Source organism: Patagioenas fasciata, chromosome W (genome assembly GCF_037038585.1).
Source record: "Patagioenas fasciata isolate bPatFas1 chromosome W, bPatFas1.hap1, whole genome shotgun sequence".
NCBI classification, from domain to species: Eukaryota; Metazoa; Chordata; class Aves; order Columbiformes; family Columbidae; genus Patagioenas; species Patagioenas fasciata.
Genome location: NC_092559.1, coordinates 1,856,037 through 1,998,521, shown reverse-complemented (window position 1 = coordinate 1,998,521; position 142,485 = coordinate 1,856,037). Strand labels below are relative to the sequence as shown.

General features: G+C 48.6%; 3 protein-coding genes and 1 long non-coding RNA gene across 6 annotated transcripts; all 4 read right to left on the bottom strand.

Moving 5' to 3' along the window:
* Positions 1-29,235: 29,235 nt before the first annotated feature.
* LOC136114513 (3-ketoacyl-CoA thiolase, mitochondrial-like) lies at positions 29,236-43,371 on the bottom strand. The gene is made up of 10 exons (XM_065859875.2): positions 43,286-43,371; positions 39,445-39,611; positions 37,767-37,895; positions 35,877-35,993; positions 34,235-34,382; positions 33,929-34,104; positions 33,009-33,138; positions 31,241-31,311; positions 30,877-31,031; positions 29,236-29,884 (listed from the first exon to the last, which is right to left on the bottom strand). The coding sequence occupies exons 1-10, from the start codon at positions 43,299-43,301 to the stop codon at positions 29,800-29,802; spliced, it is 1,194 nt and encodes a 397-aa protein (XP_065715947.1). The 5' UTR covers positions 43,302-43,371; the 3' UTR covers positions 29,236-29,799.
* Positions 43,372-44,155: 784 nt separating this feature from the next.
* On the bottom strand, positions 44,156-128,011 carry LOC136114514 (unconventional myosin-Vb-like). 2 transcript variants are annotated; one of them, XM_065859876.2, is made up of 40 exons: positions 127,049-128,011; positions 108,669-108,779; positions 106,489-106,660; positions 102,684-102,828; positions 93,913-94,069; positions 93,643-93,786; positions 92,365-92,446; positions 91,630-91,737; positions 89,811-89,920; positions 88,788-89,053; positions 83,784-83,865; positions 82,864-83,004; positions 79,447-79,569; positions 77,732-77,815; positions 76,454-76,603; positions 75,759-75,856; positions 72,852-72,938; positions 68,173-68,284; positions 67,081-67,292; positions 65,429-65,585; positions 63,987-64,226; positions 61,684-61,923; positions 61,081-61,165; positions 60,851-60,999; positions 60,596-60,715; positions 60,029-60,166; positions 59,754-59,816; positions 57,734-57,973; positions 57,081-57,178; positions 56,021-56,098; positions 53,522-53,720; positions 53,134-53,227; positions 52,740-52,883; positions 51,005-51,156; positions 50,692-50,781; positions 50,425-50,575; positions 49,703-49,985; positions 47,973-48,147; positions 47,201-47,281; positions 44,156-46,826 (listed from the first exon to the last, which is right to left on the bottom strand). In XM_065859876.2, exons 1-40 carry the CDS (start codon positions 127,073-127,075, stop codon positions 46,674-46,676), a joined length of 5,541 nt encoding a protein of 1,846 aa, XP_065715948.1. In that variant the 5' UTR covers positions 127,076-128,011; the 3' UTR covers positions 44,156-46,673. The 2 variants fall into 2 exon arrangements, with proteins under 2 accessions (XP_065715948.1, XP_071657787.1); XM_071801686.1 differs by lacking the exon at positions 56,021-56,098.
* Positions 120,667-124,751, bottom strand: LOC139826361 (uncharacterized). The gene is made up of 3 exons (XR_011736313.1): positions 124,344-124,751; positions 124,135-124,254; positions 120,667-122,606 (listed from the first exon to the last, which is right to left on the bottom strand). It is a non-coding gene; the product is annotated as an uncharacterized lncRNA (long non-coding RNA).
* Positions 128,012-128,099: 88 nt separating the features above from the next.
* On the bottom strand, positions 128,100-142,125 carry LOC136114622 (cilia- and flagella-associated protein 53-like). 2 transcript variants are annotated; one of them, XM_071801687.1, is made up of 9 exons: positions 142,039-142,117; positions 140,833-140,972; positions 140,520-140,746; positions 139,102-139,275; positions 135,750-136,053; positions 132,472-132,690; positions 131,875-132,091; positions 130,088-130,190; positions 128,100-129,264 (listed from the first exon to the last, which is right to left on the bottom strand). In XM_071801687.1, the coding sequence occupies exons 3-9, from the start codon at positions 140,558-140,560 to the stop codon at positions 129,027-129,029; spliced, it is 1,296 nt and encodes a 431-aa protein (XP_071657788.1). In that variant the 5' UTR covers positions 140,561-140,746; positions 140,833-140,972; positions 142,039-142,117; the 3' UTR covers positions 128,100-129,026. The 2 variants fall into 2 exon arrangements, with proteins under 2 accessions (XP_071657788.1, XP_065716108.1); XM_065860036.2 differs by lacking the exon at positions 140,833-140,972 and having other exon boundaries at positions 142,039-142,125.
* Positions 142,126-142,485: the final 360 nt, after the last annotated feature.

Sequence of the window (142,485 nt, the reverse complement as noted above, 5' to 3'; positions counted from 1 at the left end):
GTTCTAGGGCCATGTTCATCCCTAAATCAGCCCCAGCGCTGCCTCTTTTAGCCCCGGGGTCCTCAGTTCTGCCATCCCAAAGGCACAGCCCTCGGAGGATGTCTGAAGACATCCTGCCTTCATTTATTGCTGACAAAACTCCAAATGAAGCCTTCTAAACAAGCTTGCTTGCTTTGGGATCCAGAGCAAACACAAGCGGATGCACACAGCAATTAGCAGGAGGCTGTCCTAAGTACATTTATTTCGGTGCTGGTGTTTACCCGCTTAACCAGCATTTGTTTTCCGTCTTAAACCTCATTAGTCTTTAATAAAAGGCGTTTACAGTCGCAGCGCATGCCTTGGCTATCTGGCTGGCTGCACCGCGTGTTTTGGAAGCCATGAAGATGTCAGGAGAGGACAGGACCGGATTTCTACAGCCATAGACGTGGGCTGAGGTTTGCACGTCGCTGTTAATTCTTAACCTAATGGGTCTGAACCCTATGGCCAATATTTTCAACTCTTATTATTTGCTGGGCCTCCAACTTCTTTCCACGGAAGGTTTGGCCTCATGTACCTATTGCCAACACAGCTTTTCTCGGCTACCTTGCACAGCCACCCAACGAAGTAGCCATAGACTTCATCAAATAGTGCTTCTAGGAAAAAAAGTCATTATAAACTCAGCTAACGAAGTCAAAATATAGATTTACTGATACATCTTTAGACAAGTGAGTAGGGAGAAAGCAGCCAGAAGCCAAGTGCTCATGAAGATGCAAATGTTCACACAGGCTTCAGGAGGAAAGGGCTTCACCTGTCCCCAGTCCACGTGCTGTCCCACCACCCAGTCACAGAGAGCAAGGGAGAACCAAACACAACTTGAGCTTGGGCTCCTTACCTGCAAGGGTCACAGATTTCGCTCGGGGCTGTTTCCTCTTCCAGATGAGAGGAAACAAAGCTGCAAGATGTTAATTACTGGAGAAAAGAGAAGGTGATTCCAACTTCTTTCCAGGAGAAAGAGCAGCATGTACCAGCCAAAGTGCTGAGCCAGCTAAGCACCATCTCTGTAATTAAGCATAACCTTAAGAAGGTATTTTCTTGTTTTCTCTACTTTTACCTCTGTTCATTTACGCCAAATCTATGTTTTTAGTGTCAGGAACTCTTTGATCTGTCTGCCTTGTCCAATGGTACAGCTGGGTGAGCGTGAGACGTAACAAGGTTTTCTCCTTCCCTGGGGCTGGTGACTCTTTAAACGGGGATACAGGGACGCGACTCCCCAGGGCTGCCCCCCAAAGCACCGGTTCGATGGGCACTGAGGTTTGCTTTGGGTCAGATACTAGAATCATAGAATCATAGAATCATTTGGCTTGGAAAAGACCTTCAAGATCATCCAGTCCAACCATTAACCCACCCATGTCTCTGAGAACCTCATCTGTGTGTATTTCCAACCCCTCCAGGGATGGTGACTCCAGCACTGCCCTGGGCAGCCTGTTCCAATGCCCCACAGCCCTTTGGGGAAGAAATTGTTCCCAAAATCCAACCTCAACCTCCCCTGGTGCAACTTGAGGCCATTTCCTCTTGTCCTAGCGCTTGTTCCTTGGGAGCAGAGCCTGACCCCCCTGGCTCCATCCAACCTCCTTTCAGGAGCATCAGCTGATGCTCTTCAGAACTTGTCTCCAGCTTTTAAATGCTCTTTTTGTTTTAGCTCCCCCATCACCCTCTGTCTCACCACGAGCCGTCTACCACACACAAAGCCTTCCAGCTCCACCACGCCACAATGGGCAACTTCGCGCATAAACCCCTGATGTATCATACGGTAAAACCACCAACCTCATGCTTTGCCTGTTTAAACACGACTTTGTGAAGCGGCATGGTCTCCGAAGTCACCCGATGGGTCTATTCCTTATTTCGTGCCCAGAGACACCCCTAAATCTTCAATTACTACAGCTCAGAGCAGCAACCCACCCCTCATGATGTCTCTTTATCGCTGGACTTAAGAGTAAAAAACGGGGCTGACAATACTGAGATGTCAAAACTCTTATTCCAAATTGCTCCATGTTCTGCAGAGCTTCATAAGCAATAAGCCACCTGCTGTCACCTATCGTCATCCCTCGCTATCTCCTTTTTCAACAGTTGGGTTGAGGCTGCGTGAATCAGCAAGTTGTAAGATAATACATTCTGTTGAACATCTTCATTGATGATTTAGATGAGGGGATTGAGACCATCATCAGCAAATTAGCTGACAACACCAAGTTGGGAGGGAGTGTGGAGCTGCTGGAAGGCAGGAGGGCTCTGCACAGGGATCTGGATTCCAATGGGATGAAGTTCACCAAGGCCAAGTGGCGGGTCCTGCACTTTGGCCACAAGAACCCCCTGCAGCGCTCCAGGCTGCACAGAGTGGCTGGAGAGCAGCCAGGCAGAAAGGGACCTGGGGGGACTCATGGACAGGAAGCTCAACAGGAGCCACCAGTGTGCCCAGGTGGCCAAGAAGGCCAATGGTGTCCTGTCCTGTATCCAAAGCAGCGTGGTCAGCAGGACAAGGGCAGTGATCCTTCCCCTGTGCTCTGCATTGGGGAGGCCACACCTGGAGTGTTGTGGTCAGTTCTGGGCCCCTCAGCTCAGGAAAGAGATTGAAGTGCTGGAGCGGGTCCAGAGAAGAGCAACAAGACTGGGGAAGGGACTTGAGCACAAGCCCTATGGGGAGAGGCTGAGGGAGCTGGGCTTGTTCAGTCTGGAGAAGAGGAGGCTTAGAGGTGAGCTCAGCACTCTCTAGAACCACCTGAAGGGCAGTTCTAGCCAGGGGGGGATTGGGCTCTTCTCCCAGGCACTCAGCAATAGGACAAGGTGGCAGGGGCTTAAGCTCTGCCAGGGGAAATTTAGGCTGGAGATTAGAAATAAATTCTTCACAAAGAGAGTGGTCAGGCATTGGAATGGCTGGAGGTTTTTCAACTGAGATTGGCCATGGCACTTAGTGCCATGATCTGGTCAATGGACTGGAGTTGGCCCAAGGGTTGGACTGGATGATCTCTGAGCTCTTTTCCAACCCGGTCCATTCTGTGATTCTTTGTGATTCAACCTTTCCAATATTCTCTGGATGTCCAGTTCTAGCTAAATAATAGGCTGGGGCACTTTAGAAATGAATAAAATGTATTGCAAGCAGAAACATTTCCATCTTCTTTTGATAAAGGCTGCTGAAAAGCTGCTCTGCATGGGGCCGAAGTTGTTAAGCACAAATTCTCAGTTCCACACGTTATCGCTTCATGTCCTAAAAAATTGACCATCAGCACCATCGTATCCATTTGCAGAGGTGGAAATACGCTCGAAGAACCTTGACAATCCCTTAGGAAGCATCAAACGGCAGAAAGGACAATTCTGTTTCCATTCTACATCATCTTTGTCAATCAAAATCACAGCCAAGTGGTGGGATTACACACAAGCTGAGCCTTACGTGTCCTAAGCAGACCGGTACATGATGGGATAGTGAATTAAATCAGAGCTGAATCACCGTTCTCCACTCCTACCACCCACTGAGGTTCATGGTGTTTAGTGGTTTCTTTAAAATCTTCGCTCCCGGGGAAAATGCAGCTGTCGCCAACATAAAACCAAAACCTCCTTCTTGTGGATGCTGGAAAAACAACGATCAAAAAGCTCAAAAATTAAAAGGTAAACGAGCCTCACTGAGTGTGTTATTTCAAATAAGCCACTGTGATTTCAAGCAATTTTCTGTGTTGGGAAGAAGAGATTGGGAAGTGATTAACTTTTAACTAATTAAAGCGAGAGAGCCGGGGCTAAAGCTGATAATGAATTCAAACGCTCCTGTAAGACAGATGTGACTGTTCCAGGAGACACCTTCACATCTGGAAACGGGCTCCTGGTCAAGTTCAAGGGTCAAGTTCAAGATCTCAGCCTCTATAAAGTGTTAAAATAAATCCATTTGCCAAATTTTGGGGGAAAAAAACAGTTGCAAAGCATCTGTTTCAGCAAAAAATCTTAGCTCCCAATGCTGTGTTATTTGAAGATTAGGCTACAGAGATGCTAATCAATGGGATAATTTCAAGGGAGATCGTTAGAAGGGACAATTTTATTATTGTCAGTATTTACCTCATAACATCAACTAGAGGTGAAAAGCAGAACACGTCTAAGGAGATACAGAGATTGGGTTGAGGGAAAAGAAAAAAGGGAAAAAATCACGATTGAGGATGTGGATTTCTTCAGATGTCGTGGTCAATGGGGCAGAGTCCAGTTGAGGCCTGGATCCAGTGCAGTGCCTCAGGGGGCAGTGCTGGGGCCGCTATTATTCAATATATTCATCAATGATTTGGCCGAGGGAATAGAGTGACTGTCAGCAAGTTTGCTGGTGACACCAAGCTGGGAGGAGTGGTGACACTGGAAGCTGTGCTGCCATCAGAGACCTGGACAGGCTGGAGAGTTGGGAGTGGAAAATGGAATGAAATAGAACAAGGGCAAGTGTAGAGTCTTGAATCTGGGCAGGAACAACCCCAGGTTCCAGTGTAAGTTGGGGAATGAGCTGTTGGAGAGCAGTGAAAAGGGAGCTGGGGATCCTGGGGCCAGCAGGGTGAGCATGAGCCAGCACTGGGCCCTTGTGGCCAGGAAGGCCAATGGTACCTGGGGTGGGTTAGAAGGGGGTGGTCAGTAGGTCAGAGAGGTTCTCCTGCCCCTCTGCTCTGCCCTGGGGAGACCACACCTGGAATCTTGTGTCCAGTTGTGGCCCCTCAGTTCCAGAAGGACAGGGAACTGCTGGAGAGAGTCCAGCGCAGCCACCAAGATGCTGAAGGGAGTGGAGCATCTCCCGGGTGAGGAAAGGCTGAGGGAGCTGGGGCTCTGGAGCTGGAGAAGAGGAGACTGAGGGGTGACTCATTCATGGGGATCAATATGGAAAGAGGGAGTGTCAGGAGGATGGAGCCAGGCTCTTCTGGGTGACAACCAGTGATAGGACAAAGGGCAATGGGTTCAAACTGGAACACAGGAGGTTCCAGTTAATTTGAGAAGAAACTTGTTCCTGGTGAGGGTGTCAGAGCCTGGCCCAGCCTGCCCAGCGGGGTTGTGGAGTCTCCTTCTCTGCAGACATTCAAACCCGCCTGGACACCTTCCTGTGGAACCTCAGCTGGGTGTTCCTGCTCCATGGGGGGATTGCACTGGATGAGCTTTCCAGGTCCCTTCCAACCCCTGACATTCTGTGATTCTGTGATTCTGTGAGAACAGCAAAGTATTAATACACATCAATCAGCAAAATTGATAGCATTCATTAATAGGTTTAAAACCACCCATTTTATGAACACTTAAATGCAAGAATGATATATTTGATCTTTTTTAAGTGTTTCATCAATATGAGATTGCACTGGGGGTTTTCTTTGAACAGCAACAGCCGATGGCAGCAAATTCCCCAGCGAGCGTTTCAAGGAAATGAGAAGCGTCTCGGCCCGTGTCGAAAGCCTCTTCTGTCACTGCGTAGCACGAGAATATCCGCCCAATTAATACTGCAAAAATCCCCCTCTCGGCTGCTCTGCGATTTTCTCAGAAGACAAAGCCCCGCAGCTTTCTCTGTAGCGAGAAATTTCTGTGTGTCTGTCAAAAGTAAGATAGCTTTGCAGGATTAACTTAGAGAAAGCCTCCGTAGTTGGGTTTTCTTTTAAATATTTGTGTGATTATAGGTTTCCCACTCTCCAAAGATCTGGAGAGGGAGCGGGGATCCATCCCAGTTGGCAGGACGGGATGTTTTAATGGTACCTGATGCTTTTACAGGCTGGTGCGTTCCCTCTACATTCATCTTATGTCGACGGCATCAGGTAAAACATCGCTCAGAAGCCACCTTGGTTATAGAATCACAGGATGGTTTGGGTTGGAAGGGACATTTAAAGCCACCCCTGCCATGAGCAGGGACATCTTCAGCAGCTCAGGTTGCTCAGAGCCCCGTCCAGCCTGGCCTGGGATGTCTCCAGGGGTGGTTCATCCACCACCTCTTATTGACTCCCATTTCAGTTCTCATGGACCAAAGCTGCACCAGCCGCAGCGATACCTTCAGAGCAGAACACGCTCAGCCCAGCTCTTGCTCTTGTTATTCATAAACCCTAATTAGAAAGCACTTTCTCCACCCATGCAGTATGCAGAGGAGTTGGTTGCACCATTGGCTTTGATGTTGAGCTACATCAACCGATTCGGCCCTATCCAAGGAGCTGTTTGTCCAGGAGAACCCCAACCCAGGGAGGAGATCATGGACCTGTAGGTTACCAGCTCAAAGCTCCCCTTGGACATGGGACAAGCAGGATTGCACCGTTCTTCGGAGCAGAGCCATGAGCAATCATTGCCACCAGCTCTCCCTTCAAGGCAGATTGGAGAAAGTTATTTTCTAGCTCCTTTCATAGAATCATTTTGGTTGGAAGAGACCCTCAAGATCATCGAGTCCAACCATTAACCTGACTCCGGCATCAAACCATGTCCCTAAAAACCTCATCTATATGTCTTTTTCCATATGAAAAGGCCTAAAAATGTGAATGAACCCATTGATATGGCTGAGACCAGCTGCACTTTGTGTCTTCAGCAGGATAAGAACAGCCTTCCCAACACATATATTTGATGGGAAATGACTTAGTTCAGTGTTGGTAAAGCTCAGAATAACGTCCAGTCTGGCACAACGGTTCATGGGTGGACAAGCTCTTCTAGGTCCTGAAGAACAGAAATATTAGAACATTATTTGCTTGTAGAAATTATTTAATTCAGCCTGGGACTGCCCTTCCTGAAGCCGGTGTGGGGTTATTTACCCAGGCGGAAAATCGCAGGGTGTAACCAGGTGGGAATAACATGACCTCAGATGGGATCTGATCCGGTCACCGGTCAAACAACCGGCCTGGCAGAGCAGCCCGTGGGGCCAGATGATAAAGAAATCCCTTTCCCTCATTCCCTGGAGGAGAATTCAATGTGAAAGCGATTGTGTCTCCTTGCAGAACCTCCAGGCAAGGTTGGAAGATGCTGAAGATGCTCCCACCTCCCCGATGTGGATGAGATGTCCTGTGCCATTCCCCGTGATACTTGGTGGTGGGATGGGTGGTAAAGCCATGGAAGACTAGGGAGAAAAACACCTGTTTGAGGCAAAGGCAAGGGTTGTTAGAAGGTTAATGGAAGAGAAAAGTCACCATCCTACTCACAGCTCTAACAGGAGCGTAGTTGGACCACTGACACCTCTTGTCCTTCTGGTATCTACTGTAGGTGAAGGAAAGTCCATCTGAAGACTTACCCAGCAGCTGTAGATAACATCAGCAGCCCCCTGAACACACAGAAGGACCTTGGCGAACGCTTTCGCTCCCTGATGAAACTTTGATCAAATTCCGTTGGGAAATTGCTTTAAAATTTGCAGACAAGGGAGGCAGCTCCCACCTCCTTCAGCCCAACACCCTGTGGGTCGCTCTCGTCTCTTCTTTCCCATTAAGCCACTTCTAATTTGATGCCAGGAGGTCGCCGCTCTGTCATTTACATCCTCCTCATCGTTATCTATGGATATCCCTATGGATAAAAGAAGGATGGCGTCATCTTTGGTTCTGGGATGTCTCATGCGCACCAGGAGGAACATGGAGAATAATATAAACCAGAAATATATCCCAGACCTGGCGACCTCGTAGCCAGATAATGAGAAACATTTCTCTCTAACCAAAGACTTCTAGGGATAGAAACATTAAGAAATGATCTTAACGCTAAAAATTGAGACAAATTCTTCCAACCCCAAGACAAAGATTACATAAATCTGGGAGTTGCTCCCAGGGGTGGAAAGGGAGAGATAAGAAGCATCTCACGCAGAGGTGGGTACCACTCCAAAAACACCTTGGCTAAGATTTTGGGGGTGACCAGCCCCCCTGTTTTACCCCAGTCCCCAATAGCGATGGGGTCCTGAGGTCCCCATCCCGGTCAGGCAGCATCACTGGGGACAATGGGCAGGACACCGGGGAGCAGGAGGTAAAAACCTGCTCCAAAGCACCTCAGACAAACGTCACAGCTAAAAATCCTCCAGGCAAATCACTCCACAAACCCCAAAGCTTCTGTCTGTGTGGAATTTTGCCCTAACAGCCCCAGCACGGAGAATTTCCAGGACTGTATCTCACCTGGGGCAGCAGTGATTCACACTTCCAGCATGGTTATTTTCACCCCCCCTGCTTTCTACTTCTTCCCCTGCCCCATCTACATGAACCCAACGCGGGCTCAGAACTATAGAAGCTGTATTAATAATCATCTTTTATGTGGGTTTAATGATCTCTCCGGATCTGCCAGCCCGCAAACTTGAAACTCTTTATGAATGTGACTCACACCCGGAGCAAATGTTCATTGGCCGACAAACTCTCCTGATTTCGCTCCGTAAAAGTCCTTTTCCTATTGGAAGAGAGGACCTGAGGTGTTACCTACACTGCAACTCGAGTTCACTGACTCCGAATAACCCCAGATACCGGGAGTATGTGATTTTATTCTCATTCATTCATCCTCGAGCAGCCTGATAATGAACTCTGATCTCCCACCTTGCAGAAATTCCCTTTGTACAGACACGTTTACGACTTTTGCAGCCTATGTTTTAGAGTAAGACTATCTGCAAGACTAAAAATAAAACCAAGTTATTTTTCTCCCCAAATATATTAAACATCCAGACTTGCCACGCTGCACTTGAAGGATTTCGATGAGAAGCCTCAATCTGTTTTGAATCAGCATCAGATCCCACTTAGGAGTTGGTGTCTGACCTGGAGGTAAATGATGTCCGGTGAGCGATCAATGAATTGGAGAAATGATTCTAAATTCAAATACAGGCTTTGCGAGTGGTTCGTAAAGCAGAAAGCTGATCCATATGGATGCTGCATAGTTCAACACCGGCAATTTAAGGTGAGCCAAGGTTCCTGCGGTATTAAAACTTCTCGAATTGCTGTGTTGTACAAAAATCCCCCCAAATTCCTGCCCTCCTGCCTCTCCCAGAGCTGCAGATGGATGAAGGAGCAGATTAGAGTCTCATGAATATCCTCAACTATCTCTCCCAACACAGAAAAACACCAAAAAGGAGGAATTTCCTGGTTAAAAAGAACTCGGCTGAGGTGTTAAATTCAACCCCTGGACACAAGTGATGGGCTCAGCTGCTAAAGAGAAAGTTATTAACAGGGCAGCATATAGAAATGTATAGATTTAACCTCCTGAACAAGCATGTTTTTCAAGTTTACCAGGTACATGAGCCTAGACGGGCGTCTCTTTTGTACGTGTTTATTCACATTTATACATCTGCATTCATAGCATTACATGGAGCATCTCCCACCAGGACCTGGGTTCCATTGGAGCAGAAATCAGCCCCAAAATCTGGACCAGTTCATTTCACCAACACATTTACACCGGTTAATCTGCTTTATAAGAAAATCCGGAGCGAAGCGGACACGTGAGATGTAAAGGCATCTATAAATTGCTTCTCTGCGGAACAGGCCGTAATAAAGAACATCACCACGGCTCACATATGGAATGAAACATCTCGGATGTGTGCCTGGAACACGGCCACCTGCTGACAATCTACCATAACATTATATACATGGTGATTTTACCTTCCTATTACACATCCTCAGGGTGTTCCCGAAATAAGACTGTGTCCGATTATATTAGCTAAACCTCCTTTTTTTAGGTAGGCATTTACTTCTTCACTCCCTCTCCTAATTCACCCGCTAAAACGTTAATTTTAAAACATAACTTTTGTTCTACGCGCTTCTCAAACACCTTCATCATCCTACGCTGATTATCCAAGTCACCAATACATTTTTCTGAGCGTAGACGTCGTTCTCGAGTATTTTTCCTCCCTTTTCTGCATGGAAAGTGGTACCAGCAATGAAAATAGAGTGGAAAGCCCAAGGATGGATGGATGGAGAATGAAAAGAACGTCTCTAGTTCCACACTTGGGATGCAACAGCCCCCTCACAACACATTATAGATTTCCTGTCGCATAGGAAAGGTCACTCACGTCACTATTTCTTCCCCGGTGTATTTGCACAATATATGTGGCTTCTCATTGAGCTGTGACCACGTCAGTGTTGGCAAATTCCAGTGTTGGCCTCTTCTGCAAACACCCACTCCATTCAACAAACGGCACTAAAAATGACATTAAATCATGTGAAATGTCACCGGAGCCAAAGCACACGCACAAGGATATTTTTCTAATATACTCATAAAACAGAGAAAATCTTTAATCACCACAGATTAGCAAACCCTGTCTGTTAAAAGACTAAAAAAACCCAGCCTTAAATAGAAACAAACATAATTATTTGCTCATCGTGACACTAAGGTCAGTCCCATCTTCCCACCGAGCCCTTTGTCATCCATCCTCACAGAAGCCAAATGTGCGTACAAATTGCTGGGATGGGAGCCATCGGTGTGACATCCCCGTCCCGCATTCGTCACACGTTTCAGAGCTTTGACCCCCAGCCAAAGTCCCTTCCAACCCAAACTGTCCCGTGATTCCACGATCGTCTGGTGTTGAGCGGATGATGCCACAGGGCAGCCCGTGGAACTCGCTGTCTGATTTTTAGAAATGATAACAAAAGAGACGTAAAGGTCCCAAAACCCCCCAAACCTTATCAGCGACAACATCTGGATTCGCTGAATCCACATCAGGGCTTTGATTTTCTGTCATTCACCTCCGAGATAAACTGTTCAATGAGCTGCATCAGCTCTAAGGTAGAACAATATATCACTATACGTGTATGAAAAAACCTGAAGGACACGGATATCTCGGTTTTCCAGCGCTGCCCCACGGCAGCGTGCGTGGCGTTCGTTCCTAGAAGCCTGCTCGAGTCATTTTTTGGTTAGATCATCTCTATTTAAGGCTGTTCAGAAAAGACAAGCGAGGGATAATCACGGCTGGATGAAACCCAGAGCGTTCCCACGACGTCCAGCTGTTTGCTCCCTTCATCGCACGGAGATCGCTGCAAACACAGGCAGCGGGGTTCGTGGTCTTTTAATATTTTGCTTCTTCAGAAAGAGCGAATATCTCGGGAAACGGTCCAAGGCGGCGAGAGACGGACACGGACGTGCCAAAACACGATGTACGTTGGACACCATTCCCCATTGCAACCTGCGTTTCTCCAGCCGGCTGATCTGCAAGACGAGTTTTTCCATGCCCCGGGATCAAATTCAGAAGCGGCGAGATGTCCAGATGGTTTCTCTGTCGGGACAGCAGCAGATACGCGTCTTCCAGCTTGGAACCCACAGTCTGGCCTCGGGTGTCTGCGGTGCCTCAGAGCGGTCACTCACTTTCCAAGGAAAAATCTTACACTTTGGTGGGAATCTGGTTGGTAAAGCCAAATTCAGCACAAGTAGAATCACAGAATGGACTGGGTTGGAAAAGACCTTCAGAGATCATCAAGTCCAATCCTTGGGCCAACTCCAGTCCATTGACCAGATCATGGCACTAAGTGCCATGGCCAATCTCAGCTTAAAAACCTCCAGGGCCGGTGAGTCCAGCACCTCCCTGGGCAGCCATTTCGATGCCTGACCGCTCTCTCTGCACAGAATTGCTTTCTAATCTCCAGCCTAAATTTAAGTTTAAGCCCACTTGTCCTATTGCTGAGTGCCTGGGAGAAGAGCCCAATCCCCCCTGGCTAGAACTGCCCTTCAGGTGGTTCTAGAGAGTGCTGAGCTCACCTCTAAGCCTCCTCTTCTCCAGACTGAACAAGCCCAGCTCCCTCAGCCTCTCCCCATAGGGCTTGTGCTCAAGTCCCTTCCCCAGTCTTGTTGCTCTTCTCTGGACCCGCTCCAGCACTTCAATCTCTTTCCTGAGCTGAGGGGCCCAGAACTGAACACAACACTCCAGGTGTGGCCTCCCCAGTGCAGAGCCCTTGGCCTGCTGACCACGCTGCTTTGGATACAGGAAGGTGCTGGATGGACTCTTATCTCCCCCATCACCTTCACCTTTGTTTTGTAACCCATTTTTTTATTTGCTTGGCAGGTGTGGCCAACTTTTGGCCTCCTTGGAGAGTCACCACCTGCTCCAAGAGACCTCGGTGACCGCCACGTTGCGGTCGCAATAAAATTCGAGCTTGAGTGCAAGTTCAGCCCAGGAAGGAGCAAGAGTTACAGAGGGTTTAGCCTGGAGGTGCTCAGATCTCAGCCTGGGCTCATTGCCAGAAATAAAAAGCTTCCTGTAAGCCCAGTCTAGAGACAGCTTAGTCACAGCATGGATTTGAGACAGCTCTGAAGGGTCTCCAAGAACCCCCATGAACTTGAGCAAGGACGAGGTGGGATGGACATCAAAGAGCCAGAAAACAGCACTAAGTAGCAGGTTGGGGGGGTCGAAATTGTAAATTCAGGTCTGAACTCTGCCTAAAGCCCATCTTAGGCCCCTGAGCTTTGTGGTGGGTCACACTCGGGGTGGGACAACCGCTTGGGCTCTCTCAGTGCTTGGGCTGAGCATGAGAGTTGCATGAGAGCAACTAAATCTGTCTCTATCTCCAGCACAGAGTTGTTTCCTCACCTCCAGTGCCTCAGTTTCCCTACCTGCTACAGGAGCCCAACAGCACTCTGAAGTCTCTGGGTGAAACTCACGCCACATGTGAGACGCAGGCGTCACTGCAACGTAATTACAACAATTTTCCTCGTTAAACGTGGCTTTTTCTTCTCCGCCGAGAGGTTTCTCTGCTCGCACCACCGCTGTTCCAGGCCACGGCGTTCGGTTCCCGCACCGTATTTCATTCGGGGACGTCACACAAAGAGCGTGGGAAGCGCGGGGGGACCAGCCCATTGATCTACAGCGCTCAGAAAATCCCGGCGTGTTCGCTCCTTCTCGCCCCTTTGTAGTCGTGACCTCTCCGTGGCGAGGCCAACCTGCTCCTCGATGGCATTTCAGAGCTGACCAGGGCACTGAATGGAGAATTAGCCAGAACACAGCGTCCTTTGTTAAAATACTGATTTGTAATATATGTAAATGGAGCAGGTTACTTTTCCAGCTCTCGCACCCATCACCAGGTATGGACCTTCCTAGTGCGGCAGAGCCAGAGCGTAACACCCCCCGTTTCTGTGTGAAACACAAGCCGTGTTCCTCCATCCCGGTAGAGAAATCCGATTGCGTCAAATCAAACAATCAACTACTTGATATTTTGCAGAATGTCCTTTTATCCTCCCCAGGAGACTCAGGGGTTTCATGCCATCTCTTCTTGCTGTCACTCAGCTGGCTTGGGGACCTTGAACACGGCACAACAGCCCAAGCTGGCAGTTCCTCCAGACCCCAACAGCTCCTCTTGCTCCTTGTCTTTGTTTTCCTGATGTTTCTTTGCTCTTTGACTTTACACAGTGCGGTGACATTGTCAGTGGGCTGGAAACCATCCCAAGAAGCTGGCACTACTCATGGGACTTCATTATCTTGTATATATCGAACACTAAGGCTGCACCTCAAATCCTGAGGTCAGTTTTGGGTCCCTCACGCCAAGAAAGGCCTTGAGGTGCTGGAGCGAGTGGAGAGAAGGGAACGAAGCTGGGGAAGGGGCTGGAGCACAAGTGTGATGGGAGCGGCTGAGGGAGCTGGGGGGTTCAGCTGGAGAACAGGAGCTGAGGGGAGACGGGGACACAAAGAAACGGCCTCAAGTTGGGCCAGGGGAGGTTGAGGTTGGATGTGGGGAACAATTTCTTCCCCAAAGGGCTGTGGGGTATTGGAACAGGCTGCCCAGGGCAGTGCTGGAGTCACCATCCCTGGAGGGGTTGGACAGACACACAGATGAGGTTCTCAGGGACATGGGGCAGTGCCAGGGTTGGGTTAACAGTTGGACTCAATGATCTTGAGGGTCTCTTCCAACCAGAATGATTCTATGCTTTGCAGCACTATGTTCAGATACCTCCTGGCATCTGAGATGGAAGAAAAGGGTCAGAGAAACCCCATCCTGTCAATGGTAACATTTCAGACGCTGACTGCTACCATCAGTTTCATTCTGGGGCTTCGCGGACCCAGCAGCAGCGCATTTGGGCCTCCGTTCATAGAACCACGTCACTTGAAGCTCAGGACTTGTCCCATGTTCTGGTCAACCTCAACACAAAGATCAAGGTTTGACCGAAGGACATGGAAGGATGCTCCAAGAGAAACCCCAGGCTTTTACGTCGTGGTGTTTTAGCAATTAAGGGTCTTGCAACACTATCCCACGGTGGAAAGCAGTTGAGTGGAGCCACCAAAAGAAAAAGCGGGGTGGGATTTTGTTGGGTGAGGCCCAACACAACTCTATTTTTCCCTTGTAGTAGCAAATACTGGAGCTAAAAGGCAACAAAGATGAAAGCCAAGGAATGAACAAAGGAAGAGGAGGAGACAAGGGGAGAAGGATCAGAGGCTAAAGGGCACCCAGAGCCTCATACAAAGCACTTGGCTTTCTTTTTCATCTTGGCCTCGATCAAGAAGGTCCATCTCACTTTTGTACAGTCCCAGGCCATATTATGCCTTGTTTTCTTCACCAAAAAAGAAAGACAATCCCAGATCTTTGCAGATACCAGCTCTCACATCAAACCTGAACAAGGGTCACATTTTTCAAAGAGGTCGGAGTCTGTTATATTCTAGACCGAGGACATAAGAGGGCCCAGAAGATGTGGGGTTTCTCTGAAGTTCTGCTTTCCACGTGAATGTAGATGACCAGTTTAGGACCACTCTCCCTTCACCGTGCCTCACATTGGCAAGTTTTTTAAGCAAATTGGACAAAAAATGAACAATCTCTAAGAATTAGCTTTTCTACAAAGTTTCTGGAAGCTTTTGGTAGGCAGAACCCAAAGAGAAGGAGAAACCCTGCAAGTGTATCCACTTAGGATTAATCTGTGGATCCATATCCTATTAAATATTGGAGAAACACACACCAGAGAGCCCTTGAAACTCCAGGTCCACCAGAAAGCTTTCAGTTGTAGAGCTGTTTTGGTTGGAAATGACCCTCAAGATCATCAAGTCCAAATGTTAACTCCAGTCTGGCACTGATCCATGTCCCCCAGAACCTCATCTATAAGAAGTTTGAATGGCCACGAACAGGAAAATATTGATCAACGGCAAGTGAATCACAGAGATCTCACAGTCAGAAAGAACCAGCTGATTTATCTCTTGGGGTTCATCACCTCACCAACACTTATTAACACCACACAGAATCTCAGAACGTCAGGGGTTGGAAGGGACCTGGAAAGCTCATCCAGTGCAATCCCCCCATGGAGCAGGAACACCCAGCTGAGGTTCCACAGGAAGGTGTCCAGGCGGGTTTGAATGTCTGCAGAGAAGGAGACTCCACAGCCTCCCTGGGCAGCCTGGGCCAGGCTCTGACACCCTCACCATCAAGAAGTTTCTTCTCAAATTTAAGTGGAACCTCCTGTGTTCCAGTTTGTACCCATTGCCCCTTGTCCTATCACTGGTTGTCACCCAGAAGAGCCTGGCTCCATCTTCCTGACACTCACCCTTTAGATATCTGTAAACATGAATGAGGTCACCCCTCAGTCTCCTCTTGTCCAGCTCCAGAGCCCCAGCTCCCTCAGCCTTTCCTCACCCGGGAGATGCTCCACTCCCTTCAGCATCTTGGTGGCTGCGCTGGACTCTCTCCAGCAGTTCCCTGTCCTTCTGGAACTGAGGGGCCACAACTGGACACAAGATTCCAGGTGTGGTCTCCCCAGGGCAGAGCAGAGGGGCAGGAGAACCTCTCTGACCTACTGACCAACCCCTTCTAACCCACCCCAGGTACCATTGGCCTTCCTGGCCACAAGGGCCCAGTGCTGGCTCATGCTCACCCTGCTGGCCCCAGGACCCCCAGCTCCCTTTTCACTGCTCTCCAACAGCTCATTCCCCAACTTACACTGGAACCTGGGGTTGTTCCTGCCCAGATTCCAGACTCTACACTTGCCCTTGTTCTATTTCATTCCATTTTCCCCACCCAACTCTCCAGCCTGTCCAGGTCTCTGATGGCAGCACAGCTTCCAGTGTCACCACTCCTCCCAGCTTGGTGTCACCAGCAAACTTGCTGACAGTCACTCTATTCCCTCATCCAAATCATTGATGAATATATTGAATAATCCCGGCCCCAGCACTGCCCCCTGAGGCACTGCACTGGATCCAGGCCTCAACTGGACTCTGCCCCATTGACCAGAAGGTCTAACAGTTTTGGTGCCATCCAGAATAAATGCCTCATTATTTAAAAACACCTCTGTAAGTGAAGTCCCGTGGGAAATGTGCACAGCACAGCTTTTTCCCCCTAAAGCTGCATTTAAAAAAATAACCCACAGTGACCTCAATCCCTAAATTTAAATGATGAAATCAGCTGCTATTGAGAAAGTAACGTTGGTATTTTCAGCCGGTGAAGAGGAGCGTTCCTGATGTAGCCCGGAGCTCCTCTATCGCAATAACGATGTTCCGGAGATCCGTGTTACCTTATGTGGGAAGAGAATACGCCTCACCAGTCTCCAACTGGGAGCAGGGCTGCACCAACAGGTTCAACTGGTGGAAGGTGTGATGGGGTGCAACCCGTAGCCCATGCCGAGGCTTTATTTCATGCACCCTGCCATCCCGAGATACCATCAACCCTTAAAAAGATGTTGGTAAGAGCAAACGTATCTTAAGAGCGGTTAGTAGACCTAAAATAAAGAGTTAGCCCCTAACTACTGCTGGAGAGGTCCATAAATCATTGAATTATAGAAGAATTTGGGTTGGAAGTGACCTTCAAAGCTCATCTAATCCGACCCCAATATATTAATAAATGTCGATATATGAGATTACAGCCCAACAGAGATGGGCGCTGGTCTCAGCCACGAGATTCTCCCGGTTCAGGCATTTTGACACAATATTTCCTACGTTACATACATTATATACTTATTCCTTACTTTCCTGCATGAATAGAGGCCGTTTCCAAGCACGTTATGCGGTGGGTTAGAGACAGCGGGAATTAAACAGTTTGGATCCCCATCCAAAATGACAAAAAGCTGTAACCACGTTGTTACTGAAACCCTGGTTTGGGTTGTCTTAAATTAATAACAAGGTTCAGCTCGCCGGAGCGATGCCATGTGCTAAAATTTGGATAAGACTTGAAGAAAGAAGGTGTCTCGGTACCAGCGGCGACTTCTTACTCCAAATATACAACTTACAATGCGTAACTGTACTGGTGGGGAGGAATCGGTGTGAATTATCATTCCTGGATTAGTCACGGGCTCATTTCCCCGGGTGGTTCGGAGCTCAACAGAGGCAGCGATCCAGACCACGGGATTATTCTTATTAAGAAGCGAACGGGAAAGAGCCCCAAACGACCCTGGGTTTCCAGTTTGAGTTTCAGGGATCGGTACTCAAAACAACTATCGATTTATCTGCGATTTGAATTTGGTTTGGTTAGGAAATCTTGTTTAGGCTCAGCTTTTCTCTCAGCTGACAGACCCTTAGTCATCAGCGTTAGAATCAAGTCCACATTGCCACAGGTCTTTATATCATTTATGGGTCTTTATATCATTTCCCCCTTGTTGTAACTCCCTAACCTTTCCCTTCGCACAAAAAAGACGGGGACACAAACCAAATCACAAGGCTGAGATCTGGGATCAGCACAATCTGGGATCAGCTCAGCGTTCCTGTACGTATTCCAACCTCTATTGCAAGACTTTTCCACACCGGTGTTATGAAAGAGCTTGCGATAAAGTTGCTGACTCCGGCTTTTTTCCCCATGTTCCGCACCCCTGCAATACATAAATTAAAGGTTTGATACAGAAATTAAAGGTTTGATAGAGAAATTAAACGCTACCCACCCCAATTTTGCCCTCAGCGTCTCCCTGCTCCTCTCCCCCTCACCCATTGACTTTTTTCCTTGGCAAATAAACAGTTGTGACTCAACATTGAAATCCAGACGCCGCTTTTCCACTTTGCTTCTCACAGTTTGAGGCGTTTCCCTTTATCCGTCGTTGCCCTCTTCGTCTCCAAATGCTCATTGCACAGACCCGATCGCTTGGCTTCTCGCTCTTAGGCGCAACTCAACCATTCTTGGGTGTTGATAAGCAGAGCTTAATGTTCTTCTATGCTCCCAATTTAAAAATCTAATTTCTTTGTACTATATTTCCGATCTATCGCTCGTCCCCCACCAGCGCCAGCCAAAGCCGCTCAAGTTTCTCCCTTTCCCATCAGCTCCTGGTAGCGGAAACATCAGAAGAAGCCAAATCACAGGGACAAGCGTTGGGTGGTTGAGACGCCAAAAAACGTTCAGATTTCCCAATTCTGGAGCATCTATGGAAAAAGAACGACCCATTTTTTCCTTCGCGTGTTCCCTTTGATTCACGTTGAACACGGCCCAGTGGTTCCTGTCTCGGCAGAAGCTCCATTTGCTGGATGCAAAACCCTCATTCGAAAGCCACAAGTCGATGGTCGTTGCCTCTGGATGTTTCCTGAGATCGCAACATCCAATAAGTTGTATTTGTATTATTTTAATCAGAAATAATTCTCCCATCCTTTAAGAAGTGAGTTCCAGAACAATATTCTTATTTAAAACATATATTATGTCAATTGTTTCTTGAAGACGACTCATTTTCCTATCAGCAGTAATCATCAGATTGCAGAAACTGTCTTAAAAACCTTGCCTTGAGTAAATAAATTGAAATAATACCCAAGAAGTCACACCTACTGGTTATCAGAGGCCACACATATTTGTAAGCACCTATATATATATATATATAGTCTTGAAAATCACTTTGCAGTATTAAATGTAGTATTTATTAGGTCACCATTTCCCCAAAGAGACGCAGAAAGTACTAAAAAAGTCATGAATGTAACTTTAAACATACTTAATACACATAAAATGCCTCATTTTTCAAGATGCTAGAGCTGGCTATTTCTTGCAACTTCTTCCTCTCATATCTGTGTTGTTTTTCTTTCCACTAAACCAGCGGTATTGTTATTTCCTCTTGTTTTCTTGAAACAAGGAGACTCCACGCACCATTTGGCAGCTCGTTGCAAGCAGTTTGTACTTGATTTTCCAGAAACGCCGTGTGTTATTTACACTGCCGGTTGCAACACTTTTCTCTGTGTAAAAGCTCCCTTCGATTTCACTAATCGTTGCCTTATTTTTTTTGAATAAACAGCTGCCGAAGGCAAGAAGAACATTGCAGGGTAGGAAACACACAACATCAGTCTCTTTGACATTATTCCCAGAAACGCTGCAAAAATCCATCCTCATTTTTCTTTAAGGAAGTCCTATAGTATTCAACGGGAAACACCACGCGATCGCGGAGTTAAGAGTTGATATTCCACATCTACAAGGTTTTGGCAACAAAATAAGAGCTTGCATTAAACTAAGCCCACTGGAATAATACTTAGGGAAAAAGAATAATAATCCTGGAACATACATCCCTATAGAATCCCAGAATGTCAGGGATTGAAGGGACCTGGAAAGCTCATCCAGTGCAATCCCCCCATGGAGCAGGAACACCCAGCTGAGGTTCCACAGGAAGGTGTCCAGGCGGGTTTGAATGTCTGCAGAGAAGGAGACTCCACAACCTCCCTGGGCAGCCTGGGCCAGGCTCTGACACCCTCACCAGGAACAAGTTTCTTCTCAAATGTAAGTGGAACCTCCTGTGTTCCAGTTTGAACCCATTGCCCCTTGTCCTATCACTGGTTGTCACCCAGAAGAGCCTGGCTCCATCCTCCTGACACTCCCCGTTTCCATATTGATCCCCATGAATGAGGTCCCCCCTCAGTCTCCTCTTGTCCAGCTCCAGAGCCCCAGCTCCCTCAGCCTTTCCTCCCACGGGAGATGCTCCACTCCCTTCAGCATCTTGGTGGCTGCGCTGGACTCTCTCCAGCAGTTCCCTGTCCTTCTGGAGCTGAGAGGCCACAACTGGACACAAGATTCCAGGGGTGGTCTCCCCAGGGCAGAGCAGAGGGGCAGGAGAACCTCTCTGACCTACTGACCACCCCCTTCTAACCCACCCCAGGTACCATTGGCCTTCCTGGCCACAAGGGCCCAGTGCTGGCTCATGCTCACCCTGCTGGCCCCAGGACCTCCAGCTCCCTTTTCACTGCTCTCCAACAGCTCATTCCCCAACTTACACTGGAACCTGGGGTTGTTCCTGCCCAGATTCAAGACTCTACACTTGCTCTTGTTCTATTCCATTAAATAAGAAATAAGATATTTGACATTTGCATAGAGAAAGGAGCTGAAGGTATTTAGTGGACATTAACATCTATATTCTGCAAGTGGCAGATGCAAAGGGAAGGGATTAATGTTCCCTGACATCAACCACCTCAAAATTAAACGCCCGATCGCTGTCTTGGCTTCTTGTTTAACCCAGATTAAAGTCGCTGCGATGTGCAGGTGCCCCTTTCTCACTCCCTAGAGGGTGTAGTGTGTCAAATTTAAATAGGGGGCTGGAATTAAATCGGAGGCGACCCGCTCCTGAATGCGCGTCCGGACCCAAAGCGCATCGGAATCCCTGGAAAAATGACAGTGGTAATTCTAGAAAGGGGTTTTTCGTCCTTTGCTGCTGCTGCCCAGAGGTTTGGGGAGCTTGGGATGGGGAAGAGGGAAAAGCAGCTCATCCAGTGTCTTGTATTTTTTACACGGCAAACTCCGGTTTTCCACCCACGCTGCCAGCTCCGCACAAACCTTTTGATTCTTCCTCCCGTTGAGAAACAAAGCGCAGACGCCGGGCTGAGCGCTGCCGAGCGCCGCTATTCATCCATCCGAGCGGCGGCGGAGACTGGGGCTCAAGTTTCCTCCTAGTGAGACATGGGCTGACTCGAGAGCAGCCAATCTGCGGCCGAGGCTGCGGATGATGCCGGAGGGGAGAACCGAACACATCCCAGATGACGGAGCAGCCGCCAGGCTGAGTAAGCCGGGCTCTGCTGAGCCTGACCTCGCTTGCACCACCGCTCAATCCTCCTACACCTTCTGGGGATGCTGCTCAGCTGCAAATTCCTCTTTTTTAAGAACCATTTCTTAGTGGTTTATACTTATTTTTTGCTTTTCTTCACCCAGTTCCAAGAATCTTGCGTTTCCCGTCGCCGCGTGGTTTGTGTTCTGTTGTAACCGCAGGCAAGTGGAAGGTGTTTTAGAAAACAAGCGTTGGATTTCCCAACGCGGGCTGAGCTCGGGGGGCAATATCACCAGCAGCACAAAGGGAAACCCCGTCTGTAAAACAGCATTTCAGAATAAATATGGTTACATTGAAATCGTATCGAAAGCGGCAGGGCTTGCTGGATGAGCTGAATCCCTAACTCAGAGACATCTGCCCTGGATGAATTCGGGCCGGACACCAGTTCCACAGTCAAGTCTTTGGAGAGGTGTAACCTACACAAAAAATCCCATTTGGAGTGGGTTTATCATTGTCAAACAAAGCAAACCAGCTGGAAGAAGCTGGCTGGAGCGTTTTCCTTCATTGCCTGAAGCATTAAGTACAAGTTAATAAAGAAATATTGTGGTACTGAGATCAATAAAATCCTTTAAGTTTTAGATTTCTGTCTTTGCTACATCCACGTTTCCTCCTCCTCCTCATCCTGGGATTAACTACAAACAACTAAAGCAGCACAAATAATATAAAAACTAAAATAAACGCCCTTATAAGGGTCATTAAAAGTATTATTAACACCTGTTCCCTATTCGAGTAGGAAAATTCTCCTCGACAAAATTTAACACACACTTGTACAAGGCAGTTTTTCAATCAGTAAAAGTCCTTTATCGCCTTATTTTGATCTCTGACAACTGTTGCTCGGTGACGTTTCCATGGTCTCCAAGCTCCTACCAGCGCTGGCCCTCAAGACCCAGTTGTCACCCTCACCACCCACTTGTCACCCCGTGACCCACTTCTTGAGAACTCCGAGGAGTGGAAACGAAATGTGCAGAATTGGTTGTGTAATTTGCGCAAAATAAGTGGAGCATGAACTTAGATACATCTCTTGGATGATAAAAAGCTTCTAGGAATCCTGAAGATCCAACAGACATCCATCCATCCATCTATAGGGACCTTGACCTCAGCCCAACTGAAATTAGTGGAAAAAACACCATTAACTCCAGATCAAAAGCACCGTTGAACGGTCTAAACCCACATTTCACAAACTGTAGTTGCCCGGTATCCCCATCCTTTGCCTTCAGGTGGCCTCATCCAAGGCTGGTTTTGCATGTGGGACCTGGTTGTCCCAAAGCAGAGCCCTACGGGCATCAGCAAGACCTTGGGCAAAGCTCAGCCCGTCACTAATCCCACCTCTTTGGAGGAGATGCTGGAGCCCTTCTAAGCAGGGGTTTAGGCCAGCATAGAATCACAGAATCATTTTGGTTGGAAAAGACCTCACGATCATCAAGTCCGACTGTTAACACAGCACGACCAAGTCCACCACTAAACCATAGAACCATTTAGGTTGGAAGAGACCCTCAAGATCATCGAGTCCAATCATTAACCCACCCCTGACGCTACCCCATGTCCCTGAGAACCTCATCTCTGTGTCTGTTCAACCCCTCCAGGGATGGCGACTCCAGCACTGCCCTGGGCAGCCTGTTCCAATGCCCCACAGCCCTTTGGGGAAGAACTTGTTCCCCAGATCCAACCTCAACCTCCCCTGGTGCAACTTGAGGCCATTTCCTCTCATCCTGGCGCTTGTTCCTTGGGAGCAGAACCCAACCCCTCATGGTTTCAACCTCCTTTCGGGTAGTTGTAGAGAGCGAGAAGGTGGCTCCTCAGCCTCCTTGTCTCCATGGCCTGCGATTGGCCGTGGGACATGACTACAGGGACACGTCATGGGTGCTCCATCAGTCACGCAAGATCCCACAGCCATCCAGCCTGCAGAAGACCTCACGCCACCTGACGAGTAAAGGAGCCGTAGGTAGTGACGGAGCAGGTACAACCAGCCTGTCGGGGAGCTGGTTGCTGAGCTAGGCCAAAAACCGAGCTCAAATACGGTCCAAAATAAACAATGGGAGAATCCACTTCTCTGCGGAACAGTTTGTCTGGGACGTGGTGTTGAAACCTCAAGTGCGTTACAGCAGCGACATCATCTTGAGAGGCACCTCTGCTGTTTGGAAGGGTACATGTTCATGGGTTTTAAGCACACCTACCAAATGGAATAAAGCGGTTAAACCCAGGAGAATGGCTATGCCTGATCCTCAGTCCTACACAACTGCTCCAATTTTCTTCAGCGTTCATAAACGGGTGAGAAGGAACCACCACAGTTCCAACTGGGAGGTCTTGCATCCACTGCAAGGAGGACAACAACCATCTCTGCCATTTCCTAGAGGGCAAGGAAGAATCACAGAACAGGCTGGGTTGGAAGGGACCTTCAAAGCTCACCCAGTCCCAGCCCTAACATGAGCAAGGACATCATCACCAGCTCAGGTTGCTCAGAGCCCTGTCCAGCCTGGCCTGGGATATCTCCAGGGATGGGGAATCTACCACCGAGAAGAGAGGTTGCTCAGTTCCTTAAACCACTCCTAAAAATTATATAGAGTTTTGCTTATTCTAGCACTGAACTGCTCTCCTACCACGTAACCTTAGAGCTGAGACTGGATGAGTCCCACCATGTTTAGCATCAATATTTCTATACGTGCAAGAACTGTGCTTCTGTCATCCGGGCGTTGAGACCTAAAGAGAGGGATCTCCTTTACTCCTCAGTACAAAGAGAGCTTGGAGAAGACAACCAAGACGCCTGCAAAAGGCAGCAATGCTTCACCTCCTGGGCTGCGGGACCATCAAAATGTCAGCGCCTCTGTAAAGCACACGAAACACTTTTCGAAACACAGTCGCCACCAGGAGAACATTGTTTTCCTTTGGACGAGTCCTCCCTGTGGGTTTTAACGCCAAAATCTCACGGCTACAAAGGGACAGTTACAAGTTTTCCAGCAGTTTAACAAATACCCTGATAAACTTCAGCGTATTGGTGGTGGTTGGTAACCTCGAGGATTTTAGTTGTATCAAACACACGTTGGTTGCCACTTCAAAACACGCCAAACCGACGCCTGTGCTGGCCTCAAAAATCATAAATTTAACATTAAGAAATGAAACTTCCCCTCGGACAAACAACAAATGCATTTGTCCAGTGGTCACCGAGAAGACTCATTTCTTAATCAGACTTTGCAAGCGCGACACACGCCAACGTAAGCTCGTCTTACCTCACGCGGGTTCAGAATGTGCTCACAGTGCGGTTGTGCAGAAGTAGAACTGGGCTTAAGCGCCAGGTCAGGATGAATCAAGCGGTTACCCAGACCAGTAAGCACCTACAAAGCAGTAAGGACACACAAACACTCCTAAAGCTTCAGCAAAACAGCCACATCCCCATTTTTAGGAGCTGAGGCTTCTCCAAGCAAAACGATCCCATGTCACGCGGTGAATCATTTCAGAATTCTCATGTACTTTATTTCACAGGAAACTCATTTTCTACCGCTCAACTTTTAGACGGGAGTTGACCTCCGAGCTCTGCTCCTGAATTCAACCCAGGGCTCAAGCCAAAGTCCGCAAGGTTTAAGTTCACCACAATCTCATTCCAGCAGCGGCACAATTAGGTATCCCTGCGGCTACTAGAAGTTGGACCACCTAATTGCACAAATGTCTAAGCAACAGGGAGTGTGAACAAGGGGAAAACAGGGGGAAAAGGGAAGAAAAAAGATATAAGAGCTTCAAGCGACTTCTTCTCCATCACACGTGCGCTGCTGGGAGTCGCCGACGCTCCCCCTTCCTTCCCAGGAGAGTCACGGTGAAATCCTCCCCGTCTCAGAAACCGGTGATTGAGACTGAAATGACACAGGTGGGAGCGACGGGAAACAACAAGCGGAGCCCTGCTTTGAAGTTCAAGAGTCATATGTCCAGCACGGAGAGATCTGGAAGCTATTTTAAGAGAGCTCACGCAACACGGTGTGTTGAGCAACATGAAGTTCTTGTGAATCTGACTCCTCTAGGGCACGGTCACCGAGTTACTACAAACTCTGAAGGTCCTGGAGGAACTCACGCTCTGTGGGCAACAGGGTTCAGATCCATAGTTGTCCTGCCCCTCAACTTCAATTTACTCCGTGCTCAACCTACTCCATACTGAACCTCATATTCAATCTACTCCATATTCAAGTCTACTCCATACTCTACCATATACTCAAGTCTACTCCATACTCTACCACATACTCAGTCTACTCCATACTCAAGTCTACTCCATACTCTACCACATACTCAGTCTACTCCACACTCTACTCCATACTCAAGTCTACTCCATACTCTACCACATACTCTACTCCATACTCAAGTCTACTCCATACTCTACCAAATACTCAAGTCTACTCCATACTCTACCACATATTCAGTCTACTCCATACTCAAGTCTACTCCATACTCAAGTCTACTCCATACTCTACCACATACTCAGTCTACTCCATACTCTTTCACATAGTCTACTCCATACTCAAGTCTACTCCACCCTCAAGTTCATACTCAAGTCTACTCCATACTCTACTACATACTCAGTCTACTTCACACTCAAGTCTACTCCATACTCTATCATATACTCAAACCCACTCCATACTCAAGTCCACTCCATACTCTGCCACATACTCAGTCCACTCCACACTCAAGGCTACTCCATACTTTACCTCATACTCAAGTCTACGCCATACTCTACCACATACTGAAGTCTGCTCCATACTCTATCACATACTGAAGTCTGCTCCATACGCTACCACAAACTCAGTCTACTCCATACCCTACCAAAAACTCAGTCTACTCCATACTCTACTCCCTTCTACTTTCCCCTGAATCTCAAGTATTTGAATACTCACACTTGCCACTGTTGGAGTAAGAGTCACAAACACCAAATTCTGCTTTTCGTCCACCACAACTTTACGTGTTTTTCTCCAAATTAAGCCAACTTTACCAACTGTAGATTTGATGAATTATTACTCTTAAAATACGGTTTAGAAGTTTCTGGAGTTTGCTGAATATATTTTTTCCTGAAAGGAGCATAACTTCAGTTTTGTGTAGGTGAAAACCTTGAGCCTTGTGAGCAGCAAATGAGTTGTTTAATACTCAATTCAGTGATTACAAGTCCAGTAAACACAATTTCTCAATGCTCTGCCATCTCCCTTCTGTATTTAAATTACGTTGTCTTCTTCACACTCTTCCCTGATGTTGCAAATTCCAAGACCTGAAAAATCTCTATTTATAAATAACCACAGCAGAGGAGGGGAAAACATTGTAGTGTAAAATATTCCTACAATGATTTTATCATGTGTATCTTATACTTGAGCTAAATGTTTAGAAAGAGGGATTAAGATTTTTCTCCCTGGCAACAGTTACAATAAACACACCGCTAGGGATAAATATGTGAAATAGAAGATAATAGCTCAACACTGAAGAAACGTGTTTGGATATAGTGAGGAACTTGGAGAAGCGTCTGATTCTATTAAAACCCTGAGCTCCCAGCTCGCTGCCTGCGTTAAGGTCTCAATTTTCGAGAAGATTCAAGCTGTGGTTTCACAATCATTAAATGCCACACTCGGGCAATTCCTCACGTCGCAGAAAAGAGATTCAGGCCAGGTTGGGTGCGAAGACGCAGTCCGGCTTCTGCTGAATCAGAGTAAGAGACAAAACACGAGCTGCTCCGGCTTAATACCTGCCAGGGTGAATTGATCACACTAAGAACTTCAAATGGCTGTGGATTAGAGCTTGACCTCTAATTCCTGTGGCTACAGCGTTACCAGCCCTACAGCTGGATTTGTTATCAAAGAGTAGCCTTAAATACATTTAAGAACGTTACCTTTGAGAAATACTCACCCATTATGAAACTAAACCCAACAGTCTCGTGTAATTCTGACTTACCCTGTGCTCCGCTCTACCTGTTACATTTAATTTCTCATGTAAACGTAGATAAATTAGCACTAGATCCTTGTAGTTGGTTTTGGAAAACTGCACCCCCGTTACTAACCCTTTAACTTATGCACCCTCAGAAAGATTAATTTGCCCTCTGATCCCCACTCCGTAAAGCAATAAAGACTCTGGGGTCTGTAATAGCAAATACGCATTGGTATTGCAGCACCTGCTTGGTTAAAACACACAAAAGGAGAAACGGGACCTGAAATTTCGCGTGATTTGGTTTCAAGGTTAAAAAAAACACTCGTGAGAAAAGCTGTGTTACCATATGGAGGACAAACACTTTTGTAATAACAGGAGTGAGATCTGTAGGGTGTTGAAAATGCACCATCCAGTGGTAGAAAGCTACATCTACATTGAAGAGTAAATCTCACGCTGCTTTATGAGTCTGCGATGATAACACATTCATAAGCGACCCGGAAAGTGAGGTCAACAGCGTGACATATTTATATATAATTATATATATATATAAAATGACCAAATTTGACTTGCACAGCTAGAATTACACACGGCTCTCAAAAAACTGAGGGATAAAAAGGGGAATTAAAACATTATGTGCAAAATAAGGCGTATGAAGGGATCATTCTTTACTGTACCTACGTGGTGATGAGCTCTGAAACAACTGTATCTACACAGGGACGGGATCCTGGAAAAACCACGGCCAGTTTTCTGAAAACAAGAGTTCAATGATTACCCACAGTCCAGAAGGAAAAGGGAATTGGTTCTTACAGAGCTAAGAAAGCATCTTGCTTTATAAAATCAGCGCGGCAACGGTATCTTGAAGAGAGAAACCTCAGTACCACTAACTTAAGATACAGTAGAAAAAGATATTGTGCCAGATGAACATCTGGTTGTTGCCTTAGGGCAGCTGTTTGTTTTTTGGAGCAAGCTACGAGTTGTTCCCGAGATCTCAATTCATCCAAACGGCATCTACGTTACGTCAAACGATTCATAACTTGAACTCCAGCGCCTGCAAGAGGTGAGATGTGCGCTTGGCAAATGAGGTGAGAACAGCCCCGCGTTACGTGGCCCAAAGAGATGGTACTCGCAGAGGAAATGAAGCGATGAGTTGCTGTATTTTTGCAGTCACGGCATGGCAATGCAATGAGGTGCAACTGCTCCCCTTCGTGAAAGGCTGGCAGATTTACTAGAAATCTCTAGAAACTATCCAGTAAATACCAGTTCTACCTCAGGCAGGGAAAACAGCCTATTGGAAAACAAACACTGGCTTAAAGTAACAGTTCTCAGTGGGTTACTTTTAAAATGAAGAAAACAACAAAGAAAAGCAATCAACCAACCACCAAACCAACCAACCAGCCACCACACCAACCAGCCACACTAGCCACCAAATGACCCAACCAACCACCACACCAACCACCACACCACCCAACCACCACACCTAACCAACCACACCAGCCACCAAATGACCCAACCAACCACAACACCAACCAACCACCACACCAACCAACCAGCCAGCCACCACACCATCACACCAACCAACCACCACACCCAACCAACCACACCAGCCACCAAATGACCCAACCAACCACCACACCAACCAACCAGCCACCACACCAACCAACCAGCCAGCCACCACACCAACCAACCAGCCAGCCACCACACCACCACACCAACCAACCACCACACCCAACCAACCACCACACCCAACCAACCACCACACCCAACCAACCACCACACCAACCAACCAACCACTACACCCAACCAACCACACCAGCCACCAAATGACCCAACCAACCACCACACCAACCAACCACCACACCAACCAACCAGCCACCACACCATCACACCAACCAACCACCACACCACCCACCACACCAACCAACCAACCACCACCCACCACACCAACCAACCAACCACCACCCACCACACCAACCAACCAACCACTACACCCAACCAACCACACCAGCCACCAAATGACCCAACCAACCACCACACCAACCAACCACCACACCAACCAACCACACCAGCCACCAAATGACCCAACCAACCACCACACCAACCAACCACCACACCAACCAACCACACCAGCCACCAAATGACCCAACCAACCACCACACCAACCAACCACCACACCAACCAACCACCACACCAACCAACCACCACACCAACCAACCAACCACCCAACCAGCCATCAAACGACCCAACCAACCACCCAACCAGCCATCAAACGACCCAACCAACCAACCAGCCAACCAGCCACCAAATGACCCAACCAACCAACCAACCAACCAACAACGCAACCAACCAACCATCAAACGACCCAACCAACCAACCACCAAACGACCCAACCAACCAACCAGCCACCAAACGACCCAACCAACCAACCACCCAGCCACCAAACGACCCAACCAACCACCCAGCCACCAAACAACCCAACCAACCACCCACTCACCAACAAAATAAATAACAAGTGAACCAAATAAATAACACCCACCCCTTTTTTTTCCTCTTATATTTATTGTTCTTTTGGGAGGCACAATGGGAATCTCAGCTTTTGCTCATTTTCTTCTTCCCTCGCCAACAGCGGGTACAGGTTACAATCCACAATCAGTACCTACTGAAGGTCTCCAATTAAACTGATATCTCCTGATAATAAAAAGGTGCACGTGCCAGACAGCAGCGGCAGCTGAAAGAAAAATAGTTTAAACAATATTTGCTTCTAGAGCTGCACCGACTGCTATTTTAAGGCAGGTTTGGTGAAAGTTTAACAGGCAATTTCCTCAGGAAACGAAAAGAATTTTGCCTACATTATCCCTGATTGAAAAGAGGCTTTCACAAAATCCTTGATCAGTGCGAAATTATATTGGCGTTACGCTTCCTTTGCTTCGAAAGACATTGATTAATCTTTTTGTTCGGAATTCAGACTTCCCGGCTATTCCTTTACCTTGCAGGAATGGCACAAAATGAAGGCGGCGACGTTTTATCGCCACAAAAGGCAGCAATTTCTCAGGAAATCAACGATTTGGGCAGCGTTGGAGTTGCCAGCGTCTCTCAGGCCGTGTTCTCGATGACAAGAGCAATTCCTTGGCCGCCGCCAATGCAAGCCGACCCAACTGCGTATTTCCCACCACGACGCCTGTATGGAAAAAAGAACAGTGAAAATTATTTCTATTTATGAAACGACAGTCGCTGTTGTCCTGATTCTATGAAAGGAAACTAGCTAGCAACTAAGTACTATTAAATATGATGGTTTAGGATGAGTCTTGCATCTGGGTAGGAACAACCCCAGGTTCCAGTGTAAGTTGGGGAATGAGCTGTTGGAGAGCAGTGAAAAGGGAGCTGGGGGTCCTGGGGCCAGCAGGGTGAGCATGAGCCAGCACTGGGCCCTTGTGGCCAGGAAGGCCAATGGTACCTGGGGTGGGTTAGAAGGGGGTGGTCAGTAGGTCAGAGAGGTTCTCCTGCCCCTCTGCTCTGCCCTGGGGAGACCACACCTGGAATCTTGTGTCCAGTTGTGGCCCCTCAGCTCCAGAAGGACAGGGAACTGCTGCAGAGAGTCCAGCGCAGCCACCAAGATGCTGAAGGGAGTGGAGCATCTCCCGGGTGAGGAAAGGCTGAGGGAGCTGGGGCTCTGGAGCTGCACAAGAGGAGACTGAGGGGGGACTCATTCATGGGGATCAATATGGAAAGGGGGAGTGTCAGGAGGATGGAGCCAGGCTCTTCTGGGTGACAACCAGTGATAGGACAAGGGGCAATGGGTTCAAACTGGAACACAGGAGGTTCCATTTAGATATGAGAAGAAACTTGTTCCTGGTGAGGGTGTCAGAGCCTGGCCCAGGCTGCCCAGGGAGGTTGTGGAGTCTCCTTCTCTGCAGACATTCAAACCCGCCTGGACCCCTTCCTGTGGAACCTCAGCTGGGTGTTCCTGCTCCATGGGGGGATTGCACTGGATGAGCTTTCCAGGTCCCTTCAACCCCTGACATTCTGGGATTCTGTATGTTGTTCTTTTTCTAGAAAAACATCATCCAACCTCAACCGATGTTAAAATATTTCCGTAGAAAACAAGGTCTGGCTTTTTTACCATCAAGCAAGCCAAAAGAGACAGAATTTCTGAAAGCAGACTAAAAATACCTCAATTCATGAACCAGATGAGCTGTGATCCGCGATCCCGACGCGCCCAAAGGGTGACCTATGGCGATGGCACCTCCGTTGACGTTGGTTTTTTCAGGGTCAAGGCCCAAAACCTTTTCGACAGCTAAATACTGCGGTGCGAACGCCTCGTTCACCTGAAACACCAGAGAAACGATAAAACCATTCGCCTCCGATTTTCCGCACAAGTTTTCGGCGACGCCTGCACGCGTGGGATGAAACGCGGCCTTTTTCTTCTCCAGGTCAATATTAAAAATGGTGTTGATAAAAGCGTATGCAGACATTGCACAGATTGCCAGGCCAAGCTATGAGGAGTAACCTCACGTTCACATTTAAATTCCTTTACCTCGACCAAATCCATGTCCTTCAGGGTCAATCCTGCTTTCTTCAGAACCTCGGTGATCGCAGGTACAGGGCCTGTTGGGCAATTGTGTGCAGAGTTAGTTAAATTAAAATAAAATAATAATAAAAGCTTATAAATATGTAAGAATAGGTTCATAAAGCCTCATCAGATTCAATTCCATGAGCCTCTATGCAGGCAATGAATCCAAGAAAGAAAAAGGCTGTTCTGGAGTTGCCGGACATGTGTTTAGTTATGGTTATTGTTGGTTTGGTGGTTTAATATAACTGAACGGAAAATCCTCTAGGTAATAAAACTAACAAGAAAATGTCCCTTTAGACACAGGTCCCAGCCAAATAAAGCCAGTAAGATCTTTTTCTTTTGAGAATATTAGAGAGTTTGGCAATAAAACCGTTCTCTGGAAGAAAGTTGCCATTTATCATCTTAGCTTGAGCAACTGAAAGGGGTGCATGGAGCCAAAACGCCTTCAACAAGCGGCGAGGAAGACAAATCAGAGCTACACATTTCATTACGGGAATTAAAGCTTATAGAAATTAAAGTGAATTTCAGGAGAGAACTGGGTTTAAAAAACATTGAGAGGAAAAGGTGGGGGACTAAAAGAGCTAATGTTATAGGTACCACACGTAGCCCTTCAGCCAAAGCGAGGAGTAAATCAGTCCCTGTGAGTAATGATCTGTAGTAAATACACAAAAGCCTTCACTCGGCACACTGCAGCCTCCCTTTCCTTCCTTTGTGATATTTAAACGCTGCTCAACGCTGTTACATCAAAAGTATAAAATCTAAGATGCCTCTCCATCCCTGGGAAAGTGATGGAATGACTTATCCTTGATGCCACCTCAAGGCGTACCAGGGATAAGAGGGTCATTAGGGGCAGTCAACACGGCTTCACCAAGGGGAAGTGGTGCTTGACCAACCTCATTGACTTTTACGAGGACATAACAAGATGGATGGATGATGGCAGAGCGGTGGACGTGGTCTACCTTGACTTGAGTGAGGGATTTGGCACAGTGTCCCACAGCATCCTCACAGCTGAACTGAGGGAGTGCGGTCTGGATGAGCGGGTAGTGAGGTGGAGTGTGAACTGGCTGAAGGGAAGAAGCCAGAGAGTCGTGGGCAATGGGGCAGAGTCCAGTTGAGGCCTGGATCCAGTGCAGTGCCTCAGGGGGCAGTACTGGGACCAGTATTGTTCAATATATTCATCAATGATTTGGTTGAGGGAATAGAGTGACTGTCAGCGAGTTTGCTGGTGACACCAAGCTGGGAGGAGTGGTGACACTGGAAGCTGTGCTGCCATCAGAGACCTGGACAGGCTGGAAAGCTGGGCAGGGAAAATGGAATGAAATAGAACAAGGGCAAGTGTAGAGTCTTGAATCTGGGCAGGAACAACCCCAGGTTCCAGTGTAAGTTGGGGAATGAACTATTAGAGAGCAGCGTAGGGGAAAGGGAGCTGGGGGTCCTGGGGACAGCAGGGTGACCATGAGCCAGCACTGGGCCCTTGTGGCCAGGAAGGCCAATGGTACCTGGGGTGGGTTAGAAGGGGGTGGTCAGTAGGTCAGAGAGGTTCTCCTGCCCCTCTGCTCTGCCCTGGGGAGACCACACCTGGAATCTTGTGTCCAGTTGTGGCCCCTCAGTTCCAGAAGGACAGGGAACTGCTGCAGAGAGTCCAGCGCAGCCACCAAGATGCTGAAGGGAGTGGAGCATCTCCCGGGTGAGGAAAGGCTGAGGGAGCTGGGGCTCTGGAGCCACAACTCACCGATGCCCATGATGGAAGGGTCGCAGCCGGACGCGTGATACGCGACTACTCGCGCCAGAGGAGTAAGACTGTGCTTCTTTAGGGCCGATTCACTGGCAATGATGACAGCACCAGCTCCATCGCACACCCCCTTGGAATGAGAGAGAAAAGCATCTTAAGTGGAGAAAAGAAACCCTGACGCTTGAGTCCAGGACATTACTATTTAACAGACAATTAGTAGCGTTTATTCAAAACCACGGTCTTCCACTATTCTGTGGATTACGAGAGATAAATGTAGGTGTCTAATTCATTTCAATGGTTTAGAAGCATTTTTGCCACTTGAAGCCTCCCTTACAATGGAAACATCAATCTGTAGACTGACAAGAACACTATTTATGGTGTATAATATTAATACAGACACCAACGCTTATTTTGGACAGGAATTATACAATTACAGTGGTACTTCTGGCCCAAAGAACATTAATCAATCGATTAAGGTAATGACTGTAAGAGGAACAGCGATGCTAAGCGCTCTGGGTAAGAACAAAACGTGGTTTGGACACAGAGGATACTAAAGGTGGTAAAAGATGAGCAGCAGCCTCATGCCTGCTAAAGCAAATATTCAGTAATCATTGCCCCCAAAAGAAAGCAGAAGGGCTAATCCTACACAGGCAGCAACTGCATCATTAGAGGCTGATGAGGAGCGTTAATGACTCACTAAAGGCCCAGCGACAATCCACAGAACCAAATTATAGGAGCGGACTGCAGGATCCCCTGCCATTTAGAGGCCGGGAGGGTTAATCCTGGCCATTTAATTCCAGAATTAGACTTGATTTTCATCAAGAGCCAAATGTGGTTCAGTGAGACATCAACGCGGCGACAATGAATTTGGAGAGCGCTCAAGGTGACGCTTTCAGGAGCCAAGGCCTTGATGTACTCACCGAAGCGTTCCCGGCAGTGACCGTCCCGTCCTTTTTAAACACACACGGGAGCTTTGCCAGCTGTTCCGGGGTGGTCTGGGGTTTGGGGTGCTCATCCTTTTCCACAGTTTCTTTCCCCTTTCTCGTTTTCACTTCAATCGGTGCCATCTCAGCGTTAAAGTAACCGGCGTCCTGAGCTGTAAGCGCAAAAAGGATTACGCCGAGACGCACAAGCTACATAAAACGTACAAACCGTTCCAATCAGTGCTAAAAACAGATTAGATTTGAAGTTATAACAGAAACGCTTCCATTCTTAAATTGACTGACCAGCTTTACACCTCTGTTGGGTTTTGAGAGCGTATCGGTCACAGTCCTCCCGCGTGATGTTGTATTTTGCGGCCAGATTTTCAGCCGTAAGCGCCATAGGGAGTTTAACGTGCGTATCTGTTAGGCCGGCCCACAACGTGTCTTCCAGCTGCATGAAAATTAGATAGAATATTATTTATTATTAACATTTCTCATTAGCCAGCGCCTTCTTGGAAACTGGCGGCGCTTTGTAGAATTAACTCGGGTTACCTACAGATATTTTATTTGAATTAAAACAAATATATTGTGAAAGTGTTGTGCATTATTTTAATTAATCTACATTGTGCTCTAGTGTGATTCTTCCCACTCACAACCCCGAGAGGTTTGGGAAAGCCAATGATTCTTCGTATTTCACTCCTGCATGAACTATTTATTAGAGATCTATGAGAAAACGCATCTGCCTTTCTGTCGTAACAGAAAAACAGTGTAGAAAAAACACCGAAATATCCTAATTCAGCATTTTGATGTTACACAGAATGGACTGGGTTGGAAAAGAGCTCAGAGATCACCAAGTCCAACCCTTGGGCCAACTCCAGTCCATTGACCAGATCATGGCACTAAGTGCCATGGCCAATCTCAGCTTAAAAACCTCTGGGGTCAGTGAGTCCAGCACCTCCCTGAGCAGCCATTCCAATGCCTGACCACTCTCTCTGTGAAGAATTGCTTTCTAATCTCCAGTCTAAATTTAAGTTTAAGCCCACTTGTCCTATTGCTGAGTGCCTGGGAGAGGAGCCCAATCCCCCCCTGGCTAGAACTGCCCTTCAGGTGGTTCTAGAGAGTGCTGAGCTCACCTCTAAGCCTCCTCTGCTCCAGACTGAACAAGCCCAGCTCCCTCAGCCTCTCCCCATAGGGCTTGTGCTCAAGTCCCTTCCCCAGTCTTGTTGCTCTTCTCTGGACCCGCTCCAGCACTTCAATCTCTTTCCTGAGCTGAGGGGCCCAGAACTGAACACAACACTCCAGGTGTGGCCTCCCCAATGCAGAGCACAGGGGAAGGATCACTGCCCTTGTCCTGCTGACCACGCTGCTTTGGATACAGGACAGGACACCATTGGCCTTCTTGGCCACCTGGGCACACTGGTGGCTCCTGTTGAGCTTCCTGTCCATGAGTCCCCCCAGGTCCCTTTCTGCCTGACTGCTCTCCAGCCACTCTGTGCCAGCCTGGAGCGCTGCAGGGGGTTCTTGTGGCCAAAGTGCAGGACCCGGCACTTGGCCTTGGTGAACTTCAGCCCATTGGAATCCAGATCCCTGTACAGAGCCCTCCTGCCTTCCAGCAGCTCCACACTCCCTCCCAACTTGGTGTCGTCAGCAAATTTGCTGCTGATGGTCTCAATCCCCTCATCTAAATCATCAATGAAGATGTTCAACAGAACCAGAGCCAACCCTGACCCACTGAATAAATGGTGATTAGCAGATCCTGCTGCAAATTTCCCACTGTATTCACTATGGATTTACCTTCAGAAGATAATGGTGATGCATTTAATTGCAATTGATCACTTTTAGAATTCAGAGATGCTTACAGCTTGGAGGTATTTATTCTCTACTGGTTTATTTACCCATTTCTACACTCAATAGCTGTAGAAACCAAAAGAAAAAACTACTAGACCTTGAGTTCTGCTCCTAATCTGGTTCCAAATCGAATGTTTCGAACTGCGTAAGGAGCCTGGCTCATATTTTCAGCTCCGCCACACAGAACAACTTCGGAGTCGTTAAGGCAAATTTCCTGTTAAGAGAAAAAAACCAACCAGATTTAGGATTTAATTTGCCGGTTTGGTCAGACAGGAACAACCATTTTAGGAAAAGACCTCATCACCTACAAAGCCGCTCGCGTACAGAACAAATTCAAGCTTAGCCATGCGTATATTGATGAAAGGGTATTAAGATCGGGGTCTAATTAAGCGCACAGAACCTAAAAGCTCCAATTCCTAAATGCACCACCAGACAGTTCAAGTTATTTGCAGACTGGAATGGAAGCAGATGAAATTATCTCCATAGACATCAGATGATTAGTTAATAATTACTACGATTGATTTGTACTGAGATGCTTCCTATAGTTACTAAAACCTTTGTGCACGTTTAAGCATCTTGGAATAGAATCTGTAGTTGTGTTGTGTGTCATAATTTTGATATAAGTGGTCAAATTCACCAACAGATTTATTCAGTGTGGCCTTTGCAGAAAGCACTAGAAAAAAGACACTTAAAAAGCACAGGTTGCTGCTTATATAGGTGAGAATATGAGCAATAATCAGGTGGAAGTTGATGCCCAGGAATTCCAACTCACACAAACAGGATCACAAAATGCAACTATTGCACAGCTGAGCTCTATTTCACTGGGTGTTGTGTTCCTTATATTGAACCCAAAATAGCTACGATGATGATTTTTAAGACAAACCCCAAAATATGTCACTGTGGAGGCTGAGCTTCTTCACAAAACCATGCAGGACAATCAGAAATCGCTACCAGTGGCAGCTAAAAATCCACGTTAAGCCTCATCCCAAACATGAGGAACATGTTTCGACATATTTTTCTGATGTAAACACTCTGATAAAGGTTATAATCCCAGAATCCCAGAATGTCAGGGGTTGAAGGGACCTGGAAAGCTCACCCAGTGCAATCCCCCCATGGAGCAGGAACACCCAGCTGAGGTTCCACAGGAAGGGGTCCAGGCGGGTTTGAATGGCTGCAGAGAAGGAGATTCCACAACCTCCCTGGGCAGTCTGGGCCGGGCTCTGCCACCCTCACCACAAAGAAGTTTCTTCTTAAATTTAAGTGGAATCTCTTGTGTTCCAGTTTGCACCCATTACCCCTTGTCCTATCATTGGTTGTCACCAAGAAGAGCCTGGCTCCATCCTCCTGACACTCACCCTTTAGATATCTGTAACCATTAATGAGGTCACCCCTCAGTTTCCTCTTGTCCAGCTCCAGAGCCCCAGCTCCCTCAGCCTTTCCTCACACGGGAGATGCTCCACTCCCTTCAGCATCTTGGTGGCTGCGCTGGACTCTCTCCAGCAGTTCCCTGTCCTTCTGGAACTGAGGGGCCACAACTGGACACAAGATTCCAGGTGTGGTCTCCCCAGGGCAGAGCAGAGGGGCAGGAGAACCTCTCTGACCTACTGACCACCCCCTTCTAACCCACCCCAGGTACCATTGGCCTTCCTGGCCACAAGGGCCCAGTGCTGGCTCATGCTCACCCTGCTGGCCCCAGGACCCCCAGCTCCCTTTTCACTGCTCTCCAACAGCTCATTCCCCAACTTACACTGGAACCTGGGGTTGTTCCTGCCCACATTCAAGACTCTACACCTGCCCTTGTTCTATTCCATTTTCCCCGCCCAACTCTCCAGCCTGTCCAGGTCTCTGATGGCAGCACAGCTTCCAGTGTCAGCCACTCCTCCCAGCTCGGTGTCACCAGCAAACTCGCTGACAGTCACTCTATTCCCTCATCCAAATCATTGATGAATATATAACTAATATAGATTAAAAAATAAGAGCTTTATACCTGACATCCGTTGGCAATGGATTGGAAACCAGAGCCACAAAGTCTGTTGACGGTGAGGGCTGGAACCGGGACGGGAACTCCCACCCGTAACCCAGCGTGTCTCGCGATATAAATCCCATCCGCGGCGCTCTGTTGGCAGAACAAATAAAAGGGTTCGTTACGCTCTGATTTCTTTAATACTCCGGGTGAAAAGGCAGCGTGGTGTAATTACATCACTGCAAGAAGATGGTGGATGTTCAACCGAAATCCTACTTGTGAGAAGGAGCACTTCAAAACCACACCATCCTATATGATCTGAAAGGGACTAAAGATGTTAAAAAGGAAATCAGTAACTTAAAGAGTCTTATGTTTTCCCTTTTTCTTATGTGGTGAGCACAGGTATGGAATAAAAAATGGTAACAGCACTGTAAGGGATCTTTTCCCAATAGAGAAAACATGTTCTTGGGGATCATACCCTAAGATAATATGAATTATAAAGGTAAAGTTCTGTGCACAATGCTACTGTCCAATGTAAAAAATAATCAACCTACTTCTGCTGAGAGAGAGTTAATGGTGATACATTTAAACTTAATACTTCTAAGGAATCCAGGACTAAAAAGAGAAAATCTATCGGATGGGGAAGCACAACGCAAAAATAAACCAAACGTAATTTCAACGTGAAAAGACTTATTTGGGTGGTGTTGGTTGGTTTTTATTAGGAGAACGCTATTTTTTATGTGAAAGCATTTGTGGTAGAATGCAAATCCCCCCCTCTCTTCTTCATCATGGAAGGAGCAGACACATCTCCCTCTCTCTCTGCTACAGTTTCTTTTGTTTGGCCCCAGAGCACCCTGGCCAGGGCCCTTAGGAGAAGAGTGTGGAGGCGCCAGGGAGCCGCTGGGCACCCACAGCCAGTGTGGGGATGTTTGGAAGCTTCAGGGCCACCCCACAGCCATTGTGGGGGTGCAGAGAAGCTTCTGGAATGCCCACAGTCAGATCTGATCAGGCTATAAAATGGGATTCTCGCCCAGGCCCGCCCCTTGTGCGCAATCTCTTAGAGTTATGCGCTAATACGGTTTAATAAAAGTTGGTTTGGACTCTGTTGTCCCTTAAATCAACCTCTGGGTGCCGCCATGTAAGAAATTTGGACGCCGTTTCTTTTTCTAGGCCACAATCAGTTCTTAAGAAACCCGAAAAGAAGCCGAGATGGCAGCTGTAGAATCACAAGCTACACTTTAGGCTGAAAATCAAGAAGAAACGCTGCAAGTTTGTTCACTTCTCACAATAGTCGTGTAACTTGGCTCTTCTGGACCCTTGAAACACCCAGGGCAAAATAAGCCCGTCTGCCCTTAATAATGGTAAAGTCAGAATACAAAGCAAAACCAAACCAGAAATGCTCTTTGCTGCGTTGCTTAAAACAAAACCCTAATCCTAATATCCCAGTCCTAACCCTAATATGCGGGTAAAGGCAGTTTTGCAATGTTGGTGCTCTGTATATAACAAGCGCTTTGATTGCTTCCAATAATATAAATCATGTGGGTACGTCCCTTAAACATGAAACATAACACTATAAACGCTACTAACCCACTTAATTTCCACCCCTTTGGCTTATTCTTGGCTGCAAACCATAGGTAACTACGTATAGGACCAGAGGATGAATAAAATCGCTGCTGACCAGCGAATTTTCCAAGCTACCAACCTGTATGACGTTGCCGACGATGACGCTGTCGATGATCTCGGGAGAGACTTTGCCGGCGGCCAGCGCGGCCCGAGCGGCGATTTCCGTCAGGTCGGTGGCGCTGAAATCCTTCAGCAAACCTCCGTAGGCCCCGAACGGCGTTCGCTTCGCCGCGACGATGAACACGCCTGCGAGAGGAGTGAGAGTTAGTCAGATAACCAACAGCGAATCCCCATCCTAAGCGGGTGACGTCCTAAATCCAGAAGTAGTTGTAAATCAAACAAATGTGAACGCACACAGTTCAAGATGGATAAGATATACAATATATAGAGCTTTATCAATAGGGTATAGGTATTTTTATCAATGATTTGAGTGCACCCTCAGTGAGTTTGTAGATGGCACCAAGTTGGGTGGGAGTGTTGATGCGCTGGAGGGTGGGCAGGTTCTACAGAGGGATCTGGACCAGCTGCATCAATGGGCTGAGGCCGATTGTCTGAGGTTCAACAAGGCCAAGTGCTGGGTCCTGCACTTGGGTCACAACAAGCCCATGGATGCTGTAGGGTCAGGGAAGAGTGGCTGGAAAGGAGCTGGGGTGTTGGTGACAGCGTCTGGATGTGAGCCAGAGTGTGCCCAGGTGGCCAAGAGGCCACCAGCATCCTGGCTGGGACCAGCACTGGTGTGGCCAGCAGGCCCAGGGCAGCGACCGTCCCTGTGCTGGGACCTGGGGAGGCCAAACCATGAATCCTGGGGGTGGTTTTGGGCCCCTCACGCCAAGAAAGGCCTTGAGGTGCTGGAGCGAGTGGAGTGAAGGGAACGGAGCTGGGGAAGGGGCTGGAGCACAAGTGTGATGGGAGCGGTTGAGGGACCTGGGGGGTTCAGCTGGAGAACAGGAGCTGAGGGGAGACAGGGACACAAAGAAACGGCCTCAGGTTGCGCCAGGGGAGGTTGAGGTTGGATCTGGGGAACAATTTGTTCCCCAAAGGGCTGTGGGGCATTGGAACAGGCTGCCCAGGGCAGTGCTGGAGTCACCATCCCTGGAGGGGTTGAACAGACACATAGATGAGGTTCTTAGTGACATCGGTTAGCGCCAGGGTTGGGTTAACAGTTGGACTTGATGATCTTGAGGGTCTTTTCCAACCAAAATGATTCTATGACTATAAAGCATGCAGAATCAACGGTCAGAAAGCAAAACAAGGAAGATTCCAGAAAGCAACTTGAAAAAAAAAAACAACAGGCCCAGATATTTTGGATCCAAATCCACGGACAAACGCGTTGGCCAGAAGCGGAATTTCAGCTCTGGAAAAGCCGCCTTTGAACCAAACCCAATATCTTGGCACAGCGTCGCTGCTCCCGCGTGCGAAAACACGTGCGCTGCGTTTGTGAACTTTCCCCCAGTTAAACAACAGAGCCACGAAACATCCCCGGTTATATTAAGTAACATTAGGAGGAGAAATAGATACAAGAATGCAGGTGGTAAGCAGCTTTTAAGTGCTGTTTTCAGGTCTGTAATGCAGATTATTTTGTTGGGTTGATTTTCAGGGGGAGGGTTCTCTTCTTCTTCTGTATTTGGATCCCAGGCTGTGCGATTTATATAAAAGAACTGGTCAAGGTCACACTCACAACCTGAATACAATGTTAAAACCTGGAGCAGGCAATTAATACACTCATTATCTGGGGGATAATTTAAGCAAGAAATGCAGCTAAAAGATAGGAATGAATGGGTTTTGAAGCCATGAAAAGAGCAAAACAAAGTAACACATTATAAATGCGCTGTTGATCCCTTACACTGACACAGTAAATATTGCAAAACTACCAAAAGGCAGAATATATTTCCTCAAAAGAATAAATAGCTGCTAATTTATACATCTAAAAAGGTCACTTTTCAGGGGTTTAAGTGCAAAGGGAGCTCCACAATCACTACAAATATCGATCTCAAGAGGTTACGGTATATTCAGAGGTGTGAAAAGCAGCAAAGGGGGTGATGCGGGGAAGGTCCTGTACCCAGGTTAGGAACAACCGCTCGGAACGGATCCCTCGTATACGTTATATCCATCATCATTTTTCCCTCTTCATTCAACAGATGCCAGCAAATCATTCATTTTAATCCAAAACAATTCTTAATCCATTGATTTGGTTTTTTTTCACTTGGGTTATGCATATTTTTTTCTGGAAAAAAAGCTGAAAACTCTTAATAAATAGCATGTGAACCCCTAATATCTGTAACAAATATCAGGATGAATTAATGAATTTATTTAAGTAAAACGAGCGTGTTCAACACAGTCACTTCAGGAGTAGTTCCCAGCTGATAGATTGAAACTTACAGCAGCCGGTTTTATTTAATTATCCCAAATGGTTTGTATTAACAATAATTTATCGAATGTTCCCTTTGAGACTTCAGCAAATGTTAACGATGCTTGTAAAACAAAGCTTTGGTCACAAAGCTTTGCTGCGGAGCAAACGAAAAGAACTCGTTCTCCTCCCTTTTGTCGCTTATTCGCGTTATTTGCTGAATAGATTGAGGGTGAGGATGGAACTTTGCCCTTCAGCTTTCACAATAACATCTCCCTTTAAAACCTTAAATCTCTAAGGGAAAAAGAAGTGGTATAACCTGTGTTGATTATAAATGAGCACAGAGCCTTTCCCATAAGGACTTTTTTTTAAGGATTATTACTGCAGAGCCTTCCTATTTTTGCTTGATTGGAAAGACACCTCCAAATAAAGGATCCCATGCTCTCCAACAGCTCTAAATCGCCATTAATTAGTATTAACCTACATTACATAGCAAGACTTCCAGAGCCTCTGCAATTTTCCAAGGTGATAAAACATGGGATGAAAGCGGAATACACCGGGATAAGGAAACTTTTAGGGCTAGAAAGCAAAGGTCACTGTGAATCCTCAGCAAACACTCAGTTCAAGGCTTCTTTTAATGAGGTTTTGTTAATCACCCACGGCCAAACAGGCTGTTGTAAGTCTGAAATATCCCTTAACCCTCCAGTATTGCAATATTTCATCAGATGGTCTTTTAAAGGTTTAAAAAACAACTGTTAACCTCCCCAAAGAATTAACTGCGTATAAAAAACATCATTGCAAGAGAGAAGATTATGAAACAGGCACAGGAAACTAACACCGAACAAAGCTGCTCTGTATTATCAGTTCAGGGGAATAATATGAAATTACACTAATTACACCAAAGAGAATGACAGAATTAAATTACACTAGACAGGCTCTCAGCCCTGAAGCCTCAAGCTGTGATTATATACACGTTATTATTTAAGTACCAGCCGCCAAACAGCAAAACCCTGTCAAACAGATAAAAAGCACAATTTCACCACGCTCCAATTTTGCTTTTAAAGAAGATCGGGGCGTATTTATGGCATTTTTAAGAGGCATAACATTTAAAGCGCGTAAAGCGGAAAGCATTTCTTCCCACAAAATGCTTGTTGGTGTTTTGTTTTAACCGTTAGCGCTGACACAGGGGGGGTGGATGTGACAAAAGTTCAAGTTATTAAGTGTCACTTCTAGTCACAGCACGCAAATATGGATAGTTAGCTGACATATAGATGCAATGTTTGCGGATATATTAAAGCTAAGTGGATAAAATCTGGGTTTATTTCTACCACAAGTGGCTTAAGCGCTGCAGCAAGTCAAGCACCGCCCGTCACCTTTACCTCAGACCCGCCCGCCATGACAGAACCAGCCCGGGTCCTGTTGTCCCCTCAGTACCCGGTGGCCACACCACCCTCCCTGGGGAGCCCCACAACCCCCACCCGGTAGCTGGGAAGCACCGGGGAAGCACCGGGGAACCGCAAGGAACCCGCCGGGGTTGAGTGAGAGGAGCCCGGCGAGATTTATGGAGCCTCACCCCTCAGAAGCGCCATGGCCGCTCCGCTCCCGCCGCGCCTGCGCCTGCCCCTCCGCACATTGATTACGCTGGGGGCGGAGTGAAACCACCACTTTTTAAGGTATTTTAAATATATTTCACCCCCACCATCCGCGGCTGAATTCCGCGGGTGCCGTGGGGAAGGTTTTATGGGGAAAAGTTACCTCAGACCCTGAGGCTTTAGCCCTTGGAGCGGCTTTAATGGCGGTTTGGCGCGCTGAGGTGCTTCGCCCTGTTTCCAGCCTTCATCCCGTTAAAAGTTGGACTTTTCTCAGAAGAATCCACAAAAAAAGAACCTTTTCAAAGGTGTTTTTGAAAAAAAAATACACGTTGAGGTATGATTTGGGTGGGTAAAACCTGAGACTGTCTGGCAGATGAGTATAATTTGCATACGAAGAAAAGTTGTCTTCATTCAGTTTAAGTTTCATCAATTTTGTACTGTTTTCCTGCAAATAATACAATGTTTGATTCAAAATAATCGTTCAGCAGCTTCCCCTATATAATTGCAATGGTTTAATGAATCTATTCACACAGCAACACGCAACTTTATATTTAAAATAGGCAGATTTTATGCTATTTTTTCCTCTCTCTGCCATTGATTTACCTGGCACCACATCCCCTTCATTCATCAACAACAGCTCAGAAGATTCCACCTTTAATTAGTTTCTAATTAGCTCACAATACACCTTCATTAAGTTCTAACTCCTACACCTTTTAAAGCCTTAAGTAAAAGCTTTGAGAGTGTTCATTTGTGTTTGTAAAGCACTTTGTAACTCTAAAATACAAATGTTTCCCACCTGGAGGATATTGAAGGGTATTTTTCACTCTTCCCTTTTGGACCAAAAGTCAGGATTTCTTCAAAAGTGTTTATTTCACATATTTTTTTGTATCCACAGCTGAATATTACAGTGACTATTACAAGCGTTTTCCTATAAACAGAAGTGTAGTTTACAGATTTGTTCCAAATGGAAAGATATTTTATAAGCGGTATTTATTTCATCTACAGTATCTCCTGTATATCATTTAACTTCGTTAAGAGCAGCTTTACCTTCTGCTTTTTAAGGTAATTAAGCTTCGCATCCCCCCGAAAATCCCTCAACAAACAAAACAGACGTTGCGCTATAATAGCACATTTTTCTTATTTCAACAAAATTCTAAAGTCTGACTTTTATATTATAAAGGAAATGATATATTCATTGGGACTACGTCCTCTGGATTGTTTCAAGATCTATATCGTTAGAAAAATCAATTTATAACCGGAATAAACGTGAAACAATAAAGTCGGAGGAAAAAGCTTCGTGCAATTTGTTTTAATTAGGTTTTAATTATTCATCTCCAAGGGCAAAACGCTGATTTATCAGCTTAATACGCTCTGAAATACGCACTTGGCGGAGTTTTGTTCGTTCATTTATCGTTGCAAACGGGACCAAACCAACCTGTCGTGTTTCAAGTGCGTCTTTTCCGCTTGGTTCTGCAAACGAGACGAGGGGAAGTTCGTTATCTTCTTAATATTTTCGGTGTGATTGGAGCGGTTTAAGTTGAAATAGCAGGCAAACGAGCCACAGGGCTCCAATTCTGGTTTGTATCTCATCCAAAGGCTTTTTAGATACTTTTAGGATACTTGAAACTTCGGCAAAATCGCCTCACAGAAAAGCCCAAATTCCGCTTTATTTTTATTATTTTAAACTGCGATGCGTTTGGGGGGGGAAAAAGGGATAAAATAAAATTCAGAGCATTGCAAAAACATCCGTTTGCAACAAGTGAGAAGAGGTAGGTGCGATAAATTAAACTATTGCAGAAGAGGTGATGGGAGAGGGCACAAATTATCGTTATTGTATAGAAAGGCACTACTGTATAGACCCAGTAGACGCAAATGCTTGAGGATGATGATTTAGAGGTAGCGCTGGTACTATACAAGCAATACATTTTAGTCTATAATTAATTGGGCGATGATTAGAGGAAGATAACTTTTAAGTCTGGCCTTAGGCTGGGCCTAAACCATTCGAAACATGGGATTTACCCACCAATAGGTCTCTTCACAGCGCTCCATTTCTTTAAAAATGTGCTTTTTTTGGCTCGTAATATACATATATGGTACATACAGGACTAGTAGTTTGTATATACATAGATTACATACACGATGTTGAAATCAAAACGCTCCGTATCTCAAAAGGTGGCTGCAGCGTGGTGGGATTTTGGGTGTTAAGTGACTTCACATTTTAATCCGAGGAGGAGGTTGATTTGTTTTAATTTATAAGTTAATTATATAAAAAATCGGAATAGAATTGGAATGGGTTGCAATTGGTTGTAGGCAAAGAGTTTGTGTTGACTCCTCAACGGTTTAAACGACTACGTTGCAATTTTGGGTGAAAGCGTTTCATTGCTCATCCGTTCCCTTTCAATTTCACGTCTTCATTTGCTTTTCTTCTTCATTTTTCTAAGCCCTGTATTTGCACGACTATTAAAATTTCAGCTGGCTCTTGAACCGAACACAATTTTGCCGTGGACCGCTAAGGCTGGGCCTAACCCAGCCAACAGAAACAGCAGCAATTATTAAACCAGGTTGGTTTTGCGCGTCTTATCCACGCGTGAGATTCGGAACCTCGACGGCCGCTGCATCAAAGCTTTCGACTTTTAAAAGCAGAGGAAAAGCCAAGAGCAGGGATTAGGATGACGCTCGCCTATCCTAGAAGCAGGAGGCCTAAAGTTGTCCCTTGTCTCAAGATTATTTCACCAGGACTAAAGCTTTGTGAGCCACTTGATAACGGAATTAAGCCCAAGCTGGATGTACATAGGGGAGCAAGCGAATCTTTCAAACCTCGAATTTGTGATGAATTCCACGTCGCCGCATCCAAGCCTGATAAATACGTATCGCACCTTCTGCAATCTACTTCCTAACTCGCTATCGTGATAGATCTTAGCAACAAGAGGCAGAATTGAATATCACGTTATTAACACAGACAAAACCACCTCGCTATTAGACAATTTCCACGTCCCTCAAGGCAGCAAAAGTGTCTCAGATTTTGGGTTTAAGTGCCATTTCTTCATCGACACAAAGTGAGTCGGCTCCCGCTCATGGTTCTTCTTTGTTAGCGGTTTTGGGGCTCTGAACCGCGTCAACATCAAATCAAGCAGTCAAAATTAAATCTACATTTCAAGTATTATTATTCTGAGCTGCAAATTACCCCCCCAAAAGAAAAAAGAATCACATATAGATCAGTCTCTTCTTTTACTTTACAGTTTAACATCCATTTATTACTGTGGATCGGTGGTTCTTTTAAACCTGTTGTTTAAAGAGCTCCTTTGAGTGAGTTTTCTCTCTTTGCTGGAGGTCTCTGGGTAAGGAAGGCTGAGCTTAATCCCATTTTCTTCAGACTTTCTGGAGAAATTCCAAGTTGAGCGAGGCGGGGATGTGAATGGAGTCCATGGTTATGGAGGAAGGGTTGAAGGGGAACAAAACCGGGAACATGTGCTTGAAGTCCAAGAGCAGCTGCGGAGGGTCGTTTCGCTCCTGCAAATGCGTCTGCGAGGTGCAGAATAAGAAAAATCGATCAATCGTTGGCTTTTCTTTGCATTTCTCAGCATCAAAGGCTTGAGAATGTACAAAACGTTTGGGTTTAATGTCTTTATTTCTCCCTTAGTTGCCTTGTAGCTCAGAAATAATTCAATTTCTCACCGATTCCCGTAGCCTCACTTCTGAGTCACGTTGCATTAGCTGAGCTGGGAACTTAATTGCTTATTGCACTTTGTAATTAACGGCCTCGTTATCCCTGCAGCTGTGTGTTGCAAGAGCATGAAACCCAGGACAACAAGCAAAATTACAAAACGCCTGAGTTATGCTACTGAAATCTGCATTAACTCGTTACTATCCCCCCCACTTTAAAGCCTCTAATTTACCTGGATGTCTCGTATGAAAGCCACAGTCACACGTTCTTCAAACTCATTCACTGGAGTGTAGAGATTAAGGATCTTTACAATCTGTTGAGAACAAAAGAGCGTTACAGACAATCACGAGGAGTCCAGAATTCAAAGCACCACTGATATTTTGTCTTGATACAACCAGAACAAGCTTCCCATGACCCTCTTGAGAAGCAGAAGTAGCACAAGAACCATCCTGATGTTCCTTTTTGTCTGCTGGAAGGTGTGTGAAGCATCTCCAGATCTGCTCAAATCACTTTTTGTGGCAATATTTGTAAATTGGGAATTAAACTGAACGAGGGGTTTATCCAGGGACTTCAGTGAGGTGGCACACGGTGACATGAGTGACCAGTATGGCTGATGTCACCTCCACAACACTTCTGCTCCCCCACTACCGCCTATCGCCACATTTAAAGATGGAGAAAAGATGCCCAAGAATCACCAGAGATCAGTTTATACCTCTGGCTTCTCCCTCCTACGACATCATCAACTTAAGACCACGCAATCCAGCGGTAAAGAACACGAGTTTAGATCCTCCTGGAACGGAGTCTCCAAGTTTAAGGTCAGATCCAGCCTAGAGGGGCCATTCTCAACCCCAAATCCATATTTTTCTGGGCACCCCACAGACTTAGCCAGGTTAGACCTGGGAAGAGCAGCTGGGTTTAAAGTCCCACGCGTCTGACTTATACCACGAACCCCTCTAGCGCTGGGTTTAATCTTTGAACATAGAAATCGCCGCCCCGCTCCCCACCTGCTGCGTGGTGAGCGACGTGCACAAGGAGCAAATGGCCTCGGCGTCTTCCGACGTTTTCTTTTTGAGCTGCAGCAGCTGCGCCGCTTGGATCAAGGGCTCCAACGTCTGCGCCGCTCCGCTCTGCTGCAGGTTCTTCCCGTGCAGCCATTCCTCCAGCTGGCTGATGTTAAACCTGCGCGAGCGGCAAAGATAAGACGTGAGATGAGAGATAAGATCACCTCAAAAATCCTCTGCGAGACTCGGGGTGTGTTGCAGTGCTGGTATATGGAGGACAAGCGCGATGGGAGCGGCTGAGGGACCTGGGGGACTGAGGGGAGACAGGGACACAAAGAAACAGCCTCAAGTTGCGCCAGGGGAGGTTGAGGTTGGATGTGGGGAACAATTTCTTCCCCAAAGGGCTGTGGGGCATTGGAACAGGCTGCCCAGGGCAGTGCTGGAGTCACCATCCCTGGAGGGGTTGGAAATACAGAATCACAGAATCCCAGAATGTCGGGGATTGGAAGGGACGTGGAAAGCTCATCCAGTGCAATCCCCCCATGGAGCAGGAACACCCAGCTGAGGTTCCACAGGAAGGTGTCCAGGCGGGTTTGAATGTCTGCAGAGAAGGAGACTCCACAACCTCCCTGGGCAGCCTGGGCCAGGCTCTGACACCCTCACCCCAAACAAGTTGCTTCTCATATTTAAGTGGAACCTCCTGTGTTCCAGTTTGAACCCATTGCCCCTTGTCCTGTCATTGGTTGTCACCGAGAAGAGCCTGGCTCCATCCTCCTGACACTCATCCTTTATATATTTATAACCATGAATGAGGTCACCCCTCAGTCTCCTTCTCCAGCTCCAGAGCCCCAGCTCCCTCAGCCTTTCCTCACCCGGGAGATGCTCCACTCCCTTCAGCATCTTGGTGGCTGCGCTGGACTCTCTCCAGCAGTTCCCTGTCCTTCTGGAGCTGAGGGGCCACAACTGGACACAATATTCCAGGTGTGGTCTCCCCAGGGCAGAGCAGAGGGGCAGGAGAACCTCTCTGACCTACTGACCACCCCCTTCTAACCCACCCCAGGTACCATTGGCCTTCCTGGCCACAAGGGCCCAGTGCTGGCTCATGCTCACCCTGCTGGCCCCGGGACCACCAGGTCCCTTTTCACTGCTCTCTAACAGCTCATTCCCCAACTTACACTGGAACCTGGGGTTGTTCCTGCCCAGATTCAAGACTCTACACTTGCCCTTGTTCTATTTCATTCCATTTTCCCCAACTCTCCAGCCTGTCCAGGTCTCTGGATGGCAGCACAGCTTCCAGTGTCAGCCACTCCTCCCAGCTTGGTGTCACCAGCAAACAGAGATGAGGTTCTTAATGACGTGGTTTAGTGTTGGGCTAAGAGTTGGACTCAATCTTGAGGTTATCTTCCTAGCAAAATGATTCTATATGTGTCTTTTGATGCACGTTTGCCATACTCGTGACAAGAGACAACCAGAGCGAAGCCGAATACTCAACAACTCAAAGCAAAATGTGTACTCTCTGTTGTCTTAGAAATAAATGAGCCATGTAACAGCTGAAGAGCACAAGGGTTGTGCTTTTCTACAGCATTCAGAGACATCCAAATTTCAAAAGTCAATTAAAACGAAGCTTTTAAATGTTTAAATCACCTTTGAAAACATCTACGCAAAAGGTGCTTTCGCCCGTTTCGCTCTCATGCTCAAGAGGAACACGCAAAGGATCCCAAATCCGATCGTACCTGAGCTGCATGCCCGTGCTCCACGAGCAAACGTCCTTCCTGAGCAGGAGATTGTTCAGGGCGACCGCGTTGATCATGTAGAAGAGCTGCTTGAAAACCTGCTGCACGATCTCCGGGTCCAAACCCTGGTCGCTCATGACGCTGTGGAACGTGTTCAGCTGGCGAATTAGCGCGTCCAAGCTGTAGCTGTCGCCGTCTTCCACGCTGGAGGAGCGATTCCTGTAGCCCATGGGTTTGACACCGGAAAGCCCCTGGATGCTTTCGTTTTCCAGCACCGCAGACACTGAAAAAAGAGGAAAAAATGAGCTAAAAAAGCCTTTATCCACCTGTTACTACACAGAAATCACAGAAACTGGGAATGTGTCTGCTTTGAGTTGTAATCAAGTCTCCCTCTATCCCCACCGCAGAGCCTGAAATTCTGTGCTTCAAGCGATTCATTGGCTCAAAGGACTGAGAGGAATGAAAAACAGATTAAAAGGAATCAAATTCTTCCAGCCTGATTGATAAAAGAAGAGGACAACTTTGCACAAGGAGCAGGAGGTACACGCAGCGATGGAATTGGGTAGGAACAACCCCAGGTTCCAGTGTAAGTTGGGGAATGAGCTGTTAGAGAGCAGCGTAGGGGAAAGGGGGAAAAAGTCCTTTGGGGGAAAAGTCACCGTACAAAGTCATGAAAAGCCCTCAGGATATATAACAACGGTCAAAATCAAGCGCGAAGGTACCGATCATGGGTTGGAGGACGCCCTCGGCCACCTTGATGAGCTGCTGGTAGATCTGGATGGAGAGGTGGCTCAGCACCTGGCGATATTCGGTCAGGTCGAAGTTCTTCAGACAGTGCTCGTTCTGCTTCGGCGTGTTCTGCGTCATAAACCCCTGAACGCCGAGAGGTTAAAACAGCCCGTTTTGTTATTCCACCCATTTATCACCCGGCAAAATCACTATATTTTTAATTAATATTATATATATATGATATTATCCTATTTTCTTACCGCGTCTCCGCTGTACTGCTTCAAACAGTGCAGGAGGCGACACGTATTCGCCAGCCAGAACGACGTCATCTCAAAATCATCGCTGTGTTTCTGAAGGAGCAAAATTAAACCATCGTTTTGAGCTTGAGATCAAGAAGATCGCTCTCCGTAGACGGGCAATATGAGCTATTCGTTCCTCACAAACGTTATTTTTTAAATGTATAAACATAAGCAATTCTTTTTGCTAAGATCAGGTTGGAAAATGGCTACGGAAGGCGAACTTTGATGTGGTTCGAACCACCTCACGCCAAGACAAAAGGCAACGGCCACCCACCTTCAGCACTTTCTTGACGCCGTTGATGGTGGAGGTGAGCAAGGAGTGGACTTTCTGGTCGTCGTTGATATAATCCGCGTGTCGGATGCACATGTAGAGGATGTAGGCGGGAAGGCAGGGGACGGTCGCGGACACGGCCTGAGGCTTGAGATCTGAAACGTTTGCGTTGGTTTTTAAAAGAATCCTTTTAAAATTCACCCACTTCCAGCAAAAAAAGAGCTGGAGATGCACCCAAGCAAACCCCAAAGTCTTCCGGACGATGAGATTTTGGCTCTGCAACGTGGATCTTTGCAGCACGGACACGGAGCCAGAGGTGCAACCGGAGCCGGGCAAAGCGCAAGAGCCCGCGCTTTGTGACATGATCCCATTACAGATGCACGACTAGAGCTCTACCACGTAAAAACCTACTCGAGCAGCGCACAAATACTCTTAGCAAAGCTCCCTGAAGCTTTCGGGAATATCTCCCGCAGGTTATGAACCCCCCACTATGAATTTGTGACGTAGCAAATCACTTTTTCCCCTCAAGATACTGAATAGGAACGGCAGCTGCGGGAATTTGCGGCCTCTGAAGGTATGAAGCTCAGCAAGTTAAACTGCGGCCTACTTTGTGCATTTTCCATTTTTTTTTTTGCTATTATATCTATATATTATCACAGTATGTTTGGGATTGGAAGGGACCTCAGAAGATCATCCAGTGCAATCCCCCCATGGAGCAGGAACACCCAGCTGAGGTTCCACAGGAAGGTGTCCAGGCGGGTTTGAATGTCTGCACAGAAGGAGACTCCACAACCTCCCTGGGCAGCCTGGGCCAGGCTCTGACACCCTCACCAGGAACAAGTTTCTTCTCATATTTAAGTGGAACCTCCTGTGTTCCAGTTTGAACCCATTACCCCTTGTCCTATCATTGGTTGTCACCGAGAAGAGCCTGGCTCCATCCTCATGGCACTCACCTTTCATATACTTATAGACATTAGTAAGGTCCCCCCTCAGTCTCCTCTTCTCCAGCTCCAGAGCCCCAGCTCCCTCAGCCTTTCCTCACCCGGGAGATGCTCCACTCCCTCCAGCATCTTGGTGGCTGCGCTGGACTCTCTGCAGCAGTTCCCTGTCCTTCTGGAGCTGAGGGGCCACAACTGGACACAAGATTCCAGGTGTGGTCTCCCCAGGGCAGAGCAGAGGGGCAGGAGAACCTCTCTGACCTACTGACCACCCCCTTCTAACCCACCCCAGGTACCATTGGCCTTCCTGGCCACAAGGGCCCAGTGCTGGCTCATGCTCACCCTGCTGGCCCCAGGACCCCCAGCTCCCTTTTCACTGCTCTCCAACAGCTCATTCCCCACCTTACACTGGAACCTGGGGTTGTTCCTGCCCAGATTCCAGACTCTACACTTGCCCTTGTTCTATTTCATTCCATTTTCCCTGCCCAACTCTCCAGCCTGTCCAGGTCTCTGATGGCAGCACAGCTTCCAGTGTCACCACTCCTCCCAGCTTGGTGTCACCAGCAAACTTGCTGACAGTCACTCTATTCCCTCATCCAAATCATTGATGAATATATTGAATAATAGCGGCCCCAGCACTGCCCCCTGAGGCACTGCACTGGATCCAGGCCTCAACTGGACTCTGCCCCATTAACCACGACTCTCTGGCTTCTCTCCTTAAGCCAGTTTGAATCTCAAGGTTACAAACTCCTGGGCAAGAGAAAAAGGAGCCAAACCCAGGAGCAGAGCGATTTCCTCACCTGTTACGAGGTTTCGGATGAGAAGCGGCTCGTCTTCTTTATAATATTCCAACATGCCCTGAAAATCTTTCTCCTTCCTCTGGACGGTAACTTGCATGTTACGCTCGTTCCGCCTCCTCTCGGCCGGTAGCGCGGCTTGGGACGCTGCGAAAAGAGCGTGAAAGGTGATCCAAAATGATTCACATCCTCCACGGGCCTTCGAGCAGACGCCAGGTCAAAGCATTAGGCATTAAATTTCCAATCGTATCAGCTTCAAACTGATAAAAACATCAAGAAGTATTGAGCCTCGTGCTTCCATCCAAATTTCATAAAATAGGATGGTTTTAAAGAGAAAAGTCTACAGATCTTTAAGGTGTAGAAGCAGAAGCCCAATATCTACCAACAGCCAAGTCACCTTCAAAATCTTGGACCTTCTTCATGTAAATCTTGAGTTGCTTCTTGAGCTTCTTCTCGTTCTTCTCCAACTTCTCGAGCAATTCTTTGAGATCCTGCAAAACAGAAGACGCGTTGGGTTTAAAAATTAAAGAAATTAAACCCCAAAGCAGCTCATTTGGGGTGAGTTTGAGGCTGGAGTCGTGGTTTATGCACCACTACTACACGATGTGAGCATTTTGGGAGAAGAAGAGCCGTGTTATTCCTGGATTGCTCAGCAAAACCATGAACGTCGTGGATGTCACGCGTCTGCTTCTTCTAGAAGTAACCTACAGCAGGTAAATACTCACAACACATCACCCAAAGCGATTTCCTCCCGCTCAGGGTACATTTTCAATATATCCTCTTACCAGATTCTCATTGGTGAGCCGTGTAATTTCTTGCTGAAGTCCAAACTCCACCTGGGCCTCGGGCGGGAGCTGCAGGCTCTGCAGAAAAGCCTGTTGCTGTTTCTCCAACTCTTCTCTCATGGCGTCCACCTCGTTTTTCAGAGCTTCCACCTCCTCTTCGTGCTCTCGTCTCTGCTCCTGGAGCTGCGCTTCCAGCAACCTGAGAAAGGGATGGAATGGATGGGTCTGTGATTTTGGTATCGTGGTGGTAGCCACCGTTTTGAGTTTAGATCCTTCAAAATCAGCCAACTTGGGAGATGCTTCCCACAGAATCACAGAGTGTCAGGGATTGGAAGGGAGCTGGAAAGCTCATCCAGTGCAATCCCCCCATGGAGCAGGAACACCCAGCTGAGGTTCCACAGGAAGGGGTCCAGGGGGTTTGAATGTCTGCAGAGAAGGAGACTCCACAACCCCCCTGGGCAGCCTGGGCCAGGCTCTGACACCCTCACCATCAAAAAGTTTCTTCTCATATTTAAGTGGAACCTCCTGTGTTCCAGTTTGAACCCATTACCCCTTGTCCTATCACTGGTTGTCACCCAGAAGAGCCTGGCTCCATCCTCCTGACACTCATCCTTTATATATTTATAACCATTAATGAGTCACTCCTCAGTCTCCTGTTCTGCAGCTCCAGAGCCCCAGCTCCCTCAGCCTTTCCTCACACGGGAGATGCTCCACTCCCTTCAGCATCTTTGTTGCCCTACGCTGGACTCTCTGCAGCAGTTCCCTGTCCTTCTGGAACTGAGGGGCCACAACTGGACACAAGATTCCAGGTGTGGTCTCCCCAGGGCAGAGCAGAGGGGCAGGAGAACCTCTCTGACCTACTGACCACCCCCTTCTAACCCACCCCAGGTACCATCGGCCTTCCTGGCCACAAGGGCCCAGTGCTGGCTCATGGTCACCCTGCTGGCCCCAGGACCTTTTCCCCTACGCTGCTCTCCAACAGCTCATTCCCCAACTTACACTGGAACCTGGGGTTGTTCCTGCCCAGATTCCAGACTCTACACTTGCCCTTGTTCTATTTCATTCCATTTTCCTGCCCAACTCTCCAGCCTGTCCAGGTCTCTGATGGCAGCACAGCTTCCAGTGTCACCACTCCTCCCAGTTTGGTGTCACCAGCAAACTTGCTGACAGTCACTCTGTTCCCTCATCCAAATCATTGATGAATATATTGAATAACAGCGGTCCCAGCACTGCCCCCTGAGGCACTGCACTGGATCCAGGCCTCAACTGGACTCTGCCCCATTGCCCACGACTCTCTGGCTTCTTCCCTTCAGCCAGTTCACACTCCACCTCACTACCCGATTGTCCAGACCGCACTCCCTCAGTTCAGCTGTGAGGATGCTGTGGGACACTGTGCCAAATCCCTCACTCAAGTCAAGGTAGACCACGTCCACCTCTCTGCCATCATCCATCCATCTCGTTACGTCCTCATCAAAGTCAATGAGGTTGGTCAAGCACCACTTCCCCTTGGTGAAGCCGTGTTGACTGCTCCTAATGACCCTCTTACCCTGATATGCCTTGAGACTCCCAAATTTGAGTTCCTTTACTCTTCCCATTAGCAAAGAAGCAACACAGATCAACACCTGCAGGTTTTCCTAAAGCTCAACTTGATGGGGATTTGTTTCGCTCGTCCCCTTCCAAACATCACAGCTGATTTGTAAAAAGATTTGTTTCCTTGTATTCCATGCCATACAAATACCAACAACACGATACGCAACTGATAGAAGTCACCAAAACCAGCTTTTCTCCCATTTTTTTGCTAATAGTTTGTCCTGTCACCCTTGGTTGAAACACAGCTCCGTCATCAGTGACTACGGCCAACATTAGCAATGCCTAATTAGAACCACGACGGCTCCTTTGAAAATTACAGGATCTTCATTACTTTAGTTGGGCTGATCCCAAAGAGGACAACGGGCCCCAAAGAGGCCTCAAAGAGGACAACGGGCCCCAAAGAGGCCTCAAAGAGGACAACGGGCCCCAAAGAGGCCTCAAAGAGGACAACTGGCCCCAAAGAGGCCTCAAAGAGGACAACGGGCCCCAAAGAGGCCTCAAAGAGGACAACGGGCCCCAAAGAGGCCTCAAAGAGGACAACGGGCCCCAAAGAGGCCTCAAAGAGGACAACGGGCCCCAAAGAGGCCTCAAAGAGGACAACGGGCCCCAAAGAGGCCTCAAAGAGGACAACCGGCCCCAAAGAGTCCTCAAAGAGGACAACGGGCCCCAAAGAGTCCTCAAAGAGGACAACGGGCTCCAAAGAGGCCTCAAAGAGGACAACGGGCCCCAAAGAGGCCTCAAAGAGGACAACGGGCTCCAAAGAGGCCTCAAAGAGGACAACGGGCCCCAATGAGGACAACAGGTCCCAAAGAGGACAACAGGTCCCAAAGAGGACAACAGGACAACAGCAAAGGAAGAGAAAGAAACCAAAGGGAAACAGTAGGGGAGAAAGAAAGAAAGCGTTTTGACCTGGCAACTTGCTTTAAACCTTGATAAGCCAAGCCGAGCTCGCCATCTTCATTGAGATACCCCCAGTCCTCAGTCTTGCTAGAAATAAAGGACAGAGAAAAGGAAACGAGAGGACAGAGAAAGACGAAAGGTCAGTTGCAGAAGGGGAAAAGATGCAGAATCCTTATTACTTTTTCTTAATTTATTTTATTAATTGATCACCCAGTTCAACCTCCTGGCAAGTTACCGTAATTCCAGAGATATTCCTATTTTTACCAAAAATCCGAGCTAATTAGATTAATTAATATGTGCCGAAAGAATTTCCTACAATACCGGGTAGACCTCAAACAAGCCTGAAATGAGTCGAACGGACACGATTCACAAAACCTCATTTCTCCTTTATCCTAAACCTTTTTTCCATGTGAAGCCACCGCCGGCCTTGCAAAAAGCAACTAAAATACCCCACGTTCTCTACAGAAATCGCTTGCAAGTTATCACCGTAATTAATTTAAAAGCCTAAACCTTGAGCTGCATGGTTATTATTTCCAATATTGTCACCTGAGCTATATAACAGGGAAGCTGGTGGTGATTAATGAGTCATTAAGTAAATCACTAAGCATCAATGTAACTATTGGTCCTGATCCAGGGATGAGCCTCTGGGTCCTCAGCACAAAGCAAAGCTGAAATATAGGGTTTTAAACTATATCTGGACTCAAATATAAAATAGATGTAAATTCAGAATATCCAGCCCGTAGTATGGCAGGAATTTGGGGGATGTAGTGTTATTAAAAGCTATTAAGCCACAACTTAATCTTTCTACTACCTTGCTGAACGCAAATTATTTCTCTTATTCAATTTGACATTGGTTTTTCTACCTTCCCAGCATCTCCTTTCCCTTGGGGACACGTTGTTCCGATGCCGAGCGCTCCTCACCCATCACACAGCAACATCTTCGCTACCCAAGGTCCAGCAAACAATCCAGAAGCTGAGAACTCTCCAAAATTTTCATTCATTTTAGTCCGGAGTTCAATTTTGCCCAAACCCTCGTTCTGCTGGAGAAAGAAATCTAGGCCGCGCTTACCGGTTTGTCTCGCACATCCCCTGATAAGCTTCGATCGCATCCTCCTGGTCGATGTGCTTGTCGCTGTTGGGCCAGCTGGCGTTGCTGGTGACGTTCTCCTAAAGCCGACAAGCAAAAGGTAGTAAAATGACACCCTGCACATCTCCCTCTTGCTTTTTCGAATTCCTAAGAGCCAAAAAGTCGCGATTTGCCTTAACGTGAGTGTCCTCGGGGGTAAAGAGCTTCTGGGAATTCGCATGCGTGAAATTGGGAGATGGAAGGAGGATGCGGAGAACCTGGGAGATCAGGGGGAGCGTGGTTTGAAATACAAACCGCACCGAAACCTCCAGGAATGATAACGCGGTTAATTAAAGAACCCAAGGGAGAGTTTTCAATACAAATGCAATATATTCCGGCTTCACCAGTGAGCAGAATCTGGTCCAAAAGATGTTTTTCCATATCCTGTTTCTTTGCAGAATAATTCAGTCGTCGCACAAACATCATGGGGAACATCTTGGACGTCCACGCATCACGGGTTGTATCTTATCCATCAATAACCCTACAGAACCTCCTTGAACCATCTTGACGCCCAGAGGCCGAAGCAGAGATGGCATCGCTCGGGCACATTTTCAACACCGGAAAAGGCAAAGAAACCGCAATACCCGCTCAATTACCGTGTTTTTCCCCGTCTCTTTTTGCTGGGCCGCCTTCATAATCTGCGTCCTTAGGATGAGCACCTCTTCCTTCCGCACCTCCAGCTCTTCGTTGGCTGATTTCAGCTGGTTCAGCAAGAGGTTGTAACTCTCCTCGCCATCGTTGGCCGAGTTGTTGTGGGTTGCTCGCTCCGCGATAACCTCGCGCAGCTCATTTAATTCGTTTTTCAGCTTCTTGTTCTCCGACTCCAGCTCTTGCCTCTGGAAAACAAAAGCAAAAGTACCACTGTAGAGAAGGCAAACACAGAATCCCAGAATGTGAGGGGTTGGAAGGGACCTGGAAAGCTCATCCAGTGCAATCCCCCCATGGAGCAGGAACACCCAGCTGAGGTTCCACAGGAAGGTGTCCAGGCGGGTTTGAATGTCTGCAGAGAAGGAGACTCCACAACCTCCCTGGGCAGCCTGGGCCAGGCTCTGACACCCTCACCATGGAGAAGTTTCTTCTCTAATTTAAGTGGAACCTCCTGTGTTCGTTTGTACCCATTACCCCTTGTCCTATCATTGGTTGTCACCCAGAAGAGCCTGGCTCCATCCTCCGGACACTCCCCCTTTCCATATAGATCCCCACGAATGAGTCACCCCTCAGTCTCCTCTTGTCCAGCTCCCTCAGCCTTTCCTCACCCGGGAGATGCTCCACTCCCTTCAGCATCTTGGTGGCTGCGCTGGACTCTCTCCAGCAGTTCCCTGTCCTTCTGGAACTGAGGGGCCACAACTGGACACAAGATTCCAGGTGTGGTCTCCCCAGGGCAGAGCAGAGGGGCAGGAGAACCTCTCTGACCTACTGACCACCCCCTTCTAACCCACCCCAGGTACCATTGGCCTTCCTGGCCACAAGGGCCCAGTGCTGGCTCATGCTCACCCTGCTGGCCCCAGGACCCCCGGGTCCCTTTTCATTGCTCTCCAACAGCTCATTCCCCAACTTACACTGGAACCTGGGGTTGTTCCTGCCCACATTCAAGACTCTACACTTAATGTCCAAATCATTGATGAATATATTGAATAATAGTGGCCCCAGTACTGACCCCTGAGGCACTGCACTGGATCCAGGCCTCAACTGGACTCTGCCCCATTGCCCACGACTCTCTGGCTTCTTCCCTTCAGCCAGTTCACACTCCACCTCACTCCCTGCTCATCCAGACCGCACTCCCTCAGTTCAGCTGTGAGGATGCTGTGGGACACTGTGCCAAATGCCTCACTCAAGTCAAGGTAGGTCATGTTGGTTTCTTCTCCATCCCTTTTTCCTTCGCAATTAAGAAATCACCGCAAGCCCCACAATGTTTAACTTGCCTTTAAATTCATTAAATGAGGTGGGAAGATGCTGATTTACACAACTCGTTAGGTGAGTGACGGCTGCGCTAATTTCCACTATGGCTGTTTGAAAAGACCCTCAAGATCAAGTCCAACCTTGAGCACCTTTTCACGCTTTGTCTCCTCTTATCTATGCACTATCTACTTTTTTTTTGGAAATGTAATAATTCCAAAAATAGCTGGGGGCAATTTATATAATTTACACAGTGTGTAGCCAGCACAGCTGTGGAAACCTCGTTTCCATAGGAAACGGGTGTTGATAATTATAAATCCTTCCAAATTAGCAATAGCAGGTTTTAGCACAGCGGAGGTGTGAGCGGAATAGATGAGCATCTGGACATCTTGCTGCAAAAACACCCTGGATTCCTTTCCCAATTTACCTTTAAATTATTTCTCTACTCCTTTCTCGGTGGATTTTATGGATTGGTTTTATATCTAAAGACATCTGGTGGGTTAATGGTCGGACTCGAACGTGAGCGTCTCTCCCAACCAAAATGATTCAATGATGATTCTACCAGAGCAGAACAGATGTTGACCCAAAGAGAAACATCTGTGAGCCCAGCTCAGGTGCTGATGGATCAAATTATAGGAGGTTTGGGGTTATTTCCACCTTTTTTTGGCTCTTGGATCCACGCCATAGGTGACGGCACCAAGCAGGAGGCTCCTCACTCACCTTCAGACTGTTGTACGCAAAATCCTCATGGTCCGAAGTCACTTCAGGCTTCGTTTCGATGACCTGCGCGATTCAAGAGATATTAATTAATACATAAAAACAGCCAGGAACTGGCGCATGGCACAGGACGGCCAGCACCACCATAATAATGGTATTAATTGCCGTTAAACGGAGTTCTGCCAACACGTAGAAGTGATTGCTAGAATTGCTTCGAACACATCAGACAACCAAGGAAAGCCATGAAATATTAGGATGGATGAAAAGTCGGCTCATACCTGGGATTTCTTGCTCTCTTGTTCCTTTTTCTCCAGTTGGTTTTGTAGCTTTTTCCTCTCCTGCTCGAGCTCCCTCACCCGTTTCTGGAGCTTTAGGAAAAGGGTCATGTCCATGGCTGCTTTGTCCATCCCGACCTCCTGGAGAGGGGATAAAAAGGAGAAAAATTCTACGATTCTATGGAAAAAAATGGAGAAAAAGTCAAGTTTTATAACCTCACAGCATCAGATATTAATTGTTTTGAAACCCGGAATATTTTCTATTAGAGCACAGCCAATACCGATCCATTTGACTTCAACAAACGCTCTCAGAGCGGTTCAGAAATATTAAAGTGATGTAAAAAGATGCGCTGGAAGGAAAAATTGGATATTAGGAATAATTTCTTCCCCAAAGTGTTGTTGGGTATTGGAACGGTGGTGGAATCACCATCCCTGGAGGAGTTGAAGATACACAGAGATGAGGTTCTTAGCGATGTGGTTTAGTGTTAACAGTTGGACTCAATGATCCTGAGGGCCTTTTCCAATCAAAATGATCAATGATTCGATGAATTCTATGATTCCCCAGGGTACCTCCACTTGCTGCACGACGTCCTCGGTGTCCCCGATCTCCGAGGTCGATATGGACGGATAATTGGAATCGGACTCCAAACTGCTCTGGTTGGATGGGTTTCTCCTGTGTCCCGGGGTTTGCTGCCAAGGAGCGACGCAGATATACAAGATATTCAGTGTTTAAAGAAGGATTCCTCCCAAAGTATCATTTCTGAGAGCAAATAGGTTTATACAAAGGTTCGATTGTCACCTTACACTTCACCTTCACTTCGTTACCTTCATAATTGTCATTTCATCCCGCAAGTTGTCGTATCTCTGTTCCAGCCTTGAATGTTCTTTGACCAGGTTCTGATACCGAGATCGTTCTTCTTCCAGCTCTTTCTTCATCTGGATATTTTCCTCAACTGTATTTTGGGCAAATCCATCTTGAAAATAAGGAAGAAAAAACGTTACGATCTTCATCTCCGAAATTAACTTTGTGTATATACACATATATATATATTTACCTTCAGATTGACACAGGATCCTGTTGTTAAGCTCCTCTTTTTCCTGCTTCAGCAGCGCGTTTTCTTCTTCCAAGTCAGATATTCGCTATGAAAAAAGACATAATCTGCCGATTGTTTCGAGCAGCTTACATAGTTAAGATGGACACAGCGAATATGAGCATTAATATTAAATAATTCCGGGCCCCTCACGCCAAGAAAGGCCTTGAGGTGCTGGAGCGAGTGGACAGAAGGGAACGGAGCTGGGGAAGGGGCTGGAGCACAAGTGTGATGGGAGCGGCTGAGGGACCTGGGGGGTTCAGCTGGAGAACGGGAGCTGAGGGGAGACAGGGACACAAAGAAACGGCCTCAAGTTGCGCCAGGGGAGGTTGAGGTTGGATGTGGGGAACAATTTCTTCCCCAAAGGGCTGTGGGGCATTGGAACAGGCTGCCCAGGGCAGTGCTGGAGTCACCATCCCTGGAGGGGTTGGAAATACACAGAGATGAGGTTCTCAGGGCCATGGGGTAGGTGAACAGTTGGACTCCATCTTGAGGGTCTTTTCCAACCAAAATGATTCTATGATTGCAAAGAGCGCCTACAGAACATGAGCTACGACAAATCCGCACCTTCCTCAGCAAACCCTTCTCCTTGGTGTAGGTGTCCTCCACCACCTTCCTCTCCCCGTGGGCTTTTTGGAGCTCCAGCCGCAGCTGCTCCATCTCCTCCTGCAGGCTCACGAGCTGGTTGTCGTCACCACGCTGGTTCCGCTCATATTGCACCAGCTCCTTCTTGAGTTTTTCCACCTCGGACGAGTGCGTTGCCGTGAGCAGAGAGAGCTGCTCGCTCAGAAGTTTGTATTCCTTGTTCTGCAGCCCCAAAAGAGAAGAAAATATATCAATACGCGCAAAAAGCATCAAGATCCTTGAGCAGGGTGGCTAACAAACTTCCAATAACGAGCAGATGAGCTTCCTGATAATCTGAAAATTAAACCTTTGGCTGTTTCTCAGAGCTTTGCTCACCAGATTCGCACCAGCTCATGAGAAATGAATCACCCTGGTTCATAAATCTCCGCTGTTTTTCCCACCTATAAAGGGGAATCCACAATCTCTGCTCGTTTTCCACCACGTGCTTCATGGTTTTGCGTCCCGAGGTTCATATATATGATTTTATACGCCAGCAAACGTATTTCAACATTATATAAATGCACAGGAACGTTTTATCTTCTTGTGCTTGGAAGCAACATGGAGGGTATTTATCGGATTAACTTATAGGTGGGAAAACCATCCTACATCAAATGATTATTCTGCAGCTCGTTAGTGAGAAAGATCTTCAGACACCGAGGTGGAGACTCAAGATCCAAGAGGATCTGCACTTCCATGGTGCTGTCGCACCCTTATGAGTGTTTGGTCACCAGTAGAAGGTTGATCTTCCCATGAAGTTTGGAAGGATGTCATGGTGGTGGCAAATCCTTCGCAGGAAGGACAAGAGAAAAGAGGCAAAGCAGAACCACACCAGGTTGGAGACCCAAGATGCAGATGCATCTATCGTGGTGATGAACAACACTTACAAGTGTTTGGCCACCAGCAGAAGGCTTCTCCCACCATGACATCCTTCTAAATGTCATGAGAAGATTAAATCCTTTCCAGAAAGGACAATGGACTAGAGGCAAAGGAGAAGAAAATGACACCAAGGTGGAAACCCAAGATCCAAGTGCATCTACCATGGTGGTGTCCAACCCTTACAGGTACTTGGCCAACAGTAGAAGGCTCCCACCACCACGACATCCTTCCAAACATCATGAGAAGATGAAATCCTTCCCAGAAAGGACAACAGAAGAGAGGCAATGCAGGAGCAGAACCACACCAAGGTGGAGCCCCAAGATCTACATGCATCTACCACGGTGGTGTCCCACCCTTACAGGTGTTTGGCCAACAGGAGAAGGCTCCCACCACCACGATATCCTTCCAAACATCATGGGAGGATCAAGTCCTTCCCATGAAGGACAAGAGAAAAGAGGCAAAGCAGAAACACACCAAGTTGGAGCCCCAAGATCCAAGTGCATCTACCATGGTGGTGTCCCACTCTTACAACTGTTTGGCCACCAGCAGAAGGCTCCCACCACCATGACATCCTTCCAAACATCATGAGAAGATCAAATCCTTCCCAGGAAGGACAATGGAAGAGAGGCAAAGCAGAAGAAAATGACACCAAGGTGGAGCCCCAAGATCTACATGCATCCACCATGGTGGTGTCCAACCCTTACAGGTGTCTGGCCAACAGGAGAAGGCTCCCACCACCACAATATCCTTCCAAACATCATGAGAAGATCAAATCCTTTCCAGGAAGGACAATGGAAGAGAGACAAAGCAGAAGAAAACGACACCAAGGTGGAGCCCCAAGATCTACATGCATCTACCATGGTGGTGTCCAACTCTTACAGGTGTCTGGCCAACAGGAGAAGGCTCCCACCACCACAATATCCTTCCAAACATCATGAGAAGATCAAATCCTTTCCAGGAAGGACAATGGAAGAGAGACAAAGCAGAAGAAAACAACACCAAGGTGGAGCCCCAAGATCTACATGCATCTACCATGGTGGTGTCCAACTCTTACAGGTGTCTGGCCAACAGCAGAAGGCTCCCACCACCATGACATCCTTCTAAATGCCATGAGATGATTAAATCCTTCTCAGAAAGGACATGAGAAAAGAGACAATGCAGAAGCAGAACCACACCAAGGTGGAGCCCCAAGATCTACATGCATCTACCACGGTGGTGTCCAACCCTTACAGGTGTCTGGCCAACAGCAGAAGGCTCCCACCACCACAACATCCTTCCAAACATCATGAGATCAAATCCTTCCCAGAAAGGGCAACAGAAGAAAGACGAAGCAGAAGCAGGACCCCAACTTGTCCCAGCGCAAGACCTACCTGCTCGTCGATCTTCCTTTGAAGCTGGACCACCTTGTTCTCCATCCCGATGTTGAGTTTCTTCAGGTGTTGCGCTGAGCGGGCCTCGATCTTCAGCGCCTTCAGCTCCTGCCTGGCCTTCATGCGCCGGTAGTAGCACTGCAGAACGATGGTGGCGCCTCGGACCCGGCGGAAGCGAGTCCGGGCCAACCAGCCGCGGGCGTACTTCTGGAGGATCGTGGCTTTGTGTTCCGTTAGGATCTATTAAAAAAAACAGGCAGAAATGTGACAATTAAGGGAGAAGTTCACTCGCAAAGGGAGCGGTAGCCCCGGTTTTGCTGCAACGTTGCGTCAACACTTCTAAAAGTGTCTTCAAGAGGTCTTCTCCAAGTAGAAGAGTCTTGGTAGGTGATGGATGGAGATGGAGGTTGTTATTTTACATCATTTTATAGATGGGAAGAGGCGCCTCAAACCCCATTCCTGGCTGGTGAGGACTCGATGGGGACATTTGCGCTCAAGTGGGACTTCATGGACCCCCTCAAAATAGAACAGAGATCCACAAGATCCATCGGTAGCAAAATAAAACAGTCATTAACACCAATACTTAGTAATTAACTTGCTGCCCCTTCAGCTTCGGACAGAACTCACCAGAATAGGTTTTACATTGATTTTTTAGCGTGTTCCGCCCCCGCAACGTGATAAATTATATGGTGAATAAATGACAGATTACAAGACGCTTTGCCGTTATTATTTTGGGATGGAAAAAGGCACCATATCAGCTTCTCTTCCAAATCTCTTCTTTCACCCTCAGGTTTTCCTTGCGCTCGCAAAGTTTAATTGGGGATAAAGGGGTTGTGTGAAGTCGGGATGCGGTTGGATCCCTGATCTCCAGTGGGTCACCACATAACTTCGATTGCCTTCAGAACTGGTTCATCATGCCTCTAACTTCTTTAATTACCGCATGATCATCCAATTAAGCATAAATTTAGGTGACTACCAAAGTAAGGCCGGACCTGAAGAGCGGACAGAAGATTCCCCAAAGCTGTTCTTGCTTTTTTGACCTACTGTCACAAACCTTTACCTCATTGCTTTCAGCTCTTGGTTTAGCACAGAAAGAACTAATTAAGGATGGATTAATAGTGATAAATGACTTGATACTTTCCACAACAAACCCTACGGGTCTTCCCACCTGCAGCACGGCTCAATAAATCACTTTGCCAACGAGTATTTTGCAGAGTCTGCGTTAGATCAAGCGACATTTCCAGCTTACCACGATGCCTTACGGCATCTGAATGACTCATTTCATCGAGTTGCCGCTGCCAAGATCATTTTTGCTCGCACGGCTTTAAACGGAAACACCACCCCATCACCGTGTGCTCAGTCGGCTTCGGAAAACGTCAAAACAGCCACAATAAAGATACTTCCATGCTCTTTTTACGCCAAGACACCCCGCGGAGACGTACCCTGCGATAAATCCTCCTGACAAACATGCCCCGAGCGAAGGCCTGGATGGTGACGGTCGCGTTGCGGACGCTTCGGAAAGCTCGGAGGACGCGCAGCATTCGGAACTGTTTCTGGAAGACGACGGCCGCTCTCGTCCTCCTCAGGTGCTCGGCAAGTCTGAAAAGCACAGGAAAACAGGTTAAAAACCACCTTAAAATCTCGGTTTTTTATAAAAATACCATATTAAGTTTTAAACTGGATGGAGAGAAAAACCTTTGGTCCAAAAGTAGCTTGATGGTACCAAAGAAACACCATCCCAGTAGTATCGCTAAGAAAAGCGCAGCAGGTAGCATGACTTCGTTAGAATAACGAGAGCACCTACTCAACCAGCAAGCGACACGCTTCGTTATTCCTAAACGGCATTAAAAGCAAATCTTTTCCAGCTTTTCCCTTTGGTTTGAACTCTTCGCTTTACGTACTGGAGCCAATCGACGTCCCGCGTTGGCTCCGTCACTTCCCCAACTATAAAAAGCCAACGGGGTATCGAGCGACGCGGTGACAACGGCACCAAATCGATTTGCCATTGAAACCGGCGCGCGTTGGTTTGGCAACGCTCGCCGTTCACGGCGAGGAAACAACGAGGGATGCGGGCAACTCGGTGCCACGTCGCTCCCGTTCTCCGACTGACGTTGTGTTCCATTTGCCGTTCCGCAGGTTAATGAACGCCCGTAAAAGCTCCGTTTAATTGGATAACGAGCTTGTTTTGCTGGATTTATGATCCATTTATTGCTCTCGACATGAGGTATTATATAGATATTTGATCCACATCTTTATTATGTGAAAAGCGTATCAAAAGCCATATTGGATTTGCTTATATATTCTCTTCGTCAAGGCCAACGATTTCTTATTAGGACCCATTGAGCCAGAGCTTATTAAAGAGGACAAGGGATGGCCCATTCCCCAAAAAAAAAAGAGGAAAAATCAGTTATTCGGACAACATCCATCCCCCAAAAAGAGGCGAACTGCATACAGAGAGTTAAACTTCAAGCTCTATTATTCCGTACCGTAAATAGCGCCGTCGCCAATCGTTTGGAGTGATTTTTCTCATTAGAAAGGGTACAGTAAATCAATGTTGAGAGCTCCCCTTGGATACCACGGAGGCACAAACCTGTGCTCTGCAGAAAAGGAGCGTGTAGCGCCTAGCAAAGCCAATCCAAGCGCCTTTTGCCAGTAAAATAGTAGTTATGCGAAGCATTTTCACCTAAATTTATATATACTTTAGGCATCTGGTTGCAGCTTAGCTGCCTACGCTCTTACCCTGAACCTAAGGATTAAACCCACGTAGATACAGGATCAGTTTGAGACAAAGAATTTTGTTCTCTTGCCCCCAAATAAAAGGCTGGGGAGAGAGGCTGAGAAATAAGGCTTGAATTTAGCACCATAGTGCACAAAATGGGTCTTGTTGCTATGACCCCTGACTTTATGCAGAGATGAGGTTCTTATGGACGTGGTTTAGAGTTGGACTTGGCAGCGTTGGGCGAACGGTTGGGCTCAATGACCTCCAAGGTCTTTTCCTGGACTCGATGACCTCCGAGGTCTTTTCCAACCAAAATGATTTTACAATGTGAAGTTTAAGGCCTACGAGATGGAAGAGACGGAGAACAGGACCCACCTCCGCGCCCGGTGGCCACGCGCGTAGCGTTGGATGACGACGGCGGCTCGGCGCAGCCTTTTGTACTTGAGCCTCTGCAACCAACCCCGAACGGTCTTCTGAATCATGATTGTGGCAGCTCTGAACTTATCTGCTCGTAGTTTCTCCAGATATGCCACTTGGCCTGCACGGAAAAAGATCTTGGTACGTCCAAACTGGAACTTGTCTGGATCCTTTTCAAAAGCATAAAGGAAACTACATTTAATTCAGTTGAACATTCTTTTGGTTTGTTTCAGTCTATGTTGCTCAGTAGCTACAGATCAAAACCCCTCTTTGGATCAAGTTTATCAGCTCACGTTAATTGCGCGATGAGGATATTACCCTACTATACCACACTACAAACGGCTCTGTAGCCGAGACAAACGCTCGGTACGTAAGGAGTAAAAAACCCAATTGAGTAAAGAACCCAACTCCTCAAAATCCTACGAGGAAAACAAGGATCAAAAATTAAAGCCTGGCTTAAGATGGCGTGCAAGTTCTGGGCTCCGCAATAGCCAAGAAGAAACGTTTGCGTGCACATTTGTGACTTAAAAATAACGCACAGGAGTCTACGGTTTTGGTACGGGGTGCGACAATTCTTATTTGCTTATATATAAGGGGGAAAAGTGCTTTCTCTACATATTAGTGGCCATTAAAAGTCTCCCATACATCAATATACAGAAATTATAGTGTTTTTCTCATTTGTGTAATGAGATATTTAATGACGGGGTGAAAGAATTGACTTTGATTAAGGTTCACGGTGTTGAACACAGCACACAAAGCTGGATCTCTCAAATACGTTCCAGCCAAAATCCAGAAGGGTTGGAGGGGATGAGTTTTTTGGAGACGACCCATTTTTTATGTGATAAAACCCTCCAGACTTCACCAGTATTAAAACAACACATTCAGCAATTGAGAGATTCCACGTCAAGTTTGTTCTCGCTATCTCGGAGGGGAAATAAACTGCAATAAGCACCTAAATGAGCAGTGGGTGAAGCAGGAATTTATTTCATATCAAAACCACGAGTTTTCGTGCTTTCAAAAACCGTCGCCAAAGGTTTGGTCCCGGCTCACCTGAATGAGATCTTCCAACAGGGTCTGGCAGATCTGCTTCTTGTCGTGCTTCGAGATGTCCCTCTTCTTCATCAGAACGCGGTACCTATTGAAAAAGTCGTGGTAGGACCACCTGAAAACGAAGCATACAGAGGATTAATCTGCGCGCTGGGCGGTATTTCTTTAACATAAAGCGTTTGGAGTCATCGATGAGGTGGGTATATCAGCAATATAACACATTTCAAAATGTGCAAGTTTCGCGTCGCTTCAAATAATAGTGAATTTTAATCCCTATCTACACAAGATCGTCGTGCGGATGGACAGTGAATGCTACTCCCACCCTCAAATGATCAAAAATATCAGATTATCACTAATAAAAATAAGATATGCGCTATGCGGAGCCCTCTCTGGGGTGAGTTACAGCACTGCGAACTGGCTGAAGGGAAGAAGCCAGAGAGTCGTGGGCAATGGGGCAGAGTCCAGTTGAGGCCTGGATCCAGGGCAGTGCCTCAGGGGGCAGTGCTGGGGCCGGGATTATTCAATATATTCATCAGTGATTTGGATGAGGGAACAGAGTGACTGTCAGCAAGTTTGCTGGGGACACCAAGCTGGGAGGAGTGGTGACACTGGAAGCTGTGCTGCCATCAGAGACCTGGACAGGCTGGAGAGTTGGGCGGGAAAAATGTAATGAAATAGAACAAGGGCAAGTGTAGAGTCTGGAATCTGGGCAGGAACAACCCCAGGTTCCAGTGTAAGTTGGGGAATGAGCTGTTGGAGAGCAGTGAAAAGGGAGCTGGGGGTCCTGGGGCCAGCAGGGTGAGCATGAGCCAGCACTGGGCCCTTGTGGCCAGGAAGGCCAATGGTACCTGGGGTGGGTTAGAAGGGGGTGGTCAGTAGGTCAGAGAGGTTCTCCTGCCCCTCTGCTCTGCCCTGGGGAGACCACACCTGGAATCTTGTGTCCAGTTGTGGCCCCTCAGCTCCAGAAGGACAGGGAACTGCTGGAGAGAGTCCAGCGCAGCCACCAAGATGCTGAAGGGAGTGGAGCATCTCCCGGGTGAGGAAAGGCTGAGGGAGCTGGGGCTCTGGAGCTGGACAAGAGGAGACTGAGGGGTGACCTCATTCATGGTTACAGATATATGAAAGGTGAGTGTCAGGAGGATGGAGCCAGGCTCTTCTGGGTGACAACCAATGCTAGGACAAGGGGTAATGGGTACAAACTGGAACACAGGAGCTTCCACTTAATTTGAGAAGAAACTTCTTGATGGTGAGGGTGTCAGAGCCTGGCCCAGGCTGCCCAGGGAGGCTGTGGAGTCTCCTTCTCTGCAGACATTCAAACCCGCCTGGACACCTTCCTGTGGAACCTCAGCTGGGTGTTCCTGCTCCATGGGGGGATTGCACTGGATGAGCTTTCCAGGTCCCTTCAATCCCTGACATTCTGGGATTCTGTGAAAAGCGAACGCAAAGATCACACCCAACGATGGGTTTGCGTTATGTCGGGCTTAAGCTTAAACTTGCTTTCTCAACGGCTCCTTTTGCGAATTACGCTTCCCGTCTTGCGCTTTGATCCTTTCGCTTTGCGCAGAGCAAACCCGTTTCCATTTGAAGCACGTTTGAGGCTTTGCGCGCCTCTAAATCAAAAGCGACAGAACGACGGAGCCTGCGGCGCTTGGGACCTCCCGCCTGCTTCGGGTCGTATTTAAGCCGTGGATTGCTTGGAGAGGAGAAAAGAGAAGGTGAGAACATTCTCAGAGTCCATTTAGGAGTTGATATTAATTAACCGCAGCTTTTTGGAGGAAGAAATTATCCCATGGGCTCCTCGGCAAAGAGCGGATGGTGATGAGGCAACGTGTAAGCAAGAGCTGGGTGGAAAACACCCAAATCCATCATTTTCCTGGGGAGATTCCCCAGATGAAGAGCCAGATACCTGCAGAAATGCCTTCAAAATCAATCATAAATCACCGTTTCCATTCCAGCCCGTGCCTAACGACACGACATCGTTTCGCCGCGGCCGCTCGCGCTGATTTAACAGGAGGTGACAGCCCTGAGATCACAACCGCTCGGATTATCATCCCCGGAATATCAAGATAAAAGCCCTGCAAGGATGGGGCTCAGCTGGTTCATCAGGAGTTTCACCGGTTTCATTTAATTAGCTGCGTCGGGTTGGGTTGGAGATGCCATTACAAGATCCCCCCCATGAGAAAGGAACAATTAAAGATGATACCTCAGTTCAACTTGATGGGTATTAAATGAAATTGGAAAGCTGAGATCAAGCACAACCGACCTCAAAGGTCGTAATTTTAGTCTGAAATCAGCGCAGCTCACTAAAGGCAATAAAAGGAATGGAAGGACAAAGAAAACCAACTTTAATCTGTAGCAAAAACCCTTCTTAGGCTTGAGCCTAAGATGCTCAAGAGCTTAGTGACTTGCTCAACCCCCCCATTTCTCTGTCATGTACAAGAAATAGATGGAGGGAAGAAGCCATAAGACATTCCCGAAATTAAACCTTCTATTTATGGTTTAAAACCCAAGATTTGGACGCATTACCCAAAACTCCAACTGGTATCATACCCTGAAAGGATCAATATTTTAAGCAAAGAGCTGGACTATATGTATCTTTCTATAGGAACCAAAGCCTCTTTGTGGGGCAGGTGTATTAAATATTTAAGCCAAGATTTGGCGTGAAATTCTTTTAACGGAGATCTGCGCTAATTAATTTGCTACGGACTCATCGTTACGTGGCCAATTTCTACAGAGATTAATGGTTTTATAGCATCCTCCGTGCTCTATAACGGAGACGTCGATGATAAATTTACTATCTACACATTTCAGATGGTCCATTCATCAGTCATTTAAACACATGCTAATCAATCTATTTCTTAATTGCTGCGTAACGTTGAAAATAGATCCTTTAATTTGAAATTTACTCACGCAGAGGACCGTGGAAATGAGAAAATAAAGGCAGATGGACCCAAAATGGGCAGCGCTTCATCTCAAGGCGAGAATATATCGTGTCATACATAGAGCATTAAAATAATGTATTAAAACTTAATATTTTTCTGACAGCAATGGTAAAATAATTATCAAAGCCTTAAAACATTGAATTCTTCAAGCCATAAAGTGATGATGATGAAAAAGGGGGAAATACCAACCAAATGTGGCTTTATCCAGAGAGCGCTTGGGACAGCATGTTGGAAAAGAGATGTAAATACTGAGATATCTTCAAACAAATGAAGATAAAACTCCCAAAGATCAAGTTTTCTGGTATTATATTAAGTGGTTCAAATGTATAGGGTTTAAATTTCAAGCAATGACCCTCATTTTTGGAGAAAAAAGGAGCTCGTCGCGTCGCTTTTTGAGATTTTTCAGGATGGAACGCTCTTCGCGGCAGTCGATTATTTGCCGTTAATATATCTTGGTGGGTATTCAGTGGTTTCTTCCCTCCCCAAATCCTGATTAGACATCGACCCATGGGATGGTTTTTAATTTCCCCTCCTGCCTTACAGATCATGTATCACAGAATCCCAGAATGTCAGGGGTTGAAGGGACCTGGAAAGCTCATCCAGTGCAATCCCCCCATGGAGCAGGAACACCCAGCTGAGGTTCCACAGGAAGGTGTCCAGGCGGGTTTGAATGTCTGCAGAGAAGGAGACTCCACAACCTCCCTGGGCAGCCTGGGCCAGGCTCTGACACCCTCACCATCAAGACGTTTCTTCTCATATTTAAGTGGAACCTCCTGTGTTCCAGTTTGTACCCATTACCCCTTGTCCTGTCACTGGTTGTCACCCAGAAGAGCCTGGCTCCATCCTCCTGACACTCCCCCTTTCCATATTGATCCCCATGAATGAGTCCCCCCTCAGTCTCCTCTTGTCCAGCTCCAGAGCCCCAGCTCCCTCAGCCTTTCCTCACCCGGGAGATGCTCCACTCCCTTCAGCATCTTGGTGGCTGCGCTGGACTCTCTCCAGCAGTTCCCTGTCCTTCTGGAGCTGAGGGGCCACAACTGGACACAAGATTCCAGGTGTGGTCTCCCCAGGGCAGAGCAGAGGGGCAGGAGAACCTCTCTGACCTACTGACCACCCCCTTCTAACCCACCCCAGGTACCATTGGCCTTCCTGGCCACAAGGGCCCAGTGCTGGCTCATGCTCACCCTGCTGGCCCCAGGACCCCCAGCTCCCTTTTCACTGCTCTCCAACAGCTCATTCCCCAACTTACACTGGAACCTGGGGTTGTTCCTGCCCACATTCCAGACTCTACACTTGCCCTTGTTCTATTTCATTCCATTTTCCCCTCCCAACTCTCCAGCCTGTCCAGGTCTCTGATGGCAGCACAGCTTCCAGTGTCACCACTCCTCCCAGCTTGGTGTCACCAGCAAACTTGCTGACAGTCACTCTGTTCCCTCATCCAAATCTTTGATGAATATATTTGTCTTGGTTTTCTCCGAGGCTCCTTGCAGCTCCTACAAAAAGCCTGATGGCCATGCTGACATTAACACAAAGCTAAGGGAAATGAACTGAAAAGCAGCAGCTGAAACGCCGGCCGTGACACGACGCGCCCTCCAGCGGCCTTCGTTATCTTGATAACGAAGCTCTTAAATTTGAGGAAGCCAGGAGCCAACGTGGGGGCGGCAAAATACTCAATTATATATCTATATTATCTTTTCTAACATATATATCTAAGGCCACAGCAAATTCGCAGCCCGGTACCTGGAGGGGAAGCCGGCGGCGCTGATGCGGATGGTCTCCAGCACTCCACAAGCTCTCAGCTGCTGCACCGCTCTCTTGGGATCGAACCTGCGATCAGATTTAAGACAAAGATTAACACAGAGAGGAGGAACCCACATCGTCCACCTAAAGCATCCATGAGAACATTTACAGTGGCGTTCTGGCATGATCCTACTTTTGAATCACTTTTACCTCCTTCCACCCCAACACCAAACGTACAAAGAGGTCCCAGCTCTCCAGCATGAGACATTGGACAATGGACAAGGTTGCTGGATGAAGCTTGGACTCAAAAGATGTTGATGTCCGTCAACGTTGCTGTCCATAGATTTTAGGAGTCCATCAAGGTTGAGGTCCGTAGATTTTAGGAGTCTGTCAAGGTTGAGGTCCGTAGCTCTTAGGAGTCCGTCAAGGTTGAGGTCCGTAGCTCTTAGGAGTCCGTCAAGGTTGATGTCCGTAGCTCTTAGGAGTCCGTCAAGGTTGATGTCAATAGATCTTGAAGTCCATTAACGCTGGCGTCTGTAGATCTTGGAGTCCGTTAACGTTGGTGTCCGTAGATTTTGGAGTTCGTCAACGTTGATGTCCGTAGATCTTAGAAGTCCGTCAACGTTGATGTCCGTAGATCTTTAAGTCCACTAACGCTGGTGTCTGTAGTTCTTGAAGTCCATCAATGCTGATGTCAATAGATCTTGAAGTCCGTTAACGCTGGCATCTGTAGATCTTGAAGTCTGTTAACGCTGGTGTCCATAGATCTTGGAGTCCGTCAACGTTGATGTCTGTAGATCTTAGGAGTCCATCAACGTTGGTGTCCGTAGATCTTAGAAGTCCGTCAACGCTGATGTCCGTAGATCTTTAAGTCCACTAACGCTGGTGTCTGTAGTTCTTGAAGTCCATCAATGCTGATGTCAATAGATCCTGAAGTCCATGAATGTTGGCGTCTGTAGATCTTGAAGTCTGTTAACGTTGGTGTCCGTAGATTTTGGAGTTCGTCAACACTGATGTCCGTAGATCTTAGGAGTCCATCAACGTTGGTGTCCGTAGATCTTAGAAGTCCGTCAACGCTGATGTCCGTAGATCTTTAAGTCCACTAACGCTGGTGTCTGTAGTTCTTGAAGTCCGTCAATGCTGATGTCCATAGATCTTGGAGTCCGTTAATGTTGATGTCCGTAGATCTTGAAGTCCACCAACGTTGATGACAATAGATCTTAGAAGTCCGTTAACGTTGGCATCCGTAGATCCTGAAGTCTGTTAACGTTGCTATCCATAGATCCTGAAGTCCATCAACGTTGATGTCAGCAGATCATAGAATCATTCCGGTTGGAAGAGACCCTCAGGATCATCAAGTCCAACCATAACCTAACTCTAGCACTAAACCATGTTGCTAAGAACCTCGTCCAAACGCCTTTTCAATCCTTTCAGGGATGGTGACTCCGCCACTTCCGTGGGCAGCCTGTTCCAATTGCCCACAGCCCTTTGGGGAAGAAATTGTTCCAAGATCCAACCTCAACCTCCCCTGGTGCAACTTGAGGCCGTTTCCTCTTGTCCTGTCACTTGGTACTTGGGGGAAGAGACCAACACCCTCCATGCTACAACTTCCTTTCAGGTAGCGATGTCCGTAGCTGTATTAGATTTCCACAACAAAAGAAAGGGGAAGCTTCAGTCCTGGAAGATCCCAGGGCAACGTACGTTGTACACGAGGGGAACTTCCTGCAATTGGAAAGCCAGGATTGTCTCCAGCAATAATTCCAGCTACAGGTTGAGGCTGAAATAATGAGCTTAAAAGTGGGGTAAATACACAGTCAGAAGCACCTGGTAGGTTGTTTTTTGCCTGGAAATGCAAGTAAAAGATCACAAACCCTGCCTGAAACAGAATTTGGAAGGAAAATTGTCAAAGGTATAGGCCTAAGTTGGGCATTCCTCTCTCTTTGAAGTCTTCTCCATCAGGGATCAAGCTCAGATGCAGCAAATTTAACGGCGTGGTGCCAACATTTCCTCCAGGCTGGAAGTTCTGACGTTCCTCACCTTCCAAAGAAAAAGTCCTTACATTTGCACCAAGATTGAAAGTAGGAATGAGAGTAATTCAGGGAGCAAGAAACCTTGGAAAGTCTCTAGTCCAACATCCTACACCTACATCATTCTTGTGCCTATTTTGGTTTCCCAAAATCCATAGGTTGACAACTCTGACGTTCGCCAGATGGGAAGCATCGCTCAGACTGTGACACAAGCATAATTATCCTCCTGGTAGGTGCCACCCAGAAGTACAAATGAGTTCGTTTAGCTAATTATTGCACGATATTCACTGGAACTTGAGCGTCACGTGAAGAATTGAATTGGGATGTTAAAGGCATATTAAGAGCTAAGCATTTTTGAACTTAAGAAGAACAAAATTGGATAAAAATACCTTGTCTAAGAGGTTAAACAAGGGTAACAGCTACAGTTTAAAACCTACGATACGCCTCTAAACTAGAGGAAGATCCAAACTGGTTTTTCCCTTCAGCCGTTCGCTCACCTGGAAAGTTGCTACAAGTCACATCTTTACTTTTCCCACATTTATTTTGGAAGCACCACGACATTTTGGGTTTTCATTTCCTTCTCTGCTACTTTTCACTCTGCTATAAACCATTTAAATCAAAGCAACTCTAAGATGAAACTGCGCAAAGTAAGGATGCTCAGTATTAGCTGAGTATCTATGGATTACTACGACCTGCGTTAATCTTCATTTCACAGACACAAAACCCACGTTATTAAACCCAAGAGAAGCAACTCCAGCAAACTACGAGGAACCTTCCGGTTACGGAAACAGCATCACAATCTCTTGGAGCAAGAGGAAAAGCCCAAAGCACACTCCGGTTGTAACACTGAATACATTTAGTCAGCCGAAATGACACTTACTTAAAGGGGAGCTTCTCATCGTTGGGCTTGATGCAGCGCACGTAGTGCGGGGTGGTGGCGTTCAGAGTCTCCATGAGCAAATGCAACGAGTTGCGGAACTGAAAGACAAAAGGAGAGATGGAGGTGATGGGTCAACGCACCCCAAGTTGGCTGGAAGGGCAAGAAGCCGCCTGCGGTGCCAACGTCTCGATGCGACACGGCGTCAACCTCCCCGTCAGCCCAGCACATCGATCATTGAATCGTTTTGGTTGGAAAAGACCCTCAAGATCATCGAGTTCAACCATTAACCCACCCCGGCACTACCCCATGTCCCTGAGAACCTCGTCTGTGCGTATTTTCAACCCCTCCAGGGATGGTGGGGTTCCCAAGATCCAACCTCAACCTCCCTTGGCGCAACTTGAGGCCGTTTCTTCTCGTCCTATCGCTTGTTATTTGCGGAAGCAACTCAGAGAAGACAATGGTGGGTTCAGGGCTTTCAGGTCAACGAGGTACAAGAGCACTAAGTGTTTGCTCAGGGCTTTCATCAGTTGAAATGCAATGGCCAAACTGTTCCCATCCTCAAAGGTCATGGGAAGGTCTGCTTCACTTTTACCCCCCAACCTGTGCTTCAAGCTGAAGAAACGAGATCTGAACTGTAAAAACATCTGGATTTACCCATCCTGTTCCCCAACTGACCCGCTCATATCATACGTTACCTGGTGTCCCACCGTTTTCTTGTGCTCCTTGTTGGCAGTTTTGATCGCGGGCCTGGCAGAACGGACGCTGATTTTGGCTGTTCCCTTTGCCATGGAAGTGGTGGATGCAGCGTCCTTCTCATCTTGGAATAAGTCGGCGACCATTTGATACTGAAACCAAAAACCAACGCCTGAGCAGCTCTTTGTTTAGCCAACCCACCCGAGTCGCGTTGCTCTGGTGGCTTTTTCTCCCCATTTTAAGCAGGAAGTGTCAAAAAGGCAATAAAGCAAAAGCAAGAAGCGTTGCCTACGTAACCACATCAGCAGGACCATTCACCGTTGGGTTTTCTAGTTCATCAAACCTTGAAAAACCAGGACCACGTAGAAGCCCAGGATCTATTCTATGGATAAGAGGGAAGGACAGATTCCTCCTGCCCAACCGGCAGGGTCAAAACCACTGGTGCATTAATCGTAATAATCATTATAAAGAACCGGGATATAGTATTTAACAGCACGTCCGTACGCTTTCAATCGGCGTTCAAATTGCTCCTCTTAATTCAAACAACATCAACTCCCAAGTTTTTGCTCATCTAGGTCATAAATCCACATTTTGGTGTCACCTATGGAGCCATCACAAGGCCCTAACGCCCAATTCCGAGGAGCGTCCGCTTAGTTTACAGGTCAAATAAACCCGGTTTAGGCCAAGCAAGCGAGTCGCAAGGAGCAAGGTTTGGTTTCTTTGCTATTAAACCACAGCCCGCTCTGATATGGCCCTTATATATGATAGAAAGAAGATGCTGTTAATAAACCCATTTCGGCATGCTTTTAATTTATTTTAAGGAATGAATCACAGCTCCGCTCTGCACCTCCAGGTAGAAATCAAACAGAAACCCCCATCAGACGCCGCCAATTCCGCAGCAACTTCAGGACTGGCTAAATAATTAAAGTCTCAACGTAATTAATTGATAATGAAAGAGTCGAGGATGCGGGGAGGAAATTCTGGTGTGGTTTTAAAGACTCTATTAGTCCTGAAGCAGAAAAACCTTGTTTAAAGCCCAAAAAGCTCCCGAGCAGCAAGTTGTTTTTACAATATTTGGGAGAGACAAAGTACACGGCGCAAAATCGGGTAATACGGGAGCAAGAGTGATCGCCAATATGTGTTCATTTGTTAAGATTATGGATTGGAAATGGTGTAAAATAGCTCTAGTAGAAGCTGGAATGTTTCTAAGCTCATGCCAGATTTCCAGTGGTTTATATTCTTCATTTTAACTCGATTATCTCCCGATTCGCTGCGTTTACCTTGCTGGCTTTGAGGATGTTGATCTGTTCCTCGTACACCGTGTCCCTGTTTTTTTCCAGGAATCCCTCACTTTGATATTCCACCTGGGACGAACCAAATGAAGAAGCTCAGATTAAATCCAACCACGCAGGGACAAGGGGTTTTGTCCCATCGCTCCCCTACCCTCACCTGAGACACCAAAGCGGGGGGAAGAAGCGGAACGAGGAACAAATTTGGGTGGGATACATGCACAAAATAACGTGTTTAAGGAAAGATGAATATTAAATTTTGCTATGAAATGCGTCGTGTCAGGATTTCAATTCATACGGGTCCTACAGCACCAGACACATTTAGAATCCCCAGTTGGCATCTCCAGCATCACCTCTCACATTGTCCTCCATCATTCCAACACTTGCAGCTCCTGCTCTTCTAAAATCATTCTCTTTCCAATATATTTTGGAATATATCCTTGAGAATAAGGATTTCCCTCTCCCCTACTTAAAGCTTAGCTCAAAAAGCCAAACTGAGGGAGTGCGGTCTGGATGAGCGGGGAGTGAGGTGGAGGGCAAACTGGCTGAAGGGAAGAAGCCAGAGAGTCGTGGGCAATGGGGCAGAGTCCAGTTGAGGCCTGGATCCAGTGCAGTGCCTCAGGGGGCAGTGCTGGGGCCGCTATTATTCAATATATTCATCAATGATTTGGATGAGGGAACAGAGTGACTGTCAGCAAGTTTGCTGGTGACACCAAGCTGGGAGGAGTGGCTGACACTGGAAGCTGTGCTGCCATCAGAGACCTGGACAGGCTGGAGAGTTGGGTGGGAAAATGGAAGGAAATAGAACAAGGGCAAGTATAGAGTCTTGAATTTGGGCAGGAACAACCCCAGGTTCCAGTGTAAGTTGAGGAATGAGCTGTTGGAGAGCAGTGAAAAGGGACCTGGGGTCCTGGGGACAGCAGGGTGAGCATGAGCCAGCACTGGGCCCTTGTGGCCAGGAAGGCCAATGGTACCTGGGGTGGGTTAGAAGGGGGTGGTCAGTAGGTCAGAGAGGTTCTCCTGCCCCTCTGCTCTGCCCTGGGGAGACCACACCTGGAATCTTGTGTCCAGTTGTGGCCCCTCAGTTCCAGAAGGACAGGGAACTGCTGGAGAGAGTCCAGCGCAGCCACCAAGATGCTGAAGGGAGTGGAGCATCTCCCGGGTGAGGAAAGGCTGAGGGAGCTGGGGCTCTGGAGCTGGACAAGAGGACACTGAAGGGTGACTCATTCATGGGGATCAATATGGAAAGGGGGAGTGTCAGGAGGATGGAGCCAGGCTCTTCTCGGTGACAACCAATGACAGGACAAGGGGCAATGGGTGCAAACTAGAACACAGGAGGTTCCATTTAGATATGAGAAGAAACTTCTTCCTGGTGAGGGTGTCAGAGCCTGGCCCAGGCTGCCCAGGGAGGTTGTGGAGTCTCCTTCTCTGCAGACATTCAAACCCGCCTGGACACCTTCCTGTGGAACCTCAGCTGGGTGTTCCTGCTCCATGGGGGGATTGCACTGGATGAGCTTTCCAGGTCCCTTCCAACCCCTGACATTCTGGGATTCTGAGATTCTGTGAGTTTGGAGGCTGACATCACCCCAGCTGATCTAGTTCTGATTGTCCAACCAAGATGATGGTCAACCAGTCATCCCTATCACCAAAAAGCATCTCATGGTGCTATAAATTAGTTTCTCATTGTGTTTCTTTGGTTTTCTTACCTTGTCGGCGAAGTGGAGGACGATGAAGGACGTGTTGGACATGCGGGGTTTCTGGAAGTGTTGGCAAGCGCCGTGTCGGTCGTAGAGCTTCTGCGCCCAGTTCTGGTCGGTGCCTTTGGGAACCTGAACAGGGAGAAAACAGAGCGAAAATAAAGTGGTGGTGGGGTATATAGAGAGATTTTGGGGATTTCTTGGAGTTCAGGGTACAAGAATATTTGCAAAATAAATTCCAGCTCCTCCAATTCTACTTCTAAATAACTGTAAACTTCTTAAATTAGTGCAATATAGCGGCACGGAGACGCAGAGAGACAAGCGGGATGGCAAACAGGTCTGCGAGGAGCGGACGTGAACGTTCTTGGCACTTGACAGAAGAACACAAGAAAGGTTAATGAGCATTTTCTAAATAGGTTTAGAAAATGTATTTGGCACATAAAAGGACTTTTCCAACCAAAACGGTTCTGTGATTCGAGAATTTCTCTTGCAAAAAGATCAACCCCAAGTGGCTCCTTCTCTTTAGAGCTCTTCATGTCTTCCCTCCAATCTCAAAGTCTTCTGTCTGCTCCACCAAAGTCATTCCCACCATGATAAGGTCAACCATACCCTCAGGCCATCACAGACATCCAAGTCGTCTTCCACACGCCCTCCCATCTTCCAACAATCCCATTTTCAGAGGACAACCACCCTCCTCAATGCCCGTCTCTCCTGATGGGTTCTCCATTAGTCTTGTTCTCCTCAAGGGCTCTGCTCTTAGCCCAAAGTACTTCCCACAAACACCGTTGGCCCCACGGTGACTCTGTCCCCTCTTCTTCAGGCTCATCAGTTTGTGCTAGAGCACGTCAATGTCACGCCCATCGTGGTGGCCTTGGTTTGTGGCCATGGGACAGCAACTCTTGCTGTTCTTCTGGCATCTTTTGACGTTCAAGCAAAAGCAAGAGGTTCTAAAGCTCCAGATCTGGGTAGGTGACGCTCCAGTGCGGGAAATGGGGAAGAGTCGCTTGGAGGACGCCAAGGGACATAAGGTCACAATCCTATGGAGATGATGAGTCCTCCTGGGCAAACCATGGACATAACTGGGGGCTGGACAAAATCATCTCCACAAGCTCCCTCCAACCTTCAAAATTCTACAACAGCTTCCAACTCGTGGGACCTCAAAGCTGTTTAAAAACCCCCAAACTCAACCAAATCCTAAAGTCATCGTTTTTTTTTTCCGAGTTAGGGGTTTTATCGCTTGCTTTCATGAGACAGGTTTAGTCCTTAAAACTCCAATCTCAACTCAAGACTCTATTTTATTGCCAATTCCCATTTCAATCCCATCCCGCCTCGTTCTCTGAACAGCGACAAGACTCAAGATCCGTGACCTTCATTAGCCGAACGGCTTCGCCATTTACCCAACCACCCCCTCCTCAACCTCACATTAAAGATTAAAAATATAAAACTCCATCCTGCGAAGCGAGAACATTAACGCCAAACCTTCTGCATTTGCGCTAATGTTTCATTATGTTACCAGGAGCCCCCTCGATGCCGTTTCAATCCTGGTATATATTTATTTTCCACCGTCGTACGTGCTAACGAGACCACTCGCAATTATCCCATTGTGGTCCCGCGGTTGGTTCTCCCCAAGAGGCCGAACGCTGCTGCCAGTGGCGCGGGGGTGAAGGTTTTCATCCATAAAGCGGTGCTTTTAGTTGACAGGTTTTGCCGAAATGTTCATAAAGCTGGAGAACGCTTGCAGGTTATTATAAAAGAGCCGATTACAGGGCTTGTAATAAGGGCCTGTGATTAATGACGGCGTTCCCTACTGACAGGTAAATACGCAGATAACTGGCGTTTGATGTGGGGGGGATAGATCTTGTGTTCTATTTTCTTTTGGTCAAAAAGAAGTATGGATAAAAAAAGGAATAGCAGGCAGATCTACGGCAAAGTTGCTGTTTCCTTATGGTCTTGACGACCCCCAGGAGGTGGTTTGAGCCTGAAGAATTTAGCGGAGACTAAATGCTGAATATCAAGCTGACCTCCTGAGACAGCACTGCCTAAGACGCTACTTGAATGTCATCAAATCAAGTTTAATTCGTTATCATTTTGAAGGAGTCTTCTCGAGATCCGATTTGAAAAGGGCAAAGCGTCCGTATCCCTGGGAGGGCTGAGCTGGTGGGACGTGTGGGTTGGGACAGTCTGGTTGTGCCCTGTCACTTGGAGGAGAGTGGCTGCTTGACAGGTGGCGCCGTCCCCGACAAGGACAGGTCAGCCTGAAATCCCAACAGGGACACTGCTCTGAGAAAAGGATTCAAAACCTTTCCCTCCGATCACTGAATTGTAGAATCATTTTGGTTGGAGAAGACCATTAAGATCATCGATTCCAACTGTTAACCCACCCCTGGCACTGACCGATGTCACTAAGAACCTCATCTCTGTGTCTGTTCAACCCCTCCAGGGATGGTGACTCCAGCACTGCCCTGGGCAGCCTGTTCCAATGCCCCACAGCCCTTTGGGGAAGAAATTGTCCCCACATCCAACCTCAACCTCCCTTGGTGCAACTTGAGGCCGTTTCTTTGTGTCCCTGTCTCCCCTCAGCTCCTGTTCTCCAGCTGAACCCCCCAGGTCCCTCAGCCGCTCCCATCACACTTGTGCTCCAGCCCCTTCCTCAGCTCCGTTTCCTTCTCCCAACTCACTCCAGCACCTCAAGGCCTTTCTTGTGAGATGATCCCACCACCCCTCTGGCCACCATTTTGAGCCCTGAGGTGATTCTGGTGCTCCCAGGGCTGCCATTTTGAGCCCTGAGATGATTCTGGGGCCTCCGGGGCCACCATTTCGAGCCCTGAGGTGACTCTGGTGCCACCATTTCGAGCCCTGAGGTGATTCTGGTGCCGCCATTTTGAGCCCTGGGGCGATTCTGATGCCGTCATTTTGAGTCCTGAGGTGATTCTGGTGCCCCCAGGGCTGCCATTTTGAGCCCTGAGGTGATTCTGGTGCTGTCATTTTGAGCCCTGAGGTGATTCTGGTGCCGCCATTTTGAGTCCTGAGGTGATTCTGGTGCCCCTGGTACAACCACTTTGAGCCCTGAGGTGATTCTGGTGACCCCAGTGCTGCCATTTTGAGCCCTGAGGTGATTCTGGTGACCCCAAGGCTGCCATTTTGGGGAGGAACTCCAGCTCCTGGATAAGATTGAAGGAATCAGAAGTCGCAAGCAACGACCATCCCTATGGGCACCCAGGCCAGAAACGCCAGCTCTGGTGACACCAGGTACCCAAGTTGGCAGCAAATATCTACCAAGGAGGTTCTGAAAGGTCCGAAAGCGAATAAAATGCCGACAGATGCATGTGAAAGGAGATATTTACCCTCCTTCAAGCTACCACGGGTTAAAACCCATTCTTTAAACTTGTGTAAAACCAAAAAAATCTTTGTGAAAAGGCTTTTTACCTTGCACTCTTCATCCAGCAGGTCCAAGATGCCAAGTTTTGCCTCTATAAGGTCTATGCAGGGTTGGTTATCGTAGAAATCTATGAGAGTCCAAGGGATTCCCTCCTTCATGTACTCTTCTTGTTCCAGCTTGAACACGTGCTGAGAGGGGAAAGAAACAGATGAGTTATCAACCAGCACCTGAACCCAACGCATCCTCGTTCGCACCGGAGCCAAATATTCCCTTGGCACATCCAGAACGTTCCCTGAAGCCATAAGAAGCTTTTGGTGCCCTCACATGCAAGCAAAATCTACCTCCTAGTGAGAAAAATAAGCAGCATCACACTAAGAAACCAAGTAGGGGGGGATAAAAATAGGAGGTTTTAATGACTTTCAACCAGAAAATGACTGAAGCTGTCACTACGTTTAAGTCGGAGCCAAATATTGAAGCGGCAATGATATTTATATCTCTAGGGCTGGGCAAACTGCCCTCTTTCCTCGATTAGCGTTTTGCTAATTAAAGTAGGGACCTGTAGCAAGTTGACGAGCCGGGAGCTTCACAAAGAGCACCCATCAGTCCACAAGCGATATCAACATCTTTCTATTGGAGATACTTATTAAAAAAACCTAATAAAAATCATCTTTGCGTGGCTTATATATCTCAGACCTTTGCCCAAGCGGATAAACTGTCTCTATTTCAGAGCTACTCTAAGCATATTAAATGATTCTTCAAAGATGGCTTTGAAAACCTCTTCAAACGTCACCTCGGAGTTTGAATTTCTAAGCTTCAAAAGCGCTAGTTGGACGTCCTAAGCGAGATACGAATAGCGCAAATACGACCCCTAATTTCGTTTCTAGCAGCGTTAGATACGCCACAAACGTTCGCGCCGATGCGCTTGATCCGGTTTCAAAGTACTTGGCGGTTCCCAAGCTGACCTTACCGAGTTGAACTGCTGCTGGAGCTTCTCGTTGGCGTAGTTGATGCAAAACTGCTCGAAGCTGTTCACTTCAAACGTTTCAAACCTGCAAAGAGATGAATAAATCAGCGTTGAGCTTCATCACCAAGGAGAAATCTACTTTTAGAGCCACAGTGATGGGGAACACCGGTTATTCAACTGTTTCTTTGCATCTTTTCTATCGCAAGTCTATGCTTTATTCCTCATTTCACGAAACGTCTCCCTAAGGCTCCGGGGATTCAAAATGTCCCTTCTATGCATGGTTGAGATATTCGGTGTGACTGTAACTTCCTGCCCATCAGGTGGAAGCGCTGAGATGAGAAACGTAACGGCCTCTCTCAGGGAAAAAAATATTATAAAATATTAAATCCAAATACATTCGCCGCAAAGGTGATGGAGAAACAGGAGCTGCCCCGAAAGACCCGATGTGGTATTTTTAACACAGAAAAAAAAGAAGGTATTAAATTCATTATAGCTTCTGTATTTCAGCCCTGATAGCGCAGGAGGAGGTGGCAGAACAGTATGAAGTATTAAACACATGAAACTTGCTGGTTTTACCCCAAAATGAGTATTTCTAGCACTTTCTGAGGACCAGCTGGAGGTTCTCCACGCAATGCAGCTGTTCCTCAGGTATCGCCAAGTGTTCACCATAAAAATACCTCAGCCCACAGAAGAAGGAAAATGGAAAAATAGGGGAAAAAAAGCACTTTTGTGCTTTTATCAATCCCTGAAGAAACTCAGGACCAGCTCTCTTCTCCCTCCACATGTCAGAAATTGAGCTTTGTGATCTTGAACACGACTGTTGAGTATTGAAGCTGGGAGGAGTGGCTGACACTGGAAGCTGTGCTGCCATCCAGAGACCTGGACAGGCTGGAGAGTTGGGCAGGGAAAATGGAATGAAATAGAACAAGGGGAAGTGTAGAGTCTTGAATCTGGGCAGGAACAACCCCAGGTTCCAGTGTAAGTTGGGGAATGAGCTGTTGGAGAGCAGCGAAAAGGGAGCTGGGGGTCCTGGGGCCAGCAGGGTGAGCATGAGCCAGCACTGGGCCCTTGTGGCCAGGAAGGCCAATGGTACCTGGGGTGGGTTAGAAGGGGGTGGTCAGTAGGTCAGAGAGGTTCTCCTGCCCCTCTGCTCTGCCCTGGGGAGACCACACCTGGAATCTTGTGTCCAGTTGTGGCCCCTCAGCTCCAGAAGGACAGGGAACTGCTGGAGAGAGTCCAGCGCAGCCACCAAGATGCTGAAGGGAGTGGAGCATCTCCCGGGTGAGGAAAGGCTGAGGGAGCTGGGGCTCTGGAGCTGGAGAAGAGGAGACTGAGGGGGGACTCATTCATGGGGATCAATATGGAAAGGGTGAGTGTCAGGAGGATGAAGCCAGACTCTTCTCAGTGACAATCAGTGATGAGACAAGGGACAATGGGTTCAAACTGGAACACAGGAGGTTCCATTTAGATATGAGAAGAAACTTGTTCCTGGTGAGGGTGTCAGAGCCTGGCCCAAGCTGCCCAGGGAGGTTGTGGAGTCTCCTTCTCTGCAGACATTCAAACCCGCCTGGACACCTTCCTGTGGAACCTCAGCTGGGTGTTCCTGCTCCATGGGGGGATTGCACTGGATGAGCTTTCCAGGTCCCTTCCAATCCCTGACATTCTGGGATTCTGTGAAACTAGTTCAGCCACATTGAGAGCAGGGGGAACTGCGATCTACATATCAACGCCAAGCTACGGAGCCACAGATCAGGCCAGCTGATCAAGCAGAGATGGAGGATGTGCTGGAGGGCACATAGCCCCATCTGATACGCCCAGCTCGGCAAACAAAGGGGAAAAGCTGAGACCCTTTGGCATGGCCTGGGACTTGTCCAGACTTGTTGATCCACCCTGGGGACCCTGACTCTGAACCAGCCATGGGAGGACGCTGCGCTCCTGACCCCGGCATCCTCGCCGTGGAACACCGAGGCCACACATCCTACAAGTCCTGTCATCCACACTGCGGGGCCGTAAGGGACTGGATCCCTCACTCTTTTCTTTCTTCCTTTCTCTCTTCTCCCAATTCTTTGTCTCTCCTTTTGTATATATAGATTAATCTCTTTCTCTCTCCCTTATACCTTAGTTTTCCTTCCCTCTCCACCACTCTCTCTCTTTCCCTTTTGAACACAGAAGGATAGCACCATCTTTAAGTTCTACTGTTGATTTCTGGTTACATTTCGTATTATAGCTACTGATGCTACAAGTGCTTTTAGCAAAACTCACAACTGAATTGGACCCTGGGGGTGATCGTCTGTCATTCGCTTCACATAACGGCGCAGAACGAACCCAGAGTTAACTCACACCTGATCCCATCTGTTGACTCAGGGCGCGTGTTGCGTCCAGAGTTAACTCATCCCTCACCTCATCTGTTGGGACGCGGCAGCGACAAAAGGCGATGTCTGGGATTAATTAATATTTGTGTTAAATATGTGTCGAGAGTCTCGATGGTGAAGAGCTTCTTGATCTTGGTTGCGTGGCCACCGCACCGAGTCGTCGTCAGCTCTTTGCAACTAAAGGGACGTGATTTGCTTGGAAATCATTCCCGCAGGTTCATCACGGGAGCAACGGGGCAAGAAAAGACTTAATTAAAACAGAGACGGAAAACACGACGAGAGCGGCGGTACGAGAGGAAAAGATATGGGAGGGGAAACCCTTTTTCCGCTCGAGAGACATCAGATGTGATTTACGAACCCTCAGCCCTGCACAACATCAACTCCAAGGAAGATTTCATCAAGTTGCTAATTAAGCGACTCTGCCAGCGCAATTTGTTAATTGATGGAGCGCAAACCGACGGCTGTTTTGTTCTATTGGTTTCAGCGCCTATATCCTGGTGCAAAAATTAAGTATATTCTCTATGTCATCACATCAAGCCGGCTTGGGGACAGCTCTGATGAGCCGATACGAACGCTGCACTTCGCCTCTGCTCCCGTTCCCCGTTCTGCCGCACGACTGGGATCTCCTACATCCACCGTAGCACCGGGATTAATGCTAAAATATTCATTAAAAAGTTCATAAATAAGTCCAGCATATTGCTGGTTGTCTGGGTGTTCCCACTTCACACGGCAAGCAGAGGGAAAACAAGTCGTTAATACAGAAAGGTTTTTAATGCTTTGCCCTCTCACCCCAAAACCAGCAGAGAAATAAGGATGAAAGGTCAAGAATTAGGAGATAAACCCCACAATGTCTGTACTCTGGATTACGGACCCTGTCTCCAGAAATCCCACCCATAGGGACAATCTCTGCAAATCTACCTCTTGCCATGGGATCTGCAGGTCTCTATGGAGAAAATAACCCCAAACATCGTACCCCGCGCTGACACCGGCGCTGTAAAAGCATCGGCGGGACGTGACGCACAGGAGACGCGCGGCTAAGGAAGGTTTTTCTTCCACACTAACAGGTTTTCAAGCTTAATCTTTCATGAGCGTTATCCTCAAGTCTCCTTTGATTCCGGTTTTGGAAAGACCGCGGCTGGTTTTATAACTCGGACGTCCAGCTTTCTGTATTGACCCAGGTTTGAGAACCTCAAGGCCATAGCTGAGGGTCTCAAGACCATAGGTGAGGGTCTCAGGATCATGGCTGAGGTTCTGAGGACCATGTTTGAGGGTCTTGGGGCCAGAGGTGAGGGTCTAAGGATCACGGGTGAGGTTCTGAGGACCATGTTTGAGGGTCTCAGGATCACGGGCGAGGGTCTCAGGGCCATGGCTGAGGGTCCTAGGGCCATGGGTGAGGGTCTCAGGGCCATGGTTGAGGTTCTGCGGACCATGGGTGAGGTTCCAAGGACAACGTTTGAGGGTCTCGGGGCCAGGGGCGAGGGTCTCAGGGCCATGGCTGAGGTTCTGAGGACAATGGTTGAGGGTCTCAGGGCCATGGCTGAGGGTCCTAGGGCCATGGGTGAGGGTCTCAGGACCATGGGTGAGGGTCTGAGAACGATGGTTGAGGGTCTCAGAGCCATGGCTGAGGGTCCGAGGACCATGGCTGAGGGTCTCAGGGCCATGGGTGAGGTTCCGAGGACCATGGGTGAGGGTCTCAGGACCACGGGTGAGGGTCTGAGAACAATGGTTGAGGGTCTCAGGGCCATGGCTGAGGGTCCTAGGACTATGGGTGAGGGTCTCAGGGCCATGGTTGAGGTTTCGAGGACCATGGCTGAGGGTCTCAGGACCATGGGTGAGGGCCTCAGGGCCATGGCTGAGGTTCTGAGGACCACGTTTGAGGGTCTCGAGGCCATGGGTGAGGGTCTCAGGGCCATGGTTGAGGGTCTGAGGACCATGGGTGAGAGTCTCAGGACCATGGGTGAGGTTCCAAGGACCACGTTTGAGGGTCTCAGGGCCATGGGCGAGGGTCTTGGAGCCATGGGCAAGGTTCTGAGGACGATGGTAGAGGGTCTCAGGGCCATGGCTGGGGGTCCTAGAGCCATGGGTGAGGGTCTGAGGACCATGGCTGAAGGTCCTAGGGCCATGGGTGACGGTCTCTGGACCACAGCTGAAGGTCCTAGGGCCATGGGTGAGGTTCTGAGGATCACAGCTGAAGGTCTCAGGACCACGGCTACAGGCTTTCAGGACCATGGTTTAGTGCCAGGGTTGGGTTAACAGTTGGACGTGATCCTGAGGGTCTTTTCTGACCAAAATGATCCTACGATTTACACCCAGCTCATCTTTAAGCTTGATGCAGCACGGGGGACAGAAATCCCCAACGGGAATAGCACGAGAGATAAATCCCAAAAGCCAGCGCTCAAGCGGATCTTCCAAACGCTGTTTCGGAGATTGGGCTGCAAAACCTAAGGGAGGATGGAAACTTCAAACCCCGTATCGTTGCAACCAGATGCTCGTTGCGTGGAGATTGGACAAGACGACGTTTGAAGGTCCTTTCCAACCCAAACTACGATTCTACGATATCAAGACCACGCTTTTCGCGACCCTATGATTCCCAAGGCCTAATTAACCAGAGTTAAGAGCAGAAAATCACGCCTACCCGTAGATATCGAGCACGCCGATGAAGGAGTGTTGCTTGACGGTGGTGTGCAGGGCCTTGTTGATGTGCTGCACGATCCAGTTGAAGAGCTGAGCGTAGATGTGCTTGGCCAAGGCGTCGCGGGCGTTGAGCACCTGCTGCACAGACATGTTCTTCACGTAGGTCTCGGCCGTGGTGACGAGCTTGCGATGGCAAAGCCAGTGCTGCATCTGGCCGTGCTCCAGGCCCAGCAAAGCGCAAAAGTTGGCCAAGTGCTCATCCTCGCTCTGGAAGGGGAACGAGAGGTCAAATCAGCAGGTTGGCGACGCTCCGGAAGCGGAGTTTTAACACCGAATCCTCAGATCGGTGCAAGGAATTAGTATTTAATGATTATTTAGGGAAATAGTGTGTAAGGACAACGCGATGAGGGCTCGTCCAGTTGCGTTGGTCTTCATGGACGTGGAGGACACGGCTCACGTGGAGCTCTACGTGGTGGGACAACCCATAGTTTTTCTCTGCTCTATTTTTGAGGTCTTAAACCTCATCAAAAACCAGATTTCCACAGTGATTGTCTCCACTTTACTCCTCCTTGAGTTGCAGCCGCACGCTCCTTCCGAACAACCTTAATTAACCCTCAATTAAAACTCCGGCTACGCCGTTCCACCGGCCTTTTACAAAGCGACCCCATTTTGAATAGCGAAGTTGCAAAATGTGCATTATTAGAAGGGTTTGTGTTTTGCACAATCAATTAAATGAAATCTGAATTTCCTTGTCTCCAGTGCGTTAGAAAACTCAACAGACAACTGGAAGATTTAGAGATGATTTGGGACATAAGGTGGTAAATGAGGTTTGAATTGTTTTGCTCACGGGTTGGCTAGAGTGGAGAAATAATGCGCTATCTCCCAGTTAAAAAGCAAAACAAGCATGAAATTATGATGTGTTTTCAAAAATAGAAAAGAAAATAAGGAGGGAAAAGGTTTTCTACCAAAAGATCCGCTCGATATATCCATAAATGAGCACGCAAAGCTCTTGTTGCCGACCTACCGAGACGCTACAGGCGTCGGCGTCCCGTTCCCCTTGGATTTCCAAGTTGCCGAGGTGCAGAATGGCAGCGATGATGCGGAAAATGGTCGTCTGGTGAGACTCCTTCACACCTACGGGAACAATTGACAGCTGATCGCGGCACCGGAAAACAAACGGTGGGGTTTGCTTTATTCAAAAAACGCCGGTTTGGTTTCCTTCCCGCGTTGTCCAGAGTTATCAGACCGCCCCCAATCAATTCGTTGTAAAGTCATCGCTTAAATGTGATGGCAACGGGAGCTCCTCACGTTCATTCTTTACCCCTAATGGTTGTATCAAAGGCATTTTATCACGCGTGGGTTTCACACTATAGAGAAAACGCATGAAAACAAGGATTCTACAGTTGCTTCTACACTGGGGATAGAAGATTTTATTGCTATATATATATTTTCTAGCAGATTTTTGCAGGCGTTCCCAGCAGGGCCTTTGCTCAGCAGCAACTCGCACAGAGTTTTCTTGCCATATCTTGCATTTTCTCATCCCTGTTGGGTTTCTGGGCCTGTTTTATGTTCAGTTCTAGTGTCCTAATTATCCGCCCAAGGTCTGAGACAGCACCTGCTGGGTTTTGAATTATCAAGAGCTTCTCTTTCTCTCTCTCGCTCTCTCGGGACTTTTCTGTTATCAGCACAGTGAGAAACGTTTCAAGGTTACTAAAAGGAGCAACGCTCTGGTACTTGGCATTGTTAATTGGAGTTAAGCCTGCCTAGGGTGGGGATTTGCAGATAAATCGGACTTCTCGTTACACATAATAAGGCAGGAAAGTGTAGGAGTAATTTCACCAGGCCCTGAACAGAAGCAGAGTCAGGGGAGGCAGAGAAAGGGACCAAAGTGACACCTCATGTGGCAAAAGGATGGGGAGAAGGTCCCCTGGGGGTTACAGTCCCACGGGCAACAAGAGGCCTCTCCAGCAGTTCCCTGTCCTTCTGGAACTGAGGGGCCACAACTGGACACAAGATTCCAGGTGTGGTCTCCCCAGGGCAGAGCAGAGGGGCAGGAGAACCTCTCTGACCTACTGACCACCCCCTTCTAACCCACCCCAGGTACCATTGGCCTTCCTGGCCACAAGGGCCCAGTGCTGGCTCATGCTCACCCTGCTGGCCCCAGGACCCTTATCACTGCTCTCCAACAGCTCGTTTCCCAATTTATACTGGAACCTGGGGTTGTTCCTGCCCAGATTCAAGACTCTACACTTGCCCTTGTTCTATTCCATTCCATTTTCCCCGCCCAACTCTCCAGCCTGTCCAGGTCTCTGATGGCAGCACAGCTTCCAGTATCACCACTCCTCCCAGCTTGGTGTCACCAGCAAACTTGCTGACAGTCACTCTATTCCCTCATCCAAATCATTGATTAATATATTGAATAATAGCAGCCCCAGCACTGCCCCCTGAGGCCCTGCACTGGATCCAGGCCTCAACTGGACTCTGCCCCATTGCCCACGACTCTCTGGCTTCTTCCCTTCAGCCAGTTCACACTCCACCTCACTCCCCGCTCATCCAGACCGCACTCCCTCAGTTCAGCTGTGAGGATGCTGTGGGACACTGTGCCAAATGCCTCACTCAAGTCAAAGCAGACCACGTCCACCGCTCTGCCATCATCCATCCACCTCGTTACGTCTTCACAAAAGTTTGGTCTGCAAGAAACACTTCTACAGCTACTAAAGAACAAGGCAAAGCCAACTAGCTCAGCGAGAAGGTGGGTATTTAGCACTTAGTGTTACAGGATAGCGACAGAATTCAGAGAAAATACCAAAAATTATTTGCAAAAGGCTTCTCCAAGCGCTTACCAAGAAGGGTGAAGGCATGCCTGGTTTTCTCCAAGTCATCGGCGTCGTCCACGCCGTCGATGGACGTGTCGCCTCCCTGAGACGTGTAGAAAAAGTCTTCGGCGCACGCTAGGAGAGGAGAACAAGCAGAAACACATCAGCGACAAACAGCAGATTTGAGGAGCGAGGGGCGTTTGAAACGCAGACGCAACAAGAAGAGACCGCGGGATTCAGAACGGCGATCGCCTTGTCCGTAAACCAAGGCTTAATTTGAGGCCCAAACCATCAAGATCCGCGCCCAAGGGTGAGAACTGGAAGCCAGAATCGCTTCTCAGCAGCAACTTCGGTTCATTTCAAACCCCAACGTATCGACAAAGTATCACGATAATAATGCGAGAAACCAATCTACTGCGCATTCCTGCTGGTAACCTTTAAAATCACTGCAATCTGGGCTTATTTTTTGACTCATTGTCATCAGAAGGTCCCCACCCCTTCCCAGCCCTCCCGTGGGTTTGTGTATTAGCTGTAATTTCAGGTTGTAAGAAACACAGCGAATTCTTTTTGGCACAAAAAGCGCCGGGACACGGAGGTTTCAGTAACAGAAACCAGTCAAGAATTGTGCACATCCGCACCCACAGAAAAACACCCCGACCTATTCATTCCCTGCACTAACGCCAAACATCTCGAATTTCGGAGCAAATCGCTTTTCGCCGTCGTTGCGTTTTGCGGATACGCGAGGGAGGTAGAACCACGTACTTAGGCCGAGGTCTTTGAATTCCGGAAGACTCGCCGAGGCGCAAAGCTGGTAGAAGATGTGGTAGTTGCGCTCGTCCTCCGCCTACGGGGGGAAAACGGTTAATTCAGGGGTGAGAAAAGGTTATGGTTGTGCTCCCATCTTGACCACCCTCGTGGTCAATGGGGTAGAGTCCAGTTGAGGCCTGGATCCAGTGCAGGGCCTCAGGGGGCAGTGCTGGGGCCGGGATTATTCAATATATTCATCAATGATTTGGATGAGGGAATAGAGTGACTGTCAGCAAGTTTGCTGGTGACACCAAGCTGGGAGGAGTGGTGACACTGGAAGCTGTGCTGCCATCAGAGACCTGGACAGGCTGGAGAGTTGGGCGGGGAAAATGGAATGGAATAGAACAAGGGCAAGTGTAGAGTCTTGAATGTGGGCAGGAATAACCCCAGGTTCCAGTGTAAGTTGGGGAATGAGCTGTTGGAGAGCAGTGAAAAGGGAGCTGGGGGTCCTGGGGCCAGCAGGGTGAGCATGAGCCAGCACTGGGCCCTTGTGGCCAGGAAGGCCAATGGTACCTGGGGTGGGTTAGAAGGGGGTGGTCAGTAGGTCAGAGAGGTTCTCCTGCCCCTCTGCTCTGCCCTGGGGAGACCACACCTGGAATCTTGTGTCCAGTTGTGGCCCCTCAGTTCCAGAAGGACAGGGAACTGCTGGAGAGAGTCCAGCGCAGCCACCAAGATGCTGAAGGGAGTGGAGCATCTCCCGTGTGAGGAAAGGCTGAGGGAGCTGGGGCTCTGGAGCTGGACAAGAGGACACTGAGGGGTGACCTCATTCATGTTTACAGATATATAAAGGGTGAGTGTCAGGAGGATGGAGCCAGGCTCTTCTGGGTGACAACCAGTGACAGGACAAGGGGTAATGGGTACAAACTGGAACACAAAAGGTTCCACTTAAATATGAGAAGAAACTTCTTCCTGGTGAGGGTGGCAGAGCCTGGCCCAGGCTGCCCAGGGAGGTTGTGGAGTCTCCTTCTCTGCAGACATTCAAACCCGCCTGGACACCTTCCTGTGGAACCTCAGCTGGGTGTTCCTGCTCCATGGGGCGATTGCACTGGATGAGCTTTCCAGGTCCCTCCAACCCCTGACATTCTGGGATTCTGCGATTCCCATCATCGTGGCGGCATCCTCAGTGCCACCAAGAAGGTGGGGACCTTGTGGCACGTGGGGAAAAGGAGGCGCCACCCTTGCCATGATCCACGGAAATCAATACCACAGGAACCAAAAGTCAGATCAACTCACCTGGAAAACAACGCGGGACTTTTCCAGCAGATAGGTCCTCATGTTGGCGCCGATGATGTGGTATCTTTTATCGAAGCCGATCTGAATGTATTTCCCAAAGCGGCTGCTGTTGTCGTTCCTGGTTGTTTTGGCGTTTCCAATTGCCTGCATAAAAACAACACGAAAGGTTGATTTTCCAGTTCTTCGTCAAGCAGACGAAGCAAACGCTGTTTTAATCACTTCCGGGGACCCACGGCGATCACAACAAGAAGGCCAATATGTGGGTTTTACCTCCATAATTGGGCTCGACGCAAGGACTTTGGCTTCGATGTTGGTGTCGCTGGCGGAACCGCCCACGGTGGCGAAGAAGCGCATGGCGTATTTGGCAGAAACCGTCTTCCCCGCACCCGATTCCCCGCTGACGATGATGGATTGGTTCTTCTCGTCCCTGTGGCGGCAGAGAAAAGAAGCTTGTGGTAATTAACCTCGTTAATTTGCTTGTTAATAGTCGGTTTGTATCTCGCATCCATCTTCACGTGGCTGCGTCTCTCTCGTCTTCTCATCACCCCGATGCCGGATTTATGCTGGATTTTACCAAACTAATCGTTATTTTGGTTGGGAATGACCCTCAAGATCATTGAGTCCAATGGTGAATAATCCACAATTGTGCTAAATGTTAATTAAAATTTAATGGATGCTCTGACCATCCATCCACCTTATAACATCACAATATGCTGCTTGACATTCATCTAAAGAACTATTAACTATCATTGGTTGAATTTCAGCTTTAATATTATATATTTAACATCCCTTCAATGCCTTCACTCAAGCATTTGAGCTTTTGCTTAACGAAGCACGGGCAATTAGGTGCAAAATTCACTAACGTTGCCTTATTGCTGAGCTATTAAAACATAAATACCCAGGAAGGTTCCTCTGAGCTCCAAATACATGAAAAACGAGTGAAACTGTGAAATCAAGCACCTTAAAATTAGGAACAGCAGGATTCATTTGACAAAAGTAACACAAAGGAATAATATAATGGATTTAAAGGACACAACTGCTCCTGCCAAGACTGCGGCCAAACCAACCCGTACTCACGCTTCATTTAAAAGACGGATCTTTATGCATGTTTCGTACAATATTAACACACAATCTCCCCGCATCAGCACGTTTCTGGGTGTCCTTGTATCCCCTCAGCTCCTGTTCTCCAGCTGAACCCCCCAGGTCCCTCAGCCGCTCCCATCACACTTGTGCTCCAGCCCCTTCCCCAGCTCCGTTCCCTTCTCTCCACTCGCTCCAGCACCTCAAGGCCTTTCTTGGGAGGTGATCCCGCCACCCCTCTGGCCGCTATTTCGAGTCCTGTGGTGATTCTGGTGCCCTTGGTGCCGCCATTTTGAGCCCTGAGGTGATTCTGGTGCCCTTGGTGCCGCCATTTTGAGCCCTGAGGTGATTCTAGTGCTGCCATTTTGAGCCCTGAGGTGACTCTGGTCCCGCCATTTCGAGCCCTGAGGTGATCCTGGTGCCACCATTTTGATCCCCAAGGTGATTCTGGTGCCCTTGGTGCCATTTTGAACCCTGAGGTGATTCTGGTGCCGCCATTTGGAGCCCTGAGGTGATTCTGGTGCCGCCATTTGGAGCCCTGTGGTGATTCTGGTGCCACCATTTGGAGCCCTGTGGTGATTCTGGTGCCGCCATTTTGAGCCCTGAGGTGACACTGATGCCGCCGTTTTGAGCCCTGAGGTGACTCTGGTGCCGCCATTTCGAGCCCTGAAGTGACTCTGGTGTCCCTGGTACCACCATTTTGAGCCCTGAGGTGATTCTGGTGCCGCCATTTTGAGCCCTGAGGTGATTCTGGTGCTGCCATTTTGAGCCCTGAGGTGACTCTGGTCCCGCCATTTCGAGCCCTGAGGTGATCCTGGTGCCACCATTTTGATCCCCAAGGTGATTCTGGTGCCCTTGGTGCCATTTTGAACCCTGAGGTGATTCTGGTGCCACCATTTTGAGCCCTGAGCTGAGAGGCCCAAAACTGCCCCCAGGATTCAAGGTTTGGCCTCCCCAGCGCCGCTTGGGGTGTTAAAACCGTTTTTGTAGCACAACTCACCAGACACACGAACCCAACAGAGAAAAACCAATTCCATCTCTAAAGAAATTAAGACCAAGCACCAAAACCACAAATATGTCGGATAAACCCTTAGCAGCACTTCCCAGGATGGGCACCACCAGTGATTTATCATCATTTATCTATTAAACAGGCGAGAAGTTTCACCTCTGCATTGATCATCATGGACAACCAAGACGACCCAAATTAATTAATATAATGACCCGAACTCCAACCTCCATCCATCAGAGATAATTAGAAAAGCACCAAGGCGCAGAAACCCAAACCAGAACCGAGTCCAGGCGCAAAGTTTAAAGGACGCAGAGATGAGGATTTTAGGGACGTGGTTTAGCGATATTGTTGGGTTAATGGTTGGACTCGATCATCAAGGTGGGACTCGATGATCATAAAGGTCTTTTCCAACCAAAATTATTCTATGATTCCACGAAAGCTGAGGGTTGCAAACAATGGCGGCATCCGTATATAACTTATACACTATAAATTGAGTGTTTTCCATCATTTTGCTATCTCAACGTTGTCTTTTTCAAGCAGTAATACCCGTTTCTAAGCTTCTCCAGGGTTGCTCCAGCTCTAATCCCGGATCCGACACTAATTCTCAATGTCGCGGAGCGAGTCGCTCTGCGTTTCCACCACGAAAATCATATTTAACCTACTTCTTTGGGGATGCTCAGAGGATTAATGCCCATAAAGCAAGCTGAAGATTAAAAACGCTTTAAGTATTGTAGTTCGAATTTAGCTCGACCATAACAACAAGACCCATAAAGCCTCGATGCACAATAGGCTCTAATACACTTGTGTAGGTTATAAATGAGCGTAGCTATCGCACCACGGCGTTAGCGATATACAAACCGGCAATAATTTAATTACCATCGGTGCTAAAGTCAGCAGCAACATATCGACGGCTTTTTCAGGGCTATTATTTATCCGCCATATCCCATTTCAACGTCAAAACGCGGTGTAACGTCACCCGGATAATGCATGGGGACGTTAGAAGACGCACGGCCCATCCAGGGTCTTCTGTGAGATGATGCGTTGGGGGTGACGAACCCCCCGGGGTTCATCCTGCGCAGCTTCGGAGATGATTTGCTGATACACACCTGGGTTTTAGCAAAGAGCCAAAGGGAAAATATGGGTTTGAGTCGCTCAACTGCTGCGAAAAAGCGTTAAAGTACCATTTTGGCCCCAAACGGGAAGGGATGAGCACGCGGGGTGATGCTCGAAGAGTAAGTAATGTGCAAATTGACCTTATTTCTGCAGCCACCTAATGAATACGAACATCAATCCGATGCGTCTGACGTTGAGATCAAACACCACGGCGCAAATCCAAACGTCTTTGCGGAGGTCACGGCGCTTTTACGCGATGCTCCAGCAAACCAGTTGCTCCTATGAGAGCGGTGGGAGTCTGGAAAAGCCCCTTCAACGAGTAAAGAAAACCCTGCATACCCAAAGTTCCTACAAAATGTTGAGCTGTCTCCAATCTTTCCACCAAATCCCAAGGGCCGGCGGGGAAGGACGAGCTTCTCCCGGGATTTATGCTTTAGGGAAGAACACAAAGTCCTCGGCCGCGCTAAAATGAGGTCAGCGATTCTTTCGTGTGCTGGTTTTAACGAGAGCAAAACACGCGCCCGGCCAATTTTAGCGGTTCTCCGGTATCCTGATGCTCTTTTTGGCGCTGGGATCGCACAGCCGAGCGTCCCCGGCTCCCACCCAAGCGGCTGCGGAGCTCGGCAGCCGTGAAAATGGAGATGGCGTCCTCCCAAAAAAGATCACACAGGGTAAGGATCACAGTGGTTTTCTGCTCCACACGCTTGCAACCCCAGGAGTTGAGCTCTGCGGGCACCAGGAGGACAAGGTTGTTGTTCTTCCACCTCATGGCAGCCCCAGAAAGAGGGTAAAAGAATTGTTATGTTTGGAAAAAGACCCTCAAGATCAAGTCCAACCATTAACCCACCCCTGGAACTGCCCCATGTCCTTGAGAACCTCATCTCTGTGTCTGTTCTGGTGTTCCCAGGGCCGCCATTTTGAGCCCTGAGGTGATTCTGGTGCCGCCATTTTGAGCCCCAAGGTGATTCTGGTGCCGCCATTTTGAGCCCTGAGGTGATTCTGGTGCCACCATTAGGAGCCCTGAGGTGATTCTGGTGCCACCATTAGGAGCCCTGAGGTGATTCTGGTGCCGCCATTTTGAGCCCCGAGGTGATTCTGGTGCCGCCATTTTGAGCCCTGAGGTGATTCTGGTGCCATTTTGAGCCCTGAGGTGAATGGCCCAAAACTGCCCCCATGATTCGAGCTTTGGCCTCCCCAGCGCTGAGCTCCTCCATCACCTCAACCATCATCAGCCACCGACGCTTTTAAAACTCCTACGCTGCCATCTAATTAATTACGGTTGATATACATAAGACAATCTCAGATACTCAGAAACCAACAGGACCAAATTCTCCACCCCAAGGTCTCCAAAGCTTCGGTGGGGACAAGGGACAACAAGCAGTGGCTGGGAGGTGGACAAGGGCATCGCCAAGTCCTTGTGCTCCCATGTAATTATGATGCTCGTCAGCACCGTTCTGAAGGCTTAATTATATTTGGTGTTAAAGCTTTCACCCCTTCTACTACGACTCCGGTGATATTTCATACATGACAACTTTGTGGACATCGCAAAGCATCACACTGGATGATGTGGAAGTGAATAGGGGGCCACAGCATCACCGTCCAAATTTTGGTCACCTCCACAAAAGTGGCAGCAACTGCTGTGATGTTTTTACGGCGAGAAATAAATTTGTGAGGGGAATATTTTGGCGGAACTCCGGGCTCCTGCCCAAGCATTGACACGGGAGGGAATTGGAGCCACCGCCAAGACTGGGACGCACAAGGGAGCTTTTGTTCCGCGGAGAAAAGCGAGAAGCAAAGCAGCGTTTGCGCTGGATCTGTGGGGGATCCTGGGTGTTCTCACAGAATCCCAGAGTGTCAGGGGTTGAAGGGACCTGGAAAGCTCATCCAGTGCAATCCCCCCATGGAGCAGGAACACCCAGCTGAGGTTCCACAGGAAGGTGTCCAGGCGGGTTTGAATGTCTGCAGAGAAGGAGACTCCACAACCTCCCTGGGCAGCCTGGGCCAGGCTCTGACACCCTCACCCCAAATAAGTTGCTTCTCATATTTAAGTGGAACCTCTTGTGTTCCAGTTTGCACCCATTACCCCTTGTCCTATCACTGGTTGTCACCCAGAAGAGCCTGGCTCCATCCTCCTGACACTGCCCCTTTCCATATTGATCCCCATGAATGAGGTCACCCCTCAGTGTCCTCTTGCCCAGCTCCAGAGCCCCAGCTCCCTCAGCCTTTCCTCACCCGGGAGATGCTCCACTCCCTTCAGCATCTTGGTGGCTGCGCTGGACTCTCTGCAGCAGTTCCCTGTCCTTCTGGAGCTGAGGGGCCACAACTGGACACAAGATTCCAGGTGTGGTCTCCCCAGGGCAGAGCAGAGGGGCAGGAGAACCTCTCTGACCTACTGACCACCCCCTTCTAACCCACCCCAGGTACCATTGGCCTTCCTGGCCACAAGGGCCCAGTGCTGGCTCATGCTCACCCTGCTGGCCCCAGGAGCCCCAGCTCCCTTTTCACTGCTCTCCAACAGCTCATTCCCCAACTTACACTGGAACCTGGGGTTGTTCCTGCCCACATTCAAGACTCTACACTTGCCCTTGTTCTATTTCATTCCATTTTCCCGCCCAACTCTCCAGCCTGTCCAGGTCTCTGATGGCAGCACAGCTTCCAGTGTCACCACTCCTCCCAGCTTGGTGTCACCAGCAAACTTGCTGACAGTCACTCTACTCCCTCATCCAAATCATTGATGAATATATTGAATAATAGCGGCCCCAGCACTGCCCCCTGAGGCACTGCCCTGGATCCAGGCCTCAACTGGACTCCACCCCATTGCCCACGAAGCTTTAACTGGGATTTCAGGGGTACAAACGCTTCCCGCAGCACCCAAAGGTGTAAAAAGCACCAGCACCCATCATACAATCAAATACCAGGCTGGAAGGGCCCACAAGCACTGCCTGTTCCAACCTTTTTTGGCAATAAGAAGGAAATTTTCATCCTTCCAATTAATTACTGTTGGTTTGTAATGATCAATATTCCTAATTTGGTCTTTTTCCTTAGTTCAGAGTTCATGGAATTATACAAATTCCATCTTAAAACTGACACTGTGTCTGAATTAAGGTACAACCTTCAAAACACTTTCTTCTCAACTAAAATTAACCTAAGATTGAGGACTAATTAAATCGATTCATTCACCACAATATTGCGAGTTCAATCCTACTTGCAATCGAATTCCTATTTAGGGCTGAATAAGAATTTCGATATATTTTATAATATTCATTTTTATATCAATAATATTTATACCCATCTTTGCAAAATCTTCATGGAAAAGATGCCATTCTTGGCACCCAGAGGACAGAAAACCACCGTTTAATCATGAAATTTAATATAGTTTTAACACCCTCTTGTCCCCAAAATAAGCCCTACCCCGAAAATAAGCCCTAGCATGATTTTTCAGGATGCTCAAAATATAACCAGTCCCAAAAAAGCCTCAAGCATCGTTTCAACCATAGATTTTTTAAGGGTTTAATACCCCAGTGCGGTGTCTGATCTCAAGGAAGCAGCTTAATGAGTCAGTTAAGTTCTGTAAACTTAATATTGACCCATGGACGTGTCTAAATTGCATTTAATTTGGTTTTAGAATGACCAAATCTATTTTTTACTGTATATATAAACCTCTATATGCGTAAACACACTTCTATAGATAAATAAAGGCAAGATGTTCAGCAGAGGCCGTTTCCCTGCTCTCAATCGCCTTGTAAATTTGACCTTCTGAGATTGCAGGTTGGAGTTTTATTCCCCATCTATAGGATGTACCAGACACAACATAATAATTTAAAAGCCAAACAAGTGATGCTTTTGCGCCGGTTCCACGTTGGTGAGGAACTCTGGCTCATCTCGGATTAGAAACGCATCTTAAATCGCCACTTCCAACCAAAACGGGGCAGAAAATGGGTCGAAAGCCTCAATAAACGGTTCAGCGCGTGCTTTTGCGATTAAAAGCCAGGGTTGGACAAATAACCAGTTTATCCACAAGTAAATTTAAACACACTGGGGGAGTCCAGACAACTATAATCAAATGATCCCCAGTGCCACACTTTGAAGCTTCCTCTCAAATTCTCTTTTGTAAGAACAAAATCTGTCCATAGTGACACAATAAACACCAAGAAAACTCCGCTTTGAAGGACCTAGAAATATCTCCAAATATCTACCGGTCACGTCCTAACTCAAAAATCATAAACCAACCGAGTTCAGCCTGCTTATCTCACTCAATTATCTGAAATGTGGTTTCCTCGGAGGTATTAAACTTGACATTTGCGGAGCGGTTTGAATTTCTGCCAGGAAACTCAACCAAGCGGCAACAGAAGGATCCCCGTCTGAACGGCGGTTGCGCCGAACCCATTGAGTTTGTGAGGGCCGCGGAGATCCCCGTCGGCCCAGCCTGTCGGTCTCACCAGCCGACACCGCGGAATTAATTAGAAATAGTTGACCTTAAAGTGATTTCACAGAATCAATTGGGTTGGAAAAGAGCTCAGAGATCATCCAGTCCAACCCTTGGGCCAACTCCAGTCCATTGACCAGATCATGGCACTAAGTGCCATGGCCAATCTCAGCTTAAAAACCTCCAGGGTCGGTGAGTCCAGCACCTCCCTGGGCAGCCATTCCAATGCCTGACCACGCTCTCTGTGAAGAATTTCCAGCCTAATTTTCTAATCTCCAGCCTCAATTTCCCCTGGCAGAGTTGAAGCCCATGCCCCCTTGTCCTATTGCTGAGTGTATAGAAGAGCCCAATCCCCCCCTGGCTAGAACTGCCCTTCAGGTGGTTCTAGAGAGTGCTGAGCTCACCCCTAAGCCTCCTCTTCTCCAGACTGAACAAGCCCAGCTCCCTCAGCCTCTCCCCATAGGGTTTGTGCTCAAGTCCCTTCCCCAGTCTTGTTGCTCTTCTCTGGACCCGCTCCAGCACTTCAATCTCTTTCCTGAGCTGAGGGCCCAGAACTGAACACAACACTCCAGGTGTGGCCTCCCCAGTGCAGAGCACAGGGGAAGGATCACTGCCCTTGTCCTGCTGACCACGCCGCTTTGGATACAGGACAGGACACCATTGGCCTTCTTGGCCACCTGGGCACACTGGTGGCTCCTGTTGAGCTTCCTGTCCATGAGTCCCCCCAGGTCCCTTTCTGCCTGACTGCTCTCCAGCCACTCTGTGCCAGCCTGGAGCGCTGCAGGGGGTTCTTGTGGCCAAAGTGCAGGACCCGCCACTTGGCCTTGGTGAACTTCAGCCCATTGGAATCCAGATCCCTGTGCAGAGCCCTCCTGCCTTCCAGCAGCTCCACACTCCCTCCCAACTTGGTGTTGTCAGCAAATTTGCTGCTGATGGTCTCAATCCCCTCATCTCAATCATCAATGAAGATGTTCAACAGAACTGGAGCCAACGCTGACCCCTGGGGACACCCCTTAGTGATGGTTGCCCGCTGGATGCAGCCCCAGCACTCTCAGGGCCCGGCCCTCCAGGCAGTTCCTAACCCAGGAGAGAGCGCACTTGTGCAAGCCACGGCCTCCCGGCTTTGCAGGAGTATATTATGGGATATAGCATCAAAGGCTTTGCTGAAGTCTAGATAAACCACATCTACAGCTTTCAGCGTGAAGCGGTTCTGCATCGTACAAGAGGCTCAACTCTTGGATCCCACGGAAGACGAACAGAACGGTGAAGACGAGCACCAAGCCGGGGAGCCGCGGCGCCGTGAAAACGCACCAGAACGCCTTGTCTTGTCGACTACGAACATCAAGACGTTCCGTCCTCTTTACCGCAACGTCGCTACCGTGGCACGCTGGGAATATTGAGTTTTTGGCTCACCTGGCCATCTGCTTGTAGGCCTCCTCGGCCACGGCGAAGATGTGCGGGTCCATATCGCCCGCGTTTTGGCCGCTGTACGCGTAGATGACATCTTGTTCGTAGATGGGCAGCTGCTCGTAGGGATTGATGGCGACCAGCACGATACCTTCAAAAAGAGAAATAGAGGCGTTACGAAGAAAGCGCACAGTTAAGATTTGCGGCTTTTCGGGGCTTGTGTTGGTTGTTCTGAGAGATTTTTGAAATAAAATGCTCGGAGGAAACCAAATATAAGAATTAAGAGTCTTTCCCCATTCCCTTCTTATCTCAGCGTCTCCTTCAAAGTGATGTGCTTTGATATATAAGCTCCCATACAGCTACAGAGGAGGGAAATGGAACAGGTGAGGAAGTAAATATATAATAATCTCTATTTTGTAAAGCCAAGCTTTGCAGGGGGAGTGAGAATAAGAGTTAAACAGCCATCACTTCAGAAAAGCAATTCCTACGCCATCAAAGCTCCGTCAGGCCCAAACAAATATCCCGGCTTTTCCCCTGGTTTTATTCTTGAGTAAAAGCTCATAACAAAGAACGTACTCAAATCAAAATGAAACGTATAAATCACAGGGAAGAAATGCCAGAGCTTGAATTAAAGCTTTCAAGCGTCTTTCCTTGGAAGGCTGAGCGAGCCCAGGAGCTGACGCGCGCCCCGCAAAATGCGAACGCCCGCAAGGTTCCACCTCCAAAAATCTTCAGGTTTTGCAGGTTTAAATTGTTATTGCTCCGGAGAATTGGTTTGGAAAGGTGCCTGGTGGAAAAGGATCTGGGGGGTTGGTTAAATTAGGCACCAGAATCACCTCAGGGGGCAAAATGGCGGCACCAGGGGCACCAGAATCACCTCAGGGCTCAAAATGGTGGCACCAGGGGCACCAGAATCACCTCAGGGTTCAAAATGGTGGCACCAAAATCACCTCAGGGCTCAAAATGGTGGCAACAGGGGCGCCAGAATCACCTCAGGGCTCAAAATGGTGGCACCAGAATCACCTCAGGGCTCAAAATGGGGGCACCAGAATCACCTCAGGGTTTAAAATGGTGGTAATGGGGGCAACCAGAATCACCTCAGGGCTCAAAATGGTGGCATCATAGGCATCAGAATCACCTCAAGGCTCAAAATGGTGGCACCAGAATCACCTCAGGGCTCAAAATGGCGGCACCAGAATCACCTCAGGGCTCAAAATGGCGGCCATGGGGGCAACCAGAATCACCTCAGGGCTCAAAATGGCGGCACTAGAGTCACCTCAGGCCTCAAAATGGTGGCGCCAGGGGCACCAGAATCACCTCAGGGCTCTAAATGGCGGCACCAGAATCACCTCAGGGCTCAAAATGGGGGCACCAGAATCACCTCAGGGCTCAAAATGGCAGCACCATGGGCACCAGAATCACCTCAGGGTTCAACATGGCAGCCCTGGGGCCACCAGAATCACCTCACGGCTCAAAATGGTGGCCCCAGAATCACCTCAGGGCTCAAAATGGCGGCACCAGAATCACCTCAGGGCTCAAAATGGGGGCACCAGAATCACCTCAGGGCTCAAAATGGCGGCACCATGGGCACCAGAATCACCTCAGGGTTCAACATGGCAGCCCTGGGGGCACCAGAATCACCTCACGGCTCAAAATGGTGGCCCCAGAATCACCTCACGGCTCAAAATGGCGGCACCAGAATCATCTCAGGGCTCAAAATGGCGGCACCAGAATCACCTCAGGGCTCAAAATGGCGGCACAATGGGCACCAGAATCACCTCAGGGTTCAACATGGCAGCCCTGGGGGCACCAGAATCACCTCACGGCTCAAAATGGTGGCCCCAGAATCACCTCACGGCTCAAAATGGCGGCACCAGAATCACCTCGGGGCTCAAAATGGTGGCACCATGGGCATCAGAATCACCTCAGGGCTCAAAATGGTGGCACCAGAATCACCTCAGGGCTCAAAATGGCAGCACCAGGGGCACCAGAATCACCTCAGGGCTCAAAATGGTGCCACCAGAATCACCTCAGGGCTCAAAATGGTGGCACCATAGGCATCAGAATCACCTCAGGGCTCAAAATGGCGGCCAGAAGGGTGGCGCGATCACCTCACACCAAGAAAGGCCTTGAGGTGCTGGAGCGAATTGAGAGAAGGGTAGAAAACACACATAGATGAGGCAACCTCACTGATTTTAGACAAAAAATCAAGCTTGCATCAAACTACAAGCCCACACGCAGCTGCAAAAGGCTGCGAGTTGTGTCAACAGTCAAACATCAGAGATAATTACAAATTCAAAGGAAAATTGCAACTATTACCAACCACCGAGGGCACTTATTTCAAGGATGCTACTCTAAAGAGTCATCTCCTCCTGCCAAGCGTTTCCTCAACAACCCAAATTGCGACACTTAATCATCGCCGTACGTGCCACCCTTAAACCGGCCACAAAAACACGCGTTGCACCGAAATCTTCCCACTCATCACTTTGAGAAGCCATCAAGGTGTTCTTGAGCGGCAGCCAGAGGGTTCAACATTCAATACTCTCCAAGGTCACTGAATAAAAATGGCTGAATCGCCTTTTTTTGGGTTGGTTTTTCTTTAGGTTGCAATCTATTCATAGATAACCCGCTGTTTCGAATGGTTTTGGCCCTTCCTAGGAAGGACAAACTCAAGCTCACTCTTTCTCTTTTGAATATAAGAATTAGAAGACCCCCAAATTCATCAAGAAAAGGAAGCAATAAGTCTTCTGAGGTCTTCCAGGAGAAAAACCTGCTATGGACGGGTTGGATCGCATCTTTCTGGCACGCTGCTGTTCTCCGGTGTTTTGCTAGGTCCTGCTTTTCCCCTTTCCAGACCGCCAAGCACATCCAAAGTTGGCCTCAAATTCATCATTTAGAGAGCAGTGTAGGGGAAAGGGAGCTGGGGGTCCTGGGGCCAGCAGGGTGAGCATGAGCCAGCACTGGGCCCTTGTGTCCAGGAAGGCCAATGGGACCTGGGGTGGGTTAGAAGGGGGTGGTCAGTAGGTCAGAGGGGTTCTCCTGCCCCTCTGCTCTGCCCTGGGGAGACCACCCCTGGAATCTTGTGTCCAGTTGTGGCCCCTCAGTTCCAGAAGGACAGGGAACTGCTGGAGAGAGTCCAGCGCAGCCACCAAGATGCTGAAGGGAGTGGAGCATCTCCCGGGTGAGGAAAGGCTGAGGGAGCTGGGGCTCTGGAGCTGGACAAGAGAACACTGAGGGGTGACCTCATTATGTAAAAGGTGAGTGTCAGGAGGATGGAGCCAGGCTCTTCTGGGTGACAACCAATGATAGGACAAGGGGTAATGGGTGCAAACTGGAACACAGGAGGTTCTACTTAAATATGAGAAGAAACTTCTTGATGGTGAGGGTGTCAGAGCCTGGCCCAGGCTGCCCAGGGAGGTTGTGGAGTCTCCTTCTCTGCAGACATTCAAACCCGCCTGGACACCTTCCTGTGGAACCTCAGCTGGGTGTTCCTGCTCCATGGGGGGATTGCACTGGATGAGCTTTCCAGGGCCCTTCCAATCCCTGACATTCTGTGATTCATCTGTTGAGATGTTGCCACCAAGATTTACATCCATGGACGACAAGCTTGGAGGTTCTCAGTGCACCAACCCTCAAAAACCACGTCTGGTTTGGCAATCTAAAGCTTGTTGGCTCACGTTTGTGTCTCCCATCTGCCTCAAATTCACACTCCCTGGACTTTCCATGTGCCACGGCCCCTGGTTTGTGGTCGGGAGCGGTTTCTAGGTGGACACAACTCAACCGGAGCTCAACACATGGCGTGGACACTCACCGCAGTACGTGTAGATGTGGTTGGACTCCAGGAACCTGACTTTGAGGTTGTGGAGGACGGCGGGTTCGTGGAGGTAGCTCAGGGCCGTCAGGTCATTCTCTCCCACCAGGATATCGGGATTGCGCAGGAAAGGCAGCTCCTTTCCTTGGACATCAATGGGATACTCGTAGAGCTGAGGAGAGACACACGGGGAACGTGAGGCCGCAAAAACCTTTGACATCTTATCCAAGCACAACTCCCCCCCGATACTATAAAATATTGATACTTGCACATCCTGCTATAAATTAAAGCTATAGGGACCTGGATGACGCACCACCAGGTGAGAGGTCATCATAAATGGCTTGGAGGTGGCCAAGAGATGGTCCTGGTGGACACTGATGATCCACAAGCACCAACCTGAGAAGATCTGAGCTGTTTTCAGGCCGATCGTGGGGCAAAGAGCCTTTAGCCAGCTCTGAGCCATAACAGACACCACAGAAAACCACAGCTTCACCTCACCGAAGCATCTTCACGCTCTCCAAAAGGCCACCTCGCTTCAAAATACACCGGTGATGTTGTCATGACGTTGGCACTGGATCGCCGAACGGCACAAGAATTAACCCAAGTGCTCAAGGACGGGGATGCGCAGCACGTCCGAGCATCTCGGCCTTGTTTTACATCCCAGCTCCACGTTGCCGACAGCAATTGTCAAGAGTTTGCGTTCAGTCTCGCGTCTTAACGGCAAATAGAGCAGGGATCCCTTGGGATATTTTGGGCTTTTCATTCAGGAGTGCGGCCGGAAACCATAAAAATAAAGCCCCAAAGCATTTAAAGCGCAAGGACAAAAGGGAAGCACTAAACAGTCAGGTAATGCATGTTGGTTGTAAGGAATAAAAGGCTTTCAACAGCTTCAAAACCCCCAAAGAGATGAACGCTCGGTGTCTCCGGCTGACGTACATGATTTTTTCCCCTTTGCTAAAGCTTTTCAACCCAGCACGACTTGGTTTCCCGCAGGGTTTAATATGAAAAAGCAGCAAACTGGGGTCTCTGGGAGCACCCATAATACGCAGCAGCTTCTTGTACAACTCCTGAGCATCACGTTTGCATCCTATTATTAAAAACACATTCAAAGATTGATATGACTGAGAGATGTGGGATGGAGAATCCAGCAGGTCCGATCATGGAGCTACTGGGAACCCACCCAGAAGCACAGGATGGTGATTCATGGTCCTACAAGAACAAATTTGGTGCTTCCAAGGGACAATGAGGTGGTATCTGGGCATCTCCTCACCCTCCATCCTCCCATATCAGATCGCTGCTCACTGCTGGAGGAGCAAACTGGGGAGGACAATGTGCGCAAGTGGGGCTGAACTGGGAAGAGCCAACAGCACCCTCACCATGAAGAAGTTTCTTCTCATATCCAACTGGAATCTTTTGTGTTCCAGTTTGTACCCATTACCCCTTGTCCTATCACTGGTTGTCACCCAGAAGAGCCTGGCTCCATCCTCCTGACACTGCCCCGTTCCATATTGATCATCATTAATAGTCACCCCTCAGTGTTCTCTTGTCCAGCTCCAGAGCCCCAGCTCCCTCAGCCTTTCCTCACCTGGGAGATGCTCCACTCCCTTCAGCATCTTGGTGGCTGCGCTGGACTCTCTGCAGCAGTTCCCTGTCCTTCTGGAACCGAGGGCCCACAACTGGACACAAGATTCCAGGTGTGGTCTCCCCAGGGCAGAGCAGAGGGGCAGGAGAACCTCTCTGACCTACTGACCACCCCCTTCTAACCCACCCCAGGTACCATTGGCCTTCCTGGCCACAAGGGCCCAGTGCTGGCTCATGGTCACCCTGCTGGCCCCAGGACCCCCAGCTCCCTTTTCACTGCTCTCCAACAGCTCATTCCCCAACTTACACTGGAACCTGGGGTTGTTCCTGCCCAGATTCCAGACTCTACGCTTGCCCTTGTTCTATTCCTGGTATCACAGACTAATTTTGCTAGGGGATGAAAAGATATGAGAGGGGTCAAGTGCCTTTCTCACAACCTAATTTTAAACAAAACTGTTAGGGCGGGAAAACGCTGAAGCGTTAAGGCAATAAAACACATTTTAAAATATTTCCTAAAAAATATGAGATGGTTCGGTTTCTTCACACGTTAATTTGAAGCTTGAAATTCATGAGAAGAAGAACGACGTGGCAAAGCTTACAGTTTCATCTTCAAGTTTCAGATGGAGGCTTTTATCTCCTTCTTTGTAATCCTTGATGATTTCTGCCGATCTCCAAACTTCGTCGGGGTCAGGAATCCAAACCCGGGTGTACTGGAGAGAGGAGAGGAACAAAATTCAGAATGAAACGGGGCGTGGGGGGGGGTGGGAGGAAGACGGGAGGTGGGGGGAAGAAGAAGATGGGCGAGACGGGGGGGGGGGGAAGAAGGAGACGGAGGGGGGAAGAAGGAGACGGGGGGGGGAAGAAGGAGACGGGGGGGGGAAGAAGGAGACGGGGGGGGGGGCGAGGAAGACGGCGGGGGGGGGGGGGGGGGCGAGGAAGACGGGGGGGGGGGGGGGGGGAGACCGGGGGGGAGGGCGAGGGAGACCGGGGGGGGGGCGGGGGGGGGGGGGGGCGAGGGAGACGGGGGGGGGCGAGGGAGACGGGGGGGGGCGAGGGAGACGGGGGGGGGCGAGGGAGACGGGGGGGGGCGAGGGAGACGGGGGGGGGCGAGGGAGACGGGGGGGGGCGAGGGAGACGGGGGGGGGGGCGAGGGAGACGGGGGGGGGAAGGGAGACGGGGGGGGGGAAGGAAACACCTAAAGGGGGGGGCGGGGGGGATGGGCCAAAATGGGGGAGGGGGGAACCAAAGCCGGGGGGGGAAGGAGGGAACCAATGCGGGGTCAAGGAGGAAGGGGGAACCAAAGTGGGGTCCGGGGGAACCAAAGTGGGGTCGGGGGGAACCAAAGCGGGGTCGGGGGGGAAGGGGGGACCCAAAGCCGGCGGGAGAGACCAAACCCACTCTAGAAACGCCCAAAATAGTCGGGGATCGGGAGGCACCCGGCAGCCTCAAAACCAAGATGTTCAACCACGGACCTGCCTGGACAGATGGACGCGGAGAGGGACACATTGACCCCAAAGCCACCCAAAAAGAATGGTCCTTTGGTGATTCTTCATCAACCATGACCAGGTGAGATGTTGGAAGCACCGGTGGAGGTCCCAGCTTTCAACATCCACCACCCATCCATGAGCTTAGAAGCTGGTGGTCAAAGCCTTGATGCCCCACCAGCAACCCCAAGCACAAGAGTAGAGAATCTGAAGAACTTCAGCGGATTCTCCTCGTGCGTACACAAGAAGACGTTGATGTCTTGGGAAGCCCTGGGGTAACTCGTTCCCCGGTTGAGACGCCTTGAACGCAACCTCCGCTCTTCCCATCCTGCTAAATACGGGTGGTTTCGCTCCACAAACCTGCACCCAACGCTTCCCTCGCACCCATAAATCCCAAGTACGTCACCAAAACCGACGCTCTTCGCCATTCTTAGATCTTCACAAGCTGAGCTTTCATTAAAACCCCCCAAGGATTGGAGGTGGCCCATGGTGGAGACCACCAGGCTCACATCTCCTGGCTTCCAACTTCTGCAACCTGTTCCCTTCAAAGCAGCTTCGCATGATGTACATTTGCCAATTAAATTAATCGCGATGAGAGGCAGAAGGTCACCAAACCACCTCATAAAACCATAAAATACTTCGGATCAAAGGGACCTTCGAAGGCCGTCTTGGCCAACCCCTAAGAGAGCATCTCCATGAACATCTTGTTCCATAAATAATTAAACTAAAGGTGAGATTAAGTTTATACGCCACGTTCTGGCTTAATTAGCGTTATCTTGATTTTCTAGAGGAGCTTGTTATGAATGCAAAGGGCAGGTGAGTCTATCCCAGTTTAGTCCGGGTTGTTTGATGGTCTTGGCACTTTGGGCCAAGCTGGAAGTCGGCAAATCCATCTTGATTGTTATTTTAATCCTCCGAGTTATTTCAGGAATGGCGACACTCACGGGTTTGTTTTTTCGGGAATTCTTTATCCACGGGCGTCTTGCCAACAGAACCGCAGCCGTTAGGAATCCGGTAACGAATTAGGAATCCAGTAAGGAAGACAACGATAGAACCAAGGTTCTTCCACGCAAGTTGAGAAGAACTTACGAAAGGACTTTAAGAGAAACCACGCACGCCTTAGAAAAATGAATGACTTGATGCTCTTGATGAGGACAAAAATTAAAGAGGAAACAGCATGAGCTTCAGTCCTGGCTTCCCCAAGAATATCTACACACAGAATCCCAGAATGTCAGGGGTTGGAAGGGAGCTGGAAAGCTCATCCAGTGCAATCCCCCCATGGAGCAGGAACACCCAGCTGAGGTTCCACAGGAAGGTGTCCAGGCGGGTTTGAATGTCTGCAGAGAAGGAGACTCCACAACCTCCCTGGGCAGCCTGGGCCAGGCTCTGACACCCTCACCAGGAACAAGTTTCTTCTCATACTTAAGTGGAACCTTTTGTGTTCCACTTTGTACCCATTGCCCCTTGTCCTATCATTGGTTGTCACCCAGAAGAGCCTGGCTCCATCCTCCTGACACTCCCCCTTTATATATCTGTAACCATGAATGAGTCACCCCTCAGTGTTCTCTTGTCCAGCTCCAGAGCCCCAGCTCCCTCAGCCTTTCCTCACCTGGGAGATGCTCCACTCCCTTCAGCATCTTGGTGGCTGCGCTGGACTCTCTGCAGCAGTTCCCTGTCCTTCTGGAGCTGAGGGGCCACAACTGGACACAAGATTCCAGGTGTGGTCTCCCCAGGGCAGAGCAGAGGGGCAGGAGAACCTCTCTGACCTACTGACCACCCCCTTCTAACCCACCCCAGGTACCATTGGCTTCCTGGCCACAAGGGCCCAGTGCTGGCTCATGCTCACCCTGCTGGCCCCAGGACCACCAGCTCCCTTTTCACTGCTCTCCAACAGCTCATTCCCCAACTTACACTGGAACCTGGGGTTGTTCCTGCCCACATTCCAGACTCTACACTTGCCCTTGTTCTATTCCATTCCATTTTCCCCACCCAACTCTCCAGCCTGTCCAGGTCTCTGATGGCAGCACAGCTTCCAGTGTCAGCCACTCCTCCCAGTTTGGTGTCACCAGCAAACTCGCTGACACTCACTCTATCAGCAGTCCAATAATCCCCCTTCAGCTCTCACTAAAATTCAACTTTCACCAAACTTTTGCTTTGCAACAAAACCGTTCTCGGCGTTGGGAAGAGCCGCTCGGGTGGTGTTGTCGCTATAGAAATGCATCAGTTTCGAGTTTCTCCGGGGCATCTGTGGCTTTAAAAATCAATTCTGCCCCACTTGGCAGTGACTCAGGAGAAAAATCTGGCTGTGACACAGCAGCGGGACAGAAAAAGCTCCGTTAAGCGACTTGTAGATCATTAACTTCTTTATTATTATTTACCATCTTGAACGCTGGGACAGATGGCAAAGCGTAATCGGCCCTTTTCCAAGATTCCCATCCCGGGAGGGATTTCTCCTTTATCAGAGAGACAATCAAAGCGTAGATTGAGGTCGGGGCTCCCCCGCTGACCCCACATCAATGTGATAATGAGCGATTTACGTGTTTCCCGGAGCTGATAAAAACACACAAACCCAAACAGAGGAGTAGAAACTGCACCAGGCCTCATATTCCTCGAGACATGCGGATTTTCCAGCATTTATCCACCGGTTCGTTAGCAGTGTTGCTAACGAATCAGGGTTTAAAAGCTTGGGTTTATCAGCGTGCCAACCTCATCTCTCCATCTGCAGAGTTAAAACCGGTACTAAGCAAAGCGGGGCTGACGGTGAGCCCCGACACCAAGCGTCCCCCTAATATTTCTGCTTTCATTAAATACTTCCAGGACAAATCGATAGCCTTAAACAGCCAAGTCGTGCCTTCCCGTCCTCTCCACATCATGATTTCTCAGCGGTGCTCGTTAGTGCAGGCTTAATGAAGAGCGACAGGATCAGCGCCAAGGTCTCGGGTGCGCAGGCAGCGCCGCTCTCGCCGCAGTGACAGCCTGAAATGCAAAATCCCTCTTGCAATGAATCATGAGATGTTGCAAAACCATTTGGTCTTCATTTTGGGGTAAAAATGGTCCCTCTTAGGCTGGAGAGAGATTTCCTTGTAGGTTGCAAGACTGGGATTTGCTCTGGGCAGCTCAACAACTCTGGTATTTTTACTTTGCTTCTCTATTCTTTCAAAAACCCACCAAAATCAAACCTCTCTGTCAGGGTTAGGAAGACTTGACCCACAGGAGATGTGCACTATCGCCTGTGTCGCTGCTACCAAACCATCTTAGAGCAGGCCTAGATGGTACAGCAGGAGAGTTGTGCCCGTTGCTCTACCAGACGCTCACCTGTTGCTCTAAGAAATGCTCTACAAGATGCTCACCAGTTGCTCTACAAAAAGCTCTACAAGATACAGACCAACTCCTGAGCAAGATGCTCTAGAAGACGCTCACCAGTTGAGCAGATGCTCACCAGTTGCTCTAGCAGACGTTCTACAAGACGCTCACCACTTGCTCCACAAGACGCTCTAGAAGACGTTCACCAGTTGCTCTACAAGACACTCTAGAAGATGTAGAGCAACTCATGAGCAAGATGCTCTACAGGATACTCAGTAGTTGCTCTACAAGACGCTCTACAAGACGTAGAGCAACGTGTGAGTAAGACGCTCTACAGGATACTCAGTAGTTGCTCTACAAGACGCTCTACAAGACGTAGAGCAACGTGTGAGTAAGACGCTCTACAGGATACTCAGTAGTTGCTCTACAAGACGCTCTACAAGACGTAGAGCAACGTGTGAGCAAGACGCTCTACAGGATACTCAGTAGTTGCTCTACAAGACGCTCTACAAGACGTAGAGCAACTTGTGAGCAAGACGCTCTACAAGACGCAGAGCAACTTGTGAGCAAGATGCTCTACAAGTCGTTCACCATTTGCTCCGCAAGACCCACACCAGTTGCTCTAAAGAATACTCTACAAGACGCTCACCAGTTGCTCTACAAGACGCTCTACATGACGCTCTAGAAGATGTTCACCAGTTGTTCTACAAGATGCTCACCAATTGCTCTACAAGATGCAGAGCAACTCATGAGCAAGATGCTCTACAAGATGTTCACCATTTGCTCTATAAGATGCACATCATTTGCTCTAAAAGATACTCTAGAAGATATTCACCAGTTGCTCTACAAGATGTTCACCAGTTGCTCTACAAGATGCTCTAGAAAAGGCTCACCAACTGCTCTACAAGATGTTCACCAGTTGCTCTACAAGATGCTCACCAGCTGCTCTACAAGGGGCTCTACAACTTCGCAGTTGCTCTAGAAGGTGCTCTACAAGACGCTCTAGAAGACGCCCACCAGTTGCTCTACAAGACACTCACCAATTGCTTTACAAGACACTCTACAAGATGTAGAGCAACTCATGAGCAAGATGCTCTACAAGATGTTCACCAGCTGCTCTACAAGATGCTCTACAAAAGGCTCACCAACTGCTCTACAAGATGTTCACCAGTTGCTCTACAAGATGCTCACCAGCTGCTCTACAACTTCGCAGTTGCTCTAGAAGGTGTTCTACAAGATACTCATGAGTTGCTCTACAAGACGCCCAGCAGTTGCTCTAAAAGATACTCTACAAGACACCCACCAGTTGCTCTAGAAGATGCTCTAGAAGATGCTCGCCAGTTGCTCTGGAAGATGCTCTAGAAGATGCTCTAGAAGATGCTCACCAGTTGCTCTACAACTCACCAGTTGCTCTACAAGGTGCTCTGCAAGATACTCACCAGTTGCACTACAAGGTGCTCTGCAAGATGCTCACCAGCTGCTCTACAAGGTGCTCTACAGCTTTACGGTTGCTCTAGAAGGTGCTCTACAAGATACCAGTTGCTCTACAACACGTTCATCAGTTGCTCTACAAGGTGCTCTGCAAGATACTCACCAGTTGCTCTAGAAGACGCTCATCAGATGCTCTAGAAGGTGCTCTACAACTTTACAGTTGCTCTACAAGATGCTCTAGAAGACGTTCACCAGTTGCTCTACAAGATGTTCTACAAGACGCTCACCAGCTGCTCTACAAGACGCTCACCAGCTGCTCTACAAGGTCCTCTACAACTTTACAGTTGCTCTAGAAGGTGCTCTACAAGATACTCACCAGTTGCTCTACAAGACGCTCTAGAAGACGCCCACCAGTTGCTCTACAAGACGGTCTGCAACCCATCAGTTGCTCTAGAAGATGCTCTACAAGATACTCACCAGTTGCTCTAGAAGATGCTTCGGTAGCCACAGGATGCTCAAAGCCTCACTCCAGCATCACCCACCCGACCCAACTCCTCTGCTGCTCATTAACTCTTCTTCTAAGCCATTAATTAACAAATTGCCACACCTCGCAGAATCCAGAAACAATCCTTCACACGGTTAATTATTAATAAAGTTGGGTTTTAATTATGGAGTTTAAAATGTCCTTTCACGCCAGGTTTTCAGAGTTCTCCATCTATAACGTAGCCTCACGATGCTTTGGGGAAATTCATCAGTGTGTTCCCTCCCCAGTGCTGTGACCACCCTCCATTAATTCATTTTATATTAAAATAATCCTAGGAGGATTATTTAATTACGGAGCCACCTCTCCACCAGACTGAATTTCCAACCCAATTAGAAAGAAGTAATTGGATTAATCAACCTGTATAGTTATCCCTCACCTTTCCAGAACTCACACGCTTAATTCAAAGAGGTTTTGACTTACAGTTGTATTTATGGGGCATTTCTTCGGCATTTTCTAAGCACAGGGACACACTGGAAAAGCCCCCGGGCCACCTCTGCATCTTTTTCATTGCTAAGCAACCGAAGGAAAACAAATTGATTACGGAGGATTTAAGTAAGCAACGTTTTACAGGTTATAATTAAAAATTCCAGCGATAAGATTTATTAGCAAGGAGACGTTCGGCGAACGGCACCAGCGGTCAAGAGCAAAGCTGGAATAAATAGGTTTAACTGGAATATTTGAAGCGGTTTCCTTCTTAATATATAAAATGGGAATTATATCGCAGATACATATTCAGCTGCATTTTCCTTCTTATTTTCTTATAACTTGGCTTTCCAGATCTTCCAGCACTAATATCCTGCAGCCTCTTATTTACATCACCCAGCAGCATTCTGGAAAAGCAGCTCCTAAATCCCATATGCAATTTCCTCTATGAAATATAAGGGACATGAAAACTTAAACGAGAAAGGATGGAAGCAAAACTACCTCCGGTAAGCCCTGAATTTTGAATTGCAGGAGATTCGGGACGCGATGCTGTGTCGTGTTCTACACAAAGAGGACGTAACGTGTCCAAAATTTGGAGAGAAGTGAAAGATGTTCCTTGTCCCATAAAAGTTCTCGGTATAAACGTTGATGTTCAATGGTTGAGTCAGAAACGGCCACACCAATAGAAACAAAACTTGAGTTAACGGCAATTTTTAACTTATTGCCCCAAATTAAGGCAGTTTTTTAGGCATCTCTTGACTGTAGAAACATCCCATGACCCCATGGCTCAACCTATCAAGAAGCAAATTCCTGTTCACTATGAACAACCATCGAGGATTGAACTGAAATCCACGATCTTCACTTGAGTTATTCTCCATACGTGCCAAAAATCACCTGGAGATTTGCAGATTTAAGTCTCAAACCACCGTAATTATCGGAATATAATTCACGCCAATAAAACACGGCAAACTTGGGATGTTAAAGGAATAAAAGAACCTCAAACCAACTCATAAAATAATCATACCCGTGCCTCTGCTCCTCAACAACGGACGGCGGGGAGCTCTTATCAGAGCATTATTCAAGCTGGTGACGGAGCTCAACCTCCCTATTCCCAGCTGCGGTGAAGATAAAACCCACTTGGTGTAGAGATAAGACCCACTTGCTGTAAACAGAACGTTCAGAAAGGCTTTAGTAAGAGCACAAGAGGGGAATGGATCCCATCAGATCATTGGTGAGGTGGATTCAGCAGCAGAAATGCAAATATCTGCTTTTCCTTCCTCTCTCCTTTGTCCTCCTCGTGTTGGGTTTGCAAAATGGGGTCACCTCCAAACGCAAAGTTAAAGGATGTACCCGGTGTTAACGCTGCAGAGCAAAACCAGCCCAGCCCAACACCCCAGGAACCTGCTGGTCACCTCCTGTTGCTTGTCGTTGATGCTTTCAATCATTTCTATCTCCTATACATTTGACTCGATGATCACAGAATGCCAGAGTGTCAGGGGTTGGAAGGGACCTGGAAAGCTCATCCAGTGCAATCCCCCCATGGAGCAGGAACACCCAGTTGAGGTTCCACAGGAAGGTGTCCAGGCGGGTTTGAATGTCTGCAGAGGAGACTCCACAACCTCCCTGGGCAGCCTGGGCCGGGCTCTGACACCCTCACCGGGAACAAGTTTCTTCTCAAATTTAAGTGGAACCTCCTGTGTTCCAGTTTGAACCCATTACCCCTTGTCCTGTCACTGGTTGTCACCCAGAAGAGCCTGGCTCCATCCTTCTGACACTCCCCTTTTCCATATTGATCACCATTAATAGTCACCCCTCAGTGTTCTCTTGTCCAGCTCCAGAGCCCCAGCTCCCTCAGCCTTTCCTCACCCGGGAGATGCTCCACTCCCTTCAGCATCTTGGTGCCTGCGCTGGACTCTCTCCAGCAGTTCCCTGTCCTTCTGGAGCTGAGGGGCCACAACTGGACACAAGATTCCAGGTGTGGTCTCCCCAGGGCAGAGCAGAGGGGCAGGAGAACCTCTCTGACCTACTGACCACCCCCTTCTAACCCACCCCAGGTCCCATTGGCCTTCCTGGCCACAAGGGCCCAGTGCTGGCTCATGCTCACCCTGCTGGCCCCAGGACCCCCAGCTCCCTTTTCACTGCTCTCCAACAGCTCATTCCCCAACTTACACTGGAACCTGGGGTTGTTCCTGCCCACATTCAAGACTCTACACTTAATGTCCAAATCATTGATGAATATATTGAATAATCCCGGCCCCAGCACTGCCCCCTGAGGCACTGCCCTGGATCCAGGCCTCAACTGGACTCTGCCCCATTGACGGTCACTAACGCATTTCAGAGAAGCCACCTCAACAGAAACCCAAAGCTTTGCAAGGACGGCACCGACAGCCACAGCGACACACAAGGAGGGGACAACGCAGCCATCACCGACCAAGCCCATTTTGGCTGCCAGCGCTGATGTCCCAGTAAGAAACCCCGAGGGACTGGTTTTCACAACAGCTCTTTTCATAGAAAAGCAGCTTAACCTGTTTCGAGGGTCTTTTAATCTGCGCTCGGAGGTTTTCCATCCATCCACCGTCACCAAAGCGCCGGGAAAAGGTTGGGATTTGTTTGAAAAGTAACAACCCAACCTCAGCATTGCCAAGCGCCCCTTTCCAGCCAGAAACGCTCACGATCTGGGATTTCCCTGCTCCTCCAACGCTTCCATCTCCCTTTAGGATTTGCACACATAGGGGAAAACCCACATCTTGTTTTACACTGACATCAGGGAAAATAAAATTGTAAGATATCATAAGATATAAAATAGAGGCTCCGGTAGACTGCTGCACTTCAATTTTATTATCGCTCCGTATCTTGAGGTGTTTCAAAAGCTATCGAGCTTCCAAACGATGCGTTCAGATCCAGCTCCTCCTGCCCTCGGCCGCTGTATTTTGCTCTGTCTTGACTTGCTGAATTACACAGGTTTCGTGTGAGTAAAGTCCTTCCAAAACAGCTTCTTATTCCCAGAATAATTCCCTATTTGAAGTTTTTAGCCTGACTGCAGGACGGGTTTATCCAGATCCTGGGTGTTTTTTAGCTCTTCCCAACTTCCCGCAAGGCAGAAAAAGCTTCTGTCCCATCGCCGCAAACTGCAATATACACCAAAAATTAGCTACGATATGAAATTAAGACAGAAGTGTTGTTGCTATACTCCGCAAATACTACAAAGCTATTTTTAAGAAGGGGTTACAAGAAGTTTCAAGGAGATAAAGTCGGGCTTTTCGCTCAGCTCATGCGGCCGCGATGATAAAACCTCACGCCAAGAAATGGCTGCAACAAGTTGCTTGATGGAACTTGTAGTGCTGTAAAATACCACTCAAAGAACACTCTCTTCGGTTGGCTTTGAAGAAAAGGTTTATATATCATATATTTAAGCATCAGGTTTGGCTTTCTCCGAGTTTTGCAACATCGTAGTGCTACAGTTCTGTGATTTCTGTTGTTGTTTTGGCCAGAAAAACCCCAAAATGGAAGAATAGGGATGAACTAGGGGAGGAATAGGGATGATTTAGATGAGGGGATTGAGACCATCAGCAGCAAATTTGCTGACAACACCAAGTTGGGAGGGAGTGTGGAGCTGCTGGAAGGCAGGAGGGCTCTGCAGAGGGATCTGGATTCCAATGGGCTGAAGTTCACCAAGGCCAAGTGGCAGGTCCTGCACTTTGGCCACAAGAACCCCCTGCAGTGCTCCAGGCTGGCACAGAGTGGCTGGAGAGCAGCCAGGCAGAAAGGGACCTGGGGGGACTCATGGACAGGAAGCTCAACAGGAGCCACCAGTGTCCCCAGGTGGCCAAGAAGGCCAATGGTGTCCTGTCCTGTACCCAAAGCAGCGTGGTCAGCAGGACAAGGGCAGTGATCCTTCCCCTGTGCTCTGCATTGGGGAGGCCACACCTGGAGTGTTGTGGTCAGTTCTGGGCCCCTCAGCTCAGGAAAGAGATTGAAGTGCTGGAGCGGGTCCAGAGAAGAGCAACAAGACTGGGGAAGGGACTTGAGCACAAGCCCTATGGGGAGAGGCTGAGGGAGCTGGGCTTGTTCGGTCTGGAGCAGAGGAGGCTTAGAGGTGAGCTCAGCACTCTCTAGAACCACCTGAAGGGCAGTTCTAGCCAGGGGGGATTGGGCTCTTCTATACACTCAGCAATAGGACAAGGGGGCATGGGCTTCAACTCTGCCAGGGGAAATTGAGGTTGGAGATTAGAAAATTAGGCTGGAAATTCTTCACAGAGAGCGTGGTCAGGCATTGGAATGGCTGCCCAGGGAGGTGCTGGACTCACCGGCCCTGGAGGTTTTTAAGCTGAGATTGGCCATGGCACTTAGTGCCATGATCTGGTCAATGGACTGGAGTTGGCCCGAGGCTTGGACTGGATGATCTCTGAGGGCTTTTCCAACCCAGTCCATTCTGTGATTCTGCGAACTGCATGGAAGGCTTGTGATACGAAGAAAACATAGAAATCAGAAAAAGCAAGAAAACAACCCTCCTGAACATGAGAGAAGGTCAGCACAGTAATATAAAATACAAAAATTATTAATACTTATTATCTCTATCCTATGAATGTGTTTCCCTCCCTCACACATCGCACAACCTCTATTGTTTGAAAAGCGTTGATTTGAAAGTGGGTCATGTCTCCCGGCATTACTAAACCTTCCCAAATTTCCCCCGATTAGTCAAAGGCGATATCCCCTCTGACATGTGAGTGATTGAGGTCGCGTGTAATGCCATTTTTCCCCTGAATGAGCCACATCAAAGAGGGTTGTGAGCCGGATAAAACAGTCGCCAACAGATTGTCCTCAAAATATTACGGAGGAAGGATGACATTATTCTCTTGGAATGTTTTTTAGAAACATTCAGTCTTTAGGTGGAGAGACAAAAAACGCCTTCAGTGTTGGTAAAAGGATGAAATTTCAACTTACGAGCTGCGTGATCTGATCACAGAATCCCAGAATGTGAGGGGTTGAAGGGACCTGGAAAGCTCATCCAGTGCAATCCCCCCATGGAGCAGGAACACCCAGCTGAGGTTCCACAGGAAGGGGTCCAGGCGGGTTTGAATGTCTGCAGAGAAGGAGACTCCACAGCCTCCCTGGGCAGCCTGGGCCAGGCTCTGACACCCTCACCATCAAGAAGTTTCTTCTCATATTTAAGTGGAACCTCTTGTGTTCCAGTTTGCACCCATTACCCCTTGTCCTGTCATTGGTTGTCACCCAGAAGAGCCTGGCTCCATCCTCCTGACACTCACCTTTTATATAATGAGGTCACCCCTCAGTGTCCTCTTCTCCAGCTCCAGAGCCCCAGCTCCCTCAGCCTTTCCTCACCCGGGAGATGCTCCACTCCCTTCAGCATCTTGGTGGCTGCGCTGGACTCTCTCCAGCAGTTCCCTGTCCTTCTGGAACTGAGGGGCCACAACTGGACACAAGATTCCAGGTGTGGTCTCCCCAGGGCAGAGCAGAGGGGCAGGAGAACCTCTCTGACCTACTGACCACCCCCTTCTAACCCACCCCAGGTACCATTGGCCTTCCTGGCCACAAGGGCCCGGTGCTGGCTCATGCTCACCCTGCTGGCCCCAGGACCCCCAGCTCCCTTTTCACTGCTCTCCAACAGCTCATTCCCCAACTTACACTGGAACCTGGGGTTGTTCCTGCCCACATTCAAGACTCTACACTTGCCCTTGTTATATTTCATTACATTTTTCCCTGCCCTGATGGTTAAAAATTATTGTGAGTGCTAAAGTCCGCGGGATTTTCTGAGAGCCACAACATCCAGGACACAAAAAGCCATCATGTTGGAGATTAGTGACAGCCCAAATTTGGGAATGAGATGATATTTAAGTAGAGGCATTGGAGACTAAAAAGAAAAAGGAGAAAAAGCATTTTGCTATTTAAAAAGTATTTAAAATGGGATATAACACTGAAATCTCCGGGATTATTTATATGCAAAAGGTTCAATATCAGAAAATTATAGAATCAGTTGGAGAGTAGATCTGAGGTCCCTTTTTGAAGGAAAAAGAGTTGGAGATCCCAAGTATTTAGCAGGTCGGTGATTAAACGAGATGTGGGCAAAGTTTAGCAAGGACCAGCAGTTTGCGTTGTGTTGATTTACTTCACGTGACTTCCGAGCGCTGAAACTTTGTACCGAGCAAAGAACGCCAGGAGACGGCAGCTTTTTCACTCCAAAAACCACTTCAAAATAAATAAGAAATACTATTTTAGCTTGGTTTTGTGTCTGACGTCGGACTTTGGGATGCAAACGCTGGTGCGGAAGCACTTGGGGAGGAGAATCCTGGTCGCAGTTTGGACAGCGAGAAATTCCACCTTGTCCATCCCAGAATGAAGCGTCAGGTGCTCCAAGTGAAATCCAAGCAAGTTTTGCTCCTAAAAATGATTCTCACCCACCTTGGAGGTCAAGCAAATGGGTATTTCGGCACCATGGGGACGGTCGCTGCGCTCGGGGAGGGGTTTCCCTAAACTAAGCGGCCGTCGCTCACCGAACCAGCCAAAAAAGCAGCATAAGATGAAGATTCGTTCTGACAGCCTGGGCTCCGAGTTTATTTTGGCACGGCGAGAGCACATGAGGTTTTAAAGCATCTCCCAGAAAGGGAGGGGAAACCCACAACCAGTTGCACCCAAAAGCACCAGCCCTTTATTCAGTATTTTCTAGAATTCAGATTTGCATGCTTAAGACGTTTGGGTTTTTCTCCAGATCAAGAGATTTAAACCATGGGGTTTTTAGGCTCTACAGAGCAAGCCAAGGCCTTCTTACCTCTCTGGTCAGGGTCTTTATAACGCTCAGGGCCATCAAACGCAGCAGGAAAGGCGAGAGTCCCTCACCTAGAGTAAGATGTTCACCCTCTGTGCAGACATCACCTCCAGAAGAGCTTTCTGGTGGTGTTAAAGGGCTTTTTTTGGCCAAAACGTGTATCCAGGTCTCCATCCCCACCAGGAGATGAAGCGTCCTTGGTTGAGACCCTCACCATCCCCAAAGCGCTCGGTGGGTACCGCAGCTCCACCCCGGCCGGCCGTCGCACTCGCCATCCAAAAACCAGCAATATCAGAGCTCAAAGTAATTAAGAAGCATAAATCCACGAGGGAGTTACTCAGTTTAATTAGATTGAAAATTATAGCTTACATCATGCCAGTATTTTTGCATTTGCTTGAGAGATTCGCCAACTTTCTGCTCACTTGGGGCACAGCACCAAGGACCAACTTCACAGTAGACACAAGGATCAGACTTATTTCTTCTTATTTTTGTTCTAAAAAGCCATTTTCAGCACTCACATTTCCAGGTTGAAAGCTCTTCCTTGGAGGGATGTTCCTCTCCAAACCCTCTGGATAACATAGGAAAGGCAATGAGCAGAACTACGGAATCTTAACAGCCTCGTTAGTAAAACTAATGAGTTTAATGTCACGTCAAACCCATCACCCACCGGGCCCTGATCGCTTGTCACCACCTCTGGACAAGTCTCTGCTCATTTCTGAAGGACCAAGCTAAACCGAAACCCAACTCAACCTCACAAAACGTGTCTTGCATCGAGCCAGAGGCATTTGAGGGCAAACTGCTTTACGCAACCAACTCACGCCACAAAAAGCTCGCGTGAAACTGCCCTTTCGGTTTTGCTAAATAGCAAATTCCTCGCTGAAACGCCCATTTTTGGCAAAGATTTCAGGTGTCTGCCGAAGCTGCAATAAAAGCATTTTCCTGACTTGAATTATAGTGTATGCTGAGATTCCTTTAACCACCATGAAATGTTCGCAGAACGGGTCAAAGAGCAGATAATAACAATACAAAAAAACCCTAAGTCATGGCTTCATCTACACTACCTGCTATTTATTACCCCAACGACTGACTCAGAAGGTCCAAAGTCCAGTTTTACGCTAAGGTTACGTTACTCCTATGTTTTCCTGCCCAGAAAACCATCGCACTATGTGTATTCTACTCTTTTTGGCCAGAACTACAAACTGATTGGTGTGTAAATTATAGGAATAACTCATCCCTGCAGCCCTCAGGTTTCCATCCTGTATCATGGGAGTTAACCCAGCAAATCTCTGCAATTTGGGTTTATGTGCATTGGGATCTCCCCCAAATTCACATCCTTAAAATCCTATCGGGGTGCAAATACTTAAAAATAATTTATAAAAGGCAAGTTGACTGATTGCGAGCAGCATAAGGGTTTAAAGCAGGAATCAAGTTAATTAAACCCTGCAGCGGGAGATCCATCCGCACGGCACCAAGAGAGCGCAAAACTAAATCCCCCCTCATTTATTCCCCCAAAATGTTTCTATAAATACACAATACACAGCAAATCTCTCTCCTTCCCAGCTGCTCCTCCAGCCCAAACCAGCACGCAACCCGCTAAGGTTGAATCCTCCCTGAGCCCTAAAGCATAAACCATTTTCAGAAAGGTTTGAAGGCAGAAGGTTTTATGCCAATTCATGGGCTCAATCAGTGTGTGATCACACTGGGCATATTTATTCGCTTCGGAAAAGTTGCTCCCCAGGGTCATTCATTCCGGTTGCTTTATTTAATACAACTTGAAGTGAAAACCGGGAAGTTTTCTATACCCAACACAAGCCATTAGAAGAGGATTTTAATGCATTAAGTTCTATCATCTATTAAAAAATACTTGGCAAATAGCAGTCGCTTGGCAGAACGAGAGGGAAAATCATATTAAATAAGAAACAAACACCCTGGTTTCTTCTACAGAGTTTGCAAACCTTCTGAAGAACACAACTTGAGCTGCACAACACCCCAGGAGCAGAAAGGCACAGCTTATTCACCACCCTGGCAGACAAACTATTTTGCATTAGGTTCAGTGGCTACGCTTAAATGAACAATTAACATATTTTAAGAAGTACCTTTAAGAGAGCAGAACATCCAGCAGCAAAAGCAATTAGATTTGTTTTCATAAGATGAAGAGCTTCGCCGTATAACAACAAAAGCCAGCCGCACCAACACGTCTCATCTCCAGTTTGATGCTGCAAATCAAACCGTTACTGGAGGTGGTATCTCCCAAGAGCGACGTCCTCCCTCCGTCCTACCCAGATTGTCCCCGTTATCTCCTTACAGAGCTGCTGGCATCTGCACGGGCTTACGGGGATCACGCCGCGGTCACCTCGGCTCAAGTTTGGCTGTGTCAGCAATAGGTTTCTTTGGAGGGCTCTGGCTGGAGAGGAATGAACTTCGCACACAAGGAGCTGCCTTTCCTAAATAGGGTTGGAGAAACCCCCCCTGCCCAGTTGCAACCAGTTTGGATGGGCACATCCCACCAGTGCCACAGGTCAGTGGGAACCCTGGGGACGTGGTAGGAGCAGGACCAGCCCCAGAAAGACGTCGAAGTCGCCAGGTGCTGCACAAAGAACATTATAATAGTCTCCCCGTAACTATTTACTCAAGCGGAGTCCTACGTGCTTGAAGGTTGATGCAGTTTTGGAACTACTCACATGCTCATAATTAGGCACGGCTGTTAATTATCTCATTTCATGGGGGTTATTAAACACCAGTCATCGCTGCTCTTAAAGGGGAATGGATAAGAGAGGGTCTCCTGCTGCTGGTCAGGTTCTCCAGCTTAAGTGCTCCTCAGACTAGCGCCAAGTCTAACACAGCCAAGCCAGCAACAAGGCTTAACAAGCATGAGCTTAAGCACCAAGAAAATACTCCACATCTTCCAAGGTCCCAGGAGATCTTCTGCGAACATCAAGTAGAAGTTACGGGCTCTCTACACAACCTGTAATAGCTCTCTACACAACCTATAGTAGCTCCCCATCACAGCCCAGCTGGATGGAGAGGTGGGAGGACCTGACAAGTCCCACTCAGCTGCTCCAAACTTCTCTCCAATAGTTTATCTCCTCCTGGTTCAACCAGGAACGACTCCAAGGGAGGTACCGTTGTGGCTGCGCTAATGCAACGCCACACAATCAAATCAATAAGCTTTTAGCAAGACACTTATATTGATTCCAGCGAAGCGGATCGTCCGCCTTCCCTTAAATAGCCTCATCCCCACGCTGCCCACAAGGTTATATCCAGGAGACCCCACCTCCATGCTTGGAAAGTCATCTCCTGAACATCTCCATCCGCTTCATCTTGGGGACCTTCACCAGCAACCGGCACCGTTCGGTTCAGCATCCAAACGTTGCTGAGATTCTTTTAATTTTTGGGGTTTTTTATTATATACTCAAAGTCACAGGAAACATTTTCTGGGCTTCAAAGTCAGTGCTGAGTCTTCACACAGCAGCCAACCCAGCAGGATAGTCCTAAATTTCACCGCAAGGCCAACGCTCAGCCCCACAAATGACCCACATAGGTTCAAGGCACCATCCGTGGCCCCAAAATGTCCCCGCAAGACAGACGGACACCAGCAGAAGGGTCAGTGTTGAAACAGCAGCTCTCATCAGGAATCCTTGTTGTTATTAACAATAAATTAAATATTAGTGATGTGAATGTATTGTCACCAAATCCCCATCACTTCCAGCACCAGGATCACCACGGGTATCTCATACCCATTGAGCAGGAGTATAAACCGAATCAAGTCAGCATAAAAACACCACGTGGGTTAATTACCTGAGTATCAAGTTAAGAATCACTTAACCAGCCCATAGATATGGATAACACAACCACCACCTCCCCATCGCATCCACACGCTCACCCCACCAGATGCCGCACGTCGGAGCAGTTGAACCACAGCTCGACTCGCGATTTTCCAAGAGAAAACTCAATAAAAGGTTTTCCAAACCTCGAGACTTTCGCTTGTGAAGCGAAAAATCAAGAGGGCAGCCCCACTTCTTCAGTTCCCACAGGTTCAAAAGGAGGAGCTGCCACATTCACCATTCGTCCTGCGTCCGTTTGACAGCGACAGCCAAAAAAAACCAACAAGCCAAGCGGCAACCCCCAATATTACATAAAAACACGAGTTACACAGGCAGAAATCTGCAGCAAAGTTCAGCCCGGGAGACAAAAAGCGGTGCCTTGAGAGGGTCGGTGTCAAGCTGATAACATCGCCACAGGAAGAATTTCAAACAGTAAAATTCTTATTGGTAAAATCACGATGCTTTTAGAGTCTTTCAGCAAAAGGCGCTTTGAAGCCGAGCGCTTTTCTCCATCGGCCCCTGCCTGGTGTTATCGATGGGTTGAAGATGCAGTGAGACGCTCTCTCCGTGCACATAAACCTCTCTAGGTACCAAAGTCTTGCTTTAAAGGGGGCAAAACCCCCCAAATCACCCCCAAACCGCTTCGGCCAAGGAGCAAAAACACCCTGAATATCCCACAGCAACAAAACAAAATCAAATCCAAATAAAAGTGCCAGGCCACCAGCCATGTTCCCTCCCCCGCTGCCATGAGGAAGCAGGTGCGCTGAGGGCTCGGATTTGGGAGGCGCAGAAGGAAAAAGAAACTAGAAATTGGGCACTTTGAGAGTATTTCGGTTCCTCACAGGAGCGTTTTCCCCTCGCCCTCCACTCCGGCGGAGGGAATGTGAGGTAAAAATCATTATTCTGTGAGGATTTAGGGAAGCTGAGGGTGTTTTAGAACGCGCTGAGGTGAGGGAGCGAGTTTAACGCCGACACAACCGCGACCCACGGGCGAAGTTCACGGAACCGGGCACCCGGGGGGGGGAACCCCGTGAGGGGCCGCGCTGGCGGGGGGGACCCGTCCCGGTACGCGTGGGGAACACGGGGAAAGTTGCCGGTTCACGAGTGGAAAGATACACACACACCCCCCACACACCCCCACACACACACACTCACGCACCCCCCCGCCAAAAGGCGCCCCGCTCACCTTGGTGTAGAGCTGCGCGGCGGACATGGCCGGGGCGGGCGGCGCTAAGCGCGGGGCATGGGGCCGGCAGGCAGCGAGCGGCGCCGCCGGACCGACCGCCGGACAGACACACCGACCTTTAGACCCGCCGCCGCCGGCCGGGGCGCGGGGAAGGAAAGGGAGCGGCGCGGCGAAGGGGGCAGGAGGAGGAGGAGGAGGAGGAGGAGGAAGAAGAACCGCCCCCGCCGCGCCCCGCGCAGGTATGGGGCGGTGCGGCCGGGCACGGCTCGGCTGCGTTCGGCTCCACTCGGCTGGGTTCGGCTCCGCTCGGCTGGGTTCGGTTCGGCTGAGTTCGGTTCCGCTCGGCTGGGTCCGGTTCCACTCGGCTGAGTTCGGCTCCGTTCGGCTGGGTTCGGTTCCGCTCGGCTGGGTTCGGTTCGGCTGAGTTCAGTTCGGTTCGGCTGAGTTCGGCTCCGTTCGGCTGGGTTCGGCTCCGCTCGCCACTGATGGGCTCGGTTCGACTCGGCTCCGCTCGGCTGACTTTGGCTCGGCTGAGTTCGGCTCCGCTCGGCTGGGCTCGGTTCCACTCGGCTGAGTTCGGCTCGGTTCGGCTGTGCTCTGCTTTTCCCGGGCTCGGGGGGGTAAAGGAGCAGCGCTTTGCTTCACCCCTTGTGCCGGTTTACAAATAGATTTTAAGAAAAACCCTTTTTTAGACATATTTCTCTTCACCTCCCCGGTCCCAGCTGCTTCCTGCCCTGATCCCCAGGCAGGGTGCCAGGCAGAGGGGCAAAGCATCACCCCTTCACTCAAACACACCCCGTTTCTCCTTGGGTTTGGGCTTTTTTAACCTTTTTATTCCTTTTCCAAGAGAAAAAAAGTAACAAAACCTCAAGCAGGTTCCTCTGGGTGGTTTGAGGTGCTGCCATGAGGGGACGCCCCATTTATTGGGGTGCAGGAACAGCTTTAATGGGGTGTAGGAACAGCTTTAATGGGGTGTCACCCACACCAGCCCACTGGAAATCCATTGGAGGAAAGCGCCAGGGATGGGTTTTTGTTCAATCCGCTTCCCTCCATCCCCAGGTGCTTCTATTCCTGCTTACGAGGCGCTTTCTGAGCTCGAGAAGGACGATGCGAATGCAAAATATTCCTGATGAATCACTCTAGCTGCTCATTAGCATCGGAGGTATTTTGCATATTAACTAAGCAGGCAGAAAATGTGCTTAGGCTTTGTTTGCTCTGCCACCCGTGGTTTGGGCTGCGTTGTTCGCTGGGCACCCAGTTTGCCTTTAAAGCCATCGCTGGTGGCTCCTTGTCCTTTGGGGGTGAAACTGTCCCCTGTATTTGTCACCTGTTCCTTTAGCCCCCCCGCAGCACCACGGATCCGATGGGAGGACAACAAACAGCACGAATATCTCCTTATTTTCCTCACTCTAACGTCCTTGGTGAATCCAAATAAATCGCAGGCGGCGCTGGGGAAATCTCTGCAAAATAGTTTTGTTGGGCAAACAAAACTTGTTCGTCTCCTTTTATTAATTAAACCGTAGAAAGAAAATGTATAAGGAGTAAAGATTTCGGTGAGGATGGGGTGGTAATGACAACGCAGAAGAAAGCGCTGCCATCCCTGTTCTGATCTTCCATTAATAGAAGACTTTAATTAAAGAGAAACTAAAGCCCGCAAAATACAGAGAAAATCCCTGAAGTGTGTCCTAAGTGCTGGAAATCTCTCATTTGGAAGGCAAAGGCTTCTGTTCCTTTGGGAATCAAAACTTGTGCTGATCATATTTAACAAGCAGTAGCCTATTAAATATTTTATCATATTGGCAAGCGCCAGGGTTTTAAATTTGGGGGTAAATCTGGAGTGATGTGATTGGGATTGGAGTTCCCAGCTCTGCCACGGCCAAGTCGTCCACCCCATCAAAGTGGGAAAGCAGGATAAAAATAGATAGGAAAGTATCATAAAAATAGATAGGAAAGTATCATAAAAATAGATAGGAAAGCATCATAAGCGAACTTCTTGAGAGTTAGACCTGAGTTTTCGTCTCAAAGGGTGGATTTTTGCTGTTTGATCATAAGGCTTTGCTAGAACGTCCTGGATCCTCTCTTGGTAAGCTCGCTCTGCCGCTAAACCCGACTCGCGTTCTCGCTGCTTCTCTTCTTCCTCAGCATCACGGGCCTGTTGTCGCTGGGTGATTTGAGCCCTGAGTTGCTCTTGGTATTCTTTTATTTCCTTGACTTTCCTGGAAATAACATAGGAATGGGTTATTTATAAAGCGTGGCTTAAAAACTAATCAATTATTTAATCCGTTAGCTTTAGACTAAAGAATCTCCTACCCCTGTCTGGGCTCATTGGTGAAGCAGGAGTCACAAAGACGCCTCAAATGCCAACAGTTGACTCAAGATTCGGGTGTAAATACAATTGGGATGGACCACAAGTGACACAACTAAACGCCGGCTTTGCTAAGCGAAGCTTAAGACGAAACTCAGCGTGTTGCCTTCCAAATGGGGAGATTAAGAGCAGAGAAGGCAACATTCCCAGTAACTTGGTGACCTCCCAAGTGCGGAGAAAGGGCATGAGCATCAAAAATAAAGGGAATAAGTGAAATAATGTCCTTTGCATGACACCCAGAGGAACATTTTAGCTACTGCGGGTAACTCTTTTCACCCTAAGGTAAGAATTCCATGTTTACTTGCAGCAAGTTGATGGCTGATTAAATGACAGTTTAATTGAGGCGTGTGGGTGGAGTTGAGCAATTAGCACTAGTTCTCCCAGGTAAGTAACGAACTAAGCCCTCATTAACCCTCCTCCCTAATAACAGCTCGGAGTAGGAGGGGGTGTATTTAACAAACAAGTCATGCAATGGGTTAAAAAAGCCCAAAACGAGACGTAATGAGACGCCGTTATTTATGTGATTAAGTCGCTAATTCTGATCTCGCACCAACAGAGCAGCTCTGAACAGAAGAAAACCCACCGGGCGCTCTTAGAGTTATCGGAAAATACGAATTAAAAGATCGATGGGCGATTAAATGAAATGATGGGATAAAAGAACAAAAGGAAACTACCTCACGTATTTTTCTTCTTCTATACGTTTGAGTTCTGCGATGGCTTCGGCGAATAACAACCTCTCCTGAGCGAGTTCTTCCTGCTCCTTTGCGTTTCTTTGCACTGAAAACCAAACCAACTTGTAGAAGATAAGCTAAGCTTAGAGGGACAGCGAGCCTGAGTTCAAGCCTAAAGAGCAAGACTAAGTTTCCTTGCTTCTCCAGAGGCACGTGAACAATATCAAGTTATTCTCATTTGGTTTTGACCCACTCAGAACGCAAAAAGATTTTGCATTCAGAACTTAATATAATAAATACAGATTGCTTGCTCATGTAAGCTGTGCTTTACTGGGCTTTGCTTTGGTGATTGTAACAGGATATTAGTGTAAGGAATTCCCTTTTTAAGAAAATCGCTGCTAAAGTGCAAAAATAGTGAGTATATTTGTGTGGCTATTCTGGTTTTGGCCCCCATCTCTTCCTTTTGTACCCATTTGGTTCATTCTAGGCAAAGGCCAGGACTTGCTAGTCTAAGTAAGCATCTTAACGCCTTAAAAAATCATGCATTATACATAATAAAAAGCAAAATCGAACAGCACTAGGTATGTGCTGAGAATATGCCTTGAGTGAGGCATTTGGCACAGTGTCCCACAGCATCCTCACAGCTGAACTGAGGGAGTGCGGTCTGGATGAGCGGGTGGTGAGGTGGAGTGGGAACTGGCTGAAGGGAAGAAGCCAGAGAGTCGTGGGCAATGGGGCAGAGTCCAGTTGAGGCCTGGATCCAGTGCAGTGCCTCAGGGGGCAGTGCTGGGGCCGGGATTATTCAATATATTAATCAATTATTTGGATGAGGGAATAGAGTGACTATTAGAGAGCAGTGTAGGGGAAAAGGGAGCTGGGGGTCCTGGGGCCAGCAGAGTGACCATGAGCCAGCACTGGGCCCTTGTGGCCAGGAAGGCCAATGGTACCTGGGGTGGGTTAGAAGGGGGTGGTCAGTAGGTCAGAGAGGTTCTCCTGCCCCTCTGCTCTGCCCTCGGGAGACCACACCTGGAATCTTGTGTCCAGTTGTGGCCCCTCAGTTCCAGAAGGACAGGGAACTGCTGCAGAGAGTCCAGCGCAGCCACCAAGATGCTGAAGGGAGTGGAGCATCTCCCGGGTGAGGAAAGGCTGAGGGAGCTGGGGCTCTGGAGCTGGACAAGAGAACACTGAGGGGTGACCTCATTCATGGTTACAGATATATAAAAGGTGAGTATCAGGAGCATGGAGCCAGGCTCTTCTCAGTGACAACCAGTGATAGGACAAGGGGTAATGGGTTCAAACTGGAACACAAAAGGTTCCACTTAAATTTGAGAAGCAACTTCTTCTTAGTGAGGGTGTCAGAGCCTGGCCCAGGCTGCTCAGGGAGGTTGTGGAGTCTCCTTCTCTGCAGACATTCAAACCCGCCTGGACCCCTTCCTGTGGAACCTCAGCTGGGTGTTCCTGCTCCATGGGGGGATTGCACTGGATGAGCTTTCCAGGTCCATTCCAACCCCTGACATTCTGGGATTCTGTGATATTATCGCTGTGGGCAATGGGGCAGAACAGGCCATCCAAGGGCTGTCAAACATCTTCCCAAAATGGGGTGGGTGGTCAAGATGGTCTTGGCTTAAATCATAAATCAAACCGCTAAAGCATCAGGAACCCCTTGCTGTGTATTCTGTGCATTTTCCAGCGGGACTCGATGATCTCAAGCATCACTTTACCACCAAAAAGATCCTATAAACGCCCGTAGGAGTCAAGTTTCAGAAGGCGATTCAGCCGTTATCACTTACGCTTCTCCTCAACCTGCAGTTGTCGTGTATCCAGGACGTTTTTCAGCAGCTGCTCTCTCGCCTCCCTTTCTAACCGCAGTTGTTCGGCCTTCTTGGCCCAAATCTTGGCCATCTCCTCATCCAGGAGCTGCTCGTCTTCCTTTTGGCGCCGTTTCTCCTCCTCCAGCTGTTGAGCCCGGTGCGCCAGGTAGTTCTGTTGCTCCTTGAACAGCTCGTGCTGCGAACGCACAGATATTTGGAGAGCTGATCAAGCTACTTCACCCTCACCTGCATTAGAAACCTCGGGATTGAGAAATATGTTAAGACACAATAATAAACGTCACCTCCTCTAAGGTCTAACAGTGGGTTTATGCAACTTTCCTAACGTACGTGAGCTTCTAAATGCCTGGAGCAGAGTAAAGAATTCAGCTCCTTGCTCTCTCAAAGTTACGTCAAGACCCATTTTCAATGGGCAAACAGACTCATCTGCCTTTCATGGCATCTCCAAGATGTTTAACATGTGGTTTTGCATATATATCCAGCTCTTCAAGATTTTAAACCTTTTCTTAGTATTAATGAGTTGGAATAAGTTAAATATTGACTTTCTTCAGCTCTTACTTTTCTTTTTGTTTTCTCCTCAGGGTCTTCCTGGGGTTCTTGAAGAGCTTTTTCTAAGATCTTCATCTCGAGGGCGAGTTCGCTTTGTTTTTCCTCATTAAGATGCTGCTTCTTGTCCTCGGCTGCGCTGAGCAACGTGTCCCTGAGTTCTTTCTGTTTCTGTCGCTTCTCCATCTGACGTTGTTCATTTTCTTGCTTAAGCAGCTTCTGCTGTTCTTCCTACAACGGGAAAAATAACCAGATTGTAAAATCCCACAATGTCAGGGGTTGGAATAGACCTGGAAAGCTCATCCAGTGCAATCCCCCCATGGAGCAGGAACACCCAGCTGAGGTTCCACAGGAAGGTGTCCAGGCGGGTTTGAATGTCTGCAGAGAAGGAGACTCCACAGCCTCCCTGGGCAGCCTGGGCCAGGCTCTGACACCCTCACCCATTGGAGATCCCCCCAAACACATTGGAGGTCCCCCAACCCATTGCACATCCCCAACTTAACCATGGGAGATGCCCTCAAAGCCATTGGAGATCCCCCCAAAACCACTGGAGATACCCTCAACCCACTGGAGATTCTCCCAACCCATTAGAGATTCCCCCAAACCCATTGGATATCACCCATCTCATTGGAGGTCCCGCAACCTATTGGAGATCTCCAAAACCCATTGGAGATCCCCCCCCAAACCCATTGGAAATCCCCCAACCCATTGGAGATCCCCCAACACCCTTGGAAATGCCCAAACACATTGGAGATTCCCCAGCCCAACCATGGAAGATCTCCCAACCCAACCATGGGAGATCCCCCAACCCCTTGGAGATCCTTCCAAACCCATTAAAGTTCCCCCAAACCATTGGAGATTCCTAACCCATTGGAGATACACAAACCCATTGGAGAAGCTCCGAGACCCACTGGAGATCTCCCCAACACTTTGGAGATTACTCCAAACCCATTTGAGATCCTCTCAAACCCATTGGAAATCCCCCAACTCACTGGAGATCCCCAAAAACACATTGGAGATCCCCCCAAACACATTGGAGAACCCCCAACTTAACCATGGGAGATGCCCTCAAAGCCATTGGAGATCCAGTGGTATCCCCAGGGCAGAGCAGAGGGGCAGGAGAACCTCTCTGACCTACTGACCACCCCCTTCTAACCCACCCCAGGTACCATTGGCCTTCCTGGCCACAAGGGCCCAGTGCTGGCTCATGCTCACCCTGCTATCCCCAGGACCCCCAGCTCCCTTTCCCCTACGCTGCTCTCTAATAGCTCATTCCCAACTTATACTGGAACCTGGGGTTGTTCATGCCCAGCTGTAAGAGTCCTTGCATAACTTCCAGCCAAACGATGGCTAAAATTAGTTTAACTGGAACATTGAAGAGCAAAGATAAGTAGCTTAAGATTTTCACTTAATGATAACAGAGCTTCACATATTGCGGATATTCTGCATCTCTAGCGGACATACATTTATATGAAGTAATTGCATCCTTATATTCTGACGGGCAGTTACTGAATTTCCATTTCCACCTTATATTGGAAAGAACAGGAAAAGCGACGGTAAAGTTGAGTTCTTAACAAAGAAACAATGAAAAAAGCTAACGGGTATACGTATAATTTAAGATTCTTTAGTCAAAATTAAAAAATAACACTAGCAAGCACCAGTAAGACCAGCACAACTACAACAAGCCTATACTGGAAAGGGATAGGAACAAAAACAACAGCGTATTGACCACAATGGTTGGGCCAAGGCAGCCAAACGCTTCCCGTAATGACGCCCAAGAGCAGCCAGGACTAATGGGTGAGAGCGTTTAGGCACTGAATTAGTTAAAAAATAAAATATAAAGGGTGTATATTCTGAAATTCCATCAGCTGAGGCATAAGCAGTTGGGATTTTGTACATAAATGCGTATCGTGGTCTGAGATCTGGTGTTGTGCGTCCCAGCTGGGACACAAGGAAATCAGAATCACCTCAGGGCTCAAAATGGCGGTAACAGAATCACCTCAGGGCTCCAAATGGCACCAGAATCACCTCAGGGCTCCAAAAGGCGGCACCAGAATCACCTCAGGGTTCAAAATGGCACCAAGGGCACCAGAATCACCTCAGGGTTCAAAATGGCGGCACCAGAATCACCTCAGGGTTCAAAATGGCGGCACCAGAATCACCTCAGGGTTCAAAATGGCACCAGAATCACCTCAGGGCTCAAAATGGTGGCACCAGAATCACCTCAGGGCTCCAAATGATGGTACCAGAGTCACCTCAGGGCTCAAAATGACGGTACCAGAGTCACCTCAGGGCTCCAAATGGTAGCACCAGAATCACCTCAGGGCTCCAAATGGTGGCACCAGAATCACCTCAGGGCTCCAAATGATGGTACCAGAGTCACCTCAGGGCTCAAAATGGTGGCCCTGGGGGTACCAGAATCACCTTGGGGCTCCAAATGGTGGTACCAGAGTCACCTCAGGTCTCCAAATGGCGGCACCAGAATCACCTCAGGGCTCAAAATGGTGGCCCTGGGGGTACCAGAATCACCTTGGGGCTCCAAATGGTGGTACCAGAGTCACCTCAGGTCTCCAAATGGCGGCACCAGAGTCACCTCAGGGCTCCAAATGGTGGTCAGAAGGGTGGCGGGATCACCTCCCAAGAAAGGCCTTGAGGTGCTGGAGTGAGTGGAGAGAAGGGAACGGAGCTGGGGAAGGGGCTGGAGCACAAGTGTGATGGGAGCGGCTGAGGGACCTGGGGGGTTCAGCTGGAGAACAGGAGCTGAGGGGAGACAGGGACACAAAGAAACGGCCTCAAGTTGCATTGGGGAAGTTTAAATTGGATATTAGGACACATTTATTCATCTAAAGGGCTGTGGGGCATTGGAACAGGCTGGAGTCACCATCTCTGGAGGGGTTGAAAAGACACAGAGATGAGGTTCTCAGGGCCATGGGGCAGTGCCAGGGGTGGGTTAATGCTTGGACTCAATGATCTCGATAGTCTCTTCCAACCAAAACGATTAATAATTCTACGATTCTAAAAGCTTAAAAACACGTTGATTTCCCACAAAAGGCTCCGAGAGGCTTGAAATGCCCAAATCCTTGACACGCTGAGTTTCAAAAGCCGTATTTCCCTCAGTAAACAGGAGCGCGTTTGCCACAGGAAAGAGGCTTAGCATAATAGGACAGTCTCAGATCCTAATGGAATCAGTGAAGACACAAAGAATGTATGGATTAATCTAAATGTTTAGTAAGCCTATCACCAGGAGGGCCTTCTAGACATCTCCGAATGGAGAATTATATAGAAATTACCAGCAACTGAGCCTCTTCTTCCTTCAGCCGCTTCTCCTCCTCTTTGCGAGCGTCGAGCGCCGCGACCTGGGCGCCGAGAACGTTGAGCGTTTCCCGGTGCCGTTGTGCTGATTTCTGCATCTCGGAGGCGTCTCGCTGCTCCTTGGCCAGCCTGTCCTGCTTCCAGAGCTCGGCGAACATCTGCTCCTCCTCCTGCTGGTGCTTTTTCAGCTCTTCCTTCAGAGCCAACTGGGCCAGCCGGTCGGCGCACACTTCCCGCTGGTGCTTCTTGGTCAGGTGCATGCGGAGCTCCTCGCATTGTTGGCTGGAAAGGCAAGGGAAAAGGTTGAAGTTGAAATACTAAGGCGCAAAATAACGCATGAGTTAGGTGGGGTGAGGATGATGGAGGATCCTGGGTCATATAGATACATAGGAATGGTGCTTGGGATGCCAAATTCTACAGCTGGTGTGGCGCTGGCTCTTTGGGAGGTGTAGGAAATCAAAGAGAGATTGGAGGGAGATTTGCACCTTGATCTGTTGGGGAGCAGCTCCTGGATCTTCATTTGTAGGAAAAGGAGAAAACAAGGAGGGGGGGGAAGGAGGAGGAAGGAGGGGGGGGGAAGGAGGAGGAAGGAGGGGGGGGAAGGAGGAGGAAGGAGGGGGGGGAAGGAGGAGGAAGGAGGGGGGGGAAGGAGGAGGAAGGAGGGGGGGGAAGGAGGAGGAAGGAGGGGGGGGAAGGAGGAGGAAGGAGGGGGGGGAAGGAGGAGGAAGGAGGGGGGGGAAGGAGGAGGAAGGAGGGGGGGGAAGGAGGAGGAAGGAGGGGGGGGAAGGAGGAGGAAGGAGGGGGGGGAAGGAGGAGGAAGGAGGGGGGGAAGGAGGAGGAAGGAGGGGGGGGAAGGAGGAGGAAGGAGGGGGGGGAAGGAGGAGGAAGGAGGGGGGGGAAGGAGGAGGAAGGAGGGGGGGGAAGGAGGAGGAAGGAGGGGGGGAAGGAGGAGGAAGGAGGGGGGGGAAGGAGGAGGAAGGAGGGGGGGGAAGGAGGAGGAAGGAGGGGGGGGAAGGAGGAGGAAGGAGGGGGGGAAGGAGGAGGAAGGAGGGGGGGGAAGGAGGGGGAAGGAGGGGGGGGAAGGCGGGGGAAGGAGGGGGGGGAAGGCGGGGGAAGGAGGGGGGGGAAGGCGGGGGAAGGAGGGGGGGGAAGGCGGGGGAAGGAGGGGGGGGAAGGCGGGGGAAGGAGGGGGGGGAAGGCGGGGGAAGGAGGGGGGGGAAGGCGGGGGAAGGAGGGGGGGGAAGGCGGGGGAAGGCGGGGGGGGAAGGCGGGGGAAGGCGGGGGGGGAAGGCGGGGGAAGGCGGAAGAAGGGGGGGAAGGCGGAAGAAGGGGGGGAAGGCGGAAGAAGGGGGGGAAGGCGGAAGAAGGGGGGGAAGGCGGAAGAAGGGGGGGAAGGCGGAAGAAGGGGGGGAAGGCGGAAGAAGGGGGGGAAGGCGGAAGAAGGGGGGGAAGGCGGAAGAAGGGGGGGAAGGAGGAAGAAGGGGGGAAGGAGGAAGAAGGGGGGAAGGAGGAAGAAGGGGGGAAGGAGGAAGAAGGGGGGGAAGGAGGAAGAAGGGGGGGAAGGAGGAAGAAGGGGGGGAAGGAGGAAGAAGGGGGGGAAGGAGGAAGAAGGGGGGAAGGAGGAAGAAGGGGGGGAAGGAGGAAGAAGGGGGGAAGGAGGAAGAAGGGGGGGAAGGAGGAAGAAGGGGGGAAGGAGGGAAGGAAGAGGGGGGAAGGAGGGAAGGAAGAAGGGGGGAAGGCGGGAAGGAAGAAGGGGGGAAGGAGGGGGGGAAGGAGGGAAGGAAGAAGGGGGGAAGGAGGGAAGGAAGAAGGGGGAAGGAGGGAAGGAAGAAGGGGGGAAGGGGGAAAGGAAGAAGGGGGGTGGAGGGGGGGAAAAAGGGGGGTGGAGGGGGGAAAAAGGGGGGTGGAGGGGGGGAAAAAGGGGGGTGGAGGGGGGGAAACAGGGGGTGGAGGGGGGGAAACAGGGGGTGGAGAGGGGGGAAACGGGGGTGGAGAGGGGGGAAACGGGGGTGGAGAGGGGGGAAACGGGGGGGAGAGGGGGGAAACGGGGGGGGAGAGGGGGGAAACGGGGGGGGAGAGGGGGGAAACGGGGGGGAGAGGGGGGAAAAGGGGGGGAGAGGGGGGAAAAGGGGGGGGAGAGGGGGAAAAGGGGGGGGAGAGGGGGAAAAGGGGGGGGAGAGGGGGAAAAGGTATAGATGTAGTTGGAACATATGCTGTGTGAGGTTTGCATATATAGGCCTTTCTTTTACATATAAACCACATGCAGAATACGCTCGTTCAAACATGTGGGTTGTTCTTCATTCAAATAAAGACTTAAAATAAGTCTCCTGGTCACTCGAAAGCTCATTCCCATGGGGAAAATCCTCAGAGAGCGGAAATATAGGTTACGCTGGTCAACAGGAACCACTAGAATACGCTGTCAAACAATCTTTATTGTGGCCAATATATGAGTATTTTAATTGTTTTATCATCAGGATATCAATGTTCATCAACAAGGGTGAAGATCTACAGGTGTGACAGACACAGAGGAATAACAATGGAATGAAATAGAACAAGGGCAAGTGTAGAGTCTTGAATCTGGGCAGGAACAACCCCAGGTTCCAGTGTAAGTTGGGGAATGAGCTGTTGGAGAGCAGTGTAGGGGAAAGAAACTTCTACTTCTTATACCTTAACACAATGGGTTCAAAGTTCTCTCAGCAGTGAAGGAATAAACAATTATTCATCCTTTTTTGCGCTTATAAACTAATCTGAATTTAATTGCGTTCTCAGAGGGGGAGAGAGCTTTTATTTAAGTTCATCGTGGGTAGAATAATAGAAAATACTCCTGTAATTGCTTGATCTCATCAAAATAATTCCTTTAAGGCAGCTTTTACAGCAACTTAGAAGCATCTGCTCCCCCAGATGGTTGGATTTCTTCCTCTCTTGATGTCCTAAGCTTCTTAACATTAAAATTATGTCTGTATTTACCACTTCCCGAAGGCAAAAACCTCATGTATTTCCCTCATCCCTGGTTATTTCTTCATTTTACGGTCCAAAGTCGCTGCGATAACATTTTCCATATGGATCCTTCCGATGTTATCGCAAAATAGAAGAGGATGCAATATTAAAGGTACCAATAATGAACATACACAGATTTTTGGTCATGGATCTTCAACAAATATTCATCTCCTGATGAGCAAAATCTCTCCATGGACCAAGTTGTTTAAGGATGAAAATAACAAGGGGAAAACAGATTTGGAGCTACTTAAAGATAACAAAATTGTCACCTTTTTGCCCAATCACCTCTTGGTATTTATTTGGGGTAACACTAAGATATTTTTCTGGTGATACCTGAATTGCTGCTCCCGTTTCTCAGCCACCAGTTGTTGTCTTTCTCTTTCTCTCTTTTCTCTCAGTATTTTCGCTTGTTCCTTCATTTTGTCGTGTTTCTCCTGTACCGTTTCTTCAAGCGCGTCCATCTCAGCAAAGTATTTGTTTTCCTCTGCTTCCAGAAGCTCACGAAGCCTGTATTGAAAATATTTAAACAGAAGTTAAAATAATCATTCTGGAGAAGGAGAAAGTTCTAGTTTATTGGTTACAGGCGCAAAATGAAGGTAGCAAGGGAAAGTGCAGAGTGTTACATCTGGGTAGGAACAACCCCAGGTTCCAGTGTAAGCTGGGGAATGAGCTGTTGGAGAGCAGTGAAAAGGGAGCTGGGGGTCCTGGGGCCAGCAGGGTGAGCATGAGCCAGCACTGGGCCCTTGTGGCCAGGAAGGCCAATGGTACCTGGGGTGGGTTAGAAGGGGGTGGTCAGTAGGTCAGAGAGGTTCTCCTGCCCCTCTGCTCTGCCCTGGGGAGACCACACCTGGAATCTTGTGTCCAGTTGTGGCCCCTCAGCTCCAGAAGGACAGGGAACTGCTGGAGAGAGTCCAGCGCAGCCACCAAGATGCTGAAGGGAGTGGAGCATCTCCCGGGTGAGGAAAGGCTGAGGGAGCTGGGGCTCTGGAGCTGGACAAGAGAACACTGAGGGGTGACCTCATTCATGGTTACAGATAAAGGGTGAGTGTCAGGAGGATGGAGCCAGGCCCTTCTGGGTGACAACCAATGATAGGACAAGGGGTAATGGGTTCAAACTGGAACACAAGAGGTTCCGCTTAAATTTGAGAAGAAACTTCTTGATGGTGAGGGTGGCAGAGCCTGGCCCAGGCTGCCCAGGGAGGCTGTGGAGTCTCCTTCTCTGCAGACATTCAAACCCGCCTGGACACCTTCCTGTGGAACCTCAGCTGGGTGTTCCTGCTCCATGGGGGATTGCACTGGATGAGCTTTCCAGGTCCCTTCCAAACCCTGACATTCTGGGATTCTGGGATTCTGTGAAAACGAGCACATCACTCCTTCCAACATTGTCCAAGGGAACATCAAATTTTAACTCAGGGATCACTGCAAAATCCCCTCTGATGACAGAAAAGTCCCGTCCTGGCATGGATTAAGCTCTTCATCTTGCAAACCCAAACCGTACTAGTTACTGTGTTTAAATAAGTATCTCTAGCGATTGGCTCAGCGAGTAGTAGCCCAATTAACTAATGTTTATTCTACGTCACTGCTTCACCAACACGCCTACAGTTATGATGAATAATTAATATTATGCCCCAACACACTGTGTAACAAGGTGCTGAGCTCTACTGAGTGTTTTTCCCACCATCACTTCTCCAAGAGCAAAGTTAAATTGAAAATATTAAGGGAGATATTGGTTTTAGCTACGCGGTTGGTACCTCTCTCTCCTCTCATCAGCTCCAGGTAGATATTCCCGCATGGCCGCGTCCACCTTTCTCTGCAGGGCGCTGCGCAGCCATTTCTGCTCATTGTGTTTCTGCCACTCGTTGACGTGGCGATACTGGGCGTAGAGCTTTAAGAGATTGGCATATTCAAGTTCTTTTTCTTCCCGTCTTTGGGCGGAGGCAAAGTTTTCAATGGTTTGCTCTTTAGGAGGCCTGGCTCTCTGTAAGAGAAAGCATTGGCAGGGGTGAAAATATAATCTGTGTTTTGGTTTGGATGAATTCATGATGAAATAAGGTGAGGCCGCACCTCAAATCCTGGGTCAGTTTGGGCCACTCACAAGAAAGGCCTTGAGGTGCTGGAGCGAGTGGAGAGAAGGGAACGGAGCTGGAGCACAAGTGTGATGGGAGCGGCTGAGGGACCTGGGGGGTTCAGCTGGAGAACGGGAGCTGAGGGGACACAGGGACACAAAGAAACGGCCTCAAGTTGCGCCAGGGGAGGTTGAGGTTGGATCTGGGGAACAATTTCTTGCTCGCTGTATTAGAGAAACGCGCATGTGTAGAAAAACCAATGTTCCACTGGGCCCCAGGGCATCCACCCATGCAGTTTTGAATCTTTTTTAAAAAAAGATAAACTAAGACTCATCTTTGAATCCCATATGGGATGTTGGGAAATCTGTAGGATGGTCTCATCCAGCATTGAAGAGCTGAAAATCTTCCAAGTGTTGGGGGGGACACATGAGGCCAAATCTCAAATCCTGGGGGCAGTTTTGGGCTCCTCACCTCAGGGCTCCAAATGGTGGCACCAGAATCACCTCAGGGCTCAAAATGGCAGCACCAGGGGCACCAGAATCACCTCAGAGCTCAAAATGGCGGCACCATAATCACCTCAGGGATCAAAATGGTGGCACCAGAATCACCTCAGGGCTCCAAATGGTGGCAACAGAATCACCTCATGGTTCAAAATGGTGGGCAGAGGGGTGGCGGGATCACCTCACAAGAAAGGCCTTGAGGTGTTGGAGTGAGTAGAGAGAAGGGAACGGAGCTGGGGAAGGGGCTGGAGCACAAGTGTGATGGGAGCGGCTGAGGGACCTGGGGGGTTCAGCTGGAGAACAGGAGCTGAGGGGAGACAGGGACACAAAGAAACGGCTATGACTTCTATCTCATCCTCTTCATCCAAGAGAGCGCTTATGGTGTGTTTTACACCTGCCCAACAAGCATTCCCACCACAGGTACCCTCCAGCCACCTCCACAACCTCTCTGGACAGCCTGCTCCAAGGCTCTGGCACCTCAAAGGAAAGAAGTTCCCCCTTATATTCAGATGGACCCTCCTGTTCTTCAGTCTGTGCCCGTTGCCCCTCATCCCGTCACTGGGCACCACTGAATCTGCTCCATCCCCTTCTCCCCCTCCCCAGGCCTCAGCCTCCCCCGGGAACCCCGCGTCGCTCCCCGCCCCTCTCACACGGCCCAGCCCCAACCGGCACGGGGCTGGAGCTCCCCCCAAGAACCCGCTCACCAGCGCCGTGGAGTGCGGGAAGGGCCCGGGCACCTCCCGGCACCGCGGCCGCTGCCGGCGCCGCGCGTCCATGGCCGGGGAGGCGGGACGCGTCGCCCGTTGCCGTGGCAAAGCGCCGCGCCGGAAGTGGCGTCATGACGCTGGGCGCGCAGCCGCGGGCGGGCTAAGGGAGGAGGTGTGGCTGTCATGGCGGCCGAGGGGGCGTAGGTTGGGGAGACACAGAACCATGCAGAGCCTCAGGATCTTCGAATCCAAGCATTAATCCACCCCTGGCACTACCCCATGTCCCTGAGAACCTCATCTGTGTATTTTCAACCCCTCCAGGGATGGTGACTCCAGCACTGCCCTGGCCAGCCTGTTCCAATGCCCCATAGCCCTTTAGATGAATAAATGTGTCCTAATATCCAATTTGAACTTCCCCAATGCAACTTGAGGCCGTTTCTTTGT

Excerpts from the sequence above, each read along its gene's own strand:
- LOC136114513 (XM_065859875.2), bottom strand. Across the intron at positions 37,896-39,444 it reads TCGTCGGCAACGTCATACAG|AGCGCCGCGGATGGGATTTA; the intron begins GTTGGTAGCTTG and ends TTCTGCCAACAG. Across the intron at positions 33,139-33,928 it reads TCACTGCCGGGAACGCTTCG|GGGGTGTGCGATGGAGCTGG; the intron begins GTGAGTACATCA and ends TCTCATTCCAAG.
- LOC136114514 (XM_065859876.2), bottom strand. The coding sequence starts at position 127,075 with ATGTCCGCCGCGCAGCTCTACACCAAG. Across the intron at positions 108,780-127,048 it reads CCGCGCAGCTCTACACCAAG|TACACCCGGGTTTGGATTCC; the intron begins GTGAGCGGGGCG and ends TCCTCTCTCCAG. Across the intron at positions 57,974-59,753 it reads TTGCGTACAACAGTCTGAAG|AGGCAAGAGCTGGAGTCGGA; the intron begins GTGAGTGAGGAG and ends TTTGTTTTCCAG.
- LOC136114622 (XM_065860036.2), bottom strand. The coding sequence starts at position 142,110 with ATGGACGCGCGGCGCCGGCAGCGGCCGCGGTGCCGGGAGGTGCCCGGG. Across the intron at positions 139,276-140,519 it reads GCTGATGAGAGGAGAGAGAG|GCTTCGTGAGCTTCTGGAAG; the intron begins GTACCAACCGCG and ends TTTTCAATACAG. Across the intron at positions 130,191-131,874 it reads ACTGCAGGTTGAGGAGAAGC|TGCAAAGAAACGCAAAGGAG; the intron begins GTAAGTGATAAC and ends TTTGGTTTTCAG.